Below are 143,304 nucleotides of genomic sequence, written 5' to 3' on the forward strand. Positions count from 1 at the left end.
CAGCCCGCGAGGTCAAGAGCACCTGAAGCCAGCAAGCACCCAGTCTTGGGTGAGAAACGGAACATGAGTGTGTGATATTTCCGTAACCGGTTTATATGTGGTGAATATACGGTACTTAAATAGCGGATAAGCTTGGAGGGTTTTTTTAATAGCAATAGTACCGAGTGAAAAATGAATTTATTGAATGAGAGGGAGAGAAAAATTTGACTCTTACTTTTGCTTTTTGGTTTGGATTCTCTGTTAAGATGGAATTTTGGAAAAAGTTGTTGCTGAAATAAAAGGTAAATAATAAAAGGGTTGAAAGAAGTCTTGAAACTGAGTGCTCTTCTGTCTCCAGTGAAGAATATTTGTTTCTAGCGAGAGAAGAGCTGACAGGTTTCAGTTTTGATAAAATGATCATAAGCAGTAAACATTTTATCAAAAGGGTAGTATACAGAATCACAGAATATGGCAAATCCTGTTAAGATCAACATAAATATAATCAGCAATGTAAATCGATTTTGTTAGCGTTGTAGAATGCTGAGTTTACATATTTCTACAAGCAGTTATTAATATTGTATCTTTATGTGAAATACTCCTCAAGCTGTTTACAGTAGAAATAACTTTAACAGTTCTAATTTGTTCTGCACGTGCTATTTATTGACGTCAGATTATATTAAGGACTTTAAAGTCTCAGTATCGGAGGTTTTCCCCCCCACACCCCCCCCGCTGCTTGAGTTTATATTGCACTGAATTATTTTGGGGGGAAGAGGAAATGGCAGCAGAATTTACTGGGGAAGAACAATCTTGTGCTGAAAGTGCGTACGCTTGTCTCGGCAAGGGAAAAATCTGATCTGGTCGAGGACGCCCCGGGATGCGAACCCGCCGGCGGGCGGGGGGGGGGGGGGGCGGCGGCGGGGCGGGGCTAAGCCCCGCCGCCACCGCCCCCCCCCCCCCTCCCCCCCCAGCCCGGCCGGTGGTTGCGGCCGTCTCAGCTGGCAGCGGGCGGTCCCCATGGCGGCGCCGAGGCCGTGACTGCCGGGTAAGGAGAGGGCCCGGGATGCGGGCAGCGGGGAGGAGGTCGCTCGCTCGCTCGGTCGGGCGGGCGGAGGGCTCTGCCCCCGAGGAGCGGAGGACGGCGGGGAGGGGAGGTGGGGGGGCTCCGTTAGAAGTGGAACTTTCCCGGTAGTTGAGGCGCAGACAGAAGTCCCGGCTTGAGACGGGACGGTGGATGGGGCTGCTTTGTTTTGGTGCAAGAATGGGATGTAAAAAGAAAAGCAAACTGTTTGCTGTTTTCCTTTTTTTTTTCTTTTTTCCTCTTTTTCTCTTTTTATCCTTTTTTCTCTTTTTGCCCTTTCCCTATTTTCCCCTTTTGCTTTTTCTTTTTTCCTTTTTCGTTATTTTCTCTCTTTTTTGTCTTTTTTCTTTTTATGTGTTCTTTTTTGCTTTTCTTTTTCTTTTTTCTTTCTTTTTATATCTTTTTTGTCTCTTTTTTCCCCCTTTCCTCTTTTTTCCCCCCTTTCCTCTCTTTTTCCCCCCTTTCCTCTCTTTTTCTCCCCTTTCCTCTCTTTTTTCCCCCCTTTCCTCTCTTTCCCCCCCTTTCCTCTCTTTCCCCCCCTTTCCTCTCTTTCCCCCCCTTTCCTCTCCTTTCCCCCTTTCCTCTCTTTCCCCTCCCTTTCCTCTCTTTTCCCCCCCTTTCCTCTCTTTTTCCCCCCCTTTCCTCTCTTTTTCCCCCCCTTTCCTCTCTCTTCCCCCCCTTTCCTCTCTTTTTCCCCCCCTTTCCTCTCTTTTTCCCCCCCTTTCCTCTCTTTTTCTCTCTTTCATCCTTTCTCCCCTTCTTCTCCCCTTTTTCTTTTTCCTTTCCTGTTTTTTTAAAGTGAATGTGGTGAAGAGGGAATGGCTTTGCGTGGGGTACCCAGAGCTTTGAACCGCTGCGGAAATCCGTGGGGTTTGGATGACGGGCATCCCACAGGATCAAGTTCCCATGACTTGTGCCTTGCTAGGGAGGAGACTGGGGTGAGCGAGGAGGTTTTTTTTATTTAATACTTGAAAGGAAGCGAATTCCTGGAGCCTTTCTCATATTTTCTGGTGGTTGAGCTGATGATGTTAAACTGTGCATGTAGGCGCACGGTGTTTGCAGCCATGGCTGCAGAAATCCCTCCCGCATGGGCAGCGGGGCGCAGGGCTTGGGGAAAACAGCCGGAGTGGATGGAGAAGGATCTCCCTCACGGGGCTGAGATGGTTCCGCTGCACTTCCCTTACGGACCCTTGGTGCAAACTGCGCAGATGGGATTTCAAGCATATGGTAGATGAGAAAGAATATCAAAAATTGTCACTTTCTGGTTTTAAATAAGTACTCACTCTCAGTAGGTTGTTGGGTTTTTAATATGTAGGTGTTCCCATACTTCTGGCAAATAAGAGCACTTCTGAAATGTGCTGGGAAAAATGCTGACTCGGGTATTGTGTATGAGCACGGCCAAAGTTAGGCTACAAAAGTCTACTCTTGCCTTCCCCAGTAGGGATGTTTTTTTCTCTGAGGTGGAGCGCACTAGAAACCTGCACTGATTTCTCTGCAAACAGGACTTCGCTTTTTTTGGGCGAGTGCTAATGACTGTGTGGGGAGGAGGGAGTTTTGGAGCCTGAGGCTCTTAAATACAAACTATTCATTTTGCTGTTAACTTGCTTCTCCCTGTCTGGGGGCTGAGGGGAAATAGAGAGCTGAAGACAAAATGTTGAGTTCTTTGGTTTAGTGCACCGAAGGCACAAAACCTCATGAGAAAAGATGAGCCACTTTCTCGACTGTGCGTGTGAGCAGCGGAGAGCTGAGCACTGCGCGCTGTAACCCGTTGTAGTTGAGCGCAGGGGTTGTTTGTACAACAGGGAGCGTGGCTGGTGACTGCACTTAACTGATGTTGGAGCTGTGAATCACACCACTGGGAAACTGTGCCCGCAGGCAGGTGTGAGGTCCTTGTTCCACCCTCAGATTTGATTATTCGCCTTCTCCCCATCTCCTGCTGCACATATAATGAATGTTATTTTCTATCACTGTAAAAATTGTTGGGATTTGTAAGCTTAGTGGCCCAGCTTTTTGATATCGCTGCCCAAATCCAGATCTCGAAATAGCAAATTAATGTAAACTTTCACGTTTTTCTGTGTGTGAATGTTAACCCCATTGTGCAAAGCACCCAGTTACGCGAATAGTGATGCGCTGTGATGGGCAGTGGTTTACTTCATGTTTTGGTAAACAAGATTCCTCTAGTCCACCGCTCCTTTTCTTATGTTTTTGATGGGTATAAATACGAGCTGAAGTCTTTCGCTTCAGAAAGCCAGGCTGCCCACGTGTCTGTCTCGGAAAGCTGCTGGAGAGGAACCCAGATGAGGCTTTTCTGGATGACAGCATTGCAAATTACACTTGCTGACGTGACTGTCCTCAGTTGCTATTAAAAATACCTCTATCCAGAGAAACAAAGAAAGGATTCAGGTGTGACCCTGCTTCGCATTAGTGCTGGTTTTCTTACAAGGCTCTAAGGCAGGGAGAAAGGGAGTATCCCACTGCTGAAGGGAGAGTTGGTCTGTCAGAAAACGTTACTGATAGCTGTCAGGCAGTACTTTCTGTGTTTAGAAGAGCTCTGCAAATCTTATGTCATGTGTTGATCTCCAGGAATGTCCTAGTGTTGGTTTGCTGGGCACGAAAGCATGAGGCAGATGTAAATGCGGATTTAAAAACTGACTCTGGACTGAAATAAAAAAGTGTACTATGTTGTACAATGAAGATGCTACATACAGTATTTTCATTAGCTTCCCTTCTTTTCATTATTCCCTGCTGAGATGAGTGGCAGAGTTGTTGAAGTGTGCTTTCGCGTCATGTATTCGTTGTGGCATTTCACCCATCACTTCCCTTGGGCACTGCAAACACCAGCACGGAACCAGGTTCAACTTTGTTTCTGACCATGACCAGTTAAATATTTTGATGTGTGACCTGTGTGCCAAAGCGTTCACTTTTTTGTTTTCATTTCCCCCCCCCCCCCATCCAGAGGGCTGCTTAATCCTGAAGAAGAAAAAAAAAAAGGCTGCTGATGTTACGGAAGTGGCACAGCCACCCGTAACTGCGTTTCGGCAGCTTGGTGGCATACTATAAATCTCTGCCTCTGCTCAGGGAGAGGGGAGCGGGAGGCGTTTGGGATGTTCAGCTCCTTGCCAGAGCCCTCTGCAGCGCTGCCGTGACCAGAGTGCTTTTGTGGGATGTTTGTGCGTTCTAATAATAACATGTTTCCTAAACACGGTTAAAAATTCCTTCAGTAGATGCAGTAACATTCCATTAACTTTGTGACCTGCAGAAGTACTGTAAATAAAAATAGATGTATTTTCCTGTCTCTTCCAGGCCAGAGCACTGTGCCGAGGGTTTGCTGGCTTTTTTTTTTTTTTTTTTCAATTAAAAAAAACCCCAAACCTTCTGCACAGTAAAATGTCAGCTAGTGTCAATAAACAGTTTACATGAGACTTTTCTGCAACTGTGTGCTGGCTCTCCGGAATCTGCCCAGGGAGCGTGAGTTATGCAGTCACTATGGTGATGCTGAAGAGGAGTGCGATTCAGAGAGGATAAAGCAGGACTGGCTGAGTAAACTGAATGGCAGCGGGAACAGAAGCACCTTTCAGGGGTGCCCCCGCGCTGCTCCCCGCAGCTGGACAGCCCAGCAACCTCCGCCTCTCCCCCATCCAGCTTCTAAATGGGGGGGGCTTCATTTGTAGGAAGAAGAAAGGCCCTGTGGAAAGGTGTGTTGTGTACACAAGAGAAATATTCGTATGCACAGTGAAGTCAATTAAAAATGGTTTACATATCTTGCCTAACCAGATAATAGAAAGAAATCAAGTGCAGCAGCACGGAGAAGTCAATCAAAAGCCAATCTCTAGCTACAAACCATTTAAGGATCGAGCACTTGCAAAGAGCATTGCCTAACGTTAAAAAAAAAAAGTTTTCCTAATCCGCAGCTACATGTAACTATTTTGTTTCAAGAAGGTGCAGTTACATCTTGCACACAAGTGATGTGTCTTGGAAGGCACTGTGATATCCAGGAAGGAAGAGAATAAAAACACGGAGTAGTTAATATTGATTTGATCACGCTTTTTGTAGTTTCTTATAGGAAAAGAGAGCTTTTGTCTGTTGAGATGTTCAGTGTAACATTTTGTGCTCTGAGTTAGCAGAAATGCTCCTACTGCCTTTGATAGCAGATTCTGTCCTCTTGAGGTTTCTCCTGACCATCCCCTCTTTGCCAGCCAGTGGGGCACGAGCATGGGTAGACCCTGACCTGTCTTCTCAGTTACCGACCTGGAGTCCAAAGACGCACAGAAACACACGCTGCCAGACACACACTGCTTAGACCTGGCACAGTCCATACTCTGCTGAGGTAGGAGTCCACCCTGTGAACTGGAAAATGCTGGACGGCTGAGATGAGACTCTGCTCTGAGTCTGTTTCTGGAGGAACTGACTGAGAAGTTAGAACTGATGGACCTGAGAAAGATGTTTAGACTTGTGTTGAGTACTGGTGTTTGCCATTCTTGTGGTTAGACCTGATGATATACCAGAGGTAAGCACCTTTGGTTGTTGTTTTTGGTACATTTTTCAAAAAAAGCAGAACAGATTAGAAGTGTTCTGGTGCCACTGTAATTATCCAGAGTTGGTGGGGTGATGCAGGATGTGATTACATCTCCTTGAAGCAAAATGGTTACATGTAGCTGTGGGTTGGGAAAACTTATTTTTTAATGTTAGGCAGTGCTTGTTGCGAGCCTGTGATCCTTAAATTGTTTGTAGCTGGAGATTGGCTTTTGACTGACTTCTCCATGCTGTTGCATTCATTGATTCGTGTGGTTTGTAATGTGTCTGAATGCTGGCTAAGTCACAGCAAGCAGCATAGGAACTGCTGCAAGTAACTTTACGGTTCTCTTCAGGTGAGTGAGGTGGCCTTTAGGGTGAGAGGACTGGTATTGTTTCTTGCAGCTCAGTGCTTGGCTGCGTGCACTGATGGAGAGGCTCTTGTGTGACTTCCAGGAGTGGTCTCTGGTCTCTGTTCCAGTATCCTTCCCAATGACACTTAAATTCGCTTGCTATTTTAGTTTATTTAGTTTATTTATTTTTAGTTTATTTAGTTTATTTAATCCCATTCTGAAAGTTAAGTTTGTGACAATAAACTCTGCAGCAAAGCCTGGAGAGGAATGGTGGTGCGGATCCCAGGTGACTGCATTGTGGTGATTTATGAGAATCCCAGTTCCCGTAGGAAGCATCTTTGGCATATCCCTGTAAAATCCTACGAGGACCTCCAGTAGATGTTGTCTCTAGGCTTTTCCACCTTGATTTCTATTCCCAGCGAAGAAAATAGCGAAGGAGCAAGCTGGAGTGGCTCACCCGCAGTGGTGTGACTGCTGGAGCGGGGCGAGGGCGGGTGTGGGAATCGGGGCTTACGGTGCATGGGAGGGTGAGTTGAAGCTGATCGTGTTACACACAAGACCGGTCATGCATGCTGGTTTGTTGTCTTTTTGAGGCAGCTTTGAAATGACTTCACATCTGAGCGTTAGGGAAGGTCTTCCAGAAAGGAGTTTATTTGCAGTGCACAGCAGCTGAGGTTTGGGTGATTATTTCATGGCAAAGATGGGAATTGTTTTGAATAGCCACGCTGGAATTTCATATAAACTGGAAGGTACTCACCGTCTAACCTCATTCTGTTGTGAGCAAGCAGAGGAGCTACTTCTTGGAGGAAGACGTGCTTCAGCCACAGCCCAGTAGGCTAGAATAGCGATGCACAGCAATGTCAACCTGGCAGCACTGCTGCTTTGCTTTTGTTTTCTTTTGAGACCTTCCCGTAGTTTTCCCTCCTCTGTGAATCCCGTACCTGCTGCAGCCTTTACAGCATGAGAAGTGACTCCGAGAGGCAGAGGAGCAGGCGTCTCTTCAGGCCTCCTTCGTCTGGCACCTCTGTGTAGCATCCCCCCGAGCGCTGGGTGCTCTCCCAGCGCCCGGGGAGCATCGGTGCCATAGCCATTGGTAATTGCCTTTGTGGTGGTGAGTCCCCCACGTCCCAAACCACGTGACACCGTCCTCTCTAGAGGCTGTTTCAGCCTCTGCCGTATCCTCTTCCCCAGCAAGGAAAATAGGCGTTGTCTCCGCTTGGGAGCGTACTGTGGTGCGTTGTGTTGCTGCCCTTAAAAATGCTAATTTTTTCATGCTTGCGCCTGCAAGTGCCAGCCACCTTATTTGTAAACTCCCCTTTGACTCAAAGCAGAAACAAGGAACGGCGAGCGGCGCTTGCAGGAGTTATGCCTGCCTTTGCTCTGGGGACGTGCGTGCTGTCAAAAGCTGAAAGCTTTAATTCCTCCAGCTCTTGGGGCCAGGAGTAAGGAATTCCAAATTAAACAGATTAACTGCGAGCTCCAAACTTCTCCCAGCTGTGCTGATGCCCCAGAGAGTGAGCAATGTAAATACAGGTTCACGTTACACTTTGAAGTCAGTGTATATTTTTGACTGTTACACCAGCTCCTTATTTTCTACAAGTAATGAAATGAGTAATGCAGTGGAAGACTTAATCCATGTCTACATCCCAAATACAAGCAAACGCCAAGAAATTCCCATTTCCTGTCCGTTGTGCCTTTCGCTTATGTTGATTTCAGAGTTATAAGTTGGAGAACTTCTTTTTTTTGTCTAGGGGACATCGAGCAGAGTGAAGTAAAAGTGCAGCCATATGTAGTCTCAAGAAGAAACTTGAGGCAAATCAACATAAATCAAGCTGTAATTTACGTGAAAGGTATTCCAAGTTTTTTGCACAGTTAAGTAATAAACATAACAGTGATACAAAGACTATGGCTGTAAAAAACAGAGATAAATCTGCCATATTTTCTTGGATATCACAACGGCTTACAGATGTTCAGGGTATTTTATATACCATATGTGCTTTATTGCTTAAACTGCAGAGAACTTGTAGTTTCCTGTGAGACTATTACACTTTATGGCAAAATGCTTGAAGAATTTCTACGTATTTGTGCAAGAAACAGTAACAACTCATATGGTATCGTTATGGGACAGCCTCACTGCACCATTTATGTAGAATTTTGCATTAAATTTCTATTTAACGTATGCGTAACGGATGATGTTGTTTCTGGAAATAGAATTGACATTTAGTAGTGTATGGGGCCTGTAGTCATGCTGGAGCGGTGGACATACAGCAGCCAGGCGTTGTCCACAAGTGGAGTAGCTTGTGTAAAGAGCTCAGCTGACGTTGAAGGCATTATTTAACTGTTTTGTTGCACTGTGTGTAGGTAAATCTGCGTTTTTTTTGAGCTTGAAACAATTTGTGAGGTTGGTGTTTGCCCAGTAGGACTCCACCATGGAAGCGGCTCGCATGTTACAAAGCGCATTTGTCTAGAGGATGTCTGACTTCACAGTTCTGAAGCCACAATGGCCTCTGGAGCTAGATAGGCAATAAGGAATGTTTTAATAAAACTGTGCTTTTCTGTGTGTTTTGGAATCTGAGTACCGTCTGTTAAACACTGCATTCACTTGCTTTACGCTCTGCAGAAGGGAGGTGTTTCCCTGCTTTTCCCCATTAGCTGACCCCATGCTCCTTCAGTGTTTGAAAAAAGGACCTTTGTGTTTCAGTCCGCAGGGATGTGCCTGAGGGTTTTAACTGGTGCCAAACATTAGGGAAGACCCCGGGAGCGCGACGCTCGGGGGGTTTGCTCGCGGGTGGCTGTGCCGGTTCGGATGCGGCTTTGTCCCTGCCGTGGAGGAGGCGATGCGAGGCCCCGGCGTCAGGGTGGTGGGGACGTTGCTGGACGACGGGTCAGCATCCTCAGCTAGCTGAGGACCAAGCCGTGTTTGGATTAAAAGTACCAAAGTCAACACCTTTTGGAGTGAGTAGGAAGTTGCTATTACTGTTTCACTGTAGGAAGAGATAACAGTATCCCCCAGCAAGGCACAAAAGTTGAGCTGCAGATTTGATCTGGGATTTTCGAAGCAACAAAGGACTCGGTAATAGCTACAGCCTATAAAATCTCTCAATGACAGGATAGGATTTCGCTTCCTCACGTCCTCGAGGTATTAAAAATGAAGAAATTAAACCACAATTACCATTCATTAAGTGCTGAGGGACTGAGTTAATCTGATAAATGGGAAGATTGTTTTCAGACAGAAGAGGATGAATTGAGACGAGTCGCAGCTTTTGGGTTCACTGGAATTGATGCATTTAGGATCAACTGTTCTTTCAGCCAGCTTTTTTTGTGTGCAGTTTCAATATTCTAAAAATGGTGTTTCCTGTTGCATATCTGGACGAGATACCACACGGGCTTGTAATTTGAATGTTATGGGCTGCATAGCATCTGTGGTGACGGAGATCAATGGCATCCTGTATTGTTTTCCTCTTGCCCAAAACGTTTGGGTGAAGTTTACGTGGGTCCCATAGGAGCTTTTTGGAGTCAGAACACATCTATCCTAAAGCCTGAGTTTACAGCCATTTCGAGGAAGAATGTCCTAATTCCTAAGGAGGAAATTGGAGCACTTTTTAGAACAAAAAAGAACTTGAGAGAAAAGACTAATTTCTGGTGTTGCGCAGATGTAGCAGCATCAGAGAACAAGCTACATACAGTAGCGTAAGACTATAAATTTTGGGTTTTTTCTTTTGAATACTAGATGAATGGTGCTGCCCGTAACACACAAGAGGTGCATTTCCTTTTATTAGCATGATATTATAAAACCAGCATTTGGATTTTTTCCCTCCATTCCTAGTAGTTAGTTTTGGAGGTCAGTGAGCAATAGTAGGGGAATTGCGATCTGTTTCAACACTCAACTTCTTGCATGTGTGTTTTTGTTAACATCAGTATCATTTTCTTTTTGAAAAACACGTTTCTGGAAAAGTAATATAAAGTGAAAGCTACAGCTTCTGACAGGTATGTGAAGGGTATTGTAACTGCAGATGAGAACTCCATCTGCCAAAGTGGTTTGCCTCATAGACATTTATTGACTGAAGTTAAATATTGGGCTGGTGAATTTCAAACATCGTCTTCTTCTGTAACAGGGAAAAAACCTGCTGAATAATCTGTAACATCACGTCTTAAAAAGTGAATAGCAACAGACATCTGGGGAAAAAAAAATCAACATCTGGACATAATAAAAGACAATGAAAAACTTCATTTCTAACGAGAAAGGGAAGCAGCCTGTAGCATGTGTTCCTCACTGTAAACAACATTTGTATTTGCTTATGTTCCCACTTTATGTTTTCTTTTGCACTCGCGCATCTCGATGCTTTGTGCTCTGCCCCTTCAGCGAGGCTGCGGTCCTGCCGAATAGCTGGGCCCCATCGGGCTGCGGAACTCGCCGTCGTGCCCGCTGAGCTTCACGCCGTCCCCTGGCGTCATCCCCGCAGCCCCTCCACAGAGAAAGGCTTGCTCTCCCCTGGCTCAGCGGGGCTTTTTCTCTCACTGATGGTCCCTTGTCTCTTGCAAATGCCAGAGGAGTTTTTAATGGCAGCCTTTGAGGCTGCTCTCCTAATGCTCTCTGTTTTCCAGCGGGTCCCACGGTCCTGGCTGTGACCACAAAAAGCCACACTCCGAGTCAGCATCACGTAAGCCGTCATTAACAAACAAGGTTTGTTAAGATGCAACACCACCTGAAAACCTTGAAACTTCCCGATCTAGAAATAATCAATATATACTGCTGGATGAGCAGTGCCGGCAGCCAGAGGGAAAGGAGGAGAAGGGTGTGGAATGGGAGGAAAAAATGATGACCAAGTCAGAGACCAAGTAGCTGTGATTTTTCTTTCCATTGCTACGCTTTATTCTGATGAAGTGATTGTGTGGGTGAAGGATACACTGGTAGCTGTGTGTGCCTGAGCTATGATAGTCATTTGTGACTTGTTTGCTCCTTTTCTCTCTCGCTCTCTCTGTAAGTGGAAGGGAGAGTGCTTATAAAATAACTAGCATAGTGCAAATATTTTTATTGAACAAAAAGGTCGAGAGTTCAAAAGCTAATGAAGGACCAGAGCCCTCCTCCACTGCGAGCTCTTGTTTGCTTGGCCGTGGAGCGAGCGGGTGGTGCCACAGGTTATCGTGCTTTCTTAAAAGCTATAAACTGGCCAAGAAATAATGGGGAAATGGTAAAAATAACAGCTCCTAGCATAAGATTTCACTTGGCTGAACTTTGGCATCTCTCGAAACGAACTGTTCTCTAAACGCTACAGATAAAGAATGGCTTTTGTGGTTATATGATTATATATGATTATTGTGATTATATGCTGTAGTGCCATGCAGTTAATAAATGGCCTAACCATGGCTGTGCATGCACGAAGGGGAATGGCTTTAAGTCATCATTATCTAACCTTAATTAACGGAGTAACATATGCGCAGGTGGTTTTGTCTATATGAACTCTGCCTGCCTTGTGCTTTCAGGCAAATGTGAATATGTTCCGACATAACAAGAGTAATTTTTTTTCAAAAGAATGATGTTTGTCTGTGCCCCGTGATGCTTCATTGTACTTGATTCCTCAGTCATTAGCAATTTATTGCTCGCTTCTTCATCAGTCAGGAGCAGTGGGGAGGAAGAACTTTGGGGATGACATATCCTGCGTAAGGATACAGTGAGCGTTTACGTTTCAGTGCATGATTTAAAACCACGAAGGCAACATTAATTATTTACTGGTTGCCATCCTGCCTCGAGGACGTCTAGCCGAGCTCCTTACCAGGGATGCTTTGTTTGATGAAGTGCAGTTTATTAATTGGTTTAAAGACCTGTACTTTTTCCAGGCTGCCAGCCAATTTCAGTGCTTAGCAGATGCGAATGTTGCTACTTGGCCTTGACTTGTGTTTCACCAGTGATTTCTCTCTGGCAGATGCTTGTAGTCATCTTCAGCAGGGACGTATTGCTCATCCTTAGGGCTAACTCTTCCTTGTTTGTAAGTGCAATGCTTTTCCTCACTGCCTCTAACCTTACTCTGATGTGTCCGGTCTCTAAGAGCATAAGTCAGGGTTGAAGGAACTGTCGTGAAGCGATTCCTGGCCAGGTCTGGAAAGTGCCTGAAACCAATCTGCACATCCTGCTCCTGGCAGGAGGCACCTCAGACAGCAGCATGGAGCAGGTGGTGAGTCGCAGGCCGGTTCTGACGGCTACAACATGCTCCATGCTACCTCTCGCCCACGGGGGCTCATGCGACCGCCCTGTTGCCTGTGCCCATCGCATGAGGGGAACGTCTGCCTTGGAGAGACCTCAGGAGCTGGCCCTTCGTTGCACATGTTACCTTGGCAGGCTGGTTTTGCCCTGACAGCTGTAGTATGTCTACCTTTGCCATCAGCACTGAGTTGCTACAGCTTTTCAACAACAACAAAAATATCTCCCCTCATCCTCCTAATTTTGTTCTTGGAAAGAGCTGCGCCGTTCTTACTAAAACACTGTTCTGTTTAATGGTGGGATGGAGGGGAAACCTCACCTGGAGCAGAGGCCTGGAATGGGAAATCTCTATCCATATTACAAGCTACTGATAAGCGGTGTAGTAGAAAGTATTATGCATGTGGTCCTGTACAGCTGTGGGACTTTCTGCTCTCTCTGATCTAGAGGCCGCATGCATCAGATACTCTGAAGAGCCCATAAAGCTTAGATCTCCCTTAGATCCCCAACCTGGGAGGCTAGTGGGGATTCATGGGGAGTTCAGCTGTTTCTACATGGCTGTCTCATATTACACATGTAAAACACCAAGTACACTGGATTTGTGAACGGCGTGCACACTTTTTTAAGCTTTGTGTGGTTTGAATTTTATAAGGGTTCTTTGTTTTGTCTTTCAAGGGAATGTATTTCTGTTCATGTCTGTTGTTTCTTTGTAGATGGTTCATGGGTGATATGTGTGCAAGTGCCTGAAGTTTCTCCTGCAAGATGTGTTCCACAAATCCAGCAAATTGGGTCACCTTCGATGACGAGCCACTCTTCCAGTCGCCTCAGAAATTGATTGATAATCAGAGTAGTTGTAAAGCAAACGGCCTTAAACTGAATCTGTCTAGCATGCATGAGTCTTCAAGTAGAGCATCTTCTACAGGTAGCACTCCACTCTCGTCTCCTGTAGTTGACTTCTACGTAAGTCCTGGACCTCCCAGCAACTCTCCACTTACTACACCTACCAGAGACTACCCAGCAAGTCCTTGCATCCCAAAGCCTGGGATTCACATCCTTTATCCCATCCCTGAATGGCCATCAAACGCTAACCCTCTTCCATCACCTGGGACTTGCTCATCTCTAACCTCGCAGAAACTGGGCGGCCTTCCTTTGAGCACCTCACCTAATGACCATCCAGTTAAGACTTCGGTCTCCAAACCAACAGACGAAGGAAGCCCTAACCCACCAGGAAGCTGTGAGGAGTTAGGAGAGTTGTCGTCGGCACTGGGGCGCTTCCCGTACTTCCAGAACAACTGTGCTTTTTCTAGCCCCTTTTGGAAGGAAGGATGCTCGCTCAGCACGTCCCCAGCTAACGTTGGCATGCACAGGAAGGACAAAGCACTCGACAGGAGCGTCTGTCATCCTAAAGACAAAGAAACTTGCCATGATCAGAAAAGCCTTAACCAGGGCTCCTTCAGCTACATCTGCGAGAGGCTTGAACACCTGCAAGCTGATAGCTGCGACGCCACGGGAAGCCCGCCCGTCTCCAGCACTCACGCGTGGCACCAGCTCTCCCCCGCCATCCCACGCAGCCTCTTCAGGAGCCGGAAAGCCGATGGCTGGCCGTTCATGCTGAGGATTCCCGAAAAGAAGAACATGATGTCTTCTCGGCAATGGGGCCCTATTTACCTCAGTGTCCTACCCGGAGGTGTACTGCAGATGTATTATGAAAAGGGCCTGGAGAAGCCTTTCAAGGAATTCCAGCTGCAAGCACACTGCAAGCTGTCTGAACCCAAATTAGAGAGCTACAATGTCTCAGGAAAAATCCATACTGTGAAGATCGAGTGCGTGTCTTACACAGAGAAGAGAAGGTATCATCCCAAAGCAGAAGTGATCCATGAGCCGGAGATTGAGCAGATGTTAAAGCTGGGCACCACAGATTATAACGACTTCACCGATTTCCTCGTAACGGTCGAGGAAGAGCTGATGAAACTTCCTACTATTTCTCGACAAAAGAGGAATTACGAAGAACAAGAAATGACTCTGGAAATAGTGGATAACTTTTGGGGAAAAGTCACGAAGGCAGAAGGAAAACTCGTAGAAAGTGCCGTCATCACGCACATTTACTGCTTGTGTTTTGTGAACGGAAGTGCCGACTGCTTTCTAACCTTGAACGACGTGGAGCTCCAGAAGAGGGACGAGCGATATTTCGAGAAGGAGGACGAGAAGAAATGGATCGATATTCTCGATTGCCATTTCCATAACTGTGTCAAAGCGTGGGAATTCGAGCAGTCGCGAATCATTAAGTTTACGCCCCCGGATGCCTGTAGGCTGGAACTGATGCGTTTCAGGACACGGTATAATGGGCAAGACCTTCCCTTTTCTGTGAAGGCTGTGGTAGTTGTTCAGGGGGCATATGTTGAACTTCAGGCTTTTATAAACATGTCATCCATCCCAACGCGTTTACCCTCTGTGAAATACTGTGAAAACATTATGATACTCTTTCCTGTTCCCACGCAGTGGGTCAAAGCACTTTGGACCATGAACCTTCAGAGACAGAAGTCCCTAAAAGCGAAAATGAATAGGAGAGCATGCCTAGGCTCTTTACACGAGATTGAATCTGATCCCGTAATACAAGTCTCGGTTGGAACAGCAAAATACGAGAGTGCCTACAGGGCTGTTGTATGGAAGATAGACAGGCTTCCAGATAAGAACTCAAGTAAATAATTTGTGCTATAAAATGATGGGCTTGGGTGCATGTCTTCGCTGTTTTTATGCTTGTGTACCTCCATCAGCTTCCATAGTCTGGGTTTTCATCTGTGCGGTGATATTGGTAGAAGCTGGAGTAACCTTTGGGGAAAAATAGAATATAGCCTTTTTTGTATTTTTAAAGCACGTTTTCTTAACTTATTTGCTGGAGACAGATGTGTTATTGTCAGTAGTTGTAAGGGTGCGGTATCATGGAAGTGGATCTCTTTGTTCTGAGTAAACCTCAAATCCACAGTAAGGAAGAGGGAAGGGTTTATGCTTCACATATACCAGCTGAGCAGTGGTGGGCTGGGAAGCAAACACCGGCGGGTGAAATGATTTGCCCACCCCACATCATGCCGTTAATAGGAAAGGTGGTGGTGTAACTGCTGCGTCTTCGCTTTCTAGCATCATTTAAGAAACGGTAGGTGTGATACATAACTAGAAGGTATTGTGGTCAAACTTGCAGTAGCTGATTGAGTGTGCTTTTGCAAAGGCTGTTATCTTTTACTTCCTTTATGGGCTTGTGTATTGAGATTGTGTGTTCATGGCAATAACCACGCTGATAAAAAATGCCTCTCACTTTATTCCGCCTTCTCCCTGGTGGTGGTACCTCACTAAAATCTTGCAGCAATAAAACCAGTTAAGTTTATAGTCATGCACATGGGAGTTGTTAATTTTCCACAAAGTAAAATAGTTAATTTACCTTAATTTAATGGAGAAAATAAGATTGTGGTGGGGAAGGAAAATATGAATATGTGGTTTTAAAATTCCAATTCTTAGTCATGTTACCAGATTAATAGCCCTATGTAGCACTTTTCTAAAGGCATAAAAATTCTTGAGGAATACATTATCCTGCTTCAAGTTCTGTAGAGTGAAGGCACTTGATCCTTTTGTTGGATATGCATTACGTGTATTTGAGGCTTTAAGGGTCTTTGTAAGACAAGGGCATCTTTTAAAACATTTCACCTAAAATATCTGTAAAATCTGTACTTTTAAGAAGGGGGTAAGTGGTAGCAAATGGGTTAGGCTAATCTCATGGTATTCTAACTGTCTGGACTAACTACCTCTTTAAAATGTCCAGAAGAGATTTAATCTTCTCAAGTCCTGATTTCAAGTATGCTAGTACTAAGCTGACATATCCACTCACCGTTTCTGACAGCTAGATGTGTGTGCAGGCGAGAGTTCTCATTCAAAACTATTAAAAACAAGTGTAAAGGCAAAAAAACTCCTGAGGATGTTATTTTCCCCTCATTTTTAAGTAATTGTAGGTTTTATTTAATCTGACCTGTTGTTTAGGTAATTATGACCTTTTTTTTTTTTTACAGTTTGATATTTGAATACTTCTGATTGGTATTTCAGCAACAGAAGTCACAGATTGCCAGAAAAACTGAGGCAGGAGCAAATGAAAAGGGAATATTATCCTGAGCCTATATATGAGCTAGATTGCTTTTGGTTTTAAAACAGCATTTGAAAGCATCCTACGTCAACATGCTAATGTGGCAGCTGTGAGAGTATGAATTATTGCATTGCTACTGGCAGACTAGGGCTAGTGTTTTTACTAATGATCCTGCATGGAAATACTGCTGCCTTGCAAGTGCAGACTGGGCCTTGCTGAAGTGATGAGGTCTCTCAGACCTCGAGCAATTGTGCCTTTCGATTTCCATCGACGCGCACCACGGGAGGAACAGCACCAACGCCGCCGTGGTCAGATTCAGAAATGACGTCGTGTTAACACCGTCCCTGTTTTTCCCCTTCTTTTGCTTTGGAAGAAGCTGTGGTTGGCTTGTACCTGTGGCTAATGCCATATGGTTCCTCCTGCATTGGCTGAGCCCTGCCTTTGGCACGCTGCTTGTTATTCAGGCATCTCACGCTCTGCGCAGAGGGGATGCTGGGGGCTGCTGAGCAATGGGCAGCGGGAGGGCAGAGGAGACGCAGCGTTGGCAGACGGACTAACACAAGGCAGGGAGCTAAGCCAGAGTTAATGGTGGGGGGAGAGGAATGACAGAGAGAGGGAAGATAAGGGGAGGCAGTAAGGGAGGGGTTGGGGAGACTGGAAAATGGACAGGGAGGGCGGAGGAGTTGGTGGAGAGATGCAGGAGAACCAGTGGGCAGAAGAAGATTCTTCAGGTCTTCCAAATCTTGTAGATATGGGTTTCTTGCACTCCAGGCTTCAAGGCTTTGCACGGTGCTGCTGTGACCCCTGTGTTTTTCCAAGGCTTATGGGACTGACTGTTTGGGTAGCTTTTAATATTCTTTGCTATTTAATGTAGGTTTGCTTCTGCAAAATCAAGTCAGCAATTTAGTCAGGCAATTTTAAAGAAGATTATAAGTCTTCCAAAGTCTTTAATTCCCTGCAGTTCATTCACATTAAGATTTGATGTGCACAATTAACTTCAGATTTATATTATTTGAAAGTAAGAACTGTTTTTTGTGGCATTCTACAGCTTTACATTATTTTCTACCAGTAGCCTAAACTTTTGACTTTTGAATAATTCCTCTGGCTGAGATCTGCAAAATCATTTGTATCCTTGAAATGTTCATGCATTTGAAAAAACATTTTGGTAGTAATACTGCCTGGTCAAATTTTAAACCTCTCTATCAAGTTCTCTGTGCACAGTTAAGAGTTTAAAAATAGAGTTGTCCCAAGGCATGCCAAAAATCTGGAGGCAGTCAAGCTAATAGAAATATGTTAACTTTCATAATACATTTACTGCAGGGAGAAAAGTATGCCGAGGCCTTTGCTTTCAAAAAGCCTTTGTCCAAGGCTTCTTTTAAAAAAGAAAAAAAAAAAAAAAAGAAAAAAGGGAAAAGGAAAGGTTGCCTACAGTTATATCGTGACTCCATTTATAGACATCGAAATATGTTAGTATCCAACGGATTCATCTAAAGTATTGTCTTGGAAGAGTGCTGGCCAAGCGAAATCTGTATGAGCTGTGAGATACACCAGACTTTGAAAAGCTGCCTGTGCTTATTCCAATACATAAATGGAGAGTTTGGAGTCCAAGTGTTAACATTATTTATTAAAAAAAAAAAAGGTGAAAAAGCTGTAAACTTTGAAGGGCTGATCCAATGAAATTTCTGCAAACTGAGTCTACACTTGTGATATTGGGGCATCGTATAAGGAAATGTAGAACATTTTATGATTTCAGCACAGTACTGGGCCCAGTCTTTGCACTGGAGAAACTATATGCACCTGTATCGCCCAGGGAGCTGGGGAGAGACCAGGCTTTGAAACGCTGTGTTTTAATCCCTTGCTGTGTAAATTTGTGCCCTGTGGCATTTCCTGCTAGGGTACTGCCATCCCTGGGCCGTTGTGTAAAGCAACGATTCTCCAGCTGATAATTTCTCCTTCTGCATCGTGGAGCCACACTGAGGAAGCGGTGGTTAAGCGACACAGAGAAATGGAGCCAGGGGAGCTTGTGGCTACTGGCAGCCCTGGTACCGCCTTTTAGCATCTGAGCATGGACTCCAGTGTGGGAGGTGATGTGGTTCCCAGCAACCTTCAGCCACCACTTTTTGTATTTTCTAAACTGCGTAGGTGGAAACTCCAAGCCATGACTTTGTCAGGTGGTCTCCATCCCTGACCAACCACCTCCTTCTGGTGCCAGCACCATTGCAAACTGCTCCTTGCTGGTGGTACCTTCCCACTCCCCTATTTCCTACGCATTTCTCCCAGAAGGTTGGAGAAACGTACCCGTTTAGACATAGCTGCATGAGCTGTTAACTTCTAACAATCCTGATGTAAAAAATCTGTTATTAGTAATTGTTGATGTTGTCATGTTCAAAATAAGACTTTTAGAACTGGACCTATTTCGGCAAAAATAGAATTACTACTTAACTAAAACAACCAGCTCATTTTTTTGGCCTAAATTGCTTACCTTCATGAGCCTTTCTCAGATCAAGGTTGCCTGAATGCTGTTCATACAGGTGAATAAGGGATAAGTAGTGTGAGTAAATACAGCAAAGTTAAATTATTAATTGTTGGTGAAGTGCTATACGAGTGCTAAATGACGGTTTGAATCTAGCTTCCTAGTGTTACTGTTTTGTTTGTTAGTTTTTCCTTTTTTGTTGTTATTCTTCAGAGAAAGAGCGCGAGAATTTGGAATATTTTTAAGAAATAAGAGCCAAATTTTCAGAAGTAAAACAAGAAAGACTTGGGTGTCTGAATTCACAAAAGTCTTAACAAGTTGCCTAGACACCTAAACCCCAGGGCTTCTGCCTCCTAAGTGAGCTAGTAAAGGCTCAGTTATGTCCCCAAATTGTCCAGTTGCCTTTCAGGAGTGATTCGATTCATCAGGCCAGATGGTGATGTCTCCGCAATGTCTGATGGGCCATATTTTGGATAGCTGGGCTCGCATCTGAATATGTTGTCTTAGCTTCCACTGGGCAGCTGTACAGACTTATACCATGACTGCTTCATCCAACTTGTCTTTCCATACCACTACCTTTTCTCTTTTCTGGCTGACATCTTGCTTATTCAGCGTTACAGTTGTGGGGTTTTTTTGCAAAAAGATCATGTACATGCAGCCTCTTTTTCTTCTTCTAACTCCAGTGTAATACAAAGCCTGGGAAACAATAGTTTCGTGGAGCAGAGATGACAAGGATTGGCCGGTTTTAGGTGACAAATAAGGCAATGCTCACCATCTTCCAAAATGTTGGTTGATAGCTTTGTTCTCTGACAGCTGATGAGAAGAAGTTGCTCTATGCTCCTACCACAGCCCAGGAGTGGGCAAAGGAACTTCTCCGCAAGTGAAGTGGTGAGTACCTCCTTCTGACATTGACGTTGGTACAGGAGACGGATGGGCTGGGGGGAACCCTGTGTTTTCGGAGTAGGCGAAAGGGTCCGGGGGAGGCTGCTCCAGAGGACCCAGGGCAGTAGCCTTACCCAGATCCCAAAACTATCATCTCTGCCTTTGCAGGTTACCACGTAGGGAAAAGAAAGGACTCCAGAACTCATCAGATCCCAACACCAAAACCACCTCATGGGTGTGGGTTAGCTGGAATAGAAGCTCAGAGGTTTTTTTAAGTGTTATATGGTACTGAATGACAACTGTGCCAAGTCTAACACAGGATCCTTTAGCAGCAGGACAAGAGGAATGGCCCATTTATGCCTGGGTTCAAGTGGACGTCTACCATCCAACATTTACCATACCTGTCCAAGAAAATTCCAAGCAGTGCTAATGTCTGGATTCCCTTTCTTATAAGACAGAATAATTTTCCAGACAATTCCTATTGCTACTTGTTTCTCCGTAGGCCTTCCTCCCACAACAGGACGATGCTGAATTTGATCTCCAGAAGCCCTTAGATCTACACCCTTTTCCTACTACCACAAATGGACTCCAAACAAGATGCTACTGCTCTTGGACAAACCCTTTCTCCTCAGATGCTTGGTCAATCATAGCCCCAGAGGCAGAGCGTGCCACTTTTCTGGCCAGGGCATGATGTGCCATCTTATTGTTGCAACTGCTGCTGTGAAGGACCCTTCACTTGTCACTGACATGCAGTCTGTGCATCCCAACCCAGCAAAAAGGACAAAGACCCGGTCAAGTAAGTGTGTTGCCAGGCTGCATCCCAGCACCACCACTGGAGAGTGGAGCATGTCCTGGGAGCTAAGAGGATCACAGCTTGTGTCAGTTGTGGTACCACAGATGGGATGATGTCTCACAGTTTGGCTGTGGAATGGGGTGCTGCTTCTGGTTTCCTTCACTGCTGGTGTTGCTGTCACCTCAAGTGTTGCTGGGACAATGGCAGATTTAAGGATGAAGAGGCCCACTGCAACAGGGCACTCACTCCACCATGTCCAGGCTGTCTGGAAGAGGGACCGTGGACCAAGAGAGTGTAAGTGCAGGAGAAATGGGCTTGGACGCAGCACGGGCTGACCAGCAGCAGATCGTGGACAAGGCGCACATCAGAGAGGTATACAGATCTGCCTGTCCCTGTGTGCAGCAAGTGATGAAGCACCATCTCCACCTCACACTTGTTTAGTCCCTATCCAACTTCCTTCTCAAGGAGCTGGCAGGTGGTTGTAATATTCGTTTCTGACTTTGTTCCCCCCTCTATTTCAGTAATAAAGTCCCTAATGTTATAGTTTCCCCTGTCTCTGTGTATTGTATTACTGTCCTGAGACTTTAGCCACCCACTGCGTGCCCCTGGCATTGCGCTCCTTAGCCTAAGACCTTTAAGAGCTTGCAAACTTTGTGCTTTGGTGCCTTGAAGGACCATGTCCTGTAGTGTGCTCCGAGGTGCGAGTAGTGTCTCGCACACACTAGGAGCACCGAGTTAGCACAAATCGCAGTCAGTACCCCCTACTCCACCCCCGTACCAGCCTTGCTGCTCTGAGCCCGTATCATGCGCTAAGTGAATGAAGCTGTAGTCTATTACGTAGAAAGCAGGTGACAGTGCTGCTGCTTTTGGTCATGGGCCGTGGTTTGGGTGGTGGCTGTCATTTTTTAAGCGTGTGTGTGGGTTGTAAAGTGTTGTGCCTTGACTGGTGCGGCAGGTGGGTTGCGAAGTCCGCAAGGAGGGGTGAAGTTTTTCCATCCGATCTCTCCAGCCTGTCCTGCTCAGTTTGGTTTCCGTCCCTCTGTGCTGGCTGTGGCGATGGCCATTGCTGAGCACCTGCTTCTCCCCACTCACCTTAAAGATTGTATTGCACTGGACATATTTAGGGGAGCTTCATTCCCAAAACTCAGGACTTACACATTTTTTGTTGCATTGATCCCTACCAGTGCCTTTTATGGATCTGCCCTTGCATTTATGAACGCAAGTTGTATTCCCTCTTCCTACGATTTCTACAACCAGTTCCTTATGCACATGTATTAGAGTGTGCTTTGGTAGGAAGAAGCAGCACGTGGGCAGTGGTTGCAGCTTCTCCATTGTGATACACATTTCTTCAAGGATGCCTGGGAGACTTCATGGCCAGTGGCTGACACTCTTCCACGGTGCAGGACTCTAGCTGGTGTGTATGTAGCGTTATTTTCTGAAATCCAGTGCAGGTTTTCTCTGAACATGACAAGTATTTATGCAAAAAAGCAGCATTTAGGAGAAGTATCGAATGCGATGTACTGCTGGAAGCAAGCCTGCGGGGGATGCTTGTAAATCAGCCATGAAGAGAGTCCAGATGGTGAAGGAATGCGCTTGTCCAGTGACGTGCCCCTTGTCCGAAGAAGCGGTGGCTGTAAATGCTGCTGTGTTTCTGTGTGCGCGCCTCTGGGGTGAACTGAACAGAGAGGGAAACACCTGCAGTCAGCTAACAGCTTTTTTAGCTCCTGATTATTGCTGTTGTTATTAAACGTGGCAAAAAGAAGGGGGAGAAAAAGAGTCAGGACATCCCCCATCTGAAGTTTGAGGGCTGGTAATGCAAAGGACACTTCCTATTCCGTTCTCCCCTTCCCTCACCTTTTCTTCCAGGCAGTCAAGATTTAACTGTGCTGTTGAGTATAACAACAAGGCAAGGGGAGGGAGTTATTAGTGATACTAATTACATAATTAGTCAAAAGGAAAACAAAATGTTTTAGTGAGTATGATGAAGAGAAGCATGAATTTCATGCTCTTTAAGCCTTGATTTTTGGGGACCCATTGACTCTGTGCTGGGCTTGGAATGCAGTCTGGAGGGCGGCTTATTGAATTCGGCTTTGTTCTGGTGAAGTCGGAGATGCGTGTGTTTGGCTCATCAAACTGCTTAGATGTAAACTATGTCCTGAGATCAGAACTGTCTTGGGCAGGCTGTGGGGCAGGTTGCAGGGAAACTCTGCAGCAGAGACCAGAGGATGCAGCCAGCCCGAGGCTCCCAGGAGCAATGGGGGTGTAGCTTTTTTTATCTATTTTTGCCTTATGAAATGCCCATGAGCCTGTGGATGTGGAGTGTTATAGCGATTTTTCCCACAGGATGGATAAAGCTCAGTGTATGTTAACTCCATTTTCAGTATTTCCTTCATTCTTATATGAAATTGATTCCTGCCACCAGGGAAAATGAGTGCATAAAGAATGGGATATTTTGGCCTGAACTTTGCGATGCTGTTCAGTATAATGGATGAAAACCAAATACACGCTGCCAGGCTTGCCTTTGACAAAATATGGCCAGTCCTTTTTCTGGTTGGTGTTTTTTTTTTTTTTTTTTTTTAACCTGCAGCTGAATGGTAGTTAGTTGTCTATGCTGATGCTTAAAGTTGTGGAGAGGAGGCAAAATGGAGAATTACTGCTTTTTGCCTTGAAGAATTTGGAGAGGCAGCTGTGACATCAATTATTCTTTTCATTACATTATATTATACTGCTTTCGTGCACATAGTGAGCCCGCTGACCTCGGTTTCTTTGGAAAGCAGGCTTTTCACCCTGTTGTTCCTGGGTGCTAGGAGAAGGAGAAATGCTTTCCCAAGCAAGCAACGCCTAGGATCTAAGGCTGGATTAAAGTGATTTAGGATATGCTGCTGTACATCAGCAGTCCTTCAGGACTCTGCTTTGTAATGTGACAGTTACTTTAGTAATACTTCTGTTTGGAAGAATTGGGGTATGTTCTTTTCCTGTAACAAACCAAGTTAGAAAGGGAGTCCAGGTAGCTCTCATCCTGGCAGCTGGAATGTATTTTGTTTAAGCAGCACTCTGAGCTGCGCCTTTGTCTGTAATTATTACATGCTGTAATAAATGATGTTACGCAAGATAGCTGTAGTACTTGAAATAAACACTCCAGTAAAATTCCTACAGCAGGGAGCTCTAGAAAGGGTGGTTGTTGGACACAGGGAGGAATTTCTGCCTTGGCTAAGCTGGGGTCTTCCAATTTTTATTTTCCTACAAGAATAAGAAATGTATCTTTCAGTGAAAACTGATATTCTTCCCTAACAGTCTGAATTTAGCAACCGGTCCCTAAGTTTGTAATACTCTTCTCTCAATCAGGAGCTGGGAGGATCTGGTAAATCTTATGCAAATTAATTTGTAAAACTGCAATGATTGTGAAAATATGCTGAAACACATAAAAAATGGGTAAGGGAATGCCTTATGCCCAAGTAGTAGGAGATTCTAGGTAGAATAATCTTGTGTCATAGTAACAGCTCTGCATTAATACAAGATAGAGCTGTGCTCTCTTTAGCAGCTTAATCTTGCACTGTAAACAAAGAAAAGTTAATTAACTAATGATGTTTGGGGATTTTTTTCTTTTCCAAGGTTCAGATCATCCACACAGCCTGTCTTACAAGCTGGAACTCGGATCAGACCAGGAAATCCCGTCTGACTGGTATCCATTTGCTACTGTCCAGTTCGTTGTTCATGATACCTGTGCCTCAGGAACAGAAGTCAGGTCGCTGGGCATAGAGAACGATGTGCAGCCCCAGAAACACGTGGTTCAGAAAGCTTTTTACAATTGCCAGGTATTTACAGGGCTGTATTTTCAGTGTTTTCCTCCTCTTCTTCCTCCCCACTCCCCCATACAGTATTTGCAAGGTGAATGTGCTTTGTATTCTAAACATATCTTGCATGCATTTGTGCTAGGACTTTGAGCAGAAGAATCATTAAAAAATAATTCCTTGTCTGATCAACGATCATGCTGAAAAACAGAACTGCAAATGCAGCGTTGTTTCTCCTCAGCTGAGCTATTTTTGGGAGTAGTGGTTTTGAAATCTGTTGGGTCTGGTAATGTTTTCATTCTGTGTCAAAGCTTTTGTTCCTGCCGTTGCTGCAGTTCACACTTTCAGTGCCCAATTATGCCCAATTATTTGCTAATTCTACCTGTTTTTTTGTTTTCTAAATGCAGATTGAAATTGAAAAGAAGTGGATTCAGCTTGATGGAGAAGATCCAGATAAGGCTGGCAACTGCCTAATGCAGTGAAAGAGGATGGGAGGCACTTTCACAGGATATTAGTAGGAATCAATTTATACAGGAAATTCTATTGTTAGAAGAAACGGCAGTGACCTAGTTTAGGGTAAACACGGTCATTGAATTTTCTTCTTTTTAGTGCTTTTGGGTTTGATTCTGCAAATCAGTACTGGTTTGGCTGGTTTGCGTTCAAGTAAACTTCCTGTCATGGGAATACCGGTATGAGTAAGGTCTCCTTGTAAAGAGTTGCAGGAGGTGAGCACTTCATTGACTGATTGTAATGTATTCTTTTCCTGTTGCGTATCTATGACTTGGGAATGATCTCATGCTCCGTATTGAAACCTAATGGCACTACTCAAATAGTTTGTGTCACTTGGACATATAATATTCAGCAATAAAAACTGCCAGAGCGCTTATGTGCAGACCAGCATCTGTGTAAGGTCCAGCAGGACCAATTACATTTTTTTTTAGTAGTGTTTGAAAACTGAAGTCCCCCGTATTTCTGCTCCCCTCGATATATGTGAACAGAACAAATTGTAATACTATTCTTGACAAGAGCCTCAGTTAATGAGTTGGAAACTGGGTGATTTCATTGGTAAAATGCGAAAAGTTCCTCTGCAATAATATTCTTCATTTTTCTCTGGCTGCGAGCGTTTCCTCCGCAGCACTTTATAGGTTCACTCAAAGTAATCTCTCGGGCAAAAACCATATGGCAGATGTGGTTGAAACTTCTGTGCCAGCATGAGACAAATCTTTTTCATGACTGCAGCAAGTGAGACAAGGGGCGGATCCTCAGCAAGCGTAAATCAGTCCAGGCCCATTTCATTTTATGAAGCTTTGAGAATTTACACCAGTGGAGGGTTTTCCCCAGTGTAAACCAGTCCAGGCCCATTTCATTTGATGAAGCTTTGAGAATTAACACCAGCGGAGGGTTTTCCCCAGAAACTGAAGAAATGGCTGGTTACTGCCATTTGCTCTGGGTCTGCTTTAGGATACAAGTTCCAGATATTGGTTTGGAAACTGCAGGAGCTGTTGCTTTGCGTAACTTTTAAGGCAGTCTTTCCATGCATGGGACGGGAGGTGTTTTCATGCTGCTGGCTCTAAAGGCGCCTGCTGTGGGGAGACAATGCAGGAACGGACTCCCACAAGAGAAGCGAAGCTGTGATGCTTCAGCAGGCAGCTTGAGCTACTAATCCCGTGTCAATGTGTTAACTGTGTTTTTGACAAATTACTGGCATTTAGGGAAAGGTTTCAATGCTTCCCCTCAGCCATTATCCCCTTTGTTGTTTTCTGCAGGATGTAATACCAGGTCAGAAAAAATCTGATAAATTAAAAAAATGCTACTGATACTTTTTTTTTTTTCCCCTTCTCCTGCAGTTTTCCTAAAATTATCCTTACTTCAGAGTGAAATTAGCGGAGAACAAAAATATAGTAATGCACTAAGTCTCACTTTATATTTTGTCACAGCTTGTAACTATTTATATAAACACTGTGTAAAAATATAGATAAAATGTTATTCCCCCAAATTAGAAATATGTGGGATATGCACTGAGAAAATTACCAGTCTGAGGAAACAGAAGGCCATAATATGAACCTAGTTCATCACAATAAACTTTTCCCCCCATTTGGAAGCTGAGAATGAAATGGGTAATAGATTGTATAGTAAGTCCTGAGGGCAGGTTTTTTATGGGTATTGCATTGCCAAAGCCCCAAATAGACTATTACAGTATTCTGGCTTCTCTATATATTCCTTTTTATTAGCAGATTATATTATTATAAATCTAAGCAAGCATTTGAGTGTAGTAGTGATCCAAATATGTCTCAGCTGTTGCATTCTCCATCCGTGTTTTGACTTGAGAAGCCATTAGCACCTTGAAGTCATGTTTGGTTTGTTTTATTCAATTAAATTTTGGTTTATGAACTTCTCAGCTGAACTAAGGGGCACAGTGTACGCTAAGGCAAAGCATTTGTACTTACCATCATGGCAGAGCTCTGCAGTTCGCTGAAGTCCCTGGTTATACTAGAGCTGCCACATCTATTAACCTCTTTGCTCGGTAAGGTAGCAGAAGCAAAATACGTGTTGCACTAACCTTTGTCTGAGGCTGACTTGTTTTGATTGACATTAATTCTGTAGATCTCTTAGCAGCAGTTATTGTGCAAAACCTTGTCTTGTCCAGCTGGCCCCTATTTTTCTGTTTTTAAGGGGACAGCCAGGCTGTCTGGGACCTCTTTCGCCTTAGGATCCCCCTTCGCAGCACTCACCTCCTGGGCATTCGGTACCTGGTGGTGTTACAGGTCCTGCGGAAGCAACGCCTGCTTTTCTTCTGTCGGGTGTCTGCTGTATCTCGGGATGTTCTGAAGCAGCCCATTTACCATTGACCCCCCAAGATATGAGCTGTTGTTCTGAATGGCCAGTGAAGTCAATGAAGTGACGAACAGCCACATTACAAGTTGTCTTTCCTGCTAGTGAGTCTGCATTATATCTGGTATGGTGCAAATGATCGTTCAGCCTTACTGAACTTGTTAACAAAAAAAGGTCAAGCTACAGCTTTATTTATGTTGCAGACTCTTGGATTTCCATCTGAGGCCTGCAAGACTTGCCATTAACTTTAATCGGAATTGGATCAGGATCACAGGGAATTCATTCCACAGAAATATTGCCATGCTGAAAGAAAGTTACTCTGTTCAATGCATGGATTTCAGTTTAAACCTGACAATTAGTGCAGCCTAAGGATGAATAATTACCCTGTTCAGTCTCAAACTGGTGTTTGTATGCCTTGCTGTTAGAATACTTAAAAACAGGCTGCAGTTTAATGAAAGAAAGTTTGGGTTGTCTGACTTTTTTTCCCCCCATCGAATTCTAACGTCCTATTCTATTGCAACATGCCGAAGCAGAAACACCCTGGCTTCGCCTTTCTAATATTTGTTCTACATTGTCTGATGTCCTTTGAGGATAACCTACTGAACAAATATTCTCAATGTTTAAGACTCATTTGCCAACATTTTCTGTAAAGGCTACAACAGGTGATAGCAAGTAAACATACTGGGTTTGATTCTTCAAAGATCTGGGCTGCAAGTAGCCTAACTGTATTTTGGGAGGGGAGTGGAGGCAAGGAACAGTTGCTGTAAGCTGTTGTGATGCTCAGTGTCCAGCTAGCAGAAGGACTGGAGCTTTAAATAGCCCATGAGGTACACTGGTATCGTGTGAGGAACCAGGTTTCACACATATCTGGGCTCTGCTTGCCCACAGCCAGTGCCTGCAGTCACTGAAAGGCTTCCAGCTGTTTGGGTCACTTAAGATGCTGACGCTTAGCTAACATTTACTCCAGTGAAGTATTTAGATATGATCTGTGTTTCCTTCACAAAAAAATAGCAGGGTTTGGGATATTTTAAACAGAAATCAATGAGAACAGCTATTTTTGTAGTATTTGCTTTACTTAGAAAGTGTCGCATTTGCTGAAACTGACAAACTTTATCTTTGTGTTCATCTTTCTCATACTAATTCTATTACTGTAGGTAGTTGGTACTTGATGTAATTTTGGATTCAAACACCCATTGAAGTCAATGGAAGTCTTTTAACTGACAAAATGGGATCTGCATCAAAGTGTCTAAGAATAAAGAAGAGTCAAAAAAAAAAGAAGAAAGGGATAGTGGTAATAGGGAGAAAAAAAACACTGTAGAAGATTCTTGACGCTAGTAAGTAAGCAACCTGCAACGCTTGCTTATTCCAACCAGAAGAGAGCACAATGGCGAGGAAAAGAGGTGTTACTGGGTGTCAAAGCTGAAGCTTTGCGATGATTGAGAACGATGGTCCAGCTGCTGCTGCGTGGCAGCTCTCGAGGAATGAGGATGATGGTGCACTCCATTGAACCTGACGCCAAGCCGCTGTCATCTCCTTGCTTTTTTTTTGCCAAATTCCATACTAATTGTCCAAAAGTACTTTACATGTGAAAGTGTGTGTTCACGTGTTGCTTTTAGTTGCATTTATTTTACTTGACAGACTTCTTAGCTGCAATACTGGTGTCCACACCTCTATTTTGTCTTTTTGTTGACTAAACACACTAACTAACTGCTGCAGATGGTAATTCTTAGCTATAATTTTGATAGCTCTGAAGCAGTGCTGTTATTCTTAATGGAAAATATAATTTTATTTGGGTCTTTTGTCAGTATAAAGATAAACAGATCATGCTGATAATCTTGTAATAACATTTTGTAGATTGCATATTGATTAAAAAAAATAAAGTTGTATTTCAAACTAGCAGTTTCTTGTCCCTTCACTAAAAATTAATCAAGCTTGTTTTACATTTACTATAATTAACTGGTTGATCTCATGTCATCAAGTACTGCAGTTTATTAGAAAGAGCAGTTCTACTCTGTGTGAGTGGGGGACATCACTCCTCGTCTTCGGTAAAGCTAGTTGCAGAAAGCTGAATGATGCACTGTATTCCATTAATGATCGTTTATGGCAGGCCCTTTTCCTGCCTTATGTGCATAACAATAGTAAGCCAGAGAATACCATGTTTTTTCCTATTGAGTACTTCCTCCAGTCTCTCTGGGATATTTGAATATAATGTGGCGACAACGGTTTAAGACACTCACAGACTTCAAAGTCTGTTCTTGAAATGAGCTGTTACTAGGGAAATAGTGAAACCTCTGTGAGGAAATATGGGAATAAGCCAGAGTTTTGTGGGGCAGCATTCAAAGAGTGGGCATAAAGTATAAAATAGCCATGCCACTTGTCTTTTGCTGCTGTCTCTGCAGCAAACTAGTTGACTATTCTGTGAAACACTGGGAAATACGGTTCACATCTATGTTCACTTCATTCCTGTCCTTCATTTAGCACCTTCAGATGGAAAGCACGTGTCTAGCAGAAGTATAGTCCCCTTCCAGAGCTTAAACAGTCTGCAATGTTTAAAAGTATCAGGGAAAAATATGATTCAGGTACATGAAAGAGTAAGATGGTAAATTGCTAGAATACAAGTAAAAACATAAAAACATTTATTTTTGGGACAGTATCCTAGTACGTGCTATGCCTAGTATGTGCTAGTTTACAGCCCTGTTCTTTCCTTAGTAAAAAAACCTGTAATTTTTTACAATAACAATCATAACACATTGTAAGTGATGTTCATGTTCCCTGCTAAAGCCTTACCGATAGAAATAAAAGAAAAAGCATCGTCTCAAATTCTGCTTTGCTATCCCACAAAACCCAGCATGATTAGGTATTTCTGGCTGTAGGTAGGTGTCTAGGTATTGAGAACAGCTGCAAGTAGCTGCAGGGGGAAAATGAACTGAATGGAGTGGGGAGGAGTCAGAGTCGGGAGCAGCTGAAGAAGGGGGCACATGGGCAGAGCCACGGGAGACAAGTAAGTTGGCTGTGAGACTGGTGGGACACGGTGAGATGTGCCCTACCTGAACAAGCTCGTGGCACGCAGCAGCTCAGGGCAGCACTGCGCTGTGCAGCTCTCCCTGATTTCACACAGCGTGTGGTGCCGTTACACTCCAAGCAGAAGAACCCGCTCCGTCTGCCTTGAGCATCCCTGCATCACGTCTGCACAGCTGTCGGTGATGGTCGTCTATCTTCCGGGACAGGAAGATCTTGCTCATGCAAGGGACCAACAACACAGTCATGCTGTAGGAGACGCAACGAAAATATCAAATAAAACCCAGCAGTGGAACAGGGAAGATTTAAAGCAAGAGCTTAGGCATTAGCCTGCTGATACCCAGAGATAAGCTACCACTGCAACCCTGTTGGCCTGCTCTCGAGGGAGGGACCTTCGTCTGTTAAGTCATCTGTAACATATTGAGTAAATTTTACTGTCTAAGTGTGAGTACTGACACTGGGATTGAGATGACAGTTCGTCTGAAATGGAGGGAGACATCCACTGCCTGAGAACAGACTGGTTTAGTCCCTTTCACGGAAAGCCACAGCATGCAGATGGAAAGTGTTTCCACACAGCCATGGGAACGAGTTACTGAATAGTTTTGCTGCTAATTGTGTGGTTAATATTGTCAAAAGGGGTGTGCAATAGATCTACTCAAAAGTAGAGCTGGGAAAAAAAGAGAAGAGTGAAAAGGTGTGTACAGTCAAGTATTAGGATAGCAGGAGCCCAGCCACTTTTTCCCAGAAAGGGACGGTCAGGAAGATGACCTTGAGCAAATATTGGAGTCCTCACATAAATGCTTCCAAGACCCAATATGGCAATGCAGCTTAGTCTCCATACGTGTCTGAGTTATTCTTTAGTAAACTGGTATCAATTAGACAGCAAACCCACTGTTGGTGAAAGGGGCTACCATGGTTGCTCAGCTTTACTCCTCTCCAAGTCACCAAAATCGAAGTTAGACAGAGCACACTGGCCTTAACCAAAACATGCTGCTTTGCCCTTATTTAACTTCACACTAAAATTGCTGGACTTCACCCATCGTCTGCTCGACTGTGAGCTTCCATCAGCTAATTCAACTGAGGAGGAATGGTGTTTCTGACATTTACCCTCCCGCTCCACTGTGCCTGTGTAGGTAGTCCCTCTCCACTGGAGCCGGGGAGCCCTGGAGCAGGTGATGGCAACCACAGCCAGGTGAGGAGCGGGTGAGATTCCAGTCCCTGATGAAGGGGGGTAAAGCAAGATGGCAGGGAAGGGGATTAGAAAGCAATGAAGGCAAAGACACTAGGCAAAAGGGGAGGGAGCTGAACTAGGCTTTTCTTCGGGACACAGGGCGGGAGGCTGGGCTTTCTCTGGGGGAAGAGGGTGCCATAGACACCTGTACGTCACACCCAGGGGAACAGGCCAGGCAGCAAAGGGGGTGAGGGAATGGGAGACAAGTGCTGCGCTGGGCACCAGCAGGAAGATGGCACAAAGCACGGACACGAATAAGGACAGTGAAGTGGCTAGTGGCTGCTATCTGCCTTCGAGGCTTTCTCTCCATACAGGGCATATGTATCAGGGTGAGTATTCAGGGGAGGCAAGGCTTATTTCTTCCTTCATTAGGCTTACTCACAGTACACAAGTCTCTGGGCTTATCAAGGAGCTGAGATATACAGTACTATTCGGTGTATTCAATCCATCATGACCACCTTTTTTATATAGCAGTTTGTGCAGGTCAGAGCCCTTCTTATGCCACTCAATGTGCTGAAAATTTGTCATTAAATTGAATTAAGAGACAGCTCTTTCTACAGTTCCTCTGATAAAGTGGTTTAAATCAGATAAAAAAGGAGAGGCCCTTGAAGAAACAGGAGTCACACATGATAAATGAAAGAGGAACAAATCACAGGTCCCAGTGTTATCTCTCTCAGAACTCCAATGGAAATGATGGAGCCTATAACAAAATCACACCGTTAATAAAATTGGTTATGAGACTAGAGTGCCATATATTGATGAGTCAACAGCTGAAAACAAAGGGAGCGTGTTAGAAAATATCTTTAAAATGAAATCACAGTTCTGCCCGTGTCAAGGCATCTCCATGTGGACTGCCTGGATTCTGCAACCGGTTCCTCCTAAGAATGATTGCTTTTACTCGGAAGGAAGGGGAAGTTGGTATTTGTAAAATATGCTTTGAGAAAGAATTCTGCAGTCCTGCGCTTGAGTAGCCGTGTTCCTCTACAGCAGCAATGCCGGATTTAAACAGAAGAGGGCATTCATTACCAAGCATCTGAGTTTGCCGAGGGCTCTCCGTTTCTAGAGGGAAGGCATTTGAAAACCGTAATTTTTTTTTTTTTTAATGATTAATAAAGGTTCATCATCCAAAAATAAATCTTCTCTAGACATCATGTACCAAGAGAAGTATAAATAATTTCAAATTAAAACCTGTCCAGTAAACGAATGTTGGAGGTGCCCTTAAGCAGCAGTATCCCAAATGCTGACAAAACCCTGAAAAACCAAGAGGGTTTGAACAGCATGCTAATCTTTCCGATAGCCTGACTTCTAAAACTCTTGTGAGCTGTTAAAGAGTCCGCAACGGGGAGAGCTGGATCAGAAGCTGAACCAAGACTGATGAAACCTGCATGCTGTTCCTGACTGCCATTTGTGAGCTTGGCTGAGATATCTGGTGTGTGTGTGTGCTTCAGTTTCTTCTCTTAAAAGTAGGGTTAAATGTTAACAAATCCACAAGCACGGAAAGCAGGACAGGTCTGCACTTTATATTGCAGGACACTGATACCAAGTTAAGGTCACTGATACCAAAGGTAGCCAGTCAGTATGAGTAGTGCTATTCACGGAGATTTTAGTGTTTTTTTCTTGCTCAGAGAAGACTGAATTTTTTCAGCTTATACCAGGCTTTCTCATGCTGTTCAGCTGACACTGCTCACAGTGCTTGGATGAAAAGACAGCTTCTCTAGGAATCTGTAAAAGAAACCATATAAACTACGTTGCTAGACCTCAGATGAAAGCGTAAGTGCCTTGGTTAGAAGGAAGCGCCCTCTGCAACCTCCCTGTGCAGCTCGGGAAGTCGTGTCCCCATTCCCAGATTTTACTTTCTCCCCGGCGACAGCTGCGTACCGTCATCAGGCTTAGTCGGCTGCCCCTTGTGTGATGGGAGCTGGCACGCTGACCTGGTGACGGAGCTTTGGTATGCGCTGGCGATACACAGGATGTAATTTACAACACATGGGGTATGCCCACAGTGCCCTGTGTTAGTGGGATGAGCTAAGGACGTGCAAATACAGAGGCACGCAGTCAACCTGAAGAGCAGGTGAAGATCATTTGCTTTGGTCTGCACATGTCCATGCGGACATCACCAAAGTAACCTGACCACTACCTGAGACGGCTGAGAAATTCTTTGGTATCAAGCTCCCCAACCTCCCTCTCTTTGGGAAGTTATACAAATTGTTCCAGTGTCAAGGTACTTTGTAAGCCCTAGATAAACAAAGAGTTGTAGAAAGCAGGGCACCAATTTATAAATGTTCTTTCTGCGCTTCCACCTTGCTAAGACTGCTGTACAGTACGCTGGCAGATAGACGGCTCTGCCTCAGGTTTATCTGCCTCATGAGTAAGTTGCAGCCAGCTGCAGGATCACCATCTACAACCTTCTGGCCCGGTGAGATCCTAAAGGCTGCAACTTATTCCTGCTATCTCTGCTAACATGACAAGGCTAACCAGGAAAGAGAAAAATAACGATGCTCTTGGTATGCACTATCCCAGACAGTTTCAAACGAGCACTGTATTTTAAAAAAATACGTTTTATTACTTAAGTTATTCTATGAGCAAAGCAACATGGCTCGCCTTTTCCTCATGATGATGTGGGGCATACAGAACAGCTGAATACTCAATTGCTGTTTAATTCAAGACCCAGACAGTGTCATAAAACATATTTTATTGCAGAGCAAAATTACTTCAATAGCAAACTGCATTTGTCTCACTTGTGAAAACGCAACTTACAATATTATTATGGATGTCACTTCTCTTTTTTGGTTGTCGTAGGTGTTAGTCTGGCTATGTAATTCAGGGTCTGTCAGGGTTTTCATTAAAATCTTTTCATTCTCCAGGATGTGTAAGTTAGCCTTAAATACTAAAGCTCAATGGGCGAGTCTTCTCTTCACAAGCCAAATAGCACTGTAGCTACATAGCCACCTGAAAAGGAAAAAGAAAGAGGAAAGAGGAAAGAGAAAGAGAAAAGAGAAAGGGAAAAGAGAGAGGGAAAAGAGAGAGGGAAAAGAGAGAGGGAAAAGAGAGAGGGAAAAGGGAAGGTGGTGCTTCTAGGTGCTCCGAATCATCAGGGCATCACCGACCCACGTATGGACAGCAGGTGTACAAAGACCCAAGTGTACCCTCTCCTACGTGCATAAGATTAATGAACATTTTTCCAGATGAGTAACTGCTAAATTGGTAAATCTCTGTATTAACATACGAGCAGATTGCCGCAAATGTAAGCAATAATTTGAGTAGCTGTACCAGCTTGCTGCTACGTAACCGGCACAGCTTCAGCCCTCTCCCTGTTTACGAGGCAATCGTGACTTCGGGGTTTATCGGAGCTAAACGGTAGACGCTCGCAGCCAGCTTCCCCAAGTGCGTCTCGGCACCGGGGAGCGGCTGTGGCCCCGGTCCCCCCTGTTCCCCAGACTAAAGCCCCCCCATCCCCCATGCACAGAGGCTGTGGGTTCAGGCCAGAGCTCGGGGTCCCAACGGCGAAGCGGGCCACCCGCCGACCTCGCCCTTCGCGCGGGCCCGGTCCCTCTTTTTCGGCTGACGGAGCGGCCCGGGTTCAGCAGCCGGTGCTCAGTCACGGCCCGGCCTGTGGCCCCGCGCCAGGCGTTTCGGAGACCGGAAGCAAGAGCGGGCGCCCAACCGAGAACGGCGGAGCGCGGCAGGGGCGGAGCCAACGGCGGGCGGGGCCAACGGCGGGCGGGCCGCGTCGCCGTGGCAACGGCACCTTAAGGCGTGAGGGGCGGTTGATGGCGGGCGCCGCCATGGCTCACGCTAACCCCGTGGTGAGGGGCAGCGCCAGCGGCCCGGTCGGGTGCCCGCCCCGCGGCGCGTAGCCGGGCTTGGGGAGCTGCGAACGGCCCGGCGGGGTCTGGCTGCCCCTCCGCAGGGGAGGGAGTCGTGGGGCCGGGCGAGGGCCGCGGCAATCGGCTCCACTCCCCGGGCCCGGCGGGAGGCGGTGCCGCCCCGCGGAGCCCCCCGGAGGAGCGGGGAGCCCAGGGATGGCTTCGAGAGGCGTTATTTTGGGGGAGTTTTGTTTGAAAAAAAGCGTTTTGTGGGCAGAAGCATCGCGGCGGCGGTTGGTGTGAGCCAGCAGGCAGCTGCAGGGTGCGGAGGGACGCGCTGCAAGGGCTGTGGTGCCGGCCCCCCCCCCCCCCCCCCCCCCCCCCCCCCCCGGGTTTCACCTGCTGTCGCCGGGCGAGGGCCTTCAGGGGCTCCCTGAGATGGCAGTCACCCCAGGGAGCCCCGGAGGCTTCGCTTTACGGCTTGCTTTTGGTTGATGGATCCGCCCGGCTCAGAGCCAAGAGAGCTGGTGGGGTTGGTGGGTGGCCCTGGCAGTTCCCGGTGCGGTGGCCTGGGTCTGGCCAAGGAGCGCCGGCGCCTAGAGGGGCAAAACTGCAGCCCAGTGGTGTCAGCCCTGTAACCGCTTTTCTCCAGTTTGGAAGTGTGTGGTGGTTGGATTTTACAGTTGCTGTGTGCAGTTTTTATATAGCATAATAAATATTCATATTTGTGTAGCTTGGTAATCCTGGGGAGAGGAATAGGCCTGCTGAAAGATTTAAACTGGGTTTCTCCTCTGGGTTAACCAGGAAGGCAAAGCGTTTGACATATGGACTAATCAACAGCTTTTAGTGTAGCGGTACAAGAGTCAGTGGTTTGGGTTTATTTTTTTCTCCTCATCTTCCTAGTATCCTGAAACGTGCTGGGGGGTTTCTGACAGATCCCTCACCTCCCATAAGCAATCATACAGGAGTATGGATGTTTTAAAGTAGTGCTGTGTTGTGCTGACAACTTTTTGCAAAAAAGTGTAACTTGTTACTTCTTACTAAGTTCTAGTTTTTTTAAAAACATTATCGTTTGCAGTTTAGAAGAACTTTAGAGCAATAAAATATTAATTTGATGTTAAATTAGAAAAATGTAAGTGAATATCCCAGTATCTTAGCTTCTAAGGTTTCCTAAAAAAATCTCAGCTTCATCTTTCACCTTGTGTAGGCTGTTCTGGTGGTAACAATAGTCACGATTAATAGGTTTAAATTGCTAAGAGCTTATTTTCTTATATTTGCATCTGAATGGATGAATCTTGACGCTCATGTGTGTCTGTTGTCCAGGTATGACTGGAGGATTAGGATTTAATCACTGACATGGGCAGAAGAAGGAAAAAATGTTGTGTTGGAGTCTTGTTGTAATAGAAGATGAATTATATGTATTGATAACTGTAGTGTTAAAATTTCATAGCTAAACTACTATACAGCATCGGACTGTTACCACAAAGAAAAAAAAATCTGTTATTTCTTACAGGTTACTTACATTATACTTCCAATACAATTGGCCCATCTGATTTTTAGTAGCTTATATTGTTGGTTGGCCTTTAAGTTAGGGGCGATGACACTAGAAAGATACTAAGCGGTAAATATAAGTTTTAAACTGACATTTTAGACATGCTTGTTTGAAAATACAGCACAGCAATTGTTTTTGTAATGTTTCTAGGTTTTTCTTAAGCATTTCAGTAGCCTGCAGAAGCCAATAATTTGAGGCTCGAATCCAGTATTTTCCCAGGCATGTCAGATTTAAGAGTGAGTGGAGTTTAGATCTGACAGACTTGCAGACCTTTGCACCTGACATTCAGTTTATTACACTGATCTCTTCATGCTGTTCAGTTTGTAACTGTAGTTTGTGCAGTGAGATTAGGTTTTGTGCTATCATTTTGAATGACTTGATGTTCATCTTAACTTGAAAATGTTTTGTGGTGTTTTTTTTTATATAGCTTAAACTATACAAGTCCGTTATTGAAGATGTGATTGAAGGTGTGCGGGAACTCTTTGCAGAAGAGGGTGTAGAGGAACAGGTTCTGAAAGACTTGAAACAGGTTGGTTTGGGTTCCCCTGCATTATTGAAGTTGTGTATTTTTTTTTTCTTTCGAGATGAGGTACCTGTCTGTTTCTTTGTCCTCCAAAGCATGCAAACTTTTTGCCCTAACTTAGAGTTACATATTCCTTGTGGATGTTGTATTGGGCTGCTGGAAGTCAACATTCAGTAGTGACTGTTGCCATGTTTATTGGATAGAATCAGCCAGTTTATTCTTGGAAAAACTAGGAATACCTCATTATCATTTCAGATGTGGTTTGTTTTTAAAGCTGATATCTGTTGACCTTAATAATCTTTCTCCAGCTTTGGGAAACCAAGGTGATGCAGTCTAAAGCAACAGAAGGCTTCTTCAGACATAGCCACCATACTCCACAGTTTACCCTGCAGTTGCCGCACAATTTTCACCGTGTTCTGCATGCTTCAGCAGGTCAGATGGTATTGAACACAACAGATGATACTTAAAAATAGCTTAGTCATTCAAGAATCTTTTTGGAAGTCTGGAAGGTGCCGCAATAATCTTGGTTTGCCATGTTTATGTATGCATCTAGCATGATGGGGAACAGTATTTCTCTGTAAGCAGAATTTCACCAATAAAGGACAAATTAAACTTTGATAAACTAAGGCAATTATGTCTACATGCTCTTGATCCGCTGCTTGTATCCAGTAGCAAAACGTGAAGAGATTTTTAGCCTTCTTGTTAGCAGTCCAGAAGTGTAGCCCTTCAATTGCAGATTTACCAGTAGGGTTAAGCTTTCACTTCCCCTTTTACTGTGTGGCATGATGTGTGCAGCGGTTATATGGCAAGTTTGTGGCACACAGCTCTGCTGTCATGTTGGAGTTTAACCTGGTTCTGCATTTGTTAAAACGTAATCTCTTGTCAAACAGAAGAGTGGGAGGTTTTGGGGAGTTTTTTTGGTTTGTCTTTCAAGTTGTTATGCCAAAAGCAGTATTTCCATTGCACAGAAGTACTTGACTTTCACACCCACTCTGACAATCAGGACCTGTTCTTCTAAATTAAGTCCAGGTGACCACCGTGGTAATGTTATGGTAGAGTGTGATGCTCAGCTGAGGCTTCTCCCAGTGTGAGAGGCCATTAGGACCTTTCCCCAAAAAGGACAAAAAAAACATGTGATGATTTAATGAAAATCTGTGTGGTAGTGCACTTCAAGATTGGGCAGGCACTCTTCAGCTGTTGGTTTGTTTTGGTGTTTTGTTTTTTTTTTTTTTTTTTACAGTCTTCATAGCTAAGTGGACTGGTTTTGGAGACATGTTTTATTTGTTCTGTGTAGTTAAAGGCAATATACTTTTGGGTTGGTTTGCTGTTGGAGGCTTCATATTTAATGAGCTTTACCTTGTTACTCCTAATTTTTGGAAGGGCAATACTAAGGCAAAACAATCTGTTGAAGCCAGTGAATTTTTTTTTAATGGGATTTGAATTGTCCTGTGGCTAGAGGTTTTCAAAATAGTTAGGGTTAACTAAATTCTTTCCTGCTTGAAGCCTGTGAAATTTTTCGCTTTGGCTTATCTTCTCCCACTGAAGTTAGTATGAAGTGCTTTTGAAAACCCCATCCTACTCTTCCTACTGTTATCATCATTGAATTTGCTTTGGTGCAGAAAAATACTTGCACGTTTTCCTCATGTTGACAAGGGAGTGCATGTTACATATATGTTCTTGGTCATGTTAAAATGGTAGTCTTGCACATCTGTCCTTCTTGTTGATGTAATAAATAGAAATGGCATGCTTAGTTTTTACACTGAAACTTAAACAGATCAAGTAGTTAAATAGAAATATTTTTAAAACACACACACACAAAAATATCCAAGACCAGCTTTCAGCAAAATGTAAGTTTTGGTATAACCTCTTCCCCCCTGAGTACAGCATAAGCTTGAAGCAACATAAAAGGAAGTATATTCAAGAGTCTTATCTGGATGTGCTCACTTTGTTGATCTAATGAGTATGAACTGAAGTTGAATTGCTTTAGTTTCATCAGTGCTTGCTGTAAATTACTGACAGATCATCTGTGTCCAAGAAATTAATGTTTTTTTTGTAAAGTGGATTTTTTTTTTTTCCTTGTAGCTTCTGTAGTCATCCCGGCTGGCAAAGGTTTTCAGAATTTCTCAGCAGGAGACATGGTATGGAGCTGTAATGACATTTTATTTCAGTTTTGATTATTCTGAATTCTAAATGATAAAGTTTGTCAGTTGTTAATAGGCTCAAGGGGAGGCAAGTATTGTATCTGCTCCATGCATAGATGCTTTGGGACAGCATGTTGGGACTGAAAAGTAGCATTTCTCGTGACAATTTCACCTGTCCAGTATGGTATAGTAGGCAAGGGAGCAGGAGACTTGCTGAGGGAGAATCAAGAGCTGGAGAAACTCAGTGGTGTTACTTCTGGCTGTCCCCCTTGCCTTTTTTGTTCTTTTTTGATGAAAACCATACAAAAATTAAGAGTGGTTAGAGGGAGAGTTGTAACTCTGCTGCTTCTGTTTGAGCAGTGAAAAAGAATGGGGATCTACCAGTTGGTTTTGCAAGGAGTGCAGCCAAAAGTGTGTTGGAAGACATGGCTGCATGTATTTAGCCTGTAGGATGGAAGTGTCGTGGAAGTTCAGGTCTACAGATCAAATTTTTTTTTTCTTTTAATTACTGGGTGTTAAAATAATGCATGGTTGGGAAATGCTAGCACTGGTGGAGCTGGAAGCAGCATTATCTGTGAGGCACAGAAATTGTCCAGAAGAAAGTGAATGTTTTTGGAGCTGACAGGTTCTGAAGTCTGGGCATGGCAGAATTTGCCTGGGGAGGGGCTGTTAATTGTCAGAGCTTGATGAACTTACTGAGTGCCTCCTGAGCCTCAAGCTAACTAGCTTGCCAAGATAAAATAGAATATTGAGGAGATGTTTGTGTAACGTGCAAGTTTCCTGATTTAAAATTTGGATTTCCCCAGAACAGCTAGTTCGAAAGGGAGTCATATATCCAACTCTTTGCTTCCCAGGAGAAAAAGAGAACATGAAGTGACCTCATAGGCCTAGGCAATGAGTCTGTGTTGTGTAGAGTAATGCATAAGCTTAAGTAAAAGTGGCTCTGAGCGGGAAAAATACCTTTCTGGATGGTGTGTATGTTGAGGGGGGTACAGGAAAGTGTTCCTTTAATGGAAAGGGAATGTGGTAACTGGAAAATAGGAAATACTTAGAGCAAGTCATTTTCTTGTCAATACAGAATACTCTGTATCTGTATAAATCTCAATAGTCTAAAGCAACTCTTCAGTGAAGATGATCACAAAAAGGCCCTCATTTATGTTTCATCTGGATAGGTTACATGTGACGTTTAGGGCCCTAGGAGATAAAGTATGCACTATTTCTTAATAAAGCTCTTGTGTATCTAGGGTACTTCACGAGCAGGTGCAACTCTCACTCTCCCTTCGGGTATTGTGTATCCTATACATGTACCAGCTGGAGTGACGCTACAGACAGCATCTGGTAAGATTAAAGAGGAGATGTAAAGTGTTACAGTGCATTGGTTGTATGTGGATATTGAAAGATGGTCCTGAGTACAGTACATAAAACAAATGTGAAGTTAAAAGTATAGGTAGGTAGAGCCAGTTATCCTCCGCTTCCTTTGTAGTTTGTGTTTGTAATTGCTACATGGGGGAAGTAATTACATTGATTAGTTAGTGTGTCAGTTGGGCACACTTGCAAGATCAGTTAACATGGGCTGCCAGCTGATGCCATTTTTTTCTTTTACAACTGCTCACAAATGTATTCTTTTGTCAGTCCAGATGTAGGTATCTCCTCCTTCTATATGAGGGACAGTCTTCCATTTTTTAAAAAGGTAGAAACATTCTGGTGCTTCAGAATCAAATTGATTTCTTATTCAAATGAGATCCAACCATCCATTAACCTTTTTGTTCACACTCTTTTGCTGCTAAAACTACCTGTACTGCTTGTACAAAGCTCTGCTTGTACTACTTAGGGTCTGATGGATGGAGGGCTTGTTTCAGTCATAGATTAACTCTTTCCTCAAACAGCTGTTCTTCTTTGAGAACTAATGTTACTAGAAATCTATTTCAAGTATAATTCCTAAGGTTTTGAGACCTATAGGCTGGTATTGGTGACTGTGTGTGTGTAAGGAAGTGTGTGCGGGGAAAAAAATAGTTAAATGAAATTGGGAACTTAGCTCTGGCATCTTAATTCTAACACTGATAATAACAAGAACTTTAAGGATTCAGTATTTGGAGTCGTTTTTGTACAGTGAGAGGACAGATGAACTAGGAGTTTGGTGTGGTGTGGGTTTGTTGTGTTTTTTTTTTTTTTTTTTTTTACTAAGCTAGGCATTTTTTTTACAGGAGATACCTAAAAGTCCTTAAAGGAGTGAACTGTCCCTGTAGATATGGAATATTTACTGTTTCATCTTGTCTTCCTTAATTTCTGATATGGAAAACAGTATTTTCCTTTTATTTTTTTTCCCTTAGCTTCTAAAATGACATGGAAACAAATTCAAAATGGGATTTTCTTTTTTTTTTTTTCTTTTAATACAGTATGTAATGAAATTATTGAAATTGCTGCCACAGGATATTGTGGAGGCCAAAACCTCCTATTGTGGAGGTTTAATTTTCAAAGGCTGAAATTGTGCCTGGTGAAATGTACTGCTTTGCAAACATCCTGTTTCTCATAGTTTGCTTGAGTGTTTGCTATTGGCCGTTAGTGGTAACAGGACTGTGGCCTGGATGAACCCACAGTTTGACCTGCTGAAGCAAGTTTTAACTCTTCTCTTTGCAGGGCACCTGTATAAGGTAAACATGCCTCTTATGGTTACCCAGGCCACAGGAGATGGAAGTATTCTACATCATCCTGTTCAGCAGATACTTAAGCCTCTTGGGCAACCCTCAGTTCTGCAAGCCAGCATTGCTGGTGTTGCACGGGTGAGTGCATCTTCTGTCCAGGCAGCTGCTGAAACATTGCAACCACAGGAGCCTGTTGTCCAACAGACCATGGTATTTCAACCAAATGTCATGGAAAAAGCCCACCTGGAGAACTCTGCCAATACTGCACTGGTCCAGCAGCCTTCTGTGAGTCAGCAGCAACTTGGAACTAATGCAGAGTGGAATCAATGTGCAGACTCGACAGAAAAAACCCAGCACGGCGATCTTCGTACAACTGTGTTTACTCCAGAATCCTCTGAAGTGTGTTCTCCTGCTGAATCCTTGGCAAACAACTCGAGCAGTGTGCTGCTGGATGTGGAGGAGCAGTTAGACATTGACCCTCAGGAGTTGGTCCAACAGCAGGTGTCCGATGATATCATCGACCTACTTATCACGGGCAAAAGTTTGGATGATAACACTGTTCTGAAAGATCAGGACAGCATTGCTTCCTCTCACGAGGTAAGACCTTTTATTTCTCAGCCAGTGAAAATACATCCGTTGGAAATGGTGGTTTGAAGTATTGTAAGAGATGTGATCAAACACATCTGTAAGTGACAAGTAGCACCTCTGAATTATAACTATATATTATTATAATTATTAATTATAATTTTATATATAGTTGTTATAATTTTAAAGTTCATTCCTGAGCTTGTTTTGAATAGCAGTAGCTGACTGCTTATTTTTACATTAAGAATTTGTCACAAATGTTGCTGAAACACTGGGATTGAAGAGAACGTCAATCTAAAAAATGCGAAAAGATATAATGTATTTTTAGACTTATTGACTATTCTTGGGGATAATAGTTTTCTTTTTTTTTTTTCTTTTTTTTTTTTTTTTTTTGCAACTGAGCAGGCATGAATGGCCCTTTGAGCAGTTCCATGTCATTCTGACACTGAATCTGCGTACGGATACCGGCCAGTTGTGGGCAAATTGCTTTTGCAGTGTCAGCTGGGCTTAGTTTTAACTTCTACTGTGTGAAGAGCACTTAACTTGCATTGAGAAGGCATATTGAGTATGAAAAGTCAGATTTGATACGTGAAATCTGCTGGAAGGAAATGTATTTCCTTGGGAAAAAAATCCTGAACAAACTGGAATTCAGCTTAGAGCTGTGTGGAAAACTTGAATGATTTTAATTAACAGGCCACTTTCCTGAGCTCATCTAATTTTTGTTCCAGAAATTATTTGCAGATGTTTTAGGTTCGAGCTGGCTTGTTGGCTTTGAGTTGTAGCGCTTATGTGTGATTGAGGCAAATTTATTAAATGCATATTTAATGACAGTAATGACAAATGCCTGTAAGTAGAAAGCATGTTATGTTGCTCATCTGAACTTTGATGGCAGGATGATGAAGACTGTCTGTAGTAAAGAATGGAAGGTCAAAACAAAGTGTCATTTTCTTGACCTAGAAAGTGCATGTAGATGTGAATGAAGTGCTACAGTAAAGATTTAATGAGAAACCGAAGATGGCTTAAGGCTTAAAGCCCTTTTATGCTCCTGTGAATGCTCTGTTTAGGAATTCTAGCACTTCTATGAACAGTAACTTGACGTACTGAAATACTTACTGTCTCTCAGCTTTTTATGTTATTTAAACTAAGCATTTTGATTGAGTTGAGGAAGAGAGATGAGTTCGACTTTTATTTAAAAAATGAAAAACGCTATTTTTGGGGGCCGGGCACTAGATTGTTTCTTTTTTTTTTTTTTTTTCTTTTCGGACTTTGCTTAGCGATAGAAATTCTAAAGGCCCTATTGACTGTCTTTTTCTTAAAACATTTTTTGATGACAATAATATTTAAAGAAAAGTCTAAGAAAATGTCTTGCTATATTGCTGAGGAATATTTGGCATGGATCCCATTTAGGGTTAGGTGTAAGAACAAGATTTGCAAATGTACTCAGGGTTTACCAAGTAGGCCAGGACTTGAAACTCTCATTTTATTGCCTCAATCTTGTTGCTTTATTAAACAAAAATCTCAGGCTTTGTATTGAACAATGAAAGCTATGTGGTGTTAATTCACAAGCTGTCTCTGGTCTCTCTTATTCCTGTCAGATGGAACCTACTGAGCAGATGGAATCTAATTTACGATCAGAGAAGGACATCTGCAGTGACATTGAAGACATAATTCAGCTAGATGGTACTGGTGATGTTTTCCCCAAGGAAGAAACACCTCATACAAAAGATAGGGAAGAGAATGAATTCATTGGCATTATTGAATCGGAGGATCTAAAAGTTCTGGAAGATGAAGATGAGGAAGATGATGATGAAGACCATGACAGTATCTCAGACATGGAGTCTAGCAGCAGCAGTGAAGATAATGAAGAGCCTCAAATAGATATAGTTGAGGAGGTAATTTACTTTTAAGCCTTGTGAAGCACATTACAGTAGTGTATCTGTCTTGACTGTTGAATAGTTGTACCCAGCACAATTCCTGGTAAGTTTAATGCATAGTTAAGTTACATACCTCTTGAGACAGGCTGTACTGCTGAGAAATTACTCGAGAGCTCATTATGAGGAGCATGGACAAATGAAAGATCTTGAGAAGTCATTTGTTTATTGGACGAATTAAAATACTTAATTACCAGAATTAAAGCTCTAGGGTAAAACCTTGGCCTCAGTGGAATGGAATTCTGCTTTTTATTTAAGTAAGATTGAGATACAATTCTAGGTTTCTTTTCCTTCTAAAGGGCCATAGGGGATTAGATAGAGAAGAGAACAATGTCATACAAGTAAGTATGTTTCCTAGGAAAAGGAAGATGTGCAATTTCTTATGCTAGAGATATACACAAGAGAATCAACTCGTAGCATCTGGACTTCAGATAAATACCAGTTGATTATTATTCCAGTTACTGGGGTCAGCTTTGTCAGTTAGCAGTCTTGCTTTTTGACCTGTGTTTTTGTTTAGGGTGTTTTTGTTTTTGAGAACGTGTGTAAAGATGCTTGTAAATGAGCTTTGTGCAGTACGGTCTTCATAGCCTCTAGGTCTTGATTTTTGCTGTGGTAACCTTTATTGTTCTACATGTGTTTAATGTCATGTATATTCAATGCTATTCTGAATGAATGTATAAAATTCAATTTTAATTTCTAGGACCCCTTAAATTCTGGTGATGATGTCAGTGAACAGGACACTGCAGACTTGTTTGACACTGACAATGTGATAGTTTGTCAGTATGACAAGGTACATTATATATTTTTATCTTTGTTCCTAAATTATTCAAAATAAGATCTTCAGCAAATCCATGTCTGGTCTAATGTCAATGCCTTTTAAAGAAATTCTAATGCTGTAATAATTGAATGTTTAAATTGCATGTTTAGCTGACAATAGGCTGAAGACTTACCTGCTGTTTTCTGAAATAGGGACAATAAGCAGGTCCGTAATGGTCTATTAAAGGAACAGGAAAGGGGACCAAATCTTGCAAAATTAAAATTTGTGAAGCTGGAAAAGCTTAGGCATTTCCTTAACTTTTAAGCAGTATCAACAGCTCTGTGGTTGTATGTGTGCATTTTCAGCCATGAATTAAGACTTTTGAAATGGGTAACAGAAAGAGGAGTGTGTATGCTTTCTTTTACCTCTTTTTTGTCTTTGAATTGCTTACTGAGATATTTTCTTAACACAATTCTGTTGTGTCTGAAAAATTCAACCCTATTTTGAACACTTGAAAAACAAATTAAGTACTTCTAATGCTAGTGTGGTTTTGGACACTTATATGTCAGTAGTTTAAAAGTTGACCAAGTGCGTATTTCATGTTGAAACAAGTATGCAAAAACATCTCTGTAGTTTCCTTAAGAATGTGCCTTGGCTTCTGTTCTTTCAAAAGTGACTAGTGATAGTTTCTTGTGTGTGTTCAGCTAGGCCTGCCTTAACAGTGTCTGTGTCTTAGGAAACAGTGAGCTGCTAAGAAAATTGTCTTTACCAAAGTGTAACAGATTGAATGTTTCTGAAAATAGTTATTTTGGAAAATGTAGTTATAGGAATGCATGTAGAAAATGCATCTGAAATTGAGCCACGGTGTCTGTATTGTATTGAAAAGGTACAAAGTTTTTAAGTTTCATAACTCAGTTTGTTACAGATGCTATAGCTAGTGGATATTGTTATCTACAGCAAGTTTTTTCTGTAATGAGCTGAAAAATTGGTTGAAAAGTTTTAGACACTGATAGGAAGTTCAGCATTGGGCATATAGCAAATTTAAGCTCAGATGTCACTAGAAATTAATGGTTACAGAAGCTGGGGGAAGATGTTGGTAAATTCCCCTTTCCTATATAGATTTAATAAAACATGCAGGCCTAGTAGCAAGTAGGTGGAAGTAGTTACCTATTAAATTACACTGTTACCTATAAAAGAATGCTGTCAGCAAAATTGCTGTCCTATTTCTTTTGGTTTATTCCCTCCTTTTTCTTTCTGGACTTGAAAATAGATTTTCTAGAGATGCTTAAAATTCATTCTTCTAGTATTAAACAAAAACTTTCTGCAGTATGCAACATTTTGCAGGCCTTTAAAAAGAGACAGAATAGTGCAAATTCTTTCATACTGTTTTGTATGCCAGTAGTTGCTTTTAAGCAAAGTTTTCCTGCTTTTAGCCTTATCCTAACGTCTCTGTGCATGCAATATTGTTTTGCAATGTGTATGAGGGAAGGAAACTACTACATTTTGATTAAGTCATACTTGTTTGCAATGTGTGGTATATTTTGGGACTGATACACTCGTGAAAGTGCTCCATTGTTGTCTTGTTTTCCTGCTAGTGTTGAGCTGTCAGACAGCTACCTTTGGGTTTTGGGGGTTATTTTTATGGGGGGGGGGGGGGGAGAGCAAGCTGTGTGTGTGCATGCGTGCTAAGATTCAGGAGGTTGTTCCCTTGAGAGGGCAGGGAGTTCATTATAAAAAACTGAAATCCGCTGCTTTTATTGAATATTTGTGATGTGTTCAGTGGCACTGTTTCACATGTTGTGGGCTATTGGGATTTGAAAAGAAAAACAAAGTTTGTAAACCAACTTGTGCTTAACCCCCCCCTTTTTTAATATATGGTCTAATATATATTTGGGGGGAGCATTGATTTTTTTTTTTTTTTTCTCCATCAGATACATCGAAGTAAGAACAAATGGAAGTTCTACTTAAAAGATGGAGTGATGTCCTTTGAGGGTAAAGACTATGTTTTTGCAAAAGCCGTTGGAGATGCGGAGTGGTGAAACCTCACTGAAGCATGTACGTTAAGACTGTGGCATTATTCCCTTAGGAACCTTCTGTGAAATAACTAGACTTTCTGAAGTTTTGCATAAAAAACCCCACAAACCAGCAAAACTGTGATAAAAAATATGCAAAATCAGTGTTGTTAGTATATGCAAACTAAACCACTGTATTGTTAGCTACTCAGTTGTCTTTGCTGTTCATTTCTGATTATTTCATTACTTTTCTACCCAGGAAACATCATTGGAATGAATAGTTTTAAAGACTGAAATGTCAAATCTGTTAGTAATTCAAGAAAGTCATGGAATACTAAGTGACTAAGTAAATTTCAGTTCTGTTCATTTGCTTTCTACTTTTTAAAATAAGAGCTAAAGTATGACTTGAAATATAAAACTACACAGTTGTTGGTGATACTATGTCTTTATTTTGAAAGGCTGCTGAGTTGAAAGAAGAAGAAAAAAAAAAGAGCAGCATTTTTACAGGTCTGAAACCTGTGGCTGTTTCAGCTGTGTATTGCTTTTTCCCCTTTCCTTCCTCACTTGTTTTCTTGTTGTTGCTTTTTGGGCTTTTGACTTCAGTTTAAAGGCAGGCACTTCAGATGTAAATCTGGAAATGAGGGTGGAAGATCCTTAAGCTTTCAGTGTAGGAGAATTATTATTGTTTATTCTATATCCTCTGTGTCTACTGAGATGCAATGAATAGTGTGATTTAACGTTAAAATGTGATTTATTTTCACTGTCAATGCAAAGTCATTTAAGTTTGCTTCTGTACATATCCACTACATTCTAGGACTACAGACCAGTAAACTGTGAATGATACAAATTGTGAATAATAATAAAATGTCATCTCATATACATTTCTAGCAGAGTTGTTTTTGTGTTCCCTAAATATAAACTTTGCTTAGAGAAATGTGTACAAGCCATGCATGTGACAGTACCTCACCCTGCCACGAGAACTGCATTCCCAGCAGTCCTCAACATGAGCTTTTTGTTCCTCTAGAAATAGAGGTCAAAAAGAAGGTCTGGGCCGTAGCCCTTCAGAGCTGCACTTTCCCCTGGCTAGCTCCTGTTCCTTGTAGGGCAATATTGGAAATGAAATGGTAAAGCCTCAGCCAGGCTGACTTGGAAGAGCATAATGCTGCTAGAAGGGCACTGCTACACACAGGTGTATGGCAGCTCTCTCTCCTGGCTGTTTCTCTTACTTCTGCTGAAAGAAGACATCATGAGACATTTTGGTTATCTCTACTCCTTGGGAGGACTTGGAGACCTTGAGAAGAGAAGAAAAAGAAAGCGGAGAGTTGGAGAGAAGGAATATATAAAAGAAATGAGGGGAAAAAACCCAACCCTTGTTCATAATGTTACAAACCCTTGTGCTGGTGGTATAAACAATAGATATGCTTCCATCAGGAGGTAGGTTTGTAACAACTATTGAGTTTCTTGCATGCTGCTTTTTTGACGTATCTGCTACTGTTCAGTATCAAAGACAGGACACTGAACAAAATGGCCTGACCTGAGTGTGGCAATTCTTTTGTCTTTTATAGATACTGTTGCTGGGATGTGAAGAATTGGATATTTAGAGACAGTTAAAATATTACAGCATATGATTTCTTTTTGTCCATTCAGCTGACTTGTAGCTGCACTGATGCTACACTTCAGACCCATAAATGTGCATGAAATGCAGCTCTTACCACATGATAGATACTTTTAGATTTCAGCACTCTCTCACAGGCTCTGAGGTGCTCATGCTGCATAAACTTGTACATTACGAACTGTGGGACCACCTTCAACTTGGGCAGCACAGCGATGCTTTGGGGAAGACTGGAAGCAGAGGGAGTGTGGCACTGCAATCCATGGGACGTGACTGGATAAGCACCATTCACTAAGCACCATGTGGCCTCTGAATGTTACTACCAAGAGTAGGCTCTGTTTTCACAAGCCGCTATAAAATGAAGTGGCTGAAGAGTACCTAATTTTTAGCTAGTTTTAAAGATGGGCAGCTTTTTCCTCTCTTCTGCATCTGTCTGCTGGTGGTGTTAAAAGACTGCTTCCACATGAGGGTGAGGAGTCAGAGCTCTGCACATCTTTGTAACTGCCCATCTCCTCTCTCCCTGTCCCTTTTCAGACCTTGTTTCTCTGTGAATAGTGCTGAGATGTGTGGATAAAAGTATGAGAGCAGGAATTCTGCCTTCCCCCCCCCATCTCTTCTAAGCTTTGCCAGTTCATACTTACGGCATACTTTCTACCTGTTGGCTTCATCTGCCTTTTTGTTCCATTCTTGAAACACTTCTTCTGAAGTTTTGCAAGTTAATTTTTATGACAGCTTGCTGCAACCTCTGTGCAGTCCAGATATGATATTAATTATATAGACTGCACATCTGGGATTGGAAGTATTTTTTAACACTGGTCTCTTACTTCCCAAACTTGCTTTGTTTTATGGGTTGGGCATTGGTGATATTTTTCATCCTCTTTTGCTTTTTCACAAATCATGTGTACTATCAGCAATTAAAATCTCAAAGGACTGTTTGCTGTCTTTCCTCCTGAAGCTTTGCTGACAGGGTGCATAGTTGGCTATTACTTGTGGTCAAAGCTGACTTGCATCAAAAAGGATGCTGAAGATAGCTTAGCTATGCCACCAAGCATCCCCTGGGTTTTCATTTCATTGCATTTTCTAACCCAGTACCTTCTCGATGTGAAGGAATCTTAATGTGGGCTCCATCCACTGCCTTCCTGAGCTATCAAATCTAGAGGCTTTAGGGATTAGAGTAAGGTTTTACTCTCGCTGTCTCAACCCTTCCCATATTTGAGAAAATGGCTACTGAATTCATAACACTGCAGGTCTTCTGGCTCCCTCCAGACTACACTGCAGATATTCCTTGGGAGTGCTTGCAGTGGTTTTCCTAGTCCAGAGCTATGGACTGTCTGTTTGGACTCGTGCATCAGTACAGGCTTGGGGCGGACCTGCTGGAGAGCAGCTCTGTGGAGAGGGACCTGGGCGTCCTGGTGGACAACAGGTTAACCATGAGCCAGCAGTGTACCCTGGCTGCCAAGAAAGCTAATGGGATCCTGGGATGCACCAAGAAGAGTGTGGCCAGCAGGTCGAGGTTCTCCTTCCCCTCTACACTGCCCTAGTGAGGCCTTATCTGGAGTACTGTGTCCAGTTCTGGGCTCCCCAGTTCAAGAAAGATGAGGAGCTACTGGAGAGAGTCCAGCGGAGGGCTACAAGGATGGTGAGGGGACTGGAACATCTCTGCTATGAGGAGAGGCTGAGGGAGCTGGGCTTGTTCAGCCTGAAGAAGAGAAGGCTGCGAGGGGACCTTCTGAATGCCTACAAATATCTGAAGGGTGGGTGTCAGGAGGATAGGGCCTGACTCTTTTCAGTGGTGCCCAGTGACAGGACAAGGGGCAATGGGCACAAACTGAAGCACAGGAAGTTCTGTCTGAACATGAGGGAGAACTTCTTCCCTCTGAGGTTGGCGGAGCACTGGAACAGGCTGCCCAGGGAGGTTGTGGAGTCTCCTTTTCTGGAGATATTCAAGACCCGCCTGGACAAGGTCCTCTACAGCCTACTGTAGGTGACCCTGCTTCGGCAGGAGGGTTGGACTAGATGACCCACAGAGGTCCCTTCCAAACCCTACCGTTCTGTGATTCTGTGATTCCTGCAGCAGGACTGACTTTCCTTGTCTCCTGTCTAAGCATACAAGAATTGCCCTGCATTTTAATTCCAGTGTTCTTGAATGAACATTGGCAAAGACTTCCAGCTTTGAATAAGGCATTTATAACTAAATGTATCTGAAGTCAGAAATTTTTATACTGGAAAAAAAGTTTCTTATTAAAATCTAAGTTCAGTTAGCTAATTACTATAGCCTATGACTTGAGCAGTAATCAGATCAGAGTGCTTTTGATCTGCATAGTTTACGTATTAATGCTTTTGATTGCTACTACTTAGTTTCACAAACACGTTGCTGCAGATGGGAAGAGGTGTGTAATACCAGTTATGGCCATCAAAGACACTTCAGTAAATGGCTGTCTAAAACTTTACACCAGAAAGAAGGTAATTTTACAAAAAATGATGAGATAGAATAATAAGTGTAACTTGTGTGAGAAGCTTTAGCATGAATCTAAATCTTTATTAAAGTGTTGCTTTTACTTATTTGCTCACTTCTGTGTGTAGAAAAATCTGAAGTATGTAAATTGCTCTTGTTTGTGTGGGTGTGGTTTTTTTTTTTTAAACCAGTAATTTTTGTCAAAATGGTAGATTTCACTCAATTTACAGCTGATGCAAAAAGAAAAATGCCCACAGCTCTCATAATTCTTTGCTGTTACCTAAGCAGCACTGTAAGGCAGGTGCTATCAGTTGTCACTATTTCTAATTAATTTCTCTTGCACGCAGTTTCCTGTGATGTTACGTGGTAGGTGGACAGGAAGGGAATGCTAGCAAGTTCTTGTTCTGTTTAAACAGAATGTAAGTAAATCAGTTATTGCCCACTCAAGACACTGTTTTGCTGTGTCTTAAATCATGTGCAGGACTCTTCCATGTGCCACCCAAAGAAACAAGTCTCGAAGATCAGTTTTGAGACAGGTGAGAGAAGCCGTAGTCCAGGTAGGTCTTTTTTGACCAGTGGCTTTAGTTTCTGTTGTAGTTAAATATCCTATAGTAGTCCTGTTTGCTCATCTAAGCTCAGGAGCTGGTGGCTGTAAAGAGGTACATCATACGGAGTTTTTACTGATTGGTAAACTGTAGAGTTTTAAGTCTTGATCCTGCTTCGTTCCCCACGTGTGTGTGAACTGCTCGTGAGTGCAGCTATGCTTACATACAGAGCTTTTACCTTGATTGAAATCATGGCATTAAGCTGAAGGTAAGAGAGGGTTGGAGATGTTTTTAACTGACACAATTGTAAGCTATTGATAAACCAGTCACTAGTACAAAGAATCACTTTCTTTAATGTGAAGCAAATTCAAATTCAATTTGCAGTGCAGTGCTTTTGCAACAAGAGGTGTGCTTTGGAATGCAGATTTTTACTCTCTTGCTGTCACAGACGTGAAAGCAAAGGACTCAATTGAGAAGGAGAACATAAGAGGCTTAAAGTGATTGTAGTAATGCCATTTTCTTATGTATCGAAGTCTGCACTTTCGGTGGCCATCAAGAACTGTTAGGCTGTGACTGTTCTGGATTCAGCACAGATCTTGAACAGCTGCGCTGCTCCACTGGGTGCAGGGGAGGTGCATGTTACACCAGCTGAGGATCTGTTTTCAGATAACGTATCACTTGCAGAATGTGATCTGAGGTGCGAAAACTTTGACTACAAGCCCAAATAAAATGCATTTGCTTTATTTTCTGTGAATCATAAACTGCCATGTGTAGGTCTCGTGGTACCGTATTGGTCTGATGAAATGTAAGCACTCGTGTTCCTCCCATCAGAGGCAACGTAACCAACCTAGGAAGAGGCTTGATCTGCAGTCCGCAGCTTTTGCATCTGTTTTTGCCCACAGGACTGTGAACTTTCCAATAACTAAGCACCTAATTTTCAGAAGACCGGGCAGTGCAGACGTGGCCTCCTTAGGACGTGCCTGGGGCAGACTCCCGCGGGGATCCTGCCTGGCATTCCATGCAGTCTGCAGCTTGTCACCCAGTACGGATTGTCTGGCCCATATGATGCAGGCAAGAGCTTACACATCTGAATCTCCAGCTTCAGTACAGGGTGATGTTGGCTCACGGCAAGTGAACTGCGTGAGGGTGACAGCTGATTTGCAGCGGACAGAGTAAATATGCCGCAAAACCAAAGGAATGCTCAATTCCTACTTAAATTAGGAATGCAGCCACAAATCTTTATCTCCTTAGCATCAGGCAATGCATGGTAAAGGAAAAGATAGATTTTTTAGGGGAAAATACAGTCACTGAAAAGTAACTATTCTGCTTCATCAGCTGGGAATGGAGCTGGACTGTGAGTGCTGAGGAGTCCCCAGAGCATCCCGAAAGCCACTGGCTCTGCTGATGCCGGAGAGTGGTCAGATGAAAATAATTTGTGAGACTGTCCCTAGACAGAAAACAAAGCAGCATTTATTTGCCTGTGCAGGAGGCAGCCATCCTGCTGCTGAGAGGGAGCCTTTACAGCTTACGTGATCTGTGTGTGCACGTGTGATACACAAAATGCAGTCTTGTGTGTAGCAGGTGGGGTTTTACAGCTGTTGCATCTCCTGTGATTTCCAGATCGTACATGGCTGTGTATGGGTTAATTTTTTTTAAAGTAAATTACCTACCAGCTCAGACTGAGATCTAATGTAAACTGCAAAATTGCTACTAACAAAGGTTCAGCGGGTCAACTTTTCTACTTGATGACATCTTTACAACCTACTGCTTGAACACTTTTCTTTAACTGGGTGTAGGTGGCTGTGTAATTGAAAGTTTCTGTTGATGAAATGAAGGGAGGCATCTAGTTTAGTGCCCATTTCTTTAACCCAACAGTGCCAGCGCAGCTGATAATAATGGAAAAAGAAGACATGAAAGGTAGCAGACAGGCTATAAATACTCCAGGGAAGCAGATCTGGAGAAAAAGGAGCCAGACAGCAATCACCGTAGGACGTGTTAACTGCAAGAACACCTTGACTACTCCTGGGCCCCTCTGGTTCCCCCCAAAGAAGAGTTTTGCCTAATAGTCACCTGCCATGCCTATCGTTGTGAAAGAAGAAAAGGGGAAAATACCACTTTGAACATCAGACCAGTTATATTGCATAAGAATTATCAATTGGCACTTTTATTCATTGTGAAATGTTAAAGATATTATAAAATAATCCCTAGTCACTAGTATAATTACAACTGGCCTCGCAAAGAGCTGCACCTATTTGCGCTCCAGTTTAATTTTCATTGTAAGACGTCTTGCCTGGTACTGCAGGATACGGCTTCTCTAACGCTGACAAAAGCAGCAGCGCTTGTGAGGCTTTGCTGGGGGCTGTGGCTGAGCTGCCGTTCTTGCAGTTGGAGGTATAAGCAGAGAAGTAGTTCATCCTGTGAAGCTCTGCTCGGCTCTTACAGCAACCGAGCTTGCTCATCAGCAGGAAGAAATCCCTTCGAAATGCTTTGGTGAAAATTGCGTAGAGAAATGGATTTGCACAGGAGTTGACAGGGTAAAATAAAACTAGCAAGATCTTGGAGTTTGTCACTGTGATGAGAGGTACTTTAAAGGCAGCGGATATGGCAAAAAAGGAGATGGGGGCCATGCAGGTAAAATCCGTGAAGATCAGTATTGCCATCCTCTTGGCAACCTTGGTATCTTTATTGGCAGCTACCAGCTCTGGATTCTGAACAGCTATGTAAATCTTAATGTAGCAAGCACAAATGACAATGAAGGCGACAACATTTAGCACTAAGATCAGCAGTATGTAGGCTTGGGAAAGACCCGTTTCAATGTCCATGGGTAAACAAATGCTGACCTTCATGTAGCTGCTGACCCCTAAGAGAGGCAGCACCGCTATCAAAAGGGAGAATATCCAGCCACCGAGCATGATCGGCACCGCGTGCCTCAGGCGTAGCTTTCGATCCAGCTGCATGGCGTAGGTGATCGTATGCCACCTTTCTACAGTGATCACCGTCAGCGTGTACACCGAGAGCTCGCTTGCAAACACGGTGAAAAAGCCGGCAGTGCTGCAGCCGCTGCCTGTCTGCCAGTCTATGGCGTGGTTGTAGTACTGACCTCTGGTCTGGGCATCAACAGAAGCAATGAGCAGCAGATAAAGGCCCATGCAGAAATCGGCAAAAGAGAGGTTGCACATGAGGAAGCGAGGAACAGTGAGCTTGTAATGGCTGGTGGTGAGAACGAGGAGTACAGTGAAGTTGCCAGCGATGGCCAGGATGTTTATAAACCAGATCAGGACTCTGAGAAAGCTGTATCCCAGGATGTCTTCACAGGGATTAAATGCATCTGGTTCCGGAGTGCATGTGAGTATCTGAGGCTGACAGAAGTCATACTCGAAGTCGAAGCCGGTCATTTCGCTGTCATCGAAAATGGCTGAGTAGCTGTAAGGAGAGGTTTCTCCATCTGTTGCGAATAGGTACGAGTTCTTTTCTGCTGACCACAGTGATGTGTTGTAAGCGTCATCTCTGTAAGTGTTAAAAAAAACAACCCCCCACAAGTAGAAGTGAACCATTTGTGCATGCTGCTCACACTCTTTTGCAAAATACAACAGATAAGAGTAAACAACAGTAAACAAAACAGTTACTTCCCAGATGCGTTTCTACAGGGTGTTTACATATAATGAAGCCTTGTAAGGATGCCTTTTGTTTGGGTAGCAGCCTTGGAAAGTAGCAGAGGTCATAGTCGCATCCACAGGAATGCTTTGTTACACAGCTTGCTTATTTGTAAGTACATTCTCTTGATTGCTTTGTAAGCGAGCCATCTTTCTCACGCTGCCAGTAGGCTGCAGTTCAAACTACAGTAACACTCGAATTGATGGATTGTAGGTTTGATGCATATAGGTTTATCAGACGTTTGTAGAAGGCAAAATAACCTAGCAATTTTAACTGCATGCCCTTGCCTCCCTTAGGAAACGCACTTACCGAACAAAGTCCCGAGACTACAGATTACTGGGGAAGTGCTGAGGAATGTGGTGTTCACAGTGATAAAAAGTGAGGAGTAGAAGTGCATGGTTAACTAGATAATGTCCATAACTAGGAATATGTTACATTTAGATGCCTAATTATAAATGTGTCTAGATGTTTAAAATAGATGTCTCTAATCTCCAGGTCGTCAGTAGTGTGGGGATAAACCTACCAAAGAAGAAACATTTTAAAAACAAGCACTGTCCCTTCCAATTCCCTGCCAGAACAGGTACCTATTGCACGACTATACAATCATCATCCCAACTGTGAGTGTTTGGTGCGTAAACATTCAATCTGCAGCCTGAGACCTGGAAAGCATCTCTACTGAGAACAACTCTTCAGAAAATTGGTAGCTTTGGGATAACTTAAATTCATGCCTCAACTTCCACATCTACTGAAGCATGTACACTAAACTATTTTTCTGGAGCAGGGTCTTAACTGGCAAATGAAGCTGAGTTGCTTTTCAGCTATTCCTGTTGGGCAAGTAACTTCCCAGTCTTGTAATCCTAACTCTTCCCTCCTTACGTGAAAAACTGTCACAGAATCACAGAATGTTTCGGGTTGGAAGGGACCTCTGTGGATCATCCAGTCCAACCCCCCTGCTGAAGCAGGGTCACCTACAGCAGGCTGCACAGGACCTTGTCCAGGCGGGTCTTGAATATCTCCAGAGAAGGAGACTCCACAGCCTCCCTGGGCAGCCTGTTCCAGTGCTCAGTCACCCTCAAAGTGAAGAAGTTCTTACTCATGTTCAGCTGCAGCTTCCTGTGCTTCGGTTTGTGCCCATTGCCCCTTGTCCTGTCCCTGGGCACTACTGAGAAGAGTTTGGCCCCATCCTCCTGACACCCACCCTTCAGATATTTGTAGGCATTCAGAAGGTCCCCTCGCAGCCTTCTCTTCTTCAGGCTAAACAAGCCCAGCTCCCTCAGTCTTTCCTCATAGGACAGCTGCTCCAGTCCCCTCATCATCCTCATAGCCCTGCGCTGGACTCTCTCCAGTAGCTTCTCATCTTTCTTGCACTGGGAGCCCAGAACTGGATGCAGTATTCCAGATGGGGCCTCTCTAGGGCAGAGCAGAGGGGGAGGAGAACCTCCCTTGACTTGCTGGCCACACTCTTCTTAATGCACCCGATGTCCAGTGTCTTGCTTTTAAAAACTTGCCTGGCTTAAACTGGAAGAGGAGGGAATGTGTTTGACTCTACTAATAAAAATGATTATGATTTTCTGAGAGGCCATGTAAACAGGCTGCCATGTGCAAGCTGTTTTTTGCTAATAAGAGCTTGGGACTTTCAGCTGATTTCTTCTGTGGTTCTCAAACTTTTCAACTTGCAGCCTTTCAGCCCATGAATCCTGACCTTACTTCTATTTGCTTAATGTAACGTCTGCTCAGAGAATTGCTGGATTGCTGGGATTGGGACTTACCAGAGTAAAAACTTCAGGAGCCAATGGACAGACTATTTAATGCACAGTCAAGTGCAACAGATGCTAATCTGAAGCAGGGGGATGACTCTGGCCCAGGCACTGGTGCTTTGTGTGATCACATTCCTCACTGGGGTGTCGCTTCACTTGCCTTTGTAACGCGATCTAATGCTTTGTGTTGACCTCCTTGCCTCACCCTGCTTCTCCTCAAAGCCACCCTTGATAGAGGCAATGTATTCTTGGTCTTGTTGACTGCCTGGACTTTGCCTTTTTCGTGGAGTGGACAGGACTAAGCGAGGCACTCAAAGGAGCTGCAGGTAGGCAGCAAACGAGAAGCGGTGACAAGAGATGCTTTGCTTTACGAAAGGCTGAATAAAACCAAATGGCAAGTGTAGGAGGCCTCACCAATCAGTGGGTGAGATAATGTCCAAGGAGTTCAGTATCCCAATGGCTCAATCACATTTCAGCTGTATTTAGCTGTTGGAATTTTATGACCGTGACCTTGTTTTTTCTAGGCTTCACAATGCTCTGACCCCACATCAGGGCTGATGAGAAGTCCCAAGCCCTTTCATTTAGCTGTAGAGGGATGGATATTAGCAAATCCTTAAACTTCTCCATTAAATACTCTTTCAGAGCCTGTGTCATCCAGCACAGCCAACACAACAGTTTTGACGTTAGCCTTAGTCATTGTCCCGCTGAACGCTGTCAAACAGAACTGTGATGATATGGAAAGACACATTTAGAAGAGGTAAACCAATTGCATGGGGTTATGAAACTTATAACCTGGGGACTCTATTTCTACCGTGGAAAACTACTGACATACAGACTTCTAATTATCCTTTCTATAGGCAAAAAAATGTTAACAGTAGCAGCTCTTCTTTGAATCACAGAGACAACTGCAATTATCTCAGGGCATGAGAAGTCTCCACGTAGGCCACTAACTTTCTTAAATAGGTAATCACTGTTTTGAAAGTCTTTCAAGAATTCACAAGAAAAGCTGGAGTGAGTAAAGCTTATGAAATGATGAGGTTTTTGTTCCTTTCCTTTTGAACATCAAAATCACAGCTCCTGGTTTAATGATAGTAAAATTACCACTGTGCAACTTGCAAGGGTGACTGAATCGACAGGAAAAGACCTGCTTTTCTAGAAATAACACACGAACAGCAGGAGGGGGAGGTCTAGCATCTGTATGCAGAGACGTACTTACAATATTCCATTAGTTGGTTTCCTCATGGTGCTTTCACACTCTTTGGAGAAGTCGTCAAAAATGGAAAGCAATGAATTTTTTCTGAAACAAGGATGAAAAGAAAATTGAGTTTCAGTCTGAATTTTGGCCAAATTCTCATCTTCTCTGCAAGTGATCTTCACAGAGATGTAAGGTAAGGTTGAGTTGGCCTCACAGCGGTGTGAACATTGATGTAGACCTCTAGAAGCGGGGAGCAGAAGGGTTCAAATACTGCGGCAGTAAGCAGTACCTCATGGGGGGGCATAAGGATGGTCTTTCAGCTCAGTTGCTGTTTATCATGTATTTTTTACAGTGAAATAACTTGAGCTGGAATTAAAAGGTATGTTTTGCCTTCTGAAATATTATACTGAAGTGAGCCAGATGCTCCACCAGTATGAATGTTAGCAGTTATGCTGGCTTTTAGAGAAGTGCATGCTAACAAATGCTGGTAAGCTGGCCTGATATTTGGAAAAACTCTCTGGGATCTGGAGGTAGACTCTGCTTTACTTCCAGCACGTAATTTTAAAAGCACAAGTTGAAAGATGGCACATTTGGCAAAATCTCTGGTTTTGAGGCTTTGAAAGTATGGGTCGGGTACTCCACCAGTGTGAATGGAAATGGCTTTGTCACACCTCATTGCTGGACAGTAGAAAGAGCCAGCAAATACATTAAGCTCTTTTGTGCACCCTTAAGAGAATCAGACAGCTGGAAGCTTATAGAAAGTTTTATGTATAGTGAGAGAAATAAGGTTTTAAGATAACAATCTAAGCTCTTATGTGATGCTTATAAATAATGGGATGGCAAGAGAAATTGTTTTTTCTTGTAATTTTTTGAAGATGTGGTATAACCTGCTCCTCTGCCCCCATTCAGGCCAGTGGAAGAAAGTCCAAGGAAGTGAATGCTACCTTCCACCTCTCTTACACTGCTCAGGGAATGAGCACACTACATTTGTACCCCAGAAATCTCAAGAATATTTGGTCTGACGACTTTATTTCCCTAATGTCTGTGATGCTGACTTAAGTGAACCTGCTTGCCCAGTCAGATGTATGTTAGACCTTGTCACCACATCTCACTGATTAGAGTGCAGTAGGTAGGTGCTAAGGAATGGGATATGGGGCAGGGGTAGGAAGAACTGGGTGGGATGACTGTATGTAGAGTACAGGGCAACAGAAGGGGGTGGAAGGAGACAGAAAGAGGCTGCAGCTGTGTGACCATGAGGATACATAACCACACAAAGACACTTTCCTCTGTAACCTGGGAAGGCCTTGGGAGGTCTCAGTCTCTGTGGTCTTCCACTGTCATCAGTAGGTGACAAGGAAAACCGCCAGAGATCTGCCTGTCACTCCTTTATAGTAGATGGTCACACAGAAGATAACAGCCTATTGCTTGTGCTGTTTTTTCCGTTGGCCGGGGCTGTGCAGATAGGTAATGCATCAGCACTGCTCTGAACCCTGCTGATGTCCCCATTAGGAGGGTAGGCTAGTTTCCTGATTTGCAGGGGTTTTTTTCCCCCAGTTTACTAAGAAAACAGTCACTAAATATAGGAAAGTCACTTACTAAAGCACCCCTGTTTTTATAGAGCATGATCACGTTGCGAAGTCAAGCACCTGAAAATTAATACAATATCAGAAATGTAGTTACCTTCAACAAAACGAATAAAATATTTTTTTTGTCCCAGAGTTTCTTCTGCATTTAATACACTTGGAGACTTGATCTGGGACTGGATCCAGAGTTTAGTAGCAATGGAAACCCTTGACTTCTACTCTTGCAGAAGCAGGAGCAACTTAGTAAAATGAAGTAGGCAGAGAAAGCATAGCATCACCTCTGATTTTACCCTAAAGAACTGGATTCTACTCCTGCCTTTGCAATGCAGTCTTGATGTGGTGGCGTGCAAGTCGCACAGACCAGGCTTCCCACAAACGACTGCTCAGTGCGTCTTTTCTGTAGCCTTCGTTTGAGACAGACGAGAAGTGTCGCATCCTCATAGCTTCAACTAAACTGATTTGGAGTTGCTTTGGCTGCCTAAAGCCGATGGAGGGTTGATTTCTTTGAAGGAAAAATGCTGAAAAATTAGCTCCAGTTGTCTCAGAGTGACTGCTCCGAATTAGCAGATGCAAAGCGTGCTCTGCGCCACAGTTTCCAATTCTATTGTTATCTGAAAGCACTGGAACTAAACTGAGTAACCTCTTTCTATAGGCTTGTGTCAGGTCCTTATTTCAGTGGGTAATTGAAAGCCTGCCTCTTCTAGGTCATCACAGCACCTGCATTAAATAAGATGCATTGCTAAAGGCTACAGGGGTTATTTTTTTTTTTTCTTTAGGACAATGTGCTATTGACAGAGATCTATCTTCCATGTGCCAGTAGGCATTTTTTATTGAGATACCAAGAAAAAGATAAGGTTTAAGCCAATTTAGAATAATGTTCCTGCTGGCAGATCCTGGGCCATTCCTGTTCTAAAATAAATGAGAAATAATTTTCCTGACTTTAGCAGAGATCTGTTGTTTTGTGTGAGGCCTTGTTACGTACCACAGCTTCCTTGTAACTGGAATAAGGATAATCAAACCTCCTGAGCTGAATAAAGCAGAATTGCCATTTTGGAGCTTCTGAAGTACTGCAATACAATAATGTGTTATTCTGACTTACTTTTCTGTCCTTAGATTTCGAAAAGCACAGCAGTGGCTGGGGTACGTCAGAACAGCTTCCAGAAGACTGCTGAATTTCTCCAGTGGTGGCAGTCTCTTTAACGAGTAAGATGACGTTGCATTTAAGACTTGAATGGCCTCGAGCCCGTAGCTAGGCAGGGACTCCAGCGCCGTTGAAGAAACATCCCTGCGAAATAGAGAGAGCATTCTCTTTTCTTTTCATATGAATAAAAATACCACCAAAGCATGACAGTAGGTAACAGCGACTCGGTTCTTCACAAAGGTCTAAATCTGCAAAGCCACTTCAGCACCTGATACCCAGCACAGAAACGTGGTCTGTGAAACTGCAGAGCAGCGGGGTAGGAGCATCCCTGTGGCCCAGGAGCCCCATCGAGGCAAGGAGCTCACTTTGTCCTGGGGAAACCAAAATCCCCTGCTTCAGGGGCTGTGCCCTGACCTCTCTGCTTGAAAGCCACTGTGCATGGTGTGAGGGATGGCTCTTTGGGCCAGAGAAAGGGAGAGAGAAAGTGGGTGAATGTGACTCTCCAGCCAGCTAACAGGCAGGACACCCTCCTGGCTCTCTGCTTGGCTCTGAAGGGCTGTTCTAGGTGTTTTAATTAATTAATTAACACATAAAAGAATCCATCATTCTTGCCAAGACACCCTTAAGTGGTTTGGCTTAGAGTAACCTCAGAGAGGCTGTTTGTGTGAGGAAAGACCCTCAACATGATTAAGGATTTTCAGAGTCAGGCAATTAAACAAGGGAAAAAACCGCTACAATTGTGAAAGTGATATTAGTGATGCCACGTACTGTAAAGCACCAATAAAAGGAACAAAATGGCACATGCAGCACAGAGTGCTATTTACAGAACCACCCATTGTGTTTTATCGCATGTTGTTACAGACAGTGCAGCCCTCCAGAAAGTACTTGATTAATAAGGCATGAGGATGATAATAATGTGTTTTATAAGCACAGGCTTATAGCATGCAATCAGCTAGTTCACTTTTATAACCAAATTCTAAAATAATATGTTGTAAAAACGTACCCATCCTACCAAAAGACAAGTTAGTTTGCAATGTCAGAATATAAGGCACAGGAATAGGATCAGGAGGATCTGACCCAAGTAAAGCAAAGGCCGAAGTATCTAAGACAGAGGTCAACGCCGATGCTAGAACTGGCTGAGACACGTTTGTCACGGTGCAAACTGAGCCTCCCGCCCTGTAATTTCCTGGCGTCTCATCGATGTGTTTCCATTTTACAAGCAAAGGGTAAGAGCTGAAGTCTCCTTCCAGACTCAAAGCCCGTGTTTGCTGAGACGACGCAGCCCACGTAGCACAGCGCAGCTCCCGAGGGACACCTATAAACCCAGGTAACCGAGCGGCGGATACTTACAGGACATCTGGCCCTGTGGCTCCTCTCAGGGCATCGTTGTGTATCCGCCTGAGGTTCTTATTGTCCTTCAGTATTCTGTGGAACCAAACATTAACTCTCTTTACATCTGTATTTTAAAAATAATCCTTTTTTTTTGTTTTCTTCTTCCTGCCTGTTTCAACCCTTTCTCCCACTGCAGTGGCTGCTGTTGCAGTATCTGGCCTGGGAGTGCTTGTATTTCTCATGCAACCTTTCCCTCTGCTCATGCCATCAGACCATTATCTTCTAAACTTGACTCTGATGATTTCCAATTTCTTCTGACTTAAACCAGGAACAACCAGTCTGGTTCCTTCGCTGCAGTAGCAGTGTACAAAAATGCAGCAAAAGTTTTGCCCAAACCAAGAGGCTAGTTCCAGAGGTGTGGGAATGATTTAAAAACTACTGATGCTTCCAGACGTAAAATGCAGGTTCCTCAGTTTGGGCTATGGTTTCAGGCTTTCCACTGTTGCTGCTAAGTTTAAGAATTCATTAAATTTTATTCAAAATTAAGAGCTTTTCTGATAAAAACTGCAGCATTTTAAAGGATGGTGTTTCAGGAAAAGCAGTTAAGTGCTGCAGGATTAACAACTGAGTCACAATGACACTGAAACATGCAGTTTCCTAATGGGTGTCAGGAAATGCAGGACTCAGCCAGTTAAGCTGAAGGAAGACCCTTTGACTGAATTTGAACTATTATTTACTATTTAAAAAAATATACTGAGGAGGGGAAACATACTCACAATTGATTCAGCTTTGTCCCATTGAAGGCGTGGCTGTGGATATCTTCAAATCCATTTTTATATAATTTGCTGAGGATTAAAAAAACACAGAAGGGAAAAAGATTTGGAAAAGATGAGATTATGTTATGCACTTCAGGTTTCAAATCTTAATGCTGCATTCATTTTAATGATGAGAGGGTCTGGCTTATAAAGAATATAGATAACTATTGCATAACTTACATTAACTCTAAAATTAAGATAAAATTGCAGTTTAAATTCCCTAAGCACCTTCCTGTTTAGCTGTTGGAGAGAACTTCTGCTTACGTACAGATCCTCCCTTGTCCGAGGGGCTCACCTGTGTTGACCTTGGGCTGAGATCCAGAAACAAGACATTAGTCCAGGTAAGCTCCTGGCACGCAGACAACCTGGGGGCAGAAGACCTGGATTTTGTGGTGCTAGCAGGTATAAATGGAAGACTGCAAGGGCTAGAGGAGCGTCAGATGGAAAGCAACTTTAAAGCCTGGAGGGTGCCACTGGATTGTAGATCCTCTGCGGACAGACAAATCTTCCAGCAGCCCAAGAGAGAGCTTTGCAGAGAGGCAGGGGTGAGTCGTGCATCGTCCAGCAGCCGGTGAGCTACGGACTCCTCCGAAGTACTGCTGCCAGGCTTGAGCTGTGCCGTGGAAAGCTCGCTGGCCCCTGCGCTGCACAGGGACACCCGATGCCACCCTGGGTTCTTGATTCCCCACCCTGGGGCCAGGTACCTAAAGGCAGGGCTCTGCTGCACCTGCAGTCCAGCTCTTTTCCTTCATTAGGAGATCTAATATATTTCACTGAGAAAAATCCATTTGTGATATTAAGTTAATGTTTGCAATATAATTTCAATATAATAATTTGTATATAGTGTTTTTTCCCTAGTATTAAGCCCTAATACAAAATTCAGCACTGTTTATAAATTAAAGAAAATTTCTGATGTTACTTTTCCATTTGTTTTTGGGAAAGCAGTAACTGGGGCTATGGAACCTGCTCCCGAGAAAAGCTGAAGTGTGGGGAGCGCCTGGCTCCATTTGATACAAGAAGGGGTCTATGTCAGCGAATGCTGAAACTGGTGACTTTCCGTAAAAAACCCAGTGATATATAGCATTGATTCTCCATCCACATGAAACACTGCTGGAAAAACTACATTAGCTATTTGTAGTGCAAAGTATTACTGCAGGCTGCCTTTACACCTTTATAGATTACTTGTGTTTCACCAGACCACGCTGCAACAGCCGGAATTACTTTGGCTAATTACAGTTAACCGCATGGGGTGGAGTTATGTAGCTCTACAATTAAGAAGCTGCTGATAAGGTAATTCTTTTCCTCTTGTGGTGACCTCTCTACCACAACAGGAGGGGAGAATAATGATTGTTGGCTGTTTCCTGACTGAGTTAGACTCCCTCCCATTTAATACACTTTAGGGTTACAGTAAAAATTTTAAGCACCTTTCTCCATCTCTTGTATGTTCATCTTCTTGCACCATTAACAGAATCATAATTTTGCTGAAGTTATTTTAAGAACTTGCTGGTAGGAAAAAGGCTCGTAAGATGAAATGATGCCCTAATCTAAGCAATTGCTTGTCTTTAACATTGCGTGGAGGTAGCCTTCAGTCACATTTATGCTTGGTTCCTCTAATGGCTTCAGAGGGTATTGGTCAATACATAAAATCTGTGTTGAAATTACAGTCATGCTGGCACATTGGCCTGATGAAGGGCCCAATCCAGTCAACTGCAGTACGTGTTCATGTGCGCAGCTCATTTGTGCATGCAAATATGCACGGAGTTTTGGGGAAGGGGTTGGTACATGCTCATCTCAAGGCAAGGGTCCCCATCTGGGTGTGTACTGCCTTTTAAAAATCAGTCTGGTCTGCAAACGTTGGCTTCACTGGCCTCCAGATTGGTGTTTGTGGCTGAAACATGAAGCCGGTCTGCTGGTGCTCTCTTGCTTACCGGGTCCTTCCTCGGGAGACCTCGGTTTCGGCCACATCCTGCAGAGAGGCTCAGTCTGTGATCTTTTTTTTTCCTATTTCAGCACTTCTTTGTGGAGGTTTTTGTAAGGAAAATGATCCTGCGGAATCCATACACAGTTCTTGCTGTCCTGGCAGATGACAACTCACCTTGGCTTTCTGTATTCCTCGGGTGGGGCATCTCAATGAACATCAAACCCACCTGTCTTACAGGTAGCTGTAGCAATGAATCCACAGTTTGCTAAAAAGGAAAGTCTTGGGTGTGGAGACTTACAGGAATCAATGTAAGCTGAATCAAGAGAAATCAGGCTAAGAACAAGCATCGGGACTTTGTACCAATTTGTTCTGTCCTTTCCTTCTCTTCAGAGGGACCTTGTGCATCTGAAGCTCAGCAGTGTTAGATCAGTAGTATCAGCCTGGTTGGCCCCTGAAAGCACTGTTTCAAGAAACTTTATCCCTGAGGGAAAGAAAAAGACTTTGGCCTCCAGTGCAGCCTTTGCAGTTTCTGCCCTGTTGATGGTGTTTTTAAAAACAATGTTGCATGGAAGGTGAGGATTTGGATTCCTCCCCCTATTTTCTTTCCTAAGTGAAGCTAAGCTTTTGGACAAAACCCTGCTCTTCAGCTTGAAGAACACCCCTCTATTTCCTAAGCATTTCAAATTTAACTCACAGTACAGACATGTGTTTATATGTCTTATATAATCTAATATGGGGCTTAATGTCAATATTTTTATAAAGTTGAGCTACTCTCCTCAAGCAGAAGTGTTTTCCTCACAGAACCAACTGGAGTTAGGATTATTTTACTCACAGTGTCAGCGATTCGTTGTTCATCCCCTGGAAAGCATTTTGTGGTATAGTTGTCATACGCAAGTTATCGCAGAGCTCTCTTTGGGAGGAGAAAAAAACAACGGTATTTTTGCCAGTGATTCAGGAACAAGATGAAAAAGACTCACAGCTGGGTTAGGCTGGGTCTCTACTTACAAGATAAAATGAGCTTCTAATGAGAAGATCTGTGTCAGATCCGGAAATTGCCTTATTCCAGTGTTACTAATGCTCCTAGAGAAAAGCATAATTCCTATTTACAGGAGAAAAGATTACCAGAGTGGATGCAACAAGAAGCCAGCTTGGTAGGTACAAGTTTAACAATGCATTAAAAGGTAAGTGACAAATAAAATAATTTTTAATTCGGCTCCAATTGTGTTTATAAGACCTGTAAAAATTAGGTTTGTAACATCCTCAAGCACTGTCCTGGAGAAGCACCGTATGTTCTCCCTACATTAAGCACAAGGAAGAGATTTTAATTACCCCTTTTGCACAGTATCTTGTTTATCTGAAAGCTTTATTCTAGAAATAAGCACTTAGCAGAACTAATTTGTAGACTTTACCACAGTTTTGTTCATTACTGCCCTGCCCTGGGTTACTTTATTTTCTTGCCTATTGAAAGACCTCACTACTGGTTAACTGCACATTAAAGCTATCGTAAATGATGTATGTACTTTCAGTGTACCTTAATGCACGAAAAACTTCTTTTTTCCTTACATTCCTTTCTGTAATTTGTCCACTCCTTTAGAGAGAGAAATAAAAAGCAACCAGAAAAGAAACAGAACTCTTTCTTACAAGTATTTTAGCTTCGGCAGGTTTCTGAACGCTCCGTCCTCGATGTGCAATAGATTTTTTGTGTTCAGGATTAGTCTGTAACGAGGGAAAAACTTTTCAGTGTTACAATGGTTATACATTTGGGAGAGTCCTGAATTTTGCTAGTGATTTGCTTTATCAGAAAACAGTCAAGTGCAGAATACGGCAGAAGGCTCTCCTGCTGTGAAGAAACTTTCTACAAATATACCACGAGTGCATTTCGAAGAACTATTGGTAATAAGAATGGCCTGTTGAAAGGTAACAGTTCCTGAATTCCCACAGTTCACGGAGTTGAGATGATCTGGTCTGGATATCCTGGTCACTGGTGGGAGTTCGCGTTTTGCTGTCACCTGCTGGTTCTTTGGGTTACACAGTCTGGGCTCATGGTATACCCAATGCAGTGGAGCCTCTGCTTTAGCACAGGAGCTCAGAGGCATGAGCGTGCTACCGTCACCACCACTGTGCCTCCAGCCGATGCTCTTGAAGGTGGGGCTGAGCAAGCAGCCTGAACTCCGCGTGTGTGTGTGTGTGCCTGGTCCTTGCTCCACAGTCAGGTCCCTTTGCATCATCCCTTGTTCCCATCATATTACTGATGCTCTGCCTAGCCAGGAAAGGCAGTTCCTCAGATGTTTAAGCAATAAGAGCTCCATGGTCTTCATCAGAGCAGTGGCTAGTAGCAACAGATGCCTGCTTAGATCTGCAGACACTGGGAGATGGAGCTAAGTGTGTGAGAAATACTGCTGGTGGTGGTTGCTCAAAAAAATGAGACAGACCCTCTCAATCAAGGAGCACTTTCTGCAGCTATACTATCTGGTAAACCTGTATGTTTGCATAAAAGCCCAACAGCAGTAGCCCAGCTCCATCCATATGCATGACTGGCAAAATTCAAAGGTTTTAGCGTATGATATTGCAACAAGAGTTCAAATCCAAGAATGCCATTGAACCCACCTACCCTGTTTGACCAAATTGGCTTGGGATTGTCCATTGAGTGTAGCTTGGGACATGAAGCACTTGAAATGTGAGGCATATAAAGTATTCAAGATTCAAACAGGATTTCTTGCTAGCCTCCTGTAGCCCTTTAATAGTCTTGCTTAGCTTTTTGGTTTCGGCAAGTGACAAGTTATCCATAAACTCTAGGTAAATGCATGGGGTCAAATCTTTTGTTCCCTCCCTAAACCCACCGCTGATTCTAGTGGAAGTTGGTCCAAATCAGAGGTGGACAAATCTGTATCTCTTGCTTATGTGAGCGAGTAACTGGCTTCAATGGAGTTCACAGATGAAAAAAAAAAAAAAAAAGATGGATTTGTCCTTACTCAGTTGCACCATTTTTAAGCCTCTCACTGTTCATGCTCTGTGAAAAAGGCAGTAATGAGATATTGAATAAGATTTATAGTTCCCAATTTCACTAAATATTTCAGAGCATTCTCCTAGTCATTGCTTTAACTCTCTCTCAGATGCCTGTGCTATGCAGGTCAAGTTTAAAATCAGTCCATGTTCTGTTTGAGTAATATTTCAGTGCTCAAAAGAAGGGCCATGCATACTAAGCAGCTGTATTTAAATATTGTGGGGCTTTGAAAACTGCATCTTCAAAAAGGAAGATTTTTCTCATCTGTTGTCTTCTCAAATTACTTCCCCGCTTAGAAAGCTCAGCAGTGCCGGCAAAAGTAGACACAGAGCTCCACTCCTGTCATTGAGCTCACTGAAAGCAGTGGGACTTTCTACGCATGGATGTCTTTGCATGATTTAGATCTTCAAGGCTAGACCTTACAAAGCACTCGCTGTTTTATAGTTTATATATATTATGCTTTGGAGAGAAATGTTTCTCATCATAGATCTAATCCAAAGCCAATCGAAGTAATAGAGAAAGATGTGGTCCAAGAATACTTCTTTGCAGCCTGTTTACTCCTTGATGATCCTAAATCACGACATGGAGGCCTTTCTTTAACTGGTGCTTACATTTCAGACAAAGTGGGAAGGCTGTCAAATGCACTCGCTTCTATTCTCTCTAGGGAGTCGCTCTGAGAGATCTCACTGTAACAAAAAGGCAGACACAAAGCAACACGTTAATGGAAAAGATACCGGAAATCAGCTTTCCACTTTATAATTCCCTCTTTTAGACATGGTTGTTCAACCTCCCCCCCCCCCCCCCCCCCCCCCCCCAATTCTTGTCTGGCAGCAGTGTCCGTGCCCCGCCTCGGGCATCTTGAGAGCCGGTGCCAGCAGGGTTTGAGAGAGACCAGCCTTTCGCTGTCTTGGCAAAGGGGTACGCCAGCCCTTTGGAATAAGTATCTCCTAACAGCCCATCTCCATTTTCTCAGTAAATTGTAGGTAAGGTAGTGACTCAGTGCCAGAACTAATGCAAACAGAGCGAGCCCATGTCTGTGAGCCTTTTGCTTCTATCATTGGTCCTGCTTAGTGAATTTGTTCACATGGGCAAAGATGTAGATAATGTTCATGGTGCTTCATACACTATTATTAAGTCAGGATGATGGTCATCTTATCCACAGATGTAGAAATACACAAATACGCATTCAGTGCACTTTATGAATAATTTTTCGATTTAACTGCCATTTTATTTACACACGCAAACTGAAAGGAAGGGGCTCTTTTGCATCATGACAAAGACCAACAGGAGTGTGTTTGTAGGAACTGTTGGGTTTTGGTGTACTGATGTTCCTATTCCGCACATGTAGTTAAGAATAACCAATGTTGAATATAAAGAAAAAAAATCCACTTATTTGATGCTTATTAAAAGCCTGCTGGATTAAGATTTACGGGGCTACATGAAATTTGTCCTGAAAGCAAATAGTATATATTGATGCATATATAAGGGAAGGGTCTTCAAAACCGTGTTTTCTTTCGACAGAATTGACTGGAATGGCATGTAAACTAAACCTAAGATTATACACTGCCAAGGAAAAAAAATTTCTAAACAACTGAAACACATCTACAAAATCAGAGCCAGTATTGTCACAGTCCTGAAAGTTATCTTACTTCAATTGTAATTACGAGAAAACAATTCCTATCAGTGTTGAAATAAAACCCCCTTAGACCAGAATGAATTGTTTTTTTCATTTGTAGTGGCAAAGGGGGATGCACACTAGAAATCATACATTAAATACGCATATATTTCTTACAGAAATATTCACGATTTTTCCATAATGAGAATTCAGTGAGATTTTGGGTTTTTTTGGTATTGCATAAATGAAAGATGGATATAGAACAAGCGGCCTGCTGAGTATCTGATCCTCAGAGACTCATGGGCTGGGAGGGATCAGTGACTGCTCGCAGAACTTAAAGACTCTTTCAGGTCTGGGGTCTGAAACATGGTCTTTCCATGGGATTCCTCCTCTCTGTCACCGGCTCCCTATTTACGTATGTTGGAACGACTTTTGGCAGTGAGAATAATTTATCATCTGATTTGCAGTTGGTGATGAGTTGCCAAATAGATGATTTTGAGATTTATCATTTAAAAATATGCATTTTTCAAAGTAGCACTAAATCTCAATCAAATTATGAAGTATTCTTCAGATTTACTTCAGACAAATACATCGATTTCTACACTGTTAATTTGGAGAGATACATTAAAGGATGCCAGGAAATCAATTAAGTTCTCTTTATGGAAGGGAAAATGTCAATGAACAAAATACGCTTTGTGAATAATAGTATATGCATACAGTTTGGGAAAGTTTAGCTTCGAGTCATATAGGTAGGAGAAATTTTGTAGATTTGAGTTGGTCTCCCATCTGAAAATGATAAATTCTCAACAATCACTAAGATGCAAGCGAATGCAAGAATACAGCGCCACTGTATTGTACTATAATACATTGCAGTGGAATACATGCAGCCGAGTTTAGCTCATTTTCTACTTGCTAGAGCTACAGGAACATGTAAGTTTATAAATCGGCCAAAATTGTTTAACCAATGAGCACTAAAAGCTAAGCTAGTCCAGCTGGGTCTATTCAGGCATTTGCATTAGCCTCATCCTTCAAGTCTTTGCCTTCAAGAATGCACCATGAAAAGGTTTTGTACTTTCTCTTTTTGGTTCCTTGAAAATGAATTGTGTAATATCTAACATATATTTTAATATCTCATGCACTATGTGCTTTTCATAAGTGAAGAGAAGCATAAACAGTGCACCTGAAAAAGAAAGTGGCATCGTCTGTGCTGCTGCTTTGGTTCTGGGGGAGGTCATTCCCCTGTTCTGCATTGCACTGGTGTGCCAACAACTTTGTCCTTTAGAGACAACTCAATGCAGATAAAATAAAAAATAATAAATAATGGAGACTGAAGCCTGCCATCTTTCAGCTGGAATAACAACAGAAATAAGGGCAAGATTGGTCAGATGAGCCTTATGGCCTGAGTCCTTGATATCGAATAGGTGCAAAGCCAAGGGAGGGGAAGCAACACAGACCTGGTGTGCAAAATTACAGAACCTGCAAACCAAAAGGTCCAAGAAAGGGTTCAGTCCTACTGCTCCCCTGCCAAGCTCATCTCTCAGTGCAAATTACAAAGAAATATCTTATTTGGGTACCGCGTTAATGTATTATCGCAGAATGCCATAGCTAGCATGGCAGTGATAACGTTTTATGAGAGATTTCTATCTCCTCTGCTAATCAAAAGCACCTATCATCAGATATTAAGCTGTATCCAGTTCTCTCCAACACGATTAATATTTCATTATGTGATGATGTGTTAAACAACCATTGAAAATCATACCTTTTCAAAGAATCTTTGGTGTACTGCTTCTAAGAAAAGAAATGCTATGTTTGTCCTTCCCCAGCGTGTTTTTTTGTTTTAACCAATAGTAAGTTTTAGCAACACATTTTCACATTATTGCAAAAAGATGTTGTTTGGGATGGAGGTTTATGACAGAATTTCTAGTAAGAAATTAAGGGAAAGCCTACGGAAAATGCTGTCAACTTACATGATGAAGGCATCTCTAAGTCCTTCAAACGCATGTGATGGGATTACTTTTACAGGCAGGTGAGTAAATGATCTGAAAAAAGAAGAGAGGGAGGAAAGAGTTGTAAGGCACAGGGTTTCCTTGTTTACAGATGGTACCATTACGGTGGGCAGAAAACCAAAAAAGCATAAAGTCACTTTATTTCACCTGCAGTTCTCCGTACCTCTGGGGCCCGATCCGTTTACCATTGATCTCAGTTAAATGGAATTCAAAGGATATTGCATCAGTTCCTCAACAGCATAAATTTGAGACTAATCACTGTCAAATCGATAATAATCATAACCTATTAAATAATGCCTGATAGAATTGGTCTGCTGCATTCACAGTCAATGGAAGCTATAGGCTATTTAACATTAGCACCTCAGAAAAAGTGCCTTTCGTGTAAAGCTTTTTCTCTATAAGTAGTATCTTTGCATTCACTGGACCATGTTCTCCTCCCAGCTGTATCCCTGTAATGTTGCAGCGTGGCACCCCGAATTCACTGTCAGTGCTCTGTCTGCATAGAAGAGTTCCAAATCAGGCCTGATGTGGTGGATTTTTGGTGTGGGTTTTTTAATTTATTTTTTTTTTTTATAAATTGCATCGGTGTGGTTAGTTGATTAAAAGCAAGTGTATATTTTCCTTTTAAATTTTTTAGTTACTCTGACTGAGAAGTTAATAATGATGTGGAATACAGATCTGCATTTTACCATTCTACTCCGCATCTACAGTACTTTTACCAGCCAATGTATCTAGCCATGACCACGCTCTCCCCGATAATGGCCAGAGGAAAATATTTAACATATTTCAAGACGTTATCTCTGTGCAAACAGATAATTGCTCCATTTTGCTTTATAATTGCAAACATCTAGTCAGAGACATTTGTTTCCCATCCTAACTCCCCCCAAGGTCTTTTGACTGAAATATTTCTGTGCTATTCATACAACCTGCTTTTTTTTCTTTGTTGTCATAATCAATTTAAAACATAAACAATTTAAAAATGTTTATCAACTTTTATATATATACATGTATATTTTACATATACACACATCTGTCATGCCCACGCAATATAATGGCAGGCTGTCACACATACGTATGTCTTGGGGTTACAAATCTAGGTGTACTAAGGAGCCTGGCAGTCAATTCCTAGCTACGTTCCAAATGGTCTGTGTGATGTGGGGCAAATCATTTCATTTCCTTGCACCTTGACTCCCTGGCAGTAAACTGGGAATAACAATGCTTCCCTGCCTAATAGGGATGTTGTAAGGATATATATGTTTTTGATGCTACTGTGATTGTGTCACACCTGTCTCCAGATGGATGCTGGCATGTTGTGTTGTATGTGAGGTTTGGTTAAATCAGAAATGAAACCAAGCCATGTGTCTCAAAACATGTGTTTGCCCCTGAGGGGACAGAAGGATAGAGATAATCCTGTAGTAGAGCTCAATACTCTGAGTATAAAGGAAAACAACTTCAGGAAGAAGTAGAAAGTAGAAGCTGAGAAATTCCCACTCTATAACCCTGGCAGCAGGAACTGCTTCGTAACTCCCACCATCAGCTGGGGCTGCTTGCAAAATAAAACATACCTTTTGTGAAACTGTCTGCAAAAAACCACTATCATTTACAAAAGAAATAGAAATGTGCCTGAAAGTGCAAGAAAAATAAAACCAGGTCTTGGCTTTTAATTACATGAAAATCTTCAGCCCAAGAGCCTCCCACCTCCCTGCGACGTGCCAGTGAGCAGCGTGGTGGTTGTAAATGCCCGTAACGTGTGGCTTGGAGTGACCCGCTCCCCCCTGCCTGCAGAAAGCTCCAAGCTTAGCCACCTCAGCTATGTGATTAAATTTAAGCGGAATGACTCAACACTTTCAATACATACTGTAGTTAAACTGCATGGCAGCACCTAATCCATTCTGTATTTCAACTTCATTGGTTTTTGTTTTTTATTATCCTGAGTTCACCTTGATAGCTGGAGCTGTGAGCTCATCTGCATTGACATTACCTCGTCCCATTAAGCATCTCACCAAACAGCAAGAACAAAGGAAAAAGGCAATTCATAATCAGCCTTCTCTCTTAAAACTCCAAATACTGGTGTAGCACACATAGACACTTCCACATCGATAAAGACATCTTAAATTCACCAAAAAGCTGAACGTTCCCATCTCTATTCTTGTCCACTTTAACTTTGGGGTTTGTATCTCAAACCCTGCCTGTGTTAAAAGGAAACATGTTCATTTCAATGTCTCTTTCTATACTCAAAACATTTTGAAGAAGAACCTTTAGCTTGCTAAGCACAATCCAGCCTGTGTATATATATAAGTATTTAGGTTAATAGAGTTTTGAACCGCTTGTTGCAGGCTTAATTCTTTCCAAAGTGCCGAGTAAAGCAAGGCCTTATCTCATGTGTTGAAGTCTCTGCTATTGAACATGACTGATGTCTTTGATAGCACACAATGAAACTCAGGGAGCTACTGGCAGGAATTAAATATTGATTTCTTATTGATGGCACTCAGATTGTGACACTCAGTTGCGACCAGTTATTCATCTCTCAGAACTGAAGAAGCTTTTGACAAAAAAAACCAAAAGAACAAACTGGGTTTTACAAAGCTACAAATCTTTTACACATCTAACTTGCCCATGCTACTAGCCTGACTTCTGTAGCTTATGAACAGAGGGACGCATCCATCTTTAACACACGTTAGCAATACTGGTTTGAAGGAGTGTTGCTAGCTGAAAGATGAACTTTTGTACTTTGGAGAAAAAACTGTAATGCTCCTTTCACCACTAATGCAGCACAACTTGTACGCTTGTACTGCTGCTGCCATTCAGCAGCTGACAGTACGGCAGCTCCAGACAATTGCGGGACTTTTCATCCTCGGAGAAAGGATGGACAGCAAGGAGTGGGGAGCCAGCCAGCCTTCTTGGCATTCGCCAGCCCTTAGCATTTCTGTACATCAAGCTTGCTTTTCAAGGTACATCATTCTAGGCAGCAAGGTTTGAAATGGCCAGGCTAAATACCTGTAAGACTAGCCAAAAAAATTGGGAGAGACAGGAACAGCGCCTACACTGACCTAATCCCGTCCTTGCCTGGTAGATAAAATACTGCCCTTCTCTCTTCAGCTAGCGTTTGCTGCCTGTATTTTTGTTTTTAAATAATAGAGTGCATTTTTCACAGGGATGGTTATCTTCCTGTTGTTAGGAATACCGGGCCCAGTAGGGACGATGAGAGCAAACCACCTTCTGTTTCCCCTGCTGTGAACATATAGACGGAGCAGTAAGCGCTCTCTAGAAAATGCTCATGGGGCAGTCTGTCCCAAGGATACAGTGGCATAAAACCTCTGTAGGCCTTTTTTTTCGCTTCTGGGATGTAGAAGAGGCAACTTGACAACAATTTTTATCTGCTAAAAGATAAGCTTCTGCTCCGGCGCTACCACATAGACTCAGGCTCCAAGGGAAGTTTTTGGGAGGTCTAGATGCCCAAAGGCTGCAGGACCACTTGCAGTCCTGTTGATGAGGAATCAAAGCCGAAACCCACTCGCACTGCTGGAGAAAATCTCTGTATTACAGAATTGGCCTTTTGCAAAAAGTGATTAGTTGAACTAATAATAAATAAAAACCAGAACACCAGCCCTACAGCAATATGTATGAATGTGTTACTGTAGCTGGGTTGGCTGTTATGTTTTAGTGTCTCTATTTTATAGGATTCCCCATATTTCTAATGCCAAAAATGTGAACACACAAGGTAGACCCTTGCTGAGAATGGTGAACATTTCATTCTATGGTGTCCTTGGACTTAGCTCAGAAGAAGTATGAATATTGATTTAAACTAAGACCGAAACCCCACCATTTTCCCAGGATTTTTATCAGCTTCTGGGGGCAATGTAAAGTGCTAGCACTGATTTTTAAAGCCCTATATATCAGGCGTTATCTACCTGAAATGCAAACGATGTTGTGGGATATAGCACCCAAGCAGCCAAAGCATACTTTCCGGTAGGTGATGATGGGTGGTACGTCATCTCCTATGAAAGGCACTTTGGCCCCGAACCTGAATTCGTCTGTCAGTCCCAAAGAGCAAAATATGCCCACGGTGAAGACATGGTAGAACTGTCTACTTGTTCAGGCTTTTGTCCCAAAGCTTTGGATTTGGTGGGTGATGCTAATTACGGGCAACTCGTCCTAATGCAGAAGCCCTGCATACAGGGGCACGTATTCAGGCACAGCAAAGCGAATCCCGCTATGAAATGAGGTTTTTGAAGGGGCAGAAGGGTATTCAGTATCCTGAGCCCATTATTGTACAGCTGGAGTTGGGTGCCTATCCGTTTAGACTGCTAAAAAAACCCAAAAGTATGTATGAGACTTCAAAAGAAAAAAAATACTGTTTTGTTTCAGAATATAACGGTGTATTAAAGATTATTTTTCTGCTGAGTCTAAGGAGACATACAGCTGCTATAGGAAAAATGACATACAAAGGTGTTGGATAATGGAGTTTCTATAGTGTTTGTGTAATGTCCAAATTAAAAACAGGAGCCTGAGAAAAATATGGTCAATTCAGGACTGTATAAAACACATCATTCTGCAACCTGTCAGCAGGCTAACCATGTTGAAAACTCTTCCAGCTATAATTTGACACGGCAAGAATAACTCAGCTAAAGAAAAATACTTGAAATTTCCCTACAGGATATATATACTTGGGATACAAAAAATTGTCAAAAGTACATTTGGAAGCACAGCTCATTACAGCATCAGGGCTTGAATTACTCAGGTATAGCTGGAGTTACATATCGGTGTTTATTTTCTTGACTGATCATACTAGTAAGGAGGACTTTTCTGAGGTCTGGTTTCTGTGTTACAGTGGCTCCAATGGAAGGACATGGGCACACCAGGAACTGTGTTGGAACAACCTGGAGCAGCCTATTTTTTCCCAAATTATTAGTGCACCTGCAAGCACTACACTGCCGTTCCCCTGGTGTACACAGGTACGGATGTGACTATGAGGGGGCAAAAGTAACTTTCTCTTGCTTTCTCTCACATACAGAGAGCTGTGCAGGGGGGATAGGGAGCTAAAAAGATATTGGCAAAGTATGTAAAGATGGAGGGAGCCAGTAAAATGACAAAGCTGGAAAAGTCATATGAATAAGAGAGTAAGAGAAAGGGAGAAAAGGAGTAAGAGAGAGGGAAAAACAACAGCCAAGTAGGTAAGAATACACTAGTATGAAAATCAAAGGAAGAGGCGAAAGGAAAGTAAAACAAGTTGAATAAGAACTCAAAAAAGAGCGAGAATACATGTACACTTGTAGGCTTAGAGACTACATTAATCAGTACAGCTTTGTAAGTGCATGACGAATGTAAGGTTTCTACTAAAAAAAACCCCAAAATACAAAGAAATGGAAATCTAATAGTATGGTTCTGGGTTCAATATAAATCAGGTTGGATGTGGCCTGGAAGTAGAAGGAGCTGGACATGTCTGTGCAAATGCAGACCGAAAGACACAGGGATATTTTTGACATCTGAGTGTAAATATTTTCTCTGTAGTAGTACTGAGCAGAATCTTGGTTGAAGTCTTTTCTGACTGTAAAGGTGGTGTCTACAGCCACCTTAATAGCAGACTTTGTGAACAATCGTAAAGATTAAATGTTATATTAAAGGTTGAAGGGAAAAACACTTCCCTTATTTTTGCCCATCATCTAGTCCTGTTGATCTGAGTGAAGCATAACTGGCAGCAGCCACAAACCCATTATCTGTCTTAACCTGATCACTGAGGTTCGGATGTGATTTCTTCTTGGGGTAATAGGTGGAAAAAGGAAAAATAGTAGCAAAAAAATGAGTAAACCTGAAAAGACAGGAAAAAATCACCTAAGTTTAGAGCTTTTGATAACCTTTCTGGGCTGTGATGTGCATTGTCCTAATAAACATGCTAAATCCCTGCAAAAACTAACCTCCCCATTTGTTTCTGCTGCTACAGAGATCCTCAGTGTGACCGATCCACTGCCTGCTCTGCTCTACCAACAGCGGGGAAGAAACGTGCTTGTTGCAATAACTGTGGAGAGTCTCTCCAGCATCCACGGGCTCTGCTTTCTCTGATGCTCAGGTGACACAGGGAAATGGGGAGGAAACAAGTTCAGGACAAGAGATGTTTCTAAAAACTGCCTTTGGAGGAACAATTCCTGTGGCTCTAGATTAATACAAATTAGTATTTCTTGCTCCTATCAATTTTCAAGATAGGGAGAAAAGAAAGGGGCGGTCAGGGATAGTATCATCCCTGGGGAATTTCAAGAGCATGTTAAATTTACAAACAAATTGGACGAAAATGGAAAACATGGGCTTTGTTACCAAAAGGGGCATAATAAGAAAACCCCAGCTCAACTGACAGAATCATAGAATGGTTTGGGTTGGAAGGGACCTTTTAGATCGTTTAGTTCTAATCACCCTGCCGAAGCAGGGTCACCTACAGCAGGCTGCACAGGACCCCGTCCAGGCGGGTCTTGAATATCTCCAGAGGGAGACTCCACAACCTCCCTGGGCAGCCTGTTCCAGGGCTCTGTCACCCTCAGAGTGAAGAAGTTCTTCCTCATGTTCAGACAGAACTTCCTATTCTTCAGTTTGTGCCCATTGCCCCTTGTCCTGTCACTGGGCACCACTGAAAAGAGTTTGGCCCCATCCTCCTGACACCCACCCTTGAGATATTTGTAGGCATTCAGAAGGTCCCCTCTCAGCCTTCTCTTCTTCAGGCTGAACAAGCCCAGCTCCCTCAGCCTTTCCTCATAGCAGAGATGCTCCAGTCCCCTCATCATCCTCGTAGCCCTCTGCTGGACTCTCTCCAGTAGCTCCTCATCTTTCTTGAACCGGGGAGCCCAGAACTGGATGCAGTATTCCAGATGGGGCCTCACTAGGGCAGAGCAGAGGGGGAGGAGAACCTCCCTCGACCTACTGGCCACACTCCTCCTAATGCACCCCAGGATCCCATTGGCCTTCTTGGCAGCCAGGGCACACTGCTGGCTCATGGTTAACCTGTCGTCCACCAGCACACCCAGGTCCCTCTCCGCAGAGCTGCTCTCCAGCAGGTCTGCCCCAAGCCTGCACTGGTGCATGGGGCTGTTCCTCCCCAGGTGCGGGACCCTGGAGCAGGGAAGGCGGGCGGGGGTCACCGGTCCCCCTGTCACCGCGGCCGGCGGCGTGCGGGTCCGACCTGAGGCGCTCTGCCCGGGCAGGGTGCGCGCCCTCTCCCCAGCCACAGACCCACTGCCCGCGGGCCCCCGCCAGGCCCGCGATGCTCTGGCAGCCCCCGGAGCCCGGGTCACGCCGCACCCCCGCACCCCCCCGGCCCCCGCAGGTAGCGGGCCCCCCCATCTCCACCCCGTGGTACTCACGCGCGGGCGGGCGCCGGGAGCGCCCCCTGCGGCGGCGGCGGGCAGCGCAGCGCGCCCTGTCCGCAGGCGCAGCGGTGCGGGCAGCGGGCGGCCGGCGCGGCGGGCAGGAGCGGCGGCAGCAGCAGGACGGCCAGCAGCGCGGGCAGCATGGCCGGCGGCGCCTCGCCTCCAGCCTGCCCCACTTCTCCTCGCCTTCCTCCTCCCGCCTCTGACCGCCCGCACCCCGCGGGACGCGGCCGGCGCCCCCCGGCTCCTCCCGCCCCCGCCCCGGGGCGGGCTCGCCGCCCGCCGCCCTCCGCCCTCCGCCGCGGGGGTGCAGCCGCCCTCGGCGTGCTCCGACCGGTCAAGCTGGGTGCGAAGCGACAGGTGGCGAGCGGAGGCTTCCCTCCGGTCTTCATGGTCCCCGAGGTCCCCTCTCGGGGAATTTGGGAGCCGGGAGGTGTCACCTGGCCGGCGGTGTCGGGGCGAAGCGCGCACCCAGCCCAGCGTCGCCGGCGTGGTGGGTGCGTGGGCCCCCCAAACTCCCCGTTTGTCCGTCCCTTACCCGCACGGAGAGTTGGTGTCCGGGGGGAAACGTTGCACCGTGACGGGGTAAACGCTGAGTGCGTTGGCGGGTGGGACGGCTGGCGTACAAACGTCCCCGCCAAATGCGCTGTCACGGCTCCGCGCGCGGTTGCTGTGTCGCTGATGCAGGGGTGTCATTTGCCTGCCGGGTGAGCAGAGAGAGGCGTTTCAGGGCGCGCGACTTGTTACTCTGTGATCAACTCTATCTTTTGCGTGGAAGAAGTAATCGTGTTCCGAGGACTACTCGTCTTCACAAAGGCCCATTCGTTTTGTAAGCGACTGTTTTCCACATAACTATTGCTATTGCCGTTGCTGTTATTATTATTTATTACTACAACTGTAGCTTCTGGAAGCTACAGTTAGAAATCAGGATCCTATTTATGGCGAGTGATGGAGCAAACTACCAAAGAAGATAATGACACCCCAGAGCTGGATGTGCAAAGTAAGTAGCAGGGCACAGGTACGGGTACGTCATCAAAAGCTGCCTCTGTCTTCAGCTCTGTCCAGGAAAAAGTCAAAGAGTGAAGGAGGGAATGACCCAGCACGACATGGGTTTTGCCTGCGACCGTTCTTCCAGTGGTAGCTTGAAAATCATGGAATCAAACAGTAAAGCCTTTTGCAGGTTTCAGACTAAAATTTTTGCGGGTTTAGGATGAAAATGAGATGGGAGATTGAGGGGTGTGAGATGTGTGGGGTCCAGCGGCATCCCTTGGTGGTGGAGATTGTGAGCGCTGAGCATCTCCCCTGGTCTGGTGTCGACAGCACGACCTTGTGTCCATCCGGATTGATAACTGGAACCAAGTCTTGAGCAGGAGGGTAGGGTAGCAAAGCCCTGCTTTGTTGTCCCTCTCAAGAGCACTACCACCCACCCAAGCTGCTTCTTTCAGCATCACCTGCTCTGCTTTAACTGACAGTGATGTTAGCTTTTAATCTGACCTTGCAATGGTTATGAGGTGCGTTCCACCACTTTATTCTGCTATGCTTGGCGTACGCTTTTTCTCCCCCACTACAGCAGGGTTATTCTGATGGGTGGTCTACCTAATTCCAGCTAGCATGTACCTTAATCGTGATCTGTCCCCCTCCCTCCACCTTCCCATCACCTTTGAAATCAAGGGAAGTGGTGACGTTACAAAAGCGAGGGACTGACTGAACCGTGCCAGCCGACAGACATGGGATGACATTGTGCCCTTGGGAGGACCTGCTTGTATGAAGAACTGGCTAAATGGCCGAGCCCAGAGAGTGGTGGTGAATGGAGTTTAATCCAGCTGGCGGCTGGTCATGGGTGGTGTTCCCCAGGGCTCAGTTTTGGGTCCGGTCTTGTTTAACATCTTTATCAATGATCTGGATGAGGGGATTGAGTGCTCCCTCAGTAAGATGACACCAAGATGGGTGGGAATGTCGATCTGCTCGAGGGTAGGAAGGCTCTGCACAGGGATCTGGACAGGCTGGATCAATGTGCTGAGGCCAACTGTATGAGGTTCAAGAAAGCCAAATGCCGGGTCCTGCACCTGGGTCACAACAACCCCATGCAGCGCTACAGGCTTGGGGAGGAGTGGCTGGAAAGCTGCTCGGCAGAAAAGGACCTGGCGGTGCTGGTTGACAGCAGGCTGAACGTGAGCCAGCAGTGTGCCCAGGTGGCCAAGAAGGCCAACGGCATCCTGGCTTGTATCAGGAATAGTGTGGCCAGCAGTAGCAGGGAGGTGATCGTGCCCCTGCGCTCAGCACTGGTGAGGCCGCACCTCGAGTACTGTGTTCATTTTTGGCCCCCTCACTACAAGAAGGACATTGAGCTGCTGGAGCATGTCCAGAGACGGGCAACAAAGCTGATGAGGGGTCCGGAGAACAAGTCTTACAAGGAGTGACTGAGGGATCTGGGGCTGTTTAGTCCACAGAAGAGGAGGCTGAGGGGGGACCTTATCGCTCTCTAGAACTACCTGAGAGGAGGTTGTAGTGAGGCGGGTGTTGGTCTCTTCTCCCAAGTAACTAGAGATAGGATGAGAGGCAATGGCTTGAAGTTGCATCAGGGGAGGTTTAGATGAGATATTAGGAAAAATTTCTTTGCTGAAAGAGTGGTCAGGCATTGGAACAGGCTGCCCAGGGAGGTGGCTGAGTCCCCATCCCTGGAGGTGTTTAAAAAAAGTGTAGATGTGGCACTTCGGGATGTGGTTTAGTAGGCATGGTGGTGTTGGGCGGATGGTTGGACTTGATGATCTTAGAGGTCTTTTCCAACCTGTGATTCTATGATTCTATGAAGCGCAGTTTCCTTGAGGTCTCTCCATATGGTACTGCTGACCTTCTCCCAACACTCAGCTGTTGGTGAGCAGTGACAGGTGTCTGGGGTCCTGCAGCTTCGTTTCCTACGAGGAGCAAGCAGTGAGGAAAAATCTGGGTATATTCTTCTGTTACTTGCATGTGCTCATATATGTTGATTTGGGAAGGAGACAGCCAGAAGCCAAGCAAGAAAGTCCCTTCTCGAGACTTCTCCTGCCAAGCTGCTGGTTCCTGAGGAGCAGTTCGGTTCCTGAATCGGCTGCGTGCAGACTTTACGTCAGGAAGTAAGCTCCCTGCTGCCGGATAGCTCATCTGTCCACAAAGCTGCCTGTACTCCCAAAGTCAGGCGAAACACTGCATCTTTAAAAAAAAAAAGACTTGTTTGACAAACAATGTTTGAAAGGGCATGGGGAGCAGCACCGCCGAGTGACACCTGTGTCGCTCTCTGCCTGGCAAAGTGTCTTGCCCAAGTCATCTGCAGCATTTGGTGGTTTGCAGAATTTCGCTGATGCTCAAATGCCTTTGAGGATATTATTAAGAGAGGTGCTAGAGCAGCATGTGGTGTTTGAGGACATGGCTACTCATCTCAGTGCCATGGCTGCTGGGGCGCCAGTGCGGTGGCACTGCAGTGGCTGGTCACGCCTGGGGTCTGAGGTGCCTGCTGCAGTTGTCCTGCACAAACCCTCTGGCTCGAAGCTGGTTTGGGTATGAGCTGCAGTCACATCTTTGGCAGTAATGCCAATATACCACAGGTTGTAGGGGCAGTTCTCTTTCCTTACCTTCAGTGTTTTGTCCTCAAAGTAAAGCGCCAGTTCTCCTGAGGTGTTTTGTGACTTAAGGTTCACCGAGGGCTAGATTCATGCTGATAACAAGGTCTGTCAGATCACTGACCCTCCCCTTCCCCCTTTCAGCAAATTTGCCAGAGGACAGGAAAGCATCTCACTTAGCCACGTAATTATAAAGCAGTTTGTTATATATGGATCTTTACGCTCATGTGTGTACAGAATATGTATCTTGCAATCAACTGCAAAAAACATTGAATAATCTGTGGCAATCATACATCCTTAATTGCATTCAGCCTGCTGATCTACATTCAGCTCATCAATTCACCTAAGCTGTCACAGGGAATCTTGTATATGTTCTAGGGAAAAGCGAATTTACACCCCCCAAGTGTACCTATCCCTGAAACTCCTTCCCCAGAAACTATCATTAAGAGATGTTAGCCGTGTACATATGAAGGTTTTTATGCCCTAATATTTTTAACATACCTAAATTAGAATTGTAAGCAAAGAGCTTTATTTCTGAGGGAAAGACATGGTTATTAGGAAGTCTTGCACATCTGGTGCTAAGTTAATATCCATCCAAAATGAAGTAGTAATTATGCATAAGTATAGGCATATATGCACGTGGTGTTAACCTAAATTCACATATGCAGAGGTAACAGCTGTTCATATATGGAGGAGCCTTATATGGCTCTGTAACTACACATAGAAATAGTTGTACACCTACATTCATACACGGCTATATCATCATAATGAATGACACTACATGTATTTTACAGTCCTGGGAACAATCTTTATTCTGGCAGTTCTTAAACAGGAGCTCCACTGAAGTCGCAGGGAATTAAAGATACGCCTGATGTTATTCTTCTGCTCAAGCACTGGCATACGCCGGGATCGCTTCACACGTGTTGGAGCGCTTTCCTGAATCCTTGCCTCAAGGCCACCGTGCAGAAGTGTACGTGAGCCTTCTGTGCACTGAAATCGCAGGAGCGATAACAGCCATCAGGGCTGCAGCTGTAGGCTGTGGGTTTGCTCTGCACGGGCGAGAAATGTAAACAGGAAAACCCCGTAGCCCTTACTCCGTTGGATCTCCCACTGATCTGAAACGTGGGGTTGATGGAGCAAGGACCGAGAGATTTGGCTCAGAGGAGCTGCTGCAAGGTTTCTCTCTCTGACAACTAACAGCAGGGCTGCAGCCTGCTGACCCACTTTGTGCTGGAGCAACCCCTAACTTGCAGCCGTCGGAGACCCAATTTAGGCCAGCTATTCTAATTTACTGTCTTTCCCTCTCTTTCTCCATTTGTTAACCTTAACATGCCTTTTTTCAGTTCCTCGGAGATGTAGTGCCAGCGGAATACTCATGTGTAGAAGAAATTGCTTTTGAGATACAGAACACAGCTAATTACGGCGCTACAATTAGCTGAATGCCCTTAACAGAGTCCGGGGGGGGAAATCATAGTGCAGCATCTGCTATACCATATGCTTTTCTAGTTTCCAGAAGATAACAGTGGGCATGTATGCTGCCGTGGATTGTGCTTTCTGCCTGAAGAGCACGGCAGCCCGCAGATGCTCCAGTATTTCTTCCACCCGAACTTCGTTAGAAATGTCTGGTGCTGCATACATCTGTCATGATGAGTTATGCTTTCTTGGCTTCAGCCTCCTCCATGCAGACAGACTTATAATGATGCAATGGTAATTCATATGCCATTGTTCCTGAGTGCATACTTCATCCTAAGGGTGGATGTCGTACCGGGAACGGTGTCGAGGTAGCAGGCAGCATGGCATCGCCTGAGCTTGTGCTCAGCTCTGAGGTGCTTCTCATTGTTCACTGAATTACTGTATAAAACAGACGAACTGCTTCTTTCCGCACTTTTTTTCTTCTCTGTGGTGTTGGGAAGATGAAGTGCTCTTCTGTGTACCGTTTAGTGAACTAAACCTAAAATGGCTCATTATTTTCTATCCTACAGATTAACTCTGCATTGTCCAAAACATCCCAGAATAGTTGTTGTTGTCCTGCTAATATACTGCTCAACGAGCTGAGCTACGGTAATTACGGTTGAATTAGAGCTGACAGTGATTGAGCCAGCTTACTCAAATACCACTTCAAATTTAACACAAACCTTCTGCTCCTTTCTATTGCTTTATTTATCACATTTTTAACCTTTGACTTTCTTTTGCCTTAACCAGGCCCAGAACTCCAAAACCAAATGCGTTTGTGAAGACATTATTAAAAAATCACATCACTGTAGTCGCAAGGCAGCAAGTAGTAACTAACTTTGGACGATGTCCATCCTCCTAAGTGCTGATTAATAGGAGTGTTTGTTTATAGAAAGCAGGTCTCTGATATTAGAGCCAATTGCTTAATTATTGATTCTCTCTTTCCAGTGTGTTTGGCAGTCTTGCGCTATGATCTCCTGACAAAAAAAAAACAACTCAATTTTTGGGAATAGCTTTGGCCAGGGCATATAAACCTGTGATTTACCTCCACTAAAGCCCAGAGGAAGGATGCTGAGAGAGAAAGAAGCCCGTGGCTCCTCCACAAGCAGTTGGAAAAGAGTCTGGCTCTGGTCAGGTGTTTGTACGAGTGTAACCGTGCCCCAGCGCTTCACTGTGCCTGCTTTCAGCGTAGTGCTAGAGCTGTCGGTTCTTCATGAATATGATGTCATACGGTTGGTGCATGGGTCTTTATGAATGAGAGGACTGTGACCATCTTGTGAGTGTTACGTGTCCTTATGTGGAGGCTGTGTGTGCGATGGGGATTTAACTCTGGGGTCGCAGCGGTGGGACCAGAGCTGCTGCAGAGGGTAAAAGTAAATTAGGGGAGTCAAGGGAGTGGGGATTTTTCTCGCTTGGGCCGTAGTATTAGTTCTCTGGCTGATGGATCGGTTAAGGCTTACTTATTTATAACTGTACCTGACCATACACTTGCAGGTGTTAAAAGAGGCAAAGTGGGGCTCCTTGTTTGCGTGAACTGAGTCTGAGTGCCTGGAAAGGGCACTGAGCTGAGAAGGCAGGCCGTGAATTTGTGCACGTACACGTTATAGAGCACAAGCCTAAAGGCTGGGTAAGGTTTGGAGTAGGATGAGTTGTAAGCTTTATTCACTAGATGGCAAAACCTGTGGTCTTCCATCCAGTAATCCATACGTCAGTTGGATCATAAATCCAGTAATTAAGTACAGTGTAGTTTTTCAGTCCCGCTTCCAAAGACTTTCTTTCAGATTCTTATTTATCTTTTGGCCTGTTGTCTCAAAATGTCAAAAGAGGGTGATACAGCCACTTGCGATCAGGTCTGAGCCTGATTCCTCTGTCACTTTTAGCATGTATTATGCATTATGCATTGATTTAGAAACTATTATAAAGTATGTTAAAACCACCACGAGAAATGAAGGAAGCCTTGCACTTCTGAGTGCATGTTTGATGCTTACCTTGTTGAACGCAGGAAGAAGGGATTATTAAAGACATAAAAGCTGTCTCTTTATCAGGAGCTTAAAAACACTCCAAGGGGAACAAAATCTGTTGTGCTTAGCTGCTGTAATTTAAGAGCCAAATTCCGCTCTCGTTTATAATGGCATAAATTTGAATTTGATTGAACTCTGGATTAACATCGCTGCAAGTGAGATCAAAATGTGACTTCAGAAGTTCATAAGGTAAAAAGCAGTTTTGCACCCAACCTTGTTCATTTTATCTATGTGTATGCTCTTACTGACTCTGTGCTTTGGCACATCACCCTGGGAAAAAAAGATCTATGGCCCATTTGATCTCTTTTTAATGGTCCTAGTCAGAATGATTTTTTTTGATTCTAACTTTAGATGTGTCCAGACTGGTAAAATTCCACTGGGGTTTCTACACTTTGCCATTCCCGTGATATTTGAATACTGCATGAAAAATAATGGCATGCTACCCAGATCCTGAGATTTTGGTTCAAGTGTTTCATGGCCTTTCAGGTCCAAAAGGGCTACAATTACACCGAGTTTCACTTGCTGCATAACACAGGTGAGGTGGTGTGGTTCTGACAATGCAGAGATGGATAGGAGAGAGTGTAAGAAGACTGAAGGATTTTCGATAATTAAATATTCATTTAATAGTTAATACAAGATCATTATATAAAAATGATAGCACACAAACTGTTGATAAAAATTCAGAACTGCCCATACTATATTGTTCAAAAAAACCCTACTTTTTGATAAACATTATAAGGAGGGTTGGAAAGCAGTTAACTTATTTTTTTCTGGGAGTTCATTAAAGTAGAAGTTCTTGAGATAGACAAATGTATGTAGACTTATAAGGGAAAATAATTACAAAACTTAGTGTTCATTTCAAAAGGAATAGTGTTAGCCATCCTCAGTTTGTTGACTTTCTTACCTCTTCCACTGACACCCAGTAGGGTTACATTATTTCAAGGTCAGTATTTCCAAGGGTGATTTCCTCCAGGGGTGCAGGACGTTGTGTAATTGGCCATCGGTCAGAAAATGCTTTAATACTGATAAACCACGTAGGAATGTTGTCTGCTTGTACTTATATGACTTACAAAGTATACAGCTTCTTTTCACCCAACTCAACCTCAAATTAGTGGAGTTTGTCAGCTGTTTAGGTAATGAGCTAGAGCAGACATTATGTTTTTGAAGGATATGTGTATGTGTTGCATTGGGAGGCCAAAATCCAGAAAGATGAATGTTTTCAACCATCTTGACAAGCAGACTATATCCCTGAATATACAGCGCCTAGTAGGCTTAAAGAAAGATTATTTTGTAAAACCTTTTAATGATTACTGGCACAAATACAAGAAAAATGAAAGACATTTTGATTTGCAGCAACATGAAGTGAGACCAAAATCAAGTTCTAAATGACAGGCACTGTCAGTTTATTTGTGACTAACCTCTTAATCCTCTTTTTTTTTTTTTTTTTCCAGTAGTGCTTCGCTGGTGTGAATAAGGGGTTAGTGTAACGCTTGGGAACAGGTCCAGGAGGTGACTGACCCCAATTTGTCCATGTCTTACCTCAGTTCAGCTGTGATTTATTTCTGCAAAGGTCAGTAGTATCACCTGAGGGTGAAGAGCTGGAGTTGATACCAGACTTCTCTGCCTAGCTTTTATCTACCCAACCTCTGCAGCAGCATCCATCTCCAAAGCTTGGTGTGTAAGCTTGTAAAGCTTATGGAAGGAATTGCACACCCCAGAAGAAGTGATTCTAAATTATGCAAACTGTATAAAGAGCCACTCAGGGAGCTCTGGGCAGCAGTGCGAATATGAAGCCCAGCTCACACTAGAGCAAGGTTGCTGGAGGCAAACAGCTGCATCCATTCAGGATCCAGAGTTGCAAATCCCTACATCTATCATTTGGGAGGAAGAAACCCCTGCAAGCTCATTCTTGTTTTTTAAAGAGTTTCCACATGAGGAAAAAGTGCTGCTGCCTATAAAGGGAAGGGAGCCTAGATTTGGCTCCTTTCTCGCTCTAAGGGGGTTTGGATTTGTGCCTCCCACCTTCTAGATGAGTGGTGTAGCTCCTGGTTGGGGCTTGAGCACCTATAAGCTGCTGCCTTGCAGAAAGGAAGGTAAGAGGTTATTTTTCTTCTGTGGTTTAGGTTGCTATAACTTTTGGCTGCTCTTATTTTTCGCTATAATTTGTCACTCAGATTAGCTAAGGACTCTGCTGATGTGGCATTATTGTTATTCCCTGTATTTATTATTGCTAACATCCTTCTAAGATGTGTATTCACCCTGTTACGTCTGGAACACTTCTCTGCAAGTTTTGTGTGTGTCTGAAATGAGAATTTCAGGTATTTGTTGATTTAAGGATGAAAAAAGCTTCTACGTAAATCTCTGTGCTGTTGTATCCAGCTGACTTCACTGTTTCCTTTAGTTTCTCAGGGTTTGCTCACTTGGAAGTTACGACTTCTGGTATGGAACTTCTTTCCTTCCTCTTAGTTAGCACCAAATGAGGGCTTGATCACTTGCTCCAGGGCTACATTCTGTGAATGGCCCTCACATAGTTGCGTCCCCTAATTAATAGGGAGATGGCATGCTGGGTAGGTGCTGCATGGGCATCCAAAGGGCTTTGATTCTCAACCCCGAGGAAGGCAATGGTGAAACTTTCCTTGTACAAGCTTTCTATAGCCACGGAGTGATGTGATTACAGCTCCTTCATTAGCTCTTTGGTGGCATTGGTACTATTCCTAAAATACTTGTGTTTACTAGATACCTGTTGGAAAGCTAGGGCAAACTGTTTGGTGTTGGTGTGTGAAGGGGCTGGTGGTGAGTGCCAGGTGGGAAAGGCAGTAGGTGCCACCAGTGGGTGCAGGGCTTTGGGAGCCACCACCCTGCTTGCAGGGTGCCACACCGTCACAAGGCACTGGACTACTTATTGTTTCATCAGGCTATGCTCTTGTTCTTCCACTAAGTTTAGCCTGTTGTGGATGAAATGAAGTCTTTTCAGGCTCATCAGTCTTTGAACACTGACCAAAAGAGGATAAAAGCGAGTCCTTCAGTAATGCCTCACATCACCAAAGCCCAATGAAGTGGGGAAGAGTAACAGATGACATCTTGGTGCAGTATTTCTGATATTTATTTGTTTGGATAGGGACTCACTGTCTACTTCTATATAAATTTGTGATGTCCCACTGCCCTTCTTGATGTCTCTTCTCCCATGCACAGTCCCTCAGGTACTTCTTATTTGATGTGCCCCAGATCCTGTCCCATGACCTCCTCTGAGTGTAAGAAGTTACTGTTCCTCCTCCCAAAAGAAATCCTTGAGTTTGTGCCAGCAAATCTTGCCTTGGCACTCTTCAGCTTGGTCCAGTCCTATTGCTCCTCTTCTGGTCCTGCTGGCCCAAGATGCCCAGAAGAGCCAGTCTCTGAGGTCAGTGTGGCTCTCCCAGTATGCTCACTGCCTGTCTGACTGCAAGCGGGCACTGCTACCCCGTGTCCCAGGCATCCATAGGTGTTTTTTCTCTCACTATTTCCAGTCCCTGCACAGCCTCCTGTCTTACTCCTTTCAGCACTAGTTTCCTCTGCCTGTGCTCACCTACCTTCCTCTACCTTCACAAGCAAGCCCAAGAAACCAAAGGCAATACCAGCTGTGGGTCTGATGCAGTCCTGCCGTGTCTCTTGGCTCGCCCTTGCATGGGTGAAGCGTGCGTGGGTGTGAAGGGGAACTGGAAAGAGCTCTGGCTTAGCCAGCCAGCAGTTGCTGCATGCCCAGATTGCACAGCAAGTGCCCTTTGGCTCAACTCTCCTGTCTCCACCTCATTCCTTTTGGCTCAGAAGCAGTGTCGGTCTGTACTTGTGGCTGCCAGAGAAGAGAGTGTTTTCCAGATAAAAAATGAAGCAGAAGAGTATGGATGGGTGAAATATCAGAGAGACGTTTCACGAGGCTTCTTCTACTTTCCTTTTTCTCCTTGGTTTCTCAGGTGTGTTACATCCCCTCTAAAGGGCAGGCTGGCTGTAGGATTCTGATCTTTCTTTGCTGTCATGAGGGTGATTCTTGGTGTGGCTGCTGAGTATGGGGCCAGGTGATATCAGTGTGGGATGCTGTTTGCTTTAAGCCTATGCTTTGGCTGCTTTGGGTTAAAATAAACAGGAACAGGGTGCACTGCTTGTAAGTTCGTACGTAATTGCTGCAGCCCTGTGGATGAAATTAATTCAGCACTTCTCTTTGTGAAAAATGAAGAGGTCAAGATAGTCCCTTTCCACACCTTTCCTCATTATTTTTGTGTTGCATGTTTAGATGAGCCACTGAGCCACTGGGGGGGGGGGGGGGGGGGGGCAGAAAGAAAGGTGAACAGTCCCTTAAAAAAAAAGCTTTGGTGCTTTGATCTTTACTTAACAAATAGATAAATAAATAAATAATGGATTGACCAAATGCTTAAAGAAGGAGAAAACATTCAATATTACTTGTATATCCATGAGCCCTTTGTACAGATTTGTATTCTGCTAAAGTTAGTAAAGGGCTCAGAATCAAAATAAGAGTGAATATTTTAATTTGTGATGAATAAAAACTAAAGGAGTGTTTTAAATTCTAAACTATTTAAATTCATGAGTATTTGCTAAGGGAGGAGTATGGTAACAACAAGAAGTGATTGCCTTTTTTATTCATTCCTGATGTCCGGGATGTCTTTCAGTTATTGAAATTGTATGGATGTGAGCAATCTCACAAAAACCAAGTTGAGAGCGTTCATAGGACTGGAGTTAGTTGTATGTATTAATTCCGCTGGGTTTAATGGGGTGAATGGTGTAAGTACAGCTACTTGTGTGTTTGTGTATCCATGGAGTAATATCTCCTGTCTTGCAAAGGTCTGCTAAAGAAGTAAATAGTTGCTGAAGCTGCTACATGAGATGGGTGTATCTCTCATCTTCCGTCTCCACAGAAGAAGTAGTAAAATCCAACTTTCATACCCCAGTCCGTTTCTCTGAGTTCAGTCACTCCAAGTTCTCATAGCTGTGGCAGGGTGGAACTTGTCCCAGGATACAGTCGTATACATTGCACTTTAGACATGATTTTACTTCTATATAATAACTGATGCAATTTGGATGTGTGAAAGAAACCTGTTTGCACTGCGGGTGGTCAAGAAAACTTTCTTTTGAGCATTGACTTTTTTTAGAGAGTACTGGTTTAATCAACAGGCTTGGTGCCAACACACATCTAACCAGATTGCCCTCATGCCAAAGACATGCCAAAGTCAAGGCAGATGGCTTGTGAGAAACTGCTTGCGGGAATGGAAAAGAACAGCAGGAAATTTTCACTGGTTTGGAAAGGCTCAGTCCTGATTCAGAAATTATGTTCCAGAAGAGGAGCACAAGCTGCTTTGAGAGAGGAAGATGTGTCTGAGGCTTTCCTGTCCACTCTGCCTAATGCCTGGAGATGTTATGGGAGAGCTGCACCTCAACACATGAGCCCCAAATGTGGTGTTATTTCACTTGTACCACATATCAGAGGTGTGAAGGGAAGAACCCTCTGTTATCTCTCAAATTCAGGTAATGTGGACCTAAGCTGATCCATTTCCCGAAGGACTATTTCACGTGAGAGCATCATTAGTGTAGATGACAAATAGAGATGGCAGTATGGTCAAATCTGCATGTTGACTGGAGGATGTAATTCCTCATATGTCCAGTCATGGTCTGACTGTGGTGAGTGCTGAGAGGCACCTGCAAAAATGCCAAGCATAGTTCGTTCTCACTGAAATCAACTGCACTTAGTAGCCCAAGATATAGGTTTATCTGAAGTGGAAGCATTTTCTGAAGTCCCATGACAGTTATAGCACATCCAAATGAAACCTGGGTCTGAATTCAATACCTGACTTCCTCTGCCCTTTATCTGCTCATCAACACTAAAGCTGTACAATAAGGTATAAGCTTTGTGGCCTGGTGCCAGTCTTTAGGTATGTTTAGCTTTTCAAAGAGTGAGAAATGCATAGGGCAGAAATGTGAAGACATTACGTAAAGTACAAGTAACTAACTTCTAATAACTTGAACTGTTCACTGTCTCTGAATTGTATTTGTGATCCTGCTGCCATACAAGTCAGCGGTCACAGGACTGACAGTAAGGATTCTGCGTCCATAGCTAGAACAACAAGCTGTTCCTGAAAACAGAGAGCTTCCACATGCGGGTCTACTGTTTCCACAATCCTATTCGGATAAATCCAACATCACCAATGCCTAAATAGATGAAAAAACAGTAGCAAACTTTTACATAGTGTTTTTACATTTAGCACTTCTTTTGCTTTCCAGTCCTTAAAGCATGCCTCTTAGTAGCACAGTGTTACTGAAAACGAAGAGCTGAGGCAGTTAGGAGCTGAGTCACTTGTCAAAGGCACATGGGGAGTTCAAGTTATGATGATTTAATCACTGGCCCTTCCTTCTTTTGCAGAAGTAAATAGTGATTTCTGTGTGAGCTGGGTGCTTTAGGTGCTCAGCCCTCTACCTGTGGGCACAGATATGAAGTGACAAGGAGCATCAGCTGAATCTGCTGCAGTCCATTCATGTCCTCAGAGTAGCCTATTGATTCACCTGGTTCTCACGTATTCAACTTCCCAGTTTGCTTTTTGGATGAAGAACCTGGTGTTTACATGATCTCCAATAATTTCCTGACCAGTAGACCAGATTCGTAAATCCCTACTCAACAACATCGATATTTGTGTTTTTGCACAGGCAAAACATCCACTGATGCAAAGGAAATGTGCCCAAAGAAGCTTAAAGGAGCGGCCAACTCTGAATATTTGTCTGCAGTAGTAAATTTTTGCAAACTATCTTCTGTCTGTACATCTGCATATTCTGTAGTAACAAAATGCATTACTATAAGGAATAATTCTGCACGGTAGCATCCTCACTTCTTGTAAGTAAGTCTCCTTCACAATTTCAGCTGAAATACTTTGGAGTTAAGGCACAAGTGAGATCACACTTACGCACTATGCTGTAGTGTTACTACTCTTGCAGTAAGAAAAACTCAACACACTGATCTTGTAAGACAACATTTATGATGTATCTAAATTTAAATACGTCTAAATCCGTTCTAATTTTTGCTAAGGGGAAGCTGTGACTTTTTGTGTCTCCTTGACTTTAATTTCTTCTCTTTTGCCTTTAGATCTTGTCACAATACAAAACTTGCACATGAAGGCAAGAGTGGAACAGTTTTGTCTTTTCAGATTTTTTTTTTTGCATAGAGACCCCACAGTGTAACACGCCTTAATTAAGGGAAAGCAAGAATGGATTGCATAAACTCCCAATGAATATTGTCTTAGCAAATTAAATCTGATTTAATGCTTTAAGCCAAAGAAATATTTGCATAGCTAATGAAACTGATTAACTTAGAATTAATTTACAATGTTTAGTCACACGGCTTAAAACTAAAGTGATGTTAGTAATGTGTTGATTATTATTAGTACTCAAGATAATCAGGCTTGCTAGATGATTAAATGTACATAGTAAAAAAAATGGTTCAGATTAATAAACAATTTCAGATAGGAAAATGTCCCATGATGATAAAGTGAAATCAAAGAGTGTTAATTGTACAAGTAGAAGTTAAGAAGCATGGGGAAAGCACACGTTCCCTCTTGTCCACTGGAAGTGGGTAAAAAGCTGCTTCTTTTCAACTTCCCTTTGATTTCATAATGATTTCTTTGTGATCTGTGTTACGCTTGTGCCTGGGAACAGTCAATATGGGCCATGGACCTGACGTACCCAAGTGCCATACAAACAGATCTTGGTGACCTCATGGAAGCGTGGATGGGAACTAATGGGTAGAGGCATCAGGCAGAGTAGATCGTTTGTGAGTCAGAGCCTGTGTGCATGGACAGCAGGGACCTTGGTTCATCAGCAGCTTAACTGTAGCTGTGACTTTTTGTTTAGTTCTACAAGCCTTGTGGCAAAGTTTTTGGGATGGGGTTTCAAGGAGGATCGTGTAGTGACTTTCAGAGATGTATAGGAAACTCCGCTTTTAAGACAAGAGCTCTGTTGGAGAAAGCAAGAAAGTGTGTGCTTAAAAATGAAGCGGTCGTGGTCCTAAGAGCAGATATCACTTACTTGTAAGGAGGCAGAGCTTGCCTGTCAGTAATCTAAAAGAGGTAGTAGGTAAATAACCTTGGTGTAGGAAAAAAAGAGCCTGGAAAGCAAAGACAAGTAGTTAGCATTGATAGGATAGAGAGGTACCTGATAAAGTACCTGTTCTTATCCTGTTGTCTGGAGGCTCAGTCAGTCTCTAGAGTAACTGAAGACAGCTAAGGGAACACCTGCATTATACCATTGTTAGGGATTATACCAGTCTAGAATAGTTTTTGTGGGGTTTCTCTGAAATTTGCAGTTTCTGCCACTCTGTGGTGGAGTTCAGGGCTCAGCCAGCGCATCTGGCCAGATGGCACTGGGGACGGTGGGGCACAGCTACGTGTCCCAGGCGCAATTCAGGGATGCGCTGGGCAAAGTGTACCCCCCTGCCTCAGTGCAGCAGGCTGGCCTGTGGCTGTGGGCACCAGGTAAGCAGGGCAAAGCTGGAAGTAAGGATCTGGCCCTTGGGTTTCTGGGTGTCTGAGTTTTACCTCAACCTGTAAATCTGATTTTTATCTCCAAATAAATAGGTTTCATGACGTGTAAAAGGGGTAAAGTTCTGACCGTAAATCTGATCTTAGGTTCTTACTTTACAGCGCTGTTTAGTGCTTAAAATAGCCTATTTAAACAGGGCTTGCTTTGTGCTTCCAATTTTCATAGCGTGCGAGTTGGGTCAGAATTGACTAGACAATTTCTTCACTCGGTTACACTAATGTAAATACCAGTTAAACGAATGTACAAATTTTTTTTCATACAGCTGTGAGCAGAATTTGACCCAGAGAATCATCAGTTGACTCCACATTGGCATGCTTTTATGTTTTGTCTATAAATTAGGAAAAGTAGTATAAATCAGACCAACATTTTATCCATCAAGAAGAGGCTTGGGATTGTGTTGTCTGAAGCCTTGTGAGTAGGAGTTGCTTTTCTGTGTGAGTTTTCACAGATTGTTTCTCAGGATGGAAGGTCCACAGACCTTATAAACAAGGAAGACAAATGTTGGGGGAAGATAGATGTCCTCTTCTGGGTCTGATAAGATGCTAGCTTTGGCCATCTGACCACTGTCGCTAATGCACTGGAATCCACAGCTCATGCTGATCAGACAACGTAAAATTTCAAGCGAACTTTCCTCATCCACTTCCCTGTGAAGTCTGTAGTAAGCTTTACGTACATGGGCAAAGAAAAACCGATGGTCATGTGATCTTTTTTGCTTCAGAAGGTGAGGTGGAAAGCTGCAGCAGAAGGGTAACAAGAAGCACGTGGTGATGCAGACGTGGTAGCTGGTTGCACTCTTCATGTGTTTCTCTGCTGCTGAACTACTTGCTTCATGTACCGTCATGCCTCCTCGTTGTGTCTCCTGAGTGCTTTCGTAGCTGGCTCTCATCACTCTGACTCTTACCTTCCCACTGTCCGAGATGTGTGTGGTATGGATGTTTTTTATTTTCCCTCTCCTCCCTTCCTATTACTAAATTTTAGTTCAGATCATTTTGACCTAATTCTCTCCTTTGACTCTTCAACATGAAGTTGTGCAGTGCCCGTGGGTTATAATCCTATCTCTGTTGTGGCTGGTGAAGTCTCTTGATAGCCACAAGAAAAAGGCTAAATTTAACTATGAGCAACCATTCTTGCACAATACTGCAGTGCACTGGCACTCCTTCCGATATCTTAGGAGCCCTTCTGTATAGGATAGCATTCCTATTTCCCTAAATCACTGGGATCCATGGCTCCCAGTAAGTTAGCAGCACAAACATGGGTTGTCTAGACTTAACAGTAATGTTATGCAGCTCTGTGATCTCTGTAACTTGGCATGCACTCTGGTTCCTTCTGTATCAATAGATACATTTCTTGACCAGTATATCATTCTTTAGAGGTGACAATGCTATCTTCCCAGGTGATGCGAATGCATTCATGGCATGTTTCAAGAACTGATGTTTCTCTTTGCTGAGTTTTTTTATAAAAGTGAAGAGTGACTCGTAGCTGAATGAGAAGGAGGTGCATCCCAGTGTGAAGGCAGATGACCCAGATTTTGTGCTCATGTAATGTGGCTCTGCCAGATGCTTTGGTGTGGTCATATTTGAATCTGTCATCTGGGTTTGTCCTCTCTGTCACATGACGGTAATACCTCTTCCTTCGTACCATCTATTTCAGGATTTTTGTTATGTTTTTTTTAGAGTTGCTACCGTGATGCTGCCCTGGCCTATGCTTAGATATTCTAGGTGCTGCTATAATAAAAGAATGTGGCTTTCATACATCATGTCACAAGTCCCACCAGTGTCTCTATGTCCAGGGGCTTCGCCAAAGGCTATGGGGAGGCCTGAGGGGGAAAAGGGTGCCAGGCAGGCAACCTGTGAGCCCTGGAGGGGGTACCACACGGGATACCACACGGGGTAACATGGCTCTGTGGAAGGATATCATATTCGTAATATTGACCAAATGCAGTCATGATATATAACCCATAAAATACATGTATTTAGCTCCCAAAGGATATTCAGGATTTACTAATTTCAGTAAAATCAAGAGGAACCATAATAAAATCTGTTTCATTCAGGGCAGAATCAAGCCCGCTGCCAGGTTCAAGGTATTGTCATAGTCAGGATAACTCTATATACTCATAATGTTATTGCAAATACCCCCTCCATTGCCTCCATTACTGCCTAAAAGATCTAACCTTATACTGTGTTTAATGCAAGAGAATAATGTTTGTAACAAGTGTTTCCTGCTTATAATGTGATAGTATACTTGGTGAGCACCTCTTGGTGTTTTACAACAAAATTGTAAGTCCATTTAAACGATTTATTACATCACAGCCTGGATAGTAAGCACAGGTAAAAAGGTTTGCTGGGAAGATTTAAACGGTGAGGACAGTCACTATAAAGTCTAACAGAAATTCATTGCACTTCACAGATGGAAAAGATTAAAAAAAAGAGTCCATAACTAGAGACAGCAGAGGAAGAAAACCCTAAATTATTAAGACTCAATGAAATCTTGTTGCAGGGTACCATACAAACCTCTTCGAAAAAAATGTTAATTTGTTCTTTAAAAGAATAGAAGAAAACTGGGCTTGGTGACCAGCTATTTTAAAAAGCTTCCCAAACTACCTGACCTCATCAGACCAGCCTAGGAATCCAACATGGTTACACTTGGGTGGACAGTGAATGGGGACTGACTGTAACGATGTTTTGTGTTGCCAAAACCTGACACAGATTTGCAGATTGAGGAGCACGTGTTCTGATAGTCCCAAGCAGTTAAAAATCATGTGAAGCTTTCCTGCAAATAAGCCCACCATGAAAAGGAATATATTTCAGTTTTTGGTTTTCTATGCCTTAGGTTTTAGGGTTTGCTTTCTCCCTGCTCTCCCAGCTCCTGTCTGTGACCATGAGGACTAGAGCCTTTTTTTGTAAATGGAGAGTTGAAAACCACATCAGCTATTGAATGACTTGCCATTTAGTCAATCAAGATGACAACAGTAAATTGAAAAGGAACAACAACAACAAAATGTCACTGGCAACGAGCATGGACTGGGAAATTTAAAGCAACTGATAGTTTTCAGAGCTCTGATATGCCAACAAAGTATAGAAAAGCAGGGCAGAGCCAGCAGAGAGGCTTGGAGCTGGAGGGAAGGAGTATCTGTGAAATGGCTGTCAAACCCACAAAATTTTTGGAAGTCTGGAGTTACAGTCAGTAAAGCTTTGCCAGTTAATGCTGCCTCAAGATCTTAGTTGTACTCTTTAATTAGGAGTCCCTCTGCTTAATGAGGAGCTCTTCTTGCTGACTGGTGCAATTTTATTGTGATAGCCAGGAGTAACTCACTGGATCCAATGAAGCTGGTGCCTAAACTCAGTGCCGTATATGACTCAGAGCTGTTGGCTTTATCCTCCGGTTGTCTTGCAAGCCAGGTTTTGAAGGACAGGGAAATGGAACAACATGCTTAACATAATAAGGTGAAGAAAACCCCAAACCCTCTTTGTCTTCAGTACTAAAGAATTTGTGGTTTTCCTATTTTGCCTGTTAAGTACTGAAGTCACCCCAATAGTGTTGTTCTTGCAGGGAATTGCGATAGCCTGCCTAGAGGTATTACATGTAAAGAAGAAACTGTGCGTCACAGGCAGAAGTTAACAGTTAACTTCCAGCTTTGATTTTGCTCTGAGGAACGCAGGAATTGAAGTGCCACCTGCTATCAGTTTTCCCTCATCCTTTGTACAAACCCACATAGAGTCCTTTGTTTGTAAAGGTTTGTCTCTAACTTAGTAACTGCTTACACAGGGAGGACTTGAGAGGCTGAAATCTATTCTTCCTTCATGACCCCATCCCTTGCGTAAAAAGGGAGAAAAATGGTTTGGTGTTTCTCTTTCATCCTTATTGCAATACCCAGACAATAAACAGGCATGTTTTGTGGAGTTCTGGACAGATTTTACCCACTGTGAAAATGTATGTAATGCTCAAAGAGATCATGTAAACAACTATACTGACAGCTGTGTTAAATGGTGCCTGAATTCTGACTGTCAGCTGGTTGGGTATTGACTTTCTGTAAATAAACAGAAGGCTTCTTCCAAAACCTGCCTGCCAGTCGCCTATAGAGCACAGTTCCCTCTGCTGCAGGGATCGCTATGTGGACTTCCATTGCACATGCCGTGTAGGAATTCAGGCTAGATACTCCTACTGCATTTATTTTCCTTGTTTAGACGAAGGTCTAGAACTGATTCTGTGTTAGGAGTGAGTTGTTTTACTTAGATGCTATGAGCGGGGCTTGCCCTAGTCTGTCTGTGCACCAGAACAGGTCAGAGGTGGCCTTTGTGTTAACAGGTAGCATACCTGCACTCAGAAAACAAGCAAAAAATGGCAAGGCAACAATGTGGAAGCAGAAATGTTAGTAGCTATGATTTTAATCCCTGGTTTGCTTTTGGCTATTTGGCACATATGCAACTTTCTTGCAAGTCAAGTATATTATCGTCAAAATGAGGACAGTCAGAGGTCTACCTTAAAACTTGACTCCTTACACCCGAGTCATAAAAGACCTCTTAAGAAGTGTAGCTGTAGGTCACAGTGAAGTCATTTTATGCTGCCAAAGGTAAAGAGATCTTTGATGTGACTGACAGCTTGTATCTGTGTTTGTATGATGTGTGCAAAAAAGGCCCCGAGCACAGAACAGGTAACAACAAACAATAATTAAAAACTGCAATCTGTAGAAAGTTTGTAGTTTTCAGTCAAAATCAATTGGATTTTCATCCTGGATGTTTGTTATTCATAATGAAATAGTTAGATTTATGCCCTCGCTAAAGATCCATATACCAATCTTGAAGTCCCTGCTTATACTCACTACCTGAAACCCATGGCAGATCGAAACAGTGCATCATTTTGAAGTCTGCAGTAGTCACGTGCATTTGCTTGGCTGTGCTTGCTTCCAAGGGAATGTGCTCCAGGGACAGATAAGAAAGTTCTGGTTTTACTGCTGCAGGCAAATACGATTTGCAAAAGGCACAAAAATTAACTGGCAAAGCAGGCTGAGACACTATTTCTTTCCCTGCTGAATGGGGACTGTAAAATTTCATGCTTGTGTTTGTATGCTTTGTGGACATAGAGGTTTTGTTTCCTAAAATTTAAGAAAGCTAATACAGTAGTTCAGAGCTGATGTGGTTGGACCTTGTTTCTATGAAATTTTTGATTTCGTAATGCGGTAAGAGTTATGCTATCACCCCATGGTCGTTCGTTCTTGGTAATCCAGATCTTTGGCATTGTGGAGGTTAGATGATTTTCAGCAAGGAAGGTGGCTAATGACTGCAGTGACTGGTCAGACAGGACCATAATTTGTTGATATTCCTCGCCTGCCAGGCAAGCAGGGTGCTTGCCCGTGCTGGCTTCACAGTGACCCCACCTCCTGCCCAAGGACTGCAGCCCCTGTCCCTCCTCCCCCTCTGCTTGGTAGGGTGGAGGTTGGCAGGGCTATTTTCTTTCTGGATGGTGGCTTTGGTAAAGACACCGAGAGCATCTGTTTCCAAGCTACTTTCTACCTTACTTTCACCGTTTCCTTCCCATTCACCACCATTTTCTTCCAGGGTAGCATACCTAGAGCTGTGCTTTGCAAAAATGGGCTCACCTGTTCAAGGCTTACGTATTTTTGTCCTCTTTTGGCAGCTGAAGCATGGAGGGGTGAGGTTTACCACTTGCTGTATAGAAGACGTAGAATTCACTGCTGCAGGAGCTGCCTGAAGTCAGACTTAAGAAAAAGAATAAATCCTGAATATTTGGTGCCCATAACATGATGTTCATTTCCACGTGCTGGAATTGGATTGGGAGAGTGACAGTTCATATTTCAACCTGTAAAGTGATGTGCTTAGGCAGCAAAGGTAGGTAAGTGGAATACACAGTTGATGTATTACATCAGCTTTATGCTTATTTCATGTCAGTGTCCCTCTGAGGACATTCAGAGCACATTTCTTGCTCAATAACAAAAGGAGTAGCAAGAGAACCTGGTCCTTTACAAGTGATATTCACTTTGCTTTTGAGCATTTTACCATTTCTGCTGCTAAGGGCAGGATAGCGGATGAAAAAGTTCAGCAAATCCTATTTCTCTTTGATGTCTTTTCTAGTAATCATAGTATTTCAGTTTGATTTACCTTTTTTTTTCCCCCTGAAAAGATTATAAACTAGAGAGCATATTGACTGGAAAAAAATAGCCACTAATCTTCTGAAACTAATGTTTAATCAGTGATGGAAAGAAAGTAACTAAAAAGCTTCATCTAGCTAATTAAATAAAGCTGGTTATTCTGCTGGAAACAGTTAATGAACCTTAAGTAATATAATTATTTTCAGCATATTAAAGCAGGAAAAATTGATTACTTATTTAAGACTAAATAATTACAATGTATTCTTCACTATAAAAGGTTATAGATGCCAAAGACTAAATAACCACCATGCTCCTGATTCTCCATAAAAGGGTATTTTGCATGAGTTCTTACATTTGATATCTAGCTTGTACAGAATTTTCTTCTTTAAGGTAATCTTCAATGATCTCTAAGGGAATTTGCCTCCCTCAGTGCTTCTTATTATTCTCATTTTTAGAGACTTGCAGTATTTGATTGCCCTTAAAATCAGCCGTGATTGTATTAACTGTGCAGAAGGGATGAAGCACAATGATTCTGATCATGGCAGTAACGACTCTGAGCTAAGCCCTGCGGTCTGCTTCCTTGCTGAAGAGCTGCTGGGGCAAAGGAGTTTGGCCTCATGGGCAGAAATCCTTCCTCTCGGCTAGGGTTCAGCTTGTCTCTGAAATGTTTCCCATCTCTTCTATTTCAAGATTACAGACAAAGGGAGAATTTCTCCAAGAATGGCAGGTTGTAGCCTAATCACCCCTTCAAGTGCTGGGAGCTTCCATTTTGGGAGCAGAGTTGGCTTAATGCTGGGCATTTTGAAAAATCCTACCTGGCTCTGTGCTAATAATCACTGTAATTTTCTTTCCTCTTAGCATCTGAAAGCTATCATGTGAAATGGTTAAAAATCCCAAAACACTAAAACCCCGAGCTGGGAGGGAAGCTCGTGCAGAGCTGCTATCCGAGCCAGCTCCAGATAAATGACTTTTATTTACGAGACACATCCCGGAGGAAGGGGCAGCGCAGAACAGCCTGTCCTAGGAGGCATCCCTGAAGGAGAGTGTTAGTGTGCTGCTCTTACTCCCTGGCTAATGCTGGCGTTGTTGCACCCGTTGCTGACCTCGACGATTTGAGAGCCACCCCTGCACCCTGCCCGGAGGCGGGTAGAGCTCAGTCCATGCGCCACCCTAGCGATGTGTTTTGCTGTCTTGTAAAGGCTCTTTGGTGGGGTGGGAAGGCTCCCTGCTCCTCCAGCTCCCCACTGTTTGTCTCTGCAGGGGTCAGGCTCAGTTTGGGGAGGAGGGGGGAATCCTAAAAGCTGTGTCTGTTGGGAGGGAAAGGAACGGGATTTCCACCTGCCTCCTTGAGCCTGACTCGGCTCCCTTTCCCATCCAAGGACATCAGATGAGAACTGCGAAGAGCAAAACACATCCTCTTGTTTTCACTGCTTTCGCTTATCTGAGTTATATTCAGTGCCCCATACCACACACTCTTGCCGAATAGTCCTTTAACTTTGCCAAGAGCAGCCATCCTAAATGTGGATCTGACTCATACGATCGCTGAAATAAACATCTCAGCCATTTGAAATTGTATCTTACACTTGAGAGAGACATGCTGAGGACACAGAGAAACAGTAGATTTAATTAGGCTTTTAAAATGTGACACATCTATTATATGTTCCATTACTGCTTTAAAAAAGTCTCTGTTTCTGTATAATAAATCTTGCTATAGTACTACCGTTTAATTAAATGTGTGTCAGCACTGGGAACAATTAACATAAGTTTATGCACTTTCAGGGAAACCCTATAGCAAGACGTGCAAAATAGCATACAATAAAAAGAAAAATGAAGCCCTTAGTGGGTTTGAGCTGCTGCATATAAGAAATTTGATAAAAAGCATTTCAAGAAAGTAGGCGATTTTACAGTGGAGAAAATAGTCTCTTCTGTCTCAAAGGTACCTGCCCACATCCTCTGGATTTTTGCCACCAGCAGAAGACCCCAGAAGGATGTATGCATTAATACTAATAAGTGCCATTCATCCCTGAGAAAAAAAGCCTTCTTTAAAGCCCCAAACAGGAGTGAATCTCACCTAGGAGAAAGTATGCATAAATAGAGGAAAAATTACTCTCTGAGCAGTCTCAATCAAGAATCCCTCTGCTTGTGGGAGTTAGTGTCTGATATCTGAATTCCAATTTGATTTCAGGATATAGTTTAGAAAGTAACATATGTAAGCAGACAGTGGTGCTTTCTTAACTAGAACACAATATATACATTTCATTGCATATTAAACTCCATTTCAACTTTGAGTTCAACACAGAATTTTTACTGTATTTCTCCTGCTCTGCCTTGGTATAAATAAGCAGCCTTGAAACGAACATCAAAACTAAATGGCATTGAATATAATGAAACAACATTGAGCCTAATGAAGCAGGATTGCTATGTAAACAGGGATGCTTTTATCTCATTGGAATTTTTATGTCCTTGCATGTCTCAGCTGCATTTTTGTAACCTGATTCTTAGGAAATGTCTGATATCTCTTTATGATTGTTAGCAGAGACCAAGATAGCCCTGTAACGCACGCTTAATCGAGTGGTATGAAAGTAGTACCAAGTTTGCTGTTCTAGAAGCAAAATGTTTGTCATCCTCACCTTATTACAGGGTGTTGGCTGTAAAACTTGGTAACCTCGAAATGCTAACAAGTGTCCTGAGAAGAACAGGTTGCACACAGCCAAGGATCGGGTGGGAGTGTCGCTTGGAAGCTCCCAGCCTGTGAGTGTGCAAGCCCTTTCTTCATGTCTTCCAGTGTCTTTGTTATTGCTGCTGGTATCTGGACACAAGCAGCAACAGCAAACCTCACAAAACTTTCTTTGGGCTGAGAACCATGCCAAAAGCAGAGTTTTCATTTTCCTGCTGTAACAGCCGCTGTACCAGGATGCTAGCTGACCTTCCTCAGCCAGGGAAGGGTGAAACACCCAGCTGCTGCCTGTGCATCTGCTTGTTGTCACCTCGGGCTGTTGCAGGAGCTCTGAAAAAGTTCATGGTTCTTCCAGCACAAAGCAAAATGACTAGTAAAGACCTACCTCTAATATACCCTTTTTTATCAGCTTCTTTTGACTCAGTACTTGCAAGCCAAACACTTAAGTGTATTTGGCTCATACCTGAACATCATCTGCTTCCTCACTGATAAGTGCTTTTTGCCCTTTTGGACAACAGCTCAAAATTTAGCCTTTCAAGTTAATTTGCTGCAGCTCCTTGTATCGGAATGGGGTGGAACAGAAGCATATGAATGAGTGCTGCTATCTGGCAGTGTGGAACGTGGAGGTATTTCTGACAGTACACAGACAGGCCCTTTCAAATTCCCCACAGCCCACCTGAACTAAAAAAATCAGGTGATGGCAATGTAAGTTAATGTTTGTTTTGTCTGAAATGCAAGGAAACTACTGTGTTATCTGTCTCCTGAAACTGTCCTGTTCTCCTAATAGCTTTTTCATTTAAAATACCATCAGCGCTGCCAGATCTTGCAGTTGTGGTACTGTTCTTAACCCTCTTGCTCCTGGAAGTACTTTTTTTTTTTTTTTTTAAACTGAGAATTTCTGTTGCACTAAAAAGTCTTTTTAGACTCCTTGACCTGTTGTTTCTTTCTATGTGCTGCCTTTTAGTGGGGAGGGTGCACAGAATTGCTATGGTGTGAGATTTACTATATCTATATGTTTATTATGGTGAGGACTCACACTTGGGTCTGAAAATGCATTCCTCAGCAGCCAGATATCGCATCAGCTCTGTGCAAGAAATATATGTCAATTAGCTTGGCTTTCTACTCCTCTCCCATGGGTTGTTGAGTCTGTAATCAGAAATTTAGGGGAACAGCTAGCTGGCCTAACTTCCAAATATTGAAAAACCTCAAAGTAATGTAGCACATAACTGAAATCACATAATGTTTGGGTATGAGGAATGAAGCTTCTGACACCTCATTTTCATTACGAAGATGGTAACAAGAATGGAAAATGTCACCAGAACAATTCATTTAAATTCGGTCTCTTGTACTATAATCGTCTAGTCCTCCTCGCTTTGGGCTCCCGTTTTCCTACATACCTTTTGGAACAAGGTGGGTTTGGCTTTTAGTGGTCTAATAAATACAAGTAATAGCTTGTAAATTGTTTAATATTTTGAGCTGAAAGGTCAAGGGTAGGAAGATTAAAAAGCCATTGGGGGAAATGCTCTCAGTAAAAGCCATCTCTTGCTGGAAGTAACACAATTTCTTAAGTAAGCATAAAATCAGTTTAAGAAGGCTCCGAGCCCAAATTAAAGCAGAAAGGAGAATAATGTTAGTGCATAGATACCGCCAGCTACAGAAGGGTAAGTGAAATGAAAAACCAGGCAGGGAAATCATACCCAGGATTTCCCACAGGGCCTCTGCAGCATTGATTATGATTTTTTTTTTTTTTTGAACCCATATGGAAAATGTGTCTGAAATTCAGTGGGACTGAATTAGTGATTGAAGTGCTCTTGAGCCTACTCTTTTCAGTTGGCTTTTGCTAATTAAATTGGAGCTTTTCATGACCTTTCCAGGTAAATGATTGCCTATGCAGTAAGTAAATGGCACCCTTCTTTGGTGTATGGACCCTGGGACAGGGAATTTGGCTTGGGTAACCCCATTCTGAGCAAACACCTCACTACAGCAAATCGTGTCAAGCCTATTGCAAAGTTAGCCCTCTGAGAGGGCAACGTAGTAGTGTATTTAAAGGTCTATAGATGTGTGTGATGATTTGTGTGTGTGCTGAAGGTCTGTCAGCAAGCATCACTGTCTTCTCGTCTGCGTGCCAAAAATCTTGTTCCTACTTGCATGTGTTACAGCATACCAAAATGGGCTGAAGTTTGCACAGCCAACCAAAAAGATGTGCTGCTGAGATCATCCATCCCAACTTTACAAGAGAATGTGTTAACGAGATTTACTTCTCTCCTCCTTTCATGCATGTGGATGTCTGTGCACATGCTGTATTTTCTGTCTGCACACTGACCCTTGAACACTTCTCTCCCCCTCCTCAATGCGTACACCACGTGCAAGGAAATTACGGTATCACCAGCTCATCGCTGGCTGGAGCTCTGCTTGCAAAGCCCCAGATGAGACTGAATCATGGAGTATTTTATGAAAAGCTGCCTGCTGCCAAATAACAGTCTTAAATTCCAGCACATGCCTACACCCCATCTCATCTTCTCTCCTCTCCCAGGTTTGAGGACTTCCTTCCCTTCCCTTTTGCGCAGGAGGGAGAGGGAGGTGAAGTTCAAGGACTCTGCCCCAACCTTTTTCACTGATCTGAAGGTGATCAGTTATGGAGGGCTCTGCCTTGCCCCTCTTCTCTCCTTGGCAATGCTGCAGTATTGGTGAGGGAGAAATCGTTCAAGGCTGCTTGCAGGAGTGGCTAAAATCATGTTATTTGTGTGCTGTGAGAACTGGAGACCTGAGACTGATTGGGTCCTTTCTTGTTCTCAGGGACACTCTGGAGAGTTTCCACCACATGAAATGGGATTGTGTCTGCAGAGATCTTGAAATATGCTGTTTATTTTGCCTGTTTATTCTGAATGACAATATGGGAGCCATTCCTCTAAAATGTCTTCCCTTTTTTTAAAGCAAACAGGCTGAGCAGACGTATGACGGGGGTTTCTAGCTGTGTATTTGGTAAGCAGGAGGAATGCTTTTTATCAGTTTGGTGAAAGGATGTGTGTGTGAGGAGTAGGGTCTGAAAAGCAATTAGCAGTTTATTCTGGTTTTAAGGATATCTGCATTTTTACAAGATAAACCTCTTGTAGCTCTGGTGAACCTGAAAGCACAACCTGGTTGTATGGGGCTGAGAGCTCAGGAAAAGAGTTGTCTTCACTGCTGCAGGTCAGGTAGAGACACTGTGCCCCAACAGCGGGTCCTGTGGATGGCTGAAGGGCAGTGGTGGCTACGCACGACACTTTGGTACTGAAGGTGTGATTAATATCAGATGTGGTATTTTCTCTTGGTATTAAAGGTGGAAATGTATTGTACCTGTAATTATCATCATCTAAGTTAAAAATGTTACCGCAACAGTGCCAGGTCGTTCTGACCTTCTGCGATGGAAAGAGAAAATGCTATTTAGTACTTCTTTTATAGGTTCTTAACAGAAGCTTTTTTTTTCCCCTAGGATGTTCTGAGCAGTTAAACCAGCCCTCCCACAGAGTAGGATCATGCTCTTCTTATTTAGTTGCAGAAAACATTTACCGTATACTATGGCAAATCACACAATCAATCTTCATGCTAATCATTCTCTGCTGGAAGCTATTTACTACAAAAACTTCTGAAATTTTCTTACTAGCTGGAGAGCAGAGAGTCACAGCCAAAAAAGCGATTCACTTAGTTTCAAAAAAATAAAACTAAAATTGAATACTTTGAAAAATGTTGGAGTATTTCAGATTAGATAGGTAGAGGTTGAACAAAGAGACACTCAGAAATTGTCATCTTCGGTGGGGCTTCTTCTTTAATCCCCCTTAATCTAATTCTATCTGAAGTCACTTGCCTCAGCCTTTATTTGCTCCTGTGTTGCATTTAAATTATGGATCTCTGATGATTTACATTTATCAAGTGTGTGTTGCAGCAGTTTTCATTAGTGTTAGCTCTGACTTGCACCAGCACCCGTGGTTGCGCCTAGGGTGTGCAGCTCCCTTTGTGCCGAGAGCAGAGTCTCCAAAGAAGGCTTCAGTATCATGCTGCCCATATGCACTGCAGTATATTATGCCCCTCTTGCATTGTGCATCTACAGAGCTACCAGCTGGTTACATGATTTAGAAGTTATAAAGTTCTGCTGAGTGCTAGAAACCTGCTATTTCAGGTTATATTTTGTACGAAATACACTCCTATTTTCTTCTGTATTGCTAAGTTCAGCTCTAACAAGCAAATGCTTAGATTCCTGCTTCTGATTGTGGCACATACTCTGCTTCTAGAATATTCCTCCTCCTAAGGAAAGAGGAGAGTTTTGATTTAGCTACAAAATGTCTGGTGCCTGTCTCTGATGTTCCACTGCTTCACCAGAACATTGCAGTTTGCACATGGGGGGGAAAAGGTACACCCAAAAATCTTAGCTGGGGTGCAGCATGGTTAAATGTGCTACTGATTTGCGGAGTCAACTAATACCAGAAAGAAAAATCACCACCACCTGCAGGTTACCTGTACACCTGCAGTGTGACAGCAAAGGGACTGATGGAGTTGGATACATCAGCGGCTAACTCGCAAAAAACCTGCTGTGTATGCAAAAGGTCTGGGTACCCAAGTGAGGTTTTGTGCTCCTTTTGCAGCACCCAGGAGGAACAATTCTGGATGTGCGAGAGCCTTAGACCTCTCATGGTGCTCTGGGGCCATTCTGACTATACTTACATGGCAGTTGTAGAAAGTATGTAGAGACTCATGCCGGTTTGGCTTTGAGGGAGTTTGAAGCGAGTAGCAGTGATTTAAAAAAAAAAAAAAAATAGATGATGTATGAAGCTGTTGGACGTCTGGAGTTTGTGGTAGGTTGCCTCAGAAAGGAAACGGGCAGATACAGCACAACGGAATAGAGATCGGGTTGTTCTGGAAAGGAAACATAGAAATTTGCTTTTAAATGTATTTCTGGTATAGAGCTGCAGCATGCCTGACCCTCTGCTGCACCTTATATTTGATTTGCTTTCCAAAATCAAACAGCTTAAGGTTTGAGTCACCCTCCATTAAGCTGAACAAAATGAGAATGCCAACACTTTTGGAACATGTTGGCGTGGGCCCTAAATTGGAAAACAAACATAGCATCGAGCTGCCCTTCTTCATGTGAGTGGAGAGACAGAAACTCTTTACTAAAGTGGGGAGTTTGGAGGACTGAGTCTTTTGCATCGCTCGCTCTGTTGGGGAGAAAGCACCAGACAACAGAAAACTTCAGTCTCCGTTGAGCGAGATCTGCTTCTTGACTTGTTTCTGACGTTGCCATTATCACTTGTTTCTTATTTATCTTGTTCAGTACTCAAAAGCTGATTCACAGGAGGAGGCCTGATAACTTCAAGCAGAATTATCTGGGAGGCTAGTGAGTGCAACTCAGCCCCTGATGAGGGGGCATGGGTTTCAGCCTCTCTTACCGTCCGTGTGCAGCCTGTCTGGTGGGAGAGGGTTTGCTGTGGAGTATCACAGTCCTCCACTCCTGGCTGCACCCTGTTATGGCAGGTGCTACGCCTGCGGTCTCACTGTTACCCATTATTGGATTCCCTCCTCCTCATCCGCTCCGCAGACAGCGGCAGGAGAGCGCACGAGCAGTAGGAGGTCCGGCCATTGAAAGGTATCTGGGAGGCTAAGGCTACAGGAAAACGATATTAAATTGTGAATCTGAAGGCATCTGCTCAGGAAAGTGCCAGAGGCTACCTGTGAGCCCAGAGCTATGTGAGAAGAGTGGCGTGTCAACAGGAGCATGCAGCACTGGGCTTTGCAAACGAGGTGAAGTACCCTATGTAATCCTTTGTGTAAAACACACTTTCAGCAGGGTTGTGATTTCCATCTTAATAGATTGAAGACCCATGGTGATTGACTCTGAAAGTAGTTATTAATTCTCTGCTGTGCAAATAATAGTGCAGGCAGTGTCTGAGTTCAGTTTTGTCAAACTCGGGGAACCTTCCTGAATGCACCCCATGGTGACAAAAGCACCTATAGGTAGGACATGACCATGCTTGCTTCGGATGATAGTACAAGGCAGGAGATCCTGTACCTCTCAGGGTGATGATAACTGGATGAATCAGGCCACCCCTCCTCAGCTGAGGTGGGCAAGCAGCTCGTACGTTATCTGTTTATTCTGTTCACCAGAAGGTGGAGGAGCTACGACCAAAGCTGTCAGAAGCAGCAAACTAGAAGAGCAAATGGTCCTTATTTGCTCAGTATTGCAACCAATGGGGAAGTTGCTGTCTTCTAATATAAGCCACACAGGATGCCACCTCAGACAGACATGGTGGGGTTGGCTGCACTGCCATAGGAGCAGGGTCCCATTATATTTCCAGGCAGGTGGAGGGTGGCTTGCAGGCAGACCTTGTTGGGGGGGGGGTGTCGCTGATGATGTTTTCCAAAACTTGTAGCACCATAGTGAACTGGCTGCGGATGCTCCTTTGAATGTCTTCCCTCCCTTGTGATACTCATCACCAAAGAGAATGGTGTCACAGGGATGTGCCCCATCGGCATGTTACCTGATCCCCACGGTGACATGTTACCACCCTACATGGTGACAAAGGCATAGAGGTAAAAAGGCAGATTGTCCATTTAAACTAAATACTGGATCCTGTCTTTATTTCTGAAACATAAAGGAGGACAGCGATGGAAAATCCCTGCAGGCTGATGGAGTCATGGACTCAAGAGTAGATCTCTGCTCTGAGTAATGATTGCTATCACTAAGAAAGGGCATTTTAATGTTTTCAATACCCATTTTGTAATGATCAGAGTTTTCAGGTTGTACAATAGGGCTGATTAATGTGCACCTCAGGTGTGCCAGAGGCTCATGTTTCTTACACACACCGCACACCCATTAATTGGCAGTGCGGCATGGTCTGTCATGCTGTATTGCTTAATTATGTTGTCTTCCCCCACCCAGGGCTGATGTGTATTGTGCAAAGCCATAAATATTGTAAGAGCCCCATTTCCACTGGAATCAACAGGAGTTTTGCCATTGGACTGGGATGAGAGCAGGACTCTGCTGTAAAAGCAGATGTAGCTAGCAGGGACTTTTAAGTGGGAAGAGGGGCAGCAAAGGACACATGAATTATGAAAGATCAAACTCAAAGGGGATCTGAAAAGATTACAGAATAAACTGGAAAATGTTAAAGGAGGCATAAGAGTAGCAAAGATAGAAGGTACAATGAAAATTGGACAAGAAGTAAAAATAAATACAAGAGACTTCAAGTGGATAAAGAATAAGATCTGAATGAGACAACGGGGATTCTGCAAAATGGAAAAGGCAATTTTGTAACAGAAGCTGCAGACATGGTTGAATAAATAAATGAATTGTGTGTCTTTTTTTCACGGAGGAGAATGGGAGAAATTCGATATATCAGAAACAAGATCATTCCTGGTGCAGGGTGAGGGCCATCCACGTGGAGCAAAGCAGGGAGAACAGGAGTAAGCCCACCACTGAGGCACGAGTGCTGGATGCTGTGGCTCCCTTTCTGGTTCTCCTGGGGATTTGCTCTATGATACATAACTGGTCTGCTTGTCTCGCTGTGCTTTAGCCAGGGTGGTGCTTGTCTGCTGGAACAAGGTTTGTCCTTTTTGTCCAGAGGTTCGGTGGGAAGTAGGACCTGCCTGAGGACCTGTTCTGCTTCTGCAGGACTACAGTCACTGTTCACCACCAAGAAACTGTCAGATAACCAGCATTCCCACACTGCAAGGGAGACTGAAAGGGCAGGAAATTTAGACAAAAAAAAAATTTTTGACAGCCATACCTTTTGCTTCTACCCTGTAGAATAATTTGCCATAGTAGATATTTGATAGTGTTTGAGTCAGTCCAGCCCTAGACGTCTATCATTGTACATCACAAGAATCTGATTGCACAATAGTAAAAGAAAGGTCTGCTGAGAATTGCTTTAATGGGCTAAATTAGCACTTGGTTAGTTCACAAACACAGTGGCTGGCAGGATTTGGTATTATGTTGGTTATCTGGCTTTCTCTTGTTATGAATACATGTGAAGTGCAGCAGAATAAAGACAGGTGCATCACATGTGAATGGGTAAAACAATTTAATTCAAAGAGACTGTAATGCTAATCTTCAAGGCGTGCTGTTTTGTACCAGTCAAGGACCGCTGAATGCGGTCCTTCTCCTCTTTGCCACCTAGTTAGTACCAGGAAGAAATGTGAAAACGTGAGGCATCTTTGAAGAATTTGGCTAAGAACAATATGATATAACAGCTGCAGAATTCAAATATATTAATATCTAGAGGAAAGAATTAAAAATATCCCTAAAGCTGATAGGTTAATATAGCAAGTGCCAAAAATTAATTTGACAAGCGTACAAACTGAGTATCTCTAATTCCATATAAATCAAACGTAAATAATTAGGCAAGCAATCCTGGAAGTGTTTCAAGAGAATAAATGAACATTTGTTGGGAGGGAATGAAAAGAAAGGCACAATAGAAAAAAAGCCAAACAGAGAAGGAAAAATGCAAGCCTTACAGGCTCCTGCTTGGTAGCTGGAGGGAAAACACAGTATGAGGGTGTTAATGGAAGATGAGCCCAGGAATCATTCAGCTTTAAAGCCTCAGTGCCAGAATATTTTTAGGACCACATTACCCTCTTTTTTTTACCTGTGTTAAAATAACATGAGAAGTTCTACTTACAAGCCAAACCCGTCTCACAGTGGCTGAACAGGGAGCAGTTCTGGCTCAAGCTGGGGAAGCAAGGCATGCCGAGTGTAATGCGCCTGAGACGCTGCATGAGACCGGGTGGGATTGAGCCCCCTGGGGGGGGGTTTGGCTGATTGTGGGGATGGGGATGCTCCTGGACAGAGGCATCAGCTCTGGAGACGCAAAGCACTCGATGTGAGATAGAAGGTTGAAAGGAGCCAGTACCAACACATCGCTGCAGGCTGGATTTGAGTACATAAATACAAGCCTGGTTTGATCACCTTTTACTGCCACATTAGAAGCTTCATGACTTCCTAAAGGAGGCAATTCTAAATGCCAGCACTGATTTTAGCCTAATTTTTGTTTTAATCTTGTGTAGTTACTAATGGTGCTGTCTGTAATCTAACTTCGGATAGAAATGAACCCAAGAAAGCAGACAGCCACCTCTTGCAGTTTATTTGCTTTGTATTTAATTCAGCTGCTGCCATCCCAGTGCTTTCAATCCACCTCACCCAAAAAAACCCCAGGACAAATAGTAAAAGGGCTAGAGAAATTCAGCTTAAAAGTCTATGTTGTAATTAAAGCACCTGTTAATTTAGGGTAAAGTTTTATCTCGCTTACTAAGATGTAATTAAGAAGTACAGAGAGGGGCAGTTATCTGTGTTTGTGCCTTGGACTCGGATTCAATCAGGCATGCTAAGCTCTGTCCATCTCTCCACTTGAAATGTGCTTTCCAAATTTAGGCAGACCCAAGCCCTACATGGAGCTCTGGACCCATGATCCGCTTGTGCAACTGCGATAGCAGCTCTGTCTGCGGGGCCACGTGAGGCAGCTGCGATGGGGACAAAATGCTCATCTGGCCCTGATAGTGGTCCCCTGGCTCATCTCACTAAGAAAATGAGCTTCAACCTCACCAAGGGCTCAGGTAGCCTTGCACGTACCTGCACCATGCTGCCACTGGGGAGGAACTCACCTATGTCTTGGCCACCAGAACTTTCTCCTTCATGAGCAGCACTGCAGCTTCACGGCTTAAGGTGAAAGTCAAAGGTGAGCAGCAAACAGAAGGTCCTCCAGGCCCTCTGGATGCCTGGAGAGCAAGCGGCTGGCCCAGAGAGACAAATACAGGTATTATAGGCACTTGGACGTATGTCCCTAGTACGCTAAGGTTATTACCAGTTTTCTCCACTGAGTTATTCCTTCACTGTCGATGAAAAAGTATTAGACCAAAGCATGTCATTTATCTGTTTAAAAAAGCTATTTTGACAAAGACCTGCTTACAGGGCTAGCAATACATTTTCTTTTTCTTTTTTTTTTTCAATAATAAAACTTTCATAAAATTAAGGCATTGACATTACATCTCTGTTAGGGTAATTTACTCCCCACAGTAATTTTGACTTAGTTTGTTCTACATGGAGTGATATTTTAATCATCCTTTCAGTGCTTATTGATGAGCGTTGTCTGCAAAAGATGAAAAGATTAGTTTAAAATTATCCCTTGTGAATTTAAAACAATAACAAAGAAGTGAACACAGTCTAAAACAAATTAGGAAATGTAATAGACTTCATAAAAGGTTGATATTTTATTGGATGTACAAAATGACTGCAAGACTCTCTGTGGCGGGGCTGCACATACTCTTATCAAACTGTGTTTTGTTTTTTCTTTAACTGAGCAGGCACAGATATTCCCCTCTCTAAAGTTAAATGATGAATGAGATAAATGGTTTGTGTTTTGTCCAATAATAAAATGTGTTACTTTGACTCAAGCGCCATATAAAAAACTGTGCCTTATTCCTATACCCATCACCTAGGAGAAATTTGCATTTCCTCACCCACCAGGAAGCCTCTGGTTTCAAATCTTTCCTCTCATCAACTCTTGGCTGTTCCTTGGTGTGCGAAGGCGTAGCTTTCTTCAAAGACTAATTAACTGTCAGGTCAGAGGGAGTGGAGTATTTTCCTCGGACACTAGGATCCCTGCAATCCTGCAAGGATACAAAAGGGCATTCTTGAAGGCTGAAATTACAGTTTCATACAGCCATCTATCTGTTTTTCTGATTAAACATGACACAGTCTCCACCACTAGCATTTCTGTTCAGTGGTAATCAGCCAGACTGAAAAAAAATCATGGAGCCAAAGTCCTTGGATGGCTGAACTGTCTCAGAGGTTTGAGACCTTAGCCAGCCTCCACTCAGTGAGGAACCTGGTAATCACACACTAAAAAAAATAATCACAAGGCATTTTTGCAAATCATTCCCAGGCACTGAGGAAAAAGTGTATTTTAGGAAAATATTTCAGCTAAAAATCTTTTTCCAAGGTGAGAACTGTGTAGCTGCATACAAGTGGTCCTTCAAGAGCGCTGGTGACAGAAGCAGCTGAGGTTTTGAGTGTGTCCGCTCTGAGGAGCGGAAGAGCACCAGGCGTGGTGGCCAGATCCCTGCTTAAATTGTGTTGCTAAATCCCTGGGTGGGGATGGGGCTTGCGTTCACTGTTTTGGTCTTAAACTCTGCCACATGTTGCAATGTCTTGCTAAAGAGCAGCTGAATGAAGTCCATGCATGTGCATGAACCTACACAGGCATAAACGTGGCATAAACTGTTCTGGATCTGCTGGTTTCACTCTTGCTTCACCAAGTTACAAAAGATGGAACGTTGGCCTGCTGCACAATTTGTGAGATTTGCTAAATTCTTCAGAACTGCTTGGGATTTAAGACCCTATTTGAGTGTAAAATGTGATTAGTTACGGTGAAGTGACTTTTTACCTGGCTGATACACCTTTCTTTCTATTTAGTTGATGAATGGGCAGTGTTAGCCTGGTCACAGGCATTTCACTTGTGATCCAAAAAATGCAGCCGGTGGGGCTTTTGATGCCGATATAAAATGATTCGCTCTTTCTGCTGTCTATTGGCCATGCGGTTGCTGTTTTATGCTGAACACGGATGCAGCGATGGGGCACACGGACGCGTGGTGTCTGGACAGCAGGAGCGGCTAGAGGTGTCACTCCTCACACTCCCAACACCGGCTGGGGCTTTTGGCCGGGGAAGGATGGTTGTCAGCGGAGGAGTGGGAGCTGGGAGGAGTGGCAGCATCTTCGGTGCTTCCTGTTCTATCTGCAGGAGAAAACAGTGCCCTTTGCGTCTGGGTTCAAGTGTGAAAATTTGCGTTAGTTTAATTATATCTATTTACTTTGTGTGGGCACTGTGAAGCTTAATTAAATGTCTATGTATATGCTCTGAGAAGGCTTGTATGGAAAGCAGTGCAGAAAAGCTACATGTTAATCCTTCTGTTGATTCACAGTATCATGCCCCGGTATGATTAGATTAATTATTTGAGGGCTCAAAGCCCCCTCCATTTAAGTGAAAGACAATGTTGGTGCTTGTTAGATGGCCAAACAGCACACAGGTCTAACGTCCAGCAATCTTGGTCTCTGTGGGCTGCAAAACATAGTATTGCAGCTCCCCAAAGCTTTCCCTCTGTTAGCTCTTCTGTAGTAACACGTAGAAAATATTTCCCAGATATTCCACGTGCTCCTTGAATCTAATTATTTCTTCTCTGATTTGAACAGAAGGCCTATAAAGCGTGCTTGTGTACTTCTGTGGAAGTCTTAAACCGAAATAATCGGTTTTGCCTGATTTGCATAGCCTGCCGAGGATGGACCTCAGTGTACATATGTTGACGACAATAAGATGATCATTATCCAGCCGATGCCTCCGATACAGGCAGGGAGGTATGTCTGGATCAGCTGTGCTACTGCTGGGATGCCCCCAGGGTTTAATTCCCAAACTTTCATTTCCTCACTCTGTTTTCAGCTGCTATTAACTTTAAAAGCGTTTTTTTGCGTGAGGAAGGATTATGCATGGCACTGACACCTTATTACTCGCCCGGGTTCGCTGATTGGCTGAAACTCGAAAGTCTTTACTGGTTAGGCTAAAACATTAAAAATGTTTTTTGATAAATGATCTGAAAGGAAAATCACACAGATGGCTTTTAGGCCCATCTCACAATGCAGCTTTACAAAGAAATAATAGTTTCAGTGATGGGTTATAGAGTTTTATTTAAATCACTATACTATTTAGTGGAAAGGGGTAAACCCATCAGGGTTTTTTGGGGTGGGTTTTTTTTTACTTCTTTTTTACAGATTTACCTCTCCTTGAAATGAACCGAAGCACAGTTCGAAGTGCTGGTAAGCAATTGTTTGCTCAGTTTTTGTAGTCGGTCCATCGGTTTGCTGCTGTTGTCTCTGGTTTTGTACGGGGGATAGCCCCTGACTTCTCACAGGCTGTTTCTTGATGGACTCCTTCACTATGTGTGTCATAGGGGCGGTACTTCTGTGCCTCAACCTGCTGCCTACAGCTAGGGATCTCCTCTCTTATAGTGGTCTTATGGGGTGAATTACAGCTTCTGGGAGGCTTTGTGGAAAATCACAGGGGAGTTAGAATAACTGTTTCTAACCAGCTCATTTGGCCTCCAGGACAGATTAGGCAGATACAGGCTGGGATGGGTACCTCCTGTGTACGTGTGCTGGGAGGACAGGGAACAGAGGGCACCCCTTCCATAGAGAGCCAAAGCGGTCAGCGTTTGTATGAGACACAGAGCCTAAGCCTTTGGAAGGGCAGGAGCTGATTTCGGAGTCCGGGTGAAGAGACGTGTTAGAGGAGCAGTATTTTTGGCATGTATTTTGTCACCCTATCTCTAAGGAGCAAAGCTCTTTAACCTGTCTCCAACTGAACATTCAAGAAATCAAATGTGAAAGATTCTTAGTTACCTCTGAACATCTAAACCAAAGAAATGCTGAACTTGTAGGTGTGCGCGTTTTCTTCATGATAACACCTTTCTCCTTGAAACATGCACTCAATCCTGCACTATTCAGTAGATACCAACAAAATGTTTGGAATAAATATTGGATATAATTGTCCAGATGCTCTCATTTCTGCTCTTAGCAGAAAATAATGGCACATTTAATATGGGCAATTTTTTTTCTTTTGTTCAAGTGAAAAAAAGAGAAGGAAAGATATGTTTACTCCAGCATGGTACTGATTCAGCGTGGGCTAGAAGGCAGATATCAGATATGCCCCGTGCTCCAGCACAGTAGATGCTTGGGATGATGTCTTTGTTGTTGTCTTTTCATAAATCGATGCAGCATTGTGTCGTGAACTGGATGTGGAAATGCTAAAGTGGCTTCCCCTGGGTAGGACAGCTGGGTCTGTAGTGCCGTGAGGAGTCTGAAATCAGAAAGACTAGAAACAAGGCCTTCAAGCTACCAGCAATCTGGTGTGTAGCAGGCGCTGGCTCTTCTGCAGACCCCTTGGCTCAGCTGGGGCCACAGCTTCTCGTGGGAGAGGGTCCTGTGTCTGCTGGACCACAGTGCCTCTCTCCAGCTGCCTCAGCGGAGACGAAGGGATCTGTGCTAAGTTAAAGATGGAAAAGAAAGAGAGAAAATGAAACATGAAGGAATGTGGTGTGACAAGTAGGGGGTCAATCAAAGCTGCCTTACTTGTCCAAATCGTGCTGGCAGAAAGTAAAGACAACAGGCTTTTGGCTAAGCCTTGTAATATTGCAGTGTGGAATAAAATGTAAGTTGCCTCTCATTTCTGCTCTGCCAGGAATAGAGGGAAAATATTCCAATAAAAGAAGTACAAGTTGTGAAACAGCGGACGTGACCTCCTATGCTAACCTGATATGCTAAAACGTGTTCTAACCACTACTGTTAGTCATTACGGTTCTCAGTCAAAGCAGTTTTCTCCTGAGACATGTCAGCTTAAAAATACAAGGTCTTCATCTTTAATTTGAATCCCTCTGGGCAGACCTTTCTGTCAGCCTGAACCCCTTTGATTTCAATAGCACTGTGTGCTTCTGGATGCACTAGTCCAGCTGGGGGTTTAGATTCCTACTACACACTGGCACAGTAACTTTTCATATGTTTTGGTAAAACCCCCCACCCTTAACCTCAAATGGTATGGGTTTTTTTTCATATTTCACTTTCCTTTGTGTGGTCCTTGGTCCCAGTCTTTCTGGTCTTTCCCGGATGATTGCAGACACTGACATTTTATTTTTGGATCATGTAACAGAAATAAATACAACAGGGTAATAAATTAAACTTCACAGGTGATTTCAGACTGGAGACTCCAGTCAGCGTCTTTTCTTCTGAGGGTGTAGCTCCACTTGACCCATTAGGGCACCTCATTTCATGTCTGCAGATGATGGCAACTTGGCCAGATTTAGAGCATCCCATGGCACTTAGCACCTGTAAATACTCCTTACAATATAGGGTTGGTTCTGTAGCACAATCGCCCATTTTGCCTTTAAAGACTGATAAAAAGTCCTTGTGAATGATAACTCCAGTAAGGAATAAACTTTGGAGATAAATGGTACATTGACTTTGCTATTTGCATTTACTCTGCAGCTTGTGATGACTTTTAACTATTCAAAAGAAGCAGAACATAAGTTGCATCTATCTTTGTTTCTTCCCCTAAAGCAAACCAACTCTGTAAATTTTCCTGTGACCACTATACCAATAGTTCCCTGGTACAGCGTCTCTGATTTTCAACTAATTTTTTTTTCTTTCTTTAGAAATTTTCATTAAATGTTTGAGATGCAACAAAATTCAGCTACATTGAGGTGTTTTCTCATCAGCTAACTCAGAGCAGATTGAACAGTCTATTCATGAAATGGGTAAGGAGAGGCACGTACACACTCCCCAGCGCTACAGGTGTGTATCTAGAAAAATAAAGTAGCAGTTAAATAGCCTCATCAACATGAATCTTGAAAAAACTCCATAATATTTGTTCATGTTAGGAAAAACTGGGTGTTCAGTGTCTTGTCATGCACACATGGGGATGAGAGGGAAGGCAAATCTTCAGTGTGTTTAGAGACATGAATTCTACATCTCTTTGGCATCCACCGCTGCCGTCAGTGTAGGCATCTTCTTTCTCCTTTTTTTCAGAAGAGGACAGCTGTTATTTATTACAATATTAGCCCGTTGTTTTGAAAATGTTCTGCGAGAAATATGCAGAGCAGTAGGGAGCCGAGTGTTCTTGCTGTTGGATTACAAATGTTTTTGGCTAGTACATTTAAGCACAGAATGGTGTTTGCTTTTAGGAACTTTGAAGGATATAATGGGAACCCTACAGCCCTAAGAGGGAATTCGGATTTTGATTGCTCAGGAATGAGATATTTCGTCTTGCACCTGCTCCAAGTGGGAAATGGTTTCAATTACTTATTTAATGTCTGTGAAAAATACTGAAAAGAAAAAAAAAAGGGGGAAAAAAGAGAGACAAGGAAAAAAAAATCACTCTTTCTTGACAGAAGTCTTAAACACAGCAAACCATGTGGTGGTGCTAAAGTTACAAAAGAGGAATCCTCCCGGACCCACTCTTACAAAATGTTCAGAATGTGGCCAGATGAGATATGACAACAAGTACAAATTATAGCAGTGGCAAACCAGTAAACATGGAAATCTGAGTAAATCAGTCATTTCAAATCTATTTGCCAAACTGTGTTTATCCTCTGCGAAACCTCACGATCTCCATAGGAAGCACTTCAGAGCAATCTCTGCAGGGCTTTTGCCGGGTGGAGTTAAGGATCAGGATATTCCACAGCAGCCTTTTTGCAGACATTACAGCTGATCTTTCAGCCTAATTGAAATGAGCAATGATGTTACCCGCATTTTTTTTCCGACTTGAGTACCCACTTTGAAACTGCTACACAGGGAGACATTGAGTACTAGGGAGAGCGAGATTAAGCACTTCTGGTTTCACAGTAAAAACCTGATTGCAATATTTTGTTTGTGTGTTTATTCCTCATCCCTAAGCTACATGGATATCTTGGTATTTTACAAGAAAAGAAGTATTTTGTAGAGATATCAGATTTTTTTTTCTCCCTGTAGCTTCACCAGTACAATCCCACCAATTTCAATGCAGTCCCTCTTGTGTGGTAGTGCAGGATTTCTCCTGCAATCTGCAGTCTCTTCCTGCTGATTCTTTCTGGCCCACATGCCTCAAAATGTGAAAGTGCTCTGCTTAATGTAGCATCGGTGAGCCCTGTGAGAGACCAAGAGTAGAATTTTGAAGTTTTTCTCTCCTCCCTCCCTCCCTCCCTCCCTCCCTCCCTCCCTCCCTCCCTCCCTCCCTCCCTCCGGTCAGTTTTAAGCACCTAAGTGGAGCCCTGGATTTGTGAGCTGGTTACACAGGTTCTCAGTGATGAAAGCTGACATGGGACAGTTAGCCTTTTCAAATATATTCTGTGACTAGGGCAGAATAATTGCATTCAAAATCCATGTTTAACATTCATTTACAGGCTTGCAATGAGACACACTATATGTGCCATCCCCTAATTTGTACCATTTTGGGAACATTTTCCTTGTCTCAGCATTTCACGTTGGGTTTTGTAGATAGAAGTTGAAGATCTGAGCACACACCTGTTTCTGCCTCAGAATTCCTGTGTAACCTTGGGCCAATTACTAAATCACTGTGTATCAGTTTCTCCTTCTATAAAGTGATGACTACAATACCTGTCATGGAGGTAACTCAGACTGAGCAGAGACATGGATGGAATATGTTATAGAAATATCTCGTTGTTAACAGGGTATTCATTTTCAGTAGCCTTGCTGGAAGTCTTCCTGTTTTGCTGCCCTTCTTCCCTCTGGCTCCTTTCTTTGGATAGGCAAGAGCTGGTAATTTTTCATTTGCCCCTTCAAGATGAAGCATGTAAGAAGGGTGTACTGGGTCAGATTGATGTCCATTTGGCTCTCATTCCCCCTCTACCATCTCCTATGCCATTTATGAGTTCATGAACTCCTGTTCATGTCCCTGCTTATTCTCCTCTTTTCCAGCCTAAAGGTGCTACTGTAATGTTGTTGGTCTGTGCTGGGGAGCTGTTCCATGGCTGTGGTCAGCCCTGCTGCCCTTCTCTGAGGGTTTGCCAAGGACTTTTTCTAGCAGATGGCCTAGAAATGCATGTAGCGTTCAAGATATGGGAGGACCAAATATTTCTAAATGGCATGATGTTTTTGATTCTATGCTTCCCTTAAGATTTATATATTCTGAGTTATTTATCTGTTTCTAATGAATATTAAGCTATATTTTAATCTTTTATCTACCAAGAACTCAAGATCTTACTCCCTATAGTAATGGGGGGTAAGCTCCAATCAGAGACCATAATTTTATAAGAGAAGCTACAATTGTGGGATTCTTTTTAGCCATATATTTCACTCTACATGGATTTGCACTGCATTTCATCCGTCATTTTACTGCTCAGTCACTGTCTGGTGAGTTCTTCAGAAAAGACTCTTCATAGATGATTCACCCTTACTACCCTGAATACTTTATTTTTTTTGTAACTTATCACTGAGTTTCTTCAGAAAACTTTGCCATTTCATTGTCTTTTTTTGCCCTCTACCCCCACCCATCTCTCCTTCCTCCACCCCTTTCCCAGAGCATTTACAAATGTGTTAGACAACGCAGACCTCAGCTCCCTGGAGAGCTGTCCTAGTGGCTTCTCCCACATGCACGAGCTGACGGTTTGCCACTACCTCTGTTTCCTGTCTCTTAATCAATTATAAATTGAAACAAGGGGCTTCATTCTTATGCAACTGTAGCTTAGTTTCCTTAAAAGCTTGTGGATAGGGACTTCGTTAAAGGTCATCAGGAAAGTAGTGTCCTCTTGCTTGTTGTCTGCTGCAAAGAACTCCAATAGGAGTTTGAGACTTGCATAGTATTGAGGCTTGAATAGATGATATTGCAGAAATATCAAGTATCTGCTGTAGTAGCCCTAAAGGAGCTCTTCTTCATTTTCCTTCTTTGTGCTAACACCTTTTTTCCACCTTTGAGGACCAATGCAGAAGTGTGGATACCACTTCACCTGCCCTGTGGACACTTGGCTGCCTCTCTCTTGTTGACTCTTCTGCAATCTCAGCCTTCACTCTTTGCAAGTTGCTCCATGTCCTGTGTGTCTGCCATCCTAGCGAGGGACTCCAGACCTCACTGCAGGAGAAAATGGGCCACAGTGGGTGAAAAGATGTGTTGTTTAGGGTTTTGCTTGTTTTAAAGAAAGAGGGAAAGAAATATCCTTGAACTAGTGGCTATCCTTATCTCCTACTTAACGAATGACAAAGCATGATGTCATCATCTGGTTGTAGTCCAAAATAATGTCTCAGACGCCGATCAGTCACTGGTGTTTCAGAAGACAATGCAAGAAATCTGTCTGTGTGTGTAAACTCTTCAGGTTAGAAATTCCTTCCTAATACATGACCCCAAGCTGTTGCAACTATTTTACTTCAAGGCAGGATCTGCCTTAAGGAGGAAGTGGGAAGGGGAACAGCACCTGTAAAATACCCTTTATCCCAAGAGATCTGGAAATCTTCTGGAAAGGTGACACTTGTGAGCCCAGCACATCCTCTAGGATTTTGTGGAAAATTGCAGAATATTTAAGATTTTATAAAAACTTGGACATAATTATTATTGAAGAAAATGTGCTTATATACATTTTATGTGCATACATGGAAATTTTTTTCTATAATCTCATAAAAAAAATTATAAGGAAGGGCCTCTCACATACCAAAGCACTGATTTCTTACAGGGCTGCTTTCTTCAGTGTTTCCTAGCAAACCTGATGTACTTCGACCAATGCTGAGAAACCTATCCGTGGAGAATTTTTGAATCAAAGAACTCATAAAAAAATGAACTGAAAAGCCTAAACATGGTTTCATTTCTGTTTGATCCCTTTATTAAAGACCACAGCTTGGATGCCCAGTTTCCCTATCTTTCCTCTGACGTGCAGTAACAATTCCTGGTAGTTTCCTGGGGAGAAGTGAAATTGTCACTGGAGCTGAATCAGGCCTGTGTTTACTTTTCGCCATCCTGTTTCCAAGTTTCCTTTAAATTAATTTTTGTATAGTGAACACTTACACTGATTTAAAACCTTTATGTTGGCAAATAGTATTATGCCCCAGTCTAGAGGGAGACTTATGGAGGGGTATGATTCACTGACATTTTACTCCAGATTTACACTCTGTGGTTTCTGTATCAGTACCTACAACAAATTTTTTGCAATAGTGGAGATCAAAATCCCCCCAGACCCTTACGTGACCAGCAAGCAGCAGAAATACACAAACACACAGCAGCACGTTGCCTCACACAGAATGTTCAGATTCATAATGATGGGTTGGTTGCAAAAACCATTTGTATTTTTTTTGTATTTTTTTTTCAAAATGAGGATTTAATTCCCTTTTTTTTCCCCCCAGGAAGTAACTGTTTCACTGACACGTTATTATTTCCTTTACCCCTCCTATTGGAATATTTTGCTACAAGCACAGACCTAAGTCTCCCTGCCTTGCTCAGACAGATAGCCTCTTTGAAACGATGAGCTGCATGAGTAACTAAAACAAATTGAAGTAGTAAAATGGAGTCCATATCTGGCTTGTGTGTGCCAGTCGCTGTATCAGCACCTGCTGTCTGCTCCAATGCAAATTTTTTTACATTCCCACACATTGCTAGAGTTTGGCTTCTGTGGCATCATCCTGCTGGTCCTAAGCCACGATGAACCTACCATGCTCCTTCGCACCACTTGCTCCCCAGCAGCCCCAAAAAGCATTTCTGCTTCTGTTGTGCAGCTGGCAGCAGCTCCACCGTTTCTGTGCTGCATTGTATATTCAAACTGACACTGACTTGCAAGCCCCTGGATTTTTTTTCAGAATATTTATTAATAACATGGGGTTTGGTATTGCTGAATATACTAATGACATTTGTCTCACGTGTGTTGCTTTGATTGGAGAAAGCCCTGGCAGAGGCCTCTCAAATGCATTTCAGGCTGCACGGAGCAAAATGTGCACTCAGCTTTGTTGGCTTGGTATGCTGGGACACTGTGACAGAAGAAAGAAACAATTATCTCACACTGCCAAAATGATAGCTTTTGCTTATTCTTCAGCAAAAGCAGAAGGGCCAAGCCCCCCGCCCATTGAAGTCAAGGGAAGGATTCCCGTTGTTTTGCTCAGCTTTGGATCAAAGCCACTGTGCAAAGGCACGATTTTTCAGTAGGTTAAAAAGAATATACTAACTTTCAATTATTTTATTTTTTTATATCTAAAGAATAAGAGCATGGACATGCTATTCCCAACCCAGCTACACTGAAATAATGAGAGTGAAGAAGTTTAGAGAAAATTTGGAAAAATAATTTATTCATCCAAACCCATGGTTATAGGGTGACTGAAACCATTAATGAGTATGTGGTGAATTTGAAAAATAGGCTGAGAAAACGAAATGGTGGGGAGGGCATTTATTTTAAAAATTAGAAAAATATTTTTTAATATTTATTTAAACACTTCATTTAGAAACATGGCTTGATGCAATTTAAAAATAATAAAGGAAATATTGGCTTAATTCAAATAGACTGTAGTAAGAGCTTCCCCTTTCCCAAAATAATCCTTTTGCCACCTTCCCCAGTATCCTAACTTAGCCATCAAACGAAGGCAGGAGTTTAATTGCCCAGCTGTGATTGTAAGGAAACTGTTCAAACATGGCAATTGCTGTTGCCTCCTCTGTGGCTGAGCCAGAGAAGTGAACCATGTGCAATCCCATTAACTGGTAGGCTAATCATTTTTTGCTGCTTGTTATGGGGAGCAGCGTGCATGGATGTCTCTGTTTAATCGGATGAAGTTCGGAGAGCACGTTTTGGTTCCTGCAGCTTTCATCCTTGGTGCCAGGGATTTCAGCGCTCGCTGGGAAGAATTAAGGTGCTTTCTTTCCTGGCTCTCCTGAAAGGCAGATTGTTTATTACACCTGGATGCAAATTAGCCCGTCTGCCTATGTTGTGACAAAGAAAATTAGAGTGAACATCACTGTGGGAATAAAAGCTCCCTGAGGTTGGAAAGACTGGCTCCGGGGACATGTACGGCGGGCTGGGGACGTGAGCGTGTGAAAGCAGGCTGCCTTCTCCTGGAGCCGAAGGGCTCTCAGACAGTCTTTAACCACGCGGAGGCTCAACGCTGCTAGGGTATGCCCTGGACATTAGTGGAGATGTAGCATCTCCCTTAACGTGACCCTTGTTGTGCTGGGTGCACCCTGTCTCTGCGACTGCCTCTCGCCCCTCTCGTCCCCTTTTGGACATGTTCAGACCAGTTCAGTCGAGCTCCCTTCCTCTGCCAGTGACTACAGAAGATACTTAAGAAAACATTTTGAGAAAAAATTTAAATCTATACCTACCCAAATTTCATCAATCAGCAAGCTGGAGATATAGGCTGCCTATCAGTCCTCAGATTTAATACTCTCGGATAAACTTTCTGCCATGGATTTGTCTGGTCAGATCCATTTATACCTTCAGCTTTTTCAACATCCTGTGGCAATGAGGTCTGCGCTTTAATTATACCTTGCATGAAGACAATACTTCCTTCTGTGTGTTTTAACCCTGCAGTCTAATAATTTTATTAGCCGGTCTCTAGTTCCTGGATGATGAGCAGTAGTTTTTACTCTTTCCATATTGGTTTTCGTATGACCAAACATAATTGCCAAGCTTAATCTCTCTTACATGCTCCCTCTGTCATTCTTTTTCCAGGCAGAAGTCTGACCTATTTCACATTGCCTTTGTGGAGTCATTCCCTACTTGGGCACAGCCATGAGCTTTTATGTTCCCGATGCTTCCTGCTTTGGGGAGAAAAGAGGATAGCAGAACTGCATGATATCCAAGACACAGGCACAGCATGGAGCAATGTGATTTGGCATAATGCTGCAGTTTTTTTTCTTCTCGTTTTCTTTCCAAATATTATACCTGCCTTTTTGATTCCTGCTGACAACTGAGTTGATGTTTTCCGAGAACAATGCAGAGCAGCCCAAAGTAGAATTAGCTAATATCCTGCCGTTTTACATGCATCCCTGGAGTTGTTTTCTCTATGTACATAGCTTCGTATATCTCATGACAATATTATCAGCCCTGTACAGCATTGTAGGCAGAAATGGCTGCTGAGATTTTTCTGAGCACTTAGTTTTCTGTCAGTGGTTTTGTCAGGGAGAATAAAGCACGTAGACCAGCCAAAGCACAAAGTGTATGAGCAAAGGCATCTGAGACCATCACTCCCAGACCTGTGGGGGACAGGAACTGTAAACCTGTCTGAAGGTTCACCACGATTAGCAGTGTGGTTAAAGACATTTCTGTATGGATTTTATTTCTGAGAAATAGTTTTACATTTTGTTAATCTTTTTTTGTAAAGCAGCCTGAGAAAACAGTGGAAGTGTATGCATTTCTCAGTATATAATAGCTATTTTTTTAGAGAAAAACCTTAATTTTGTGCTAAAAGTGCTTATGCTAGCTTAAAATCACAGCAAGAGATTTCATTTGACTAAGTATATAAATACATTTCTTTCAGGAACAGACATTAAAATGAAAATCTATTTGTATTTACCCAGCTTTAAATGTGATGCTGTGAGCGCAGAATACTGCAGAAACCATTTCTTCAGCAATATAGTCATCAGCTTCACTCCTGACCTCACAAAATGGTTTGATCTATGCGGCAGAACTCAGGAGGTCTTTAAGCTAACGTTGTATGAAGGTTCAAATAAAGGGAAGGCAAAGATCAGGTTTTCACTCCTGTGCAAAGCCACTGCCAGCTATGTTTCAAAGTCCACTCTGGTGCGTTGTGTATGGAACAGGCTAAGAGCATCCCAGGTTAAGTGAGGTAAATCACCTTTAGAAATGTTTCCTTCTTTTTATCTGGTAACTCATGGGTATTTCTAGCTTGGGTTGGTTTGAGAGACCTAAAATAATTGACCCAGGTTAGATTTAATAGGGCAACACTCCAGAGGAGCAAGCTGGGCATCTGAATTTTATGGACACTTTGGATAATTCAATCTCTGTGACTCCCTGCCCATCTTTGCAAAGTGACATAGTCCTTTCACCCCATTCAAGTGATGAGAAAGTTCAGCTAGCTGGAAATGTGAGAACTAGAGCCAGGGAAGGGCTTGCAGGTTGCAATGCCTGGTGCTGCTGCTCCCATTTGGAGGTGTCACTGCAAGACAGGCTGAAACTTGGTGTTGCTTTATGTCTGCTTCAATGTATGTTGGATTAGGCTATGTAAAGTGGAAAAGCTTTAACAAAACAGGCTAGGCAAACCCAGTTGCAGCTGGTTCCCTTTCATCATCTGCTTTGAACATTTGTATGAGGGGAGATAGAGGGTCAAATGTTCTTGGGCAGAGAGGAGAGCTGCATGTGGATCTCGTGTACCTTGGGTGAGGCCTCTGAGCCGTGAGCTCTTGCATATGTGGGGAAATAACTTTCTCCTCCTCTGCTTCTCTTTCATGGAGAGAATGACCCCATAAATGTGCTCTAGCTATCTTCAGGTCAAGCAGACAGGGAAGCGATGAGTTTGCTCATCCCAGAGGGATCTGGGAAAGAATAAGATGCAAAGCCACTCTGTGTTATCAGGACACATATCCCTCCGAGGGTGCCTCGAGTCCTTAAGGTTATTTACTGACAGACATGGTATTACTGACTCCTGGGAACCTGAGACATCTCCCAAGCGAGGTGGAATCAGGGAGGGGATTTTAAAGACCTCATGGCTTTGTGGTCTGTGAAACTAAGTCCTTTTGCAGATTTAGACCTAAGATGCAATCAGTGATGCCTTGCTGAAGACTGCCAAGGAGCTTACAATGTATAACTGAGTGCTTAAAGAAAAGGTTACACACAGTAAGAAATGAGATTACATGGGTAAATTTAACTGCAGGACTGCCTATCTTGGATGTGCTTGAATAGAAACATTAACATAACTTTTAGCTATATTGAAAACATTTTGTGTGATTGATGCCATTTTAGAAAGGCAGTAGATAAACAAATGTTTCTGGTTTTGAGCATAAGCAATATTTATTATAGTGACTTTGTAGGAGTCAGGTCTTTTCAGGGTAGGATCTTCTGGGTGAACAGGAGACATCATGCCATTCCCTCATGTTTTCATTAGAAGTGAGAGTACAATTATATCACTGAGGGTAAGGATAACACTGTACAACTCGCTGAGTTTTAAGAGTCTGACAAAGACCTTTAGGAGTACATAATGAGTATGGCAACAGGAGGTTTTCTCTGCTTTAGACTGAGAGGCTGTTTTCCAACAGCTGCCAGTCCCCCACTCGCCATCTGAGACACTCCCAGGGTCACAACACATCTAATGGGAAACCCTGTCTTGGTTCAGAAGAAGGGGACATTTCAAAAAGGACACTTGCGACAAGGGGCCGCTTGCAGAGAAAAGGCTCTTCTCTTTTTTAAATCTATTAGGCAAAGAAGAAAAACTGGCAGAGAGATTATTTTCCTGGGAAACAGAGTGCTGGAGGAGGGATACAACATTTTAAAGCACATCTGCTACACCCCGGTTGAATTGTGTCACTTCTAAATGCCTTGGAATAGCCTGCTCTCACCCACTCCGTCATTAAATTATGAGTATTAATGGAACTTACAAGAGTGCATCCACGGGGAAATGCACCGCATCTCTCTGTTCGTTTCTCTTGTGATGACACTGTCTGTGGATACTGTGTGCTTTATTGGCAACAGCTCCTTTGCATGTGAGATGTGTAAAGCCGTATTTACAGTACAACGGTTTTAATTACAGATATTGCAGTGATAAAAGGGAAGGAAAGGAGGAGATACTCCATAATTGCCTGTCTTTCTCTCTGATCAGCAGGACTTCCATCAGTTTCCTCAGAATTGTTCCCCAAAGGAAGGAAACGTATATAAATATGTAAGATGAGATTTAATTACTGAAAGTGCATCAAAAGCACTATAAGTTTCCATGATTGTAACCTTCCCTGGAGTCATGATAAGCATCCGACAGAAAAATAGGCCACTAATTAGTAAAGAAAGTAAATTGTAATAATGCATGGAAATATCCACTCTAATGGAGTTAGAAAGTGCTGGTATTCATTTTGCAAGAAAAAGTGCTTAAGGACTAGGGCTGCAAGGTAGACCCCAAAAGGCGAAGGTGCTGAACCAAAAGAGCTAAATTGCTCCAGAGCTAAAGCAGCTCCTCAGACCATTGCCCTCAGCAGAGCAGAGGTAAATCCTGCCATGTTGCTGAAGTGGGAGACTTAGGGCTAGGTTTTAAGAAATGTGAAGCATCTGCTGCTCCCAGTGAAGCTGACATCCAATGTATCTGCTTTTCTGGTGGAAACTGGCAATTCACTGAAGCCAACCCTTTCCTGGGAGCAGATGTAGGACGTTCGGCAAGGATGACATTTGGAGGGGGACACAGTCAGCATTGCAAACTCAGTCGCTGATATAATCAGCTCTGCTTCAAGTGGCTGCTTGGCTGCAGTTCAGATCAGTATTTTTGTCTCCTAGTATCTCAGGGGAGCATTTGACCTGCAGGGCTGATCTGAGGTTTGCTTCCCTCTGCCTCTCTTTCCCGTCCTGCAGCTGTGTGCAACTGGCCGATATGCTACGGTGAATGAGAAATCTCCTGTATTTTTATACAGAAAGGAAAAAAAACCCAAACCTTCCAACCTTCCAAAAACTTTGTAAGGTATGGAGGTGTGTTTGCCCCATTGCAGAGCAGAAGCAGATTTCTGAGAGCATAAAAGCACCTTTAGGTCAGAGAAATTGTTTCCCACCCAGTTCTACTTATGAATTGTTTTCCAGGTACAAGGCAGCGCTGTGTCTCTGGGTACTCTGGGAATGCGGGCTCACTCTCAAAATATTCTATTCTGTAGGTTTTGTTTGCATGACTTTTCCTTGTATTTTGTAGTTGATTAGTTTAGATTGATGCAATTAGTGTAATTAAGTGTAATTATGAATTTTGGTGCAAATTCATGTAATCATATATTTACAATGTGTAATTAGGTAATTACAATATGTAATTTGCAAAATAAAATGTAATGTCATTACACAATGCTGATTAAATTTCATATAAAAAAAGATGTCCTGGGCACATGGAATGGATGATCTCAGAAGTTTATTCTTCTGGAATATCTTTAGGAACTCCTTTCCAAATGATCCAACCCCTAGTATTTCGCATATGGAACTGAGACCCTGCAAAAATTTGATTTTAAAGAGCAAACATGTTTCCTCACCTCACTGTGGCCAGCTGAAAAAATGCCCTCACCCTCCACCTGCGTTTTCCAACCTTTTTTCTACGTATACACTTCAAAAGAGAAACAGACAGCTAGAGCTCCAATAATATGTGCCAAAAATTAGCAGCAGCAGCAAGAAGAGCAGTAGTGCAAAGTAACAGAGATTTGTGATTTGGAATTGTAATGATTTGTGCTCCATTTTATTGAGTCCATTTTTCTATGCAATATTTAATCTCTGAGCAGAGCATTTAAAATACAGCAATTAAATGCCTTTATATGTTGATGCATCTCTGAGGACCAAAGATGAAGTGAATGGATTTTGCTTGTCGACACTTTGAGGAAGTCTTCTGGGAAATGAAATATCTGTTTCAGCATCAGCAGTAAATATTAGCTGAATGTCTTCATGATTGCCATGGCAGCTTAAGGCTGCAGCAGGGACACCTGCGGGTATGTCTACAAAGTCCTCTTTGGTGTGTGCAGAGGCTGTTCATCCCTGTGGATGAGGACAGAATAAATGGAGTCTGTTGTGTTCGCTAGACATCTTCTCAAGATATTGGGGTTATTGGTCAATGGATGTGAAGACAGAGTGAAAGGTCACTTCCACACTAACCTAGCAAACCATCTGCATGTCCCAACTTCTTAGCATATGAAAAACCCAGCTCCTAGGAATTTACAGTTTACCAGCAAGCATTTCCCTCCATCTGTAGGACCAAAAGGTCCTTTAAAAATACCCAAATCTCACATTAAGGTATCTTTAATCCTTTGTACTCCAAAGTTGTAGCAGATCTCTTAAGCATCTAAGCAAATAATTATTTTTGTCTGGGCTGTCTCGCAGCCCCGTTTCTACTGAGCCATGGAGCTACAAAGCACAACATGCTGAAGCTGCTTGTCCTCTTGGAGAAAATGTGATTCAATGTTTATTTTGGTCAAGTTATCCCCCAGTTCATGGGAAATTAGTGAGAAGACAATCAGGCATTACAGAATTTAATTTTTAGTCTGATGTCGCTGGCTAGAATAGCTGCAAGGGGAGATTGTGTCATCCATACAGTAAAATAACATCTTCCCCAATGCAGTAGATGTTCTGTAGCTAAGGAGTAAAGTAGTTCATAAGTCCAAAAGGGGCCTGGGCTATGAGCTGCTCTTTAGAGTCTTGAGGGACTTCAGACACTGGCCAGCTTCTGATGCCAAGCAGTTGACGTAAATCAGCGTATATCAGTGAAACTTCATACCATCCTTGTTAAAACTGAGGTGCACTCCAAACAGGCACGGAGCCAGCAGCTGAGTCTGAAGAAGGACTGTGTCCTATCCAGCTCCACATTGGCAGATTTCCACTGCAATCAACACCTTTGAACAGCTAACACCTTCCTGAGCTCCAGATGTGAGTGCTTTGAACTGAGTCTAACCTGACTACAAACCCTGCTTGGCTTGCCAAGGAAAGTAAGGTTGAACTTTCCCACAACTGCATCAAGAGCCATCCTGAAGAAATGGCTTTCCACACTGGTTTCCAAAGAGTTTGTTCTGCTCTGCCCTTGAAATAGTGGTTTGAGCAGAATTTAGGCTTGATTTCTGTTAGGTTTGAAAATGGAGTAAGAACAGGGCCATACACAGAGCAGAAGAACTGCTGAATACAGGGGGAAACTCATTAGCAGGGGCACTCTGCTCCATGGAGTTTTTTTTGAAAAATAAATTAATTCACTAACCACCTTGTTCACAAAACTCTCATTGATGTACAAGGAATTTGTGCTATCGGTTTCCATTAATGCCTGTGAAGACTAACCAGGAAAATATCCTCTGCACAGATGGGAGAATAAATTGTGTAGCTCTGCTATGAAATAAATGTGGATGTTACCAAATAAAGAACAGGTTTATGCATAGATCCTGTAAAAAGCAGTCTGTGATGTCTGGCTGTGAAGCAAGTCAAAGCACAGCAAGGCGAGTCAAAGGAAGACAGTTTAGATCTAAAAAGGATGAGGTGCCTGGGGACTATTTGGAATAAAAATAAATACCCATAATTGAAATAAGGAGGGGAAGCACATCTTTTCAGAGTAGAAGTACATGTTAAAATAAGATCAAGATAGGAACTACCAAAACCAGGAATTACTTTTTCAAGATACGTTAGAGTCCTTCAAAATGCGTGTAAAGGAAATAAGATTATCAGGATGGCTTTATCATTAGAAGAAAAGGAATATTAAAAGACTTCAGTTTGGTCTGAATAAAAAAGATAAATTTCAAGTAAACTGGCATGGAGTTTATCCATGGTTGGGTTTGCAGTAATAAAGTCAGTGAGGGAATAAGCTGTGTGATTTACAGGCAGTAAGCTTCTGTAAAATTTACAAACTGCTGTTATAAAATGTCACCTTTTATGATGCATTCCACTCAGGCTGCATATATAAAGGGCACTGCAATGGAAAGAGTAGCAAAGGCAAAGCAGCCTTCTGTCCTACCTAGTTAGCTACTTTTTTTGTTTTTACAGCCATAGCAGAGATCTGTCATCAGGTGACCCTACTGCTAGGCTTTTTTCTCATTAACGTTAATTTTTATTTTTGTGTAGGTACACTGTTGCCCCTGCCATTATTAACAGAAATTTTAGGTCATTTAATGAGGCGGGTTTTTGTAAGATGCCTGTAGATGAATAGAGCAAGACTCCTTCCACCCCCCCTTAATAATTATATAAGAATAGGGCTTATGATAGATTTGGCTCTTTTTCTGTTTTCTCTGCTTTGATTTAGTTGCTTGGTCTACAGCTATGGAAGGCTTAGGTGTGACAGGCCTTGGGAATCCAGAGCCAAATTTAACCTGTTGTGAAGCTCTGAGTTTCTGTAAAAGTTAAGCATCTGTTGACCTTGGGAACTTGACATCCATATCCAACCTGACTAGTCAGGTCTAGAAAACCTCCAAGAATCTCCCCCATGGTGTCAAGGCTGTTATAAGGCTTTGCTGGAAGGGTGACTGGGTATTTCTCATTGCACCTTTTGGACAAGTCCAGGTGTTCTGGATGAGGATAATTGTGGCTGATGTTACCAGGGTTCTGGTCAGCCTGGCCAGCAGGTGTCCAGGCTGGGCTCCTCAGCCAGCTGCTCTAGGCTGACTGAACTCCTTTGGAGTCACAGCCCAGGCTCTGCTTACTGCCAAAGCCACCCATGCAAACAGAGTCTTGCTCAGCCTGCACGTGCTCCTCTCATTTTCTGTGTCGACTGAGGGGGTAATTCCTGTCTGGTGCTTCACCTCCATTTGAAACCTCAAACATTATGTTGGTGGGCTCTTTACAGTCCAGCGTGATTGACACAGTCGCCTCTGGTCCGAGTAGAAAGTCCTAATGTTCTTCTTCTTTCTGTGCTAGTAAAAAAGAAATACACTTTGAATTTAAATTTTAACAGCACTGTATTCTGGAAGTTCAGCAAAATAAATCAATAATGGTGGTGATAAAACTGCAGTTTAATGGTAGCTGTTATAGTAAAACAACAGTCAGTGTACAGTCATTTTACCACCCTGTGGCCGTGGTTTCTATGGTTTATTCTGACAGATTTATTGTTGCCTTCATTTAATAATCTACTTCTCTTTAGCACAATCACCATCATTAGAAGCTTAAAACAAGGCCTTTATAATTTTACTGCAAACAAAACAATAGATTTTATATCTATTGCCTAGCTAGCAAAATATTTAAATTCAAACTGTTCATAAACAGAACAACAAATAAATACAGTTTAGGAACCATCTCTTTTGGTGGAAATTGGATGAGCCTCATCGAATTCAGCAGAGAAGTGTGTCTGAGAGCATGAGGGATGGTGAGTCCTGTGGCTGCGAATCTGCCAGTAAAATCTAACAGTCGTGTATTGTGCAATGGGTAGCAACCAGCAAACGGTTTACACTGCTAATAAAGTTGTATTTCAGTAACTCAGAGCTGGAAGGTAGGAGAGTACAGGAATACAGGAGAATCTGGAGCATCTTGGAAGGAGTAATTTCATGTTCTGTCTATTAAAGCAAACGACAGACCAGGTGTCATGCTAGTACAACTCCACAGCTTCTGATGCTAAGGACTAAAATATGTGATCATTTTTCAGCATCAGCATTTGTAGAAATACTTTGACTTGTGGTGGGTTGAGTCACATGTGAGTTAGAGTGTTACATGGTCAGGGCCTTGTGTGCAAGAGGAATAGTGAATAAATGAAGTACAATCAAGTGGTATAAAAAAAAATGGGGAAAAAATAAAAAAGGGGAGGTGCTGTAGCTTTGCATGTTGAATGAGAACTTCAGTATTACGTGTTCCTCTCATTGATATCAAGACTAACTTTCCGAGCAGTGAAGCTGATCTAAGACTGGACCTTTTGGGCTGTCATGCACACAGAGTGCTTTTTCTTGCATCACGCAGTTGTGCCATTGCCTTGCTCTGCAAAAATATACTGAGTAAGAGATCAGACTCGGTGAGTACTCTGTCTGACCCAGGCATTTCACGGGAAAGGGTGTGCTGTGTGAGACCGGTGGCAAAGTTCAGAGGCAGAGAGGTCCCAAAGAAGGAAAATTGAGTGCATCTCTTGACAGGCATTTGCAGTTGACATTTCTTCCTGCAACATGTTTTTTTTCCTCATGCCAGTTGGAATTTGAGGTTTTCCGATGTGGGTTTTTTCCTGGCCTGTGGATTCGAGTGTGATCACTGATAGCCAGAAACATGTTAAGTCTTGTAAAAGCACTCACAGCAATTTGCACAGGAGCCAGGTGAGCTTATAAAGCACAAGATTAATAGCACTGCTCCACAGATTAAGTGATTTAAATCAGGATTTCAATGAGAGACTGTGTCAAGACTAAAAATAGAGAACAGGCCTACAGGTCCCTTTTGCATAAAGCCATTGCTTCTCTATGAATGTGCGTGTCTGCTCCTGTTTAAATCAGTCCCAGAACTTCCACTGATTTTAATGAATTAGAACAGACCACGAGCACCTGTTCCTTCAGGTCTCTCTCCTGCACTAGTACTGAATTTGGATTTCCCATTTGCAGCATATGTTAAGTGCTTTATAGTAAAATTTTTGAGCAAATCCAACATTCTTTTCCATAGAATTACTGAAATTAAGGATGCATAAATCAAAACAATTATATCATTTTGTCAGCAAATCAAAAATTTGGCACTGCAGAACGCCAAACATTTTGTACAAGTAGATGCTGTACCCAGTTAGAAAGCAAAGAAAAAATCCAAACACATGTTGAACTCTTTCCTCTCTGTGTAGAATTCCTCTGTCAAAAATCTTTGGACCATGACTAGCCTCTGTTAGCAGTAGAGGACCTGCCACATGCCTTTTTAGACTCAATTCTGTTGTCTTCCTCATTTCTGCTAGTTTGAAGATTAAATAATATTCAGTTGTACCAGAAAGCTGGACCTGAAACTTATTCCTGTACTATTGGGGACTGCAGTGCTTCAAAGCCATGTTTGTGGTTTGAATGGGCACAAACAGTTTTAGGTGTGATGGAATCATGTGTCTGATATAATTTATATCTTTTCACCGGCTTATCTTAGTATTTTTGTCCCCTTCCTGCAAAAGGAAAAATCAGAGAATTAGGTTGCCTCTCCAAATCTAGCAAATCACCTTTCTATGCAGTATGTACATGACTGCATACTATTTTAACACCAGTTCCTCAACATCTTCAGTGCAGAGAAGAGGGATGTTCAAGGAATGAGCAGACATTTGATAGTCTTGTTTTCCTCATTGTTCCCTGTGCAGCTCAATGAATTATTTGCACAGATGATTCTAACCTTACTTTGAAAACAATTGTTGATTTTCTCCTGGGCTCTCCTTTGCTACGGTACCTAAATGTTTCACAAATATTAATGGACTTCTTTTTATACCATTCACCTGGACATGTATTAACTCCATTTTACTGATCAGGATCTATGACACAAGGAGAGAGATTAAAAATATCCCCATCTGTATACCTGGAAGGAGGCAAGGGGAGTTGATTTTCAGCACACCCAGGACTATCCAGCACATTGCTCACAGATGGAGCTGCAGAAGATCCAGCCTTCTGCCAGCATGTCCTCTGCACCTTGCTAGGCACCCATGGTGCCCACATTGCCACCTCCACCGAAGTCCTGTTCAGCAGAGGTGGGGAGAGAGTGCATCTTTTCAGGGGCAGAGACTCAAGCACTGCTGGGTCTGAAAATTGGACATTGACCTGCCTTGAGCTTTGACTTCTATGACTTCTGTCACAAGCCACGATTTCTGGCACAGTTCATAGGTAGCCCAACTTTTTTTCCACGGGACAGCATTGCTTGCCATAACACACAATCATCCCACTGCTTGTAGTGCTTCAGATTATCTCAATTAATCTATACAACTAGTTGTGATTTTCCTGAAGACTCACAGATGCACAGAAGAAGCAGGGTTGCACCCTCTGGGTATAAAATGAGCTGTTAATTAATAACTGTATGTCTCAGCTATTTAGACGGTAGGATGTGATTTGTGGTTTTGAATACATTTCTCCAAGTAGGACACAAGTTCAAGATTGCTTTGAATGCTTCTGAGGGACTGGGTTGTGACGAGGGTCTGTGCCAGCAATCCTATTGCATCTGTACAACCATGTCACGAGCATGGGGAGATTCCTCTGCTTGTGGCTCTCAGGGCTGGCTAGGCCAGAGGGATCCAGGTGTGAATGCCATGCATCTGCATGCAGCTGTAGCTGAAGTACATAGGTGGAGATCATCTCACAGCTTCATGAATCACTGTCCCTTCCGCAGGAGAACGAGTGATTAACTATTTATGGGGACCCTTGTTAATTTGCTGCCTTGATGTTGCAGTACTGTAGCTTGCTGTTCATCTCAGCTTTGGAGTCCAGCTCCAAATAAGGCTGGGATAATCTAAGAATACTTGAGTGGAATTGAAATTAATATACCGGGCCCATGGAATGCCTGCATTTGGCATGCGATGGATCAAGGTACCTGCAGGTGACCTTGGAGATAGCGCAAATAGTTTCTATAATTAGGCATGTCTTGCTGATAGATTGGCTCTCTTGAAGCAGCATGTTGGAAGGACTAGAGTGCCTCTTGTTAAGTGTCTTCTTGTCATACTGTGTTCAGCACTCAGTGAGTATCTCCTGATGGCTAGCTCCCTCAAAACCACTGCAAAAAACTTTCCGAAATACACAGCCCAAACACTGCTGAAAAAGTAAAGAAAGCTGCAGACTAACATGGTTATTACAGGACCATGGGCTGCAGGAAATACAGAGAATGGATTCTCCTGGGGTTGCTGCCCCTCTAGACAAAACCTCCTCATCAGACTTGCTTGTCAAGACTTGGTATAATAAAACTCGTAAGGCATAAGATCCATTTTTGCAAGTTTCACACAAATTTGCACAAGAGCTTAGAGAAGGCTTTGAATGTTGTATTGTAGAAGAAAAATGAGGAAAATGAAGTTCATATTAGAGATGCATTTTTTTCTAGGTTCTGTTGCTTACAGGAGTTTCCTCAACAACTGTTGCTCATATACACTGACACATATTCCCACCAGCCACCAACCCAATGGGGGTTTCACACTGCGAAATCAGGCAGAATCACAACACCATCTGGGATGGCCTCAGGCCAGTTTCTGCAGCCTAGTGAGCCTCCTGCTGGCTCTGAAGTTGTTTTTGGGAGGCTTTGAATGCCTTATGCAGAGGATATATTAAATATGTTTTAGAGGTGGAAAGGCAGAAGGCTGAATTATTCCGAGACCTGGAAAAATAATACTCAAATGTCTAAGGAGTGCTCCAGCATCCTGAATCAAACCAGAGGAGCAGATCAGTTTTACCACGGTCAATGGGTCTCAGACATCGGCTAATAGTACCTCTTGCTCCTACACAGGGAGGTCATTTTCTCAGCATAGAAAAAGGCAGGGAGAATACCTCAATAGCAGTGTTTTGCACAGGGTGGTAAGGCTGCTGGCTAAGGGGATTTAAAAACCCCGCAAAATTCAGTGACCATCCCTTCTCCAAAGGAATAAGATGGGTGAGGGATTAGGGTGCTTTAGGAAATTGGTGGCTCTGAAGATATTGTGAGAAACTCTGGCTCAGATATCATCTATTCAAGAGGTAAGCAATTTATTTTCCCCAAGAATGGGCTTTTGCTAAGCTTTCATCCTAACCAGTGGAAGGGACAGATGTTTCTATTAGTGACAAAGAAATTAGTCAAGTGGTTGGTGAGTTGCCTTCTGGGAAAGACCCTCTAAAACATGGATGGTCTCCCAAGAAACATTTAAGTTTTATAGTTATCAGCAAGAATTTGGACCAAACTTGTGAACAGGGATAGCTTCTAAAAGGACATGTTGTTGTCTGGTAAGTTAAAAGAGTAGGGGAGATAGACACTGGGATGACAACCAACCGGTATTGCTAATGAAAAGCAATTATTGCTAAAATAGAAATAATAAAGGTCAAAACTCAATTTTTGAGACCTTGAGACTGTCAGCCTTGTGCCTGTGACTGTAAAGGGTTCTGAACCTAATTCTTCTCTTTCATTTTTCAGGGTTAGAGGTGGTTACTACCACAAAGTAGTGAATGCTTGCACACAGTTACACAGCAGTAATATGGATTCACTGTGGAGCATTTTAATTTTTAATGACTTATTTAGTGAGTTACAATCCAGAAATATTGACTAGATTAAGCAGAGGGGGGGCACAATAATGAGGATCAGCTCTGCCAGGTGGTTCTATTTGGGATGCGTTTTGAGGGCCAGTCCATCACTGAGAAAATCCCGTTGAGTTTCAGCATTGGGGAAACAAGATCCATCTTCTGCAGGACGTGGTGCAGTGGGTTCATTCTGTACTGCAGTTGTTAGTACAGATGTAGTACCGACTGTTAAAACAACCTGGTCCTGCAGTGTTAGGAGTGCAGGCAGTGTCTGGAAATGTACCCGTCTGGCAGCTCACACAGACGGGAGCAGAGATGTGGTGGTTCTCCTGTTGTTCCAGCCCACCTGTATGGTGGGTAAATAAATCGATTCTGCTCCAAATGGGCTTGTCAAATGGCTCCATATGTGTTTTAAGCCACAGTTAGTGCCAGAGGATATGCATGGCATGTGCAGACATCAGACATGGTACGTTTGGTAGAGACAGGTGGAAAGACGTCTGGGTGACAATCGTGTTCTGTCATCAAGACTTGCTGAAAAGTGTGTTGTGCCCATGCTGTTGGAACAAATTATATGGCATGAGCATCCCCAGATTTTTGTAGCCATGACACTGCTGAAATGAGAGAGTTTTTCTGTGAATGTATCCTTCAATTATACATATTCGCCAGTCTGGGTTAACTGTCTGTAGATTTTGTGTTGATTTCAGATGGTTCAGCCTCACCGTTTCCTGTTACCTTTGTGTAACAGAATAACTACCTCAAACGACATTGTTTCTGGCTTCTGGTTGGGTAATTTAAAATTCTTAAATGGGAGAATGGGAGATAGCATTTGCTAAATAATTAATCACATATACTCTTGTTTGCAGGCTGAATTTTTTTCTTGTGGGGATAAATGGATGCATGCATGAAGAGCAATCCTTTTGCATAAATCTGTGCAGACTAAACTTTGTTGCAGCCAATATTAAACATCGTGGGAAATCAACATGGCTGCAATGAATAGCTGTTAAGAATATAAATGACTGTGCTTAAAAATTCTTGGTTTATCTGAATTTCAAGCTGAATGCAGCAACAACCCTCAAAGAATGATTTTTTTTATAAATAATTCACTGTGTGCACGAAGGCAGCATTTTATTTCTATTTAGCTTTGGATTGCTGGAGTTTATTTCTGTGGTACATAGGAGATGTGGAAGCATATTATTGGCCATATCTTTACAAGCAGGGATGTAATTCTGGGAGTGGTGGGAAAGCTTGACTCACGCCGTGATTTCTGCCACAGTGCTTGAACCATGACACTGGCTTTGGTACCCTGTTCTCTCCACTCACCCCTGAAAAAGGCAGAAAGCAAGAAGGATATTGCATGAACAGGGCAGGGGGGCCCAGGCTTACTTGTACTCTGTGATCTCGGCAATGCTACCAGCAGCCCCACTGAAGAGAGACAACGATGACTCAGAACAGCTCTGGGAAAGAGCTCAGGTTGCACCCCACTCCACCGCCATGTGCAGCATACCTTACAGTAAAGCAAACCAGCAAACCTTGAAAAGGGAAGCAATATGTCACCCTTGCTCAAAGAGCCTGTCTCATAAGAGGAAATTTAAATGCCCTTCAGAGTTTTTACTATTACTCCAAATTAGAATTCTCTTCACATATCACTTCAATCCCTGAATAGCATCTTAAAGCTCTAAAAATCAGAACACCCCTAGACCTCCTGCTAGCATAATAAGATTTGTTTCCTGCTTATTCGAGTGTGTCTGTGTGTGTTTAGAGAATTGGGTCTGGGAGCAGGGGGCAAAGGGAGACGATGGCAGGCTGAAGTACCCGTTTTCTAGCTAAACTGCTGGGAACACGTAATTATAATCGGCACCATAAAACATCAAAACATCTTTCAGAAATGCTTCCACTCCTTAGCAATAATTATTGCTATACAATGAGGAAGCAGCATATTCAAGAACACTTGGTGTGGTTCACTTTACGAGAACATGTATATTCAAAGATTAAAAGAAAAATAAATGGAGTTGTTCCTCTCAAGGCATTGAAATTCATTTAAGCTGATGGACTTGAATACATGTTTGTCAAATTCAGGTAATGTTCAGCTACAGTGTAAATCACAGACTACCATAGCTTGTACATACTGATGTTGCACGAAAAGGATGTGCTAATGCTACTTCTACTTGATTTTATCAGCTATATTCAGCTTTATATTGAATGTCTATTTCATAGTGGACTGAACCTGTATAATTTAGCATGTCTTTCCTTATTAAATGTAGATTTGGTTTGGCTTGAGGCAGAGGTGTGAGAACAGGTCAGGCAGGAAGCTGTCTCAGAACCTGAAGGTTTAGGTTAAATTAAGTTATTTTTAGGTTTTATGAAATTTAAGCAGTCTATCCTTTTTGCCTGTACTTACAGACCTGAAAAGGCAGTGACTTGAGCTAATATTACAAGTCAGGGCTTTGACCATCTCCTGCAATAACAGCGGTTTTGCTAACACCTAAAACATTTAATTAAAAGGTTGAGGGTTTATACAGCCCTCAAATCATGAGGCTGCCTCTAGTTTTTAATCACATTGCTGAAGTAGTAATGATAGAGTCCATGGGAGTTTATTTTCACTGTAATATTTCTCCTGAGTGGTTCTTCTAGGGACTCAGAAATTGTATGGGCTCCTATAGGGTCTCAGCAATGAGTCTGGGTGAGCTTTTAAGAGCCATGTGTTTATGACTGGGCTTAATCCTCCTTCCTCTACCGGTATCTGTCAGCATTGACTGAAGCCTCCTATCCCCTCCAAAAGGGCTGGAGGGACACTGCCATGCTATTTCTGCAACTCCTTTTTGGCCTGTGTTTAAATACCCTGTCTGCTGAAATGTGTTCTCCTATTATGGGCCAGTTGGTACTTGTACAGGGTCAAGGAGCCCCTTCCAAAATGAGCCTTGAGATGTGTTTGGGTCAGCACTGGCCAGAGCTGAAACACTTGGAGAGAAGATCTGGTGGGCATTGCAAGGTGTTCACAACAGGTATCATTTTTCAGTAAACAGGCTGAGTAAGTGTGTCCATCCACTTGAAGACAGCCTGGGAAGCTGGGGAACTGATCCATCTAGAAAGGAATGAAATAACCTAGATCTGGAGCTTTGACTACAAAGTGAAATACACAATTTTGTTTTTTTTTAAAAAAAGTGTTACTTGGTATAATTTTGTCTGAAGGTTTCTCAGATTGTTTCTGCTCTTAGAGGAGGGTGAGTGGGAAAACTAGACTCTGTCCAAGGGTTTGGTCTTGTCAGAAAGCCACCTGATGTGAGGGTATGTAGCTAGGAAACTCCTGAATTCCCTCTTGATGGACTACAGCCTTTTATTACAAAAGGGGGAAAGAGCTAAATGCAATTAACATTTGGGGTTTTCAAATGTCAGAGGTAGGAATAAAAAGGGAATGCAGAGAGGGACCAGACTATACTGACTATTCCTTCTTGAATACTGTGTTAACCTGTTTGAATCCTGTAATATTTTGCTTCCAGAGGTTGTTCAATTTCTTGGGAACATCATTGTGTGAACAAAACTTTGCAGGAGGTAACCTTAAAGGAGTTTGGTTTAGACAGTTACCTGCAATAGGTTGAGGAGAGTCAGAGATGGTGTCCAAACTGTTAGAGATAAACAATTTGGGATAAAAATGTAGCTTTTTTTTTATATAATTAAGTTCTGATTTAATTGTTTTAAAGCATTTTAAACATCAACCCTAATGTTAATTGACTCACAATTGGGTGGCATGATAAGCAGATGCCACTTACCCGTTCCTTGGCACTCCGAGCAGATACTACCTGCCTTCTACCACACATCATAAACAGATTCAACCTGTTCCTTGGCAATGTGAGAGAAAAACACCTTCTGTATTCCCTGGCAAAATGTGGAGGTGCCACTTGCCCTCTGCTTATTATCATAAGCAAAGAGCTGGCACGTAGTTTCTGCCTTTTATCAGCAATACAGATTGGAGATTGCCATTTATTTCAGACACATTCTCACCTTTAGATGCATAAGATGTCTCTTTTTTATGTACAATTAGTAGATGAAGCAATCACCACAGCAATAACAGCAGTGTTGTATTTGTGCCTGGAAGCCCAGTCTCAGATCTGTTCATGAGACTGCTGGATTTTTCCGTAAATGAAGCTTCAGGAAAGGCACCAGCTGAGGTTAGGTAGTTCCTTGTTATTTACCTTGGCTTGCGAATTAAATTTGTGGTGGTGTTCGTACAAAGCTTAAAGAATATGTGAGTGTTTTGAACAAGGGTTCTTGGTGTTTGGAAGATTTGCTTTCTCTCTCAAATAGTTGATCAGCTGGTGGCCACAGCAGGCTCAGGAGGAGTTCAGGCTGGAGTGGACACCGTAATATTACAAATGCTGGCTGGAACGAGCCGTTAGTAACTCCTTTGTAGCAAAAG

The 143,304-nt window shown here is 43.1% G+C and overlaps 3 protein-coding genes across 4 annotated transcripts; 2 read left to right on the forward strand and 1 right to left on the reverse strand.

The window, feature by feature from the left end:
• Positions 1-934: 934 nt before the first annotated feature.
• Positions 935-28,891, forward strand: STON1 (stonin 1). Of its 2 annotated transcripts, XM_075413162.1 has the most exons (4): positions 935-1,021; positions 12,832-14,816; positions 24,005-24,207; positions 24,591-28,891. In XM_075413162.1, the coding sequence occupies exons 2-4, from the start codon at positions 12,881-12,883 to the stop codon at positions 24,663-24,665; spliced, it is 2,214 nt and encodes a 737-aa protein (XP_075269277.1). In that variant the 5' UTR covers positions 935-1,021; positions 12,832-12,880; the 3' UTR covers positions 24,666-28,891. The 2 variants fall into 2 exon arrangements, with proteins under 2 accessions (XP_075269277.1, XP_075269278.1); XM_075413163.1 differs by lacking the exons at positions 24,005-24,207; positions 24,591-28,891 and adding an exon at positions 19,401-19,523.
• A 6,115-nt stretch (positions 28,892-35,006) lies between these two features.
• On the forward strand, positions 35,007-48,073 carry GTF2A1L (general transcription factor IIA subunit 1 like). The gene is made up of 9 exons (XM_075413164.1): positions 35,007-35,070; positions 37,050-37,151; positions 37,454-37,577; positions 39,228-39,283; positions 40,531-40,624; positions 41,924-42,525; positions 44,109-44,405; positions 45,145-45,234; positions 47,133-48,073. Exons 1-9 carry the CDS (start codon positions 35,035-35,037, stop codon positions 47,238-47,240), a joined length of 1,509 nt encoding a protein of 502 aa, XP_075269279.1. The 5' UTR covers positions 35,007-35,034; the 3' UTR covers positions 47,241-48,073.
• Positions 48,074-54,089: 6,016 nt separating this feature from the next.
• Positions 54,090-79,343, reverse strand: LHCGR (luteinizing hormone/choriogonadotropin receptor). The gene is made up of 11 exons (XM_075446004.1): positions 79,195-79,343; positions 71,810-71,881; positions 68,839-68,913; positions 66,865-66,939; positions 66,229-66,303; positions 66,056-66,133; positions 63,264-63,332; positions 62,506-62,580; positions 61,114-61,299; positions 58,453-58,533; positions 54,090-55,338 (listed from the first exon to the last, which is right to left on the reverse strand). The coding sequence occupies exons 1-11, from the start codon at positions 79,341-79,343 to the stop codon at positions 54,090-54,092; spliced, it is 2,184 nt and encodes a 727-aa protein (XP_075302119.1).
• Positions 79,344-143,304: the final 63,961 nt, after the last annotated feature.

The sequence above is a fragment of the Opisthocomus hoazin genome, chromosome 2, assembly GCF_030867145.1.
Source record: "Opisthocomus hoazin isolate bOpiHoa1 chromosome 2, bOpiHoa1.hap1, whole genome shotgun sequence".
In the NCBI taxonomy this organism is placed as follows: Eukaryota; Metazoa; Chordata; class Aves; order Opisthocomiformes; family Opisthocomidae; genus Opisthocomus; species Opisthocomus hoazin.

Bases quoted from the DNA above. Each gene is read 5' to 3' on its own strand.
- STON1 (XM_075413162.1), top strand. From the start codon at position 12,881: ATGTGTTCCACAAATCCAGCAAATTGGGTCACCTTCGATGACGAGCCA. The intron at 14,817-24,004 runs GTAAATAATTTG...TTCTTTTCCAAG, and splicing joins GCTTCCAGATAAGAACTCAA to GTTCAGATCATCCACACAGC. The intron at 24,208-24,590 runs GTATTTACAGGG...TTCTAAATGCAG, and splicing joins AAGCTTTTTACAATTGCCAG to ATTGAAATTGAAAAGAAGTG.
- GTF2A1L (XM_075413164.1), top strand. From the start codon at position 35,035: ATGGCGGGCGCCGCCATGGCTCACGCTAACCCCGTG. The intron at 44,406-45,144 runs GTAATTTACTTT...TTTAATTTCTAG, and splicing joins AAATAGATATAGTTGAGGAG to GACCCCTTAAATTCTGGTGA. The intron at 45,235-47,132 runs GTACATTATATA...TTTCTCCATCAG, and splicing joins TAGTTTGTCAGTATGACAAG to ATACATCGAAGTAAGAACAA.
- LHCGR (XM_075446004.1), bottom strand. From the start codon at position 79,343: ATGCTGCCCGCGCTGCTGGCCGTCCTGCTGCTGCCGCCGCTCCTGCCC. The intron at 71,882-79,194 runs GTGAGTACCACG...TTCTTTTTTCAG, and splicing joins CTCCCGGCGCCCGCCCGCGC to ATCATTTACTCACCTGCCTG. The intron at 66,940-68,838 runs GTAAGCACCAGT...CCCTCGTTACAG, and splicing joins CTTCCCACTTTGTCTGAAAT to ACTAATCCTGAACACAAAAA.